Source organism: Artemia sp. Qi Xiang Cuo, chromosome 12 (assembly GCF_049724085.1).
Source record: "Artemia sp. Qi Xiang Cuo chromosome 12, ASM4972408v1, whole genome shotgun sequence".
In the NCBI taxonomy this organism is placed as follows: domain Eukaryota; kingdom Metazoa; phylum Arthropoda; class Branchiopoda; order Anostraca; family Artemiidae; genus Artemia; species Artemia sp. Qi Xiang Cuo.
In genome coordinates, this window is record NC_142805.1 from 69,400,297 (window position 1) to 69,524,757 (window position 124,461).

At 35.8% G+C, this 124,461-nt stretch overlaps 3 protein-coding genes across 4 annotated transcripts; 1 reads left to right on the forward strand and 2 right to left on the reverse strand.

The window, feature by feature from the left end:
* Positions 1 to 9,491: 9,491 nt before the first annotated feature.
* Positions 9,492 to 12,656, reverse strand: LOC148946446 (uncharacterized). Its single transcript, XM_089098470.1, has 2 exons — positions 12,434 to 12,656; positions 9,492 to 10,292 (listed from the first exon to the last, which is right to left on the reverse strand). The coding sequence occupies exons 1-2, from the start codon at positions 12,588 to 12,590 to the stop codon at positions 9,589 to 9,591; spliced, it is 861 nt and encodes a 286-aa protein (XP_088954596.1). The 5' UTR covers positions 12,591 to 12,656; the 3' UTR covers positions 9,492 to 9,588.
* A 1,649-nt stretch (positions 12,657 to 14,305) lies between these two features.
* Positions 14,306 to 17,373, reverse strand: LOC148946447 (uncharacterized). The gene is made up of 2 exons (XM_089098471.1): positions 17,225 to 17,373; positions 14,306 to 15,106 (listed from the first exon to the last, which is right to left on the reverse strand). The coding sequence occupies exons 1-2, from the start codon at positions 17,310 to 17,312 to the stop codon at positions 14,403 to 14,405; spliced, it is 792 nt and encodes a 263-aa protein (XP_088954597.1). The 5' UTR covers positions 17,313 to 17,373; the 3' UTR covers positions 14,306 to 14,402.
* Positions 17,374 to 30,199: 12,826 nt separating this feature from the next.
* Positions 30,200 to 83,275, forward strand: LOC148946448 (dnaJ homolog subfamily C member 22-like). 2 transcript variants are annotated; one of them, XM_089098009.1, is made up of 6 exons: positions 30,200 to 30,308; positions 41,919 to 42,155; positions 61,979 to 62,126; positions 66,639 to 66,831; positions 73,049 to 73,319; positions 83,021 to 83,275. In XM_089098009.1, exons 1-6 carry the CDS (start codon positions 30,306 to 30,308, stop codon positions 83,201 to 83,203), a joined length of 1,035 nt encoding a protein of 344 aa, XP_088954135.1. In that variant the 5' UTR covers positions 30,200 to 30,305; the 3' UTR covers positions 83,204 to 83,275. The 2 variants fall into 2 exon arrangements, with proteins under 2 accessions (XP_088954135.1, XP_088954136.1); XM_089098010.1 differs by lacking the exon at positions 30,200 to 30,308 and adding an exon at positions 36,318 to 36,455.
* The last annotated feature ends 41,186 nt before the right edge of the window (positions 83,276 to 124,461 follow it).

The window sequence follows — 124,461 nt, forward strand, 5'->3', positions numbered from 1 at the left end:
CCTTCTACAAAACCCTTATATGCCCCAAGCCCATAATTTACAGCCCTCGCTCCGAGGGTTGTGGGAGAGTGTCCTCCTCAAAAACATATTTTCTATTTGGAAATCAACTACACGGAATAAAGCGGCTATCTCACAAGTTTGATTGGATATGTTTGGGGGAATACTGGGCGGGGGGGGGGGCTTATTGCCCTCCAATCACTTTCGACTATTAGAAAGGGCACTAGCCACCCCAATTTCCAATCTAATTAGCCCTTTTCCAAGTTTCTATGACAACTCCTTCGATACGAAGTGCCTGTCGAAGAAAGAAAAAAAAGAAGAAAAACACAGTGTGGCCACATCGTTCTTTACTTAGGCAGTACTAGCGCGCTGCCTATGATAGCAGAAAAATATATTAAAGTGATTACTGCTATTTACGAGAATAACACTGCTGCGGTTTTGGTAGGAAATGAGGTTAGCAGCTGGTTTTGTATTAAATCAGGAGTTAAGCAGGGTTGTGTTCTATCCCCCTTTATATGGATCATTTTGATGGACTTTGTCTTAAGGAACACAGGAAAGGCATTTGGATAACAAGGAATCAAATGGGGAGGAGAAGCTCTCCTTGGCTTAGATTATGCTGATGATTTAAGCATTATCGATTAAAGTGCGAGCAAAATGAATGAACTTTTAGAGGTTTTGCGAGTTCAGGGTGCTAGAATAGGTTTGAAAATTAGTGTTAATAAGACTAAGTCACTATGGCTAGGAATAAGTGAAGATGAAAAGGTGACGTTGGGTAACGAAAAGATTGATCAAGTAAGCAGCTGGTAGTATTATTAGTAAAGACATTAGGATCAGTGAAGATGTCAAAACTAGTATAGCCAAGGCTCAAGCGGTTTTGTCACAGTTAGAAAAAAGTGTGTTATCTTATTATTTAAGGTTTTGTCAAGAAAATTTTTTAAATAATACTAATCCTCATTGTTTTCACAAAAAATTGCAATATCTTGAAGGAAAAAAGATAATGCCCGGAGGGCTATTTAATATTTGGATTTTTTACTGTCGTTAATAAGGGCATGTTGCGGCATGCGCTTTAAACTAATATAGAACAAAACTCAGCCTACAGTAACCGAAAATTTCAAATCGCGTTTAGAAGAAAACTGTCAAGTGAGGAAGAATCGCTATTTAAAGCTGTTTCATGAATGGTAGCTATGATTATGATTAATCTTAATGGTAAAACTTTACTGCAAAAACAAATTTATGGAAATTTCAATCAAATACCATTAGCCGTTCCTGAGATATTGCAGATACACCCTTTTGACAACCGAGATACGCATAGTGTCTTTATTAAATTCAAAACACGCCTTAACATTTTCTAAAAAGTCCAACTTAATACCACAACTGTTCCAGAGATATTGCACACATCATTTTAAAAGGATACATGTAGACGCACATACACATAGACACACACATGCGCACACGCGCACAGACACACACAAACAAGAGCACACACACATACAGCTTCTGACATCTACACAGAATTCCATTTTTTATTATTTTATCTCCCTTTCCCTTGTTACTTTAATTAGTTTTTGCATTTTACATTACCTTCTTACAATAGTTTTCATATACGTAGCGTCCGTAGAGTCTTAGAGATGTCAGCAAAATTCACTAAATGACACTTTTTAATCTTTCAGATAAGGGTCAAGGATCCTTCGTAATAACCTATACATATGATAGGAGAATTAAACCGTAGGGATTGCATGTGAAAATTTTGTCGCGACTGATGGTATGGAAACAGTTAATTAATTAATCTCTATTCCACCTGAAATTATTGAGAACCAGCATTGTTTTTAAACAAATGCCATCAAATCCTTTTCTGCCTGAATTTAGAATTTCTGTGCAGAAAAGGAAAACCACTACTATTTTTTGTGTCTTCAAGACACAATGAAAGGATTTTTTCCACCGTCTAAACAAGAACTGTTATTTATCAGTTTTCCCAAAAATTTCCCTCTGTTGTCCAAACAAAATTGTTAGCTAACATGGTTTGAGAATCTCTCTGACAAATCGAGTCATTGTTGGTGAAAACTATTCGAGAATTCTAAGCCCAATATTCAAAAACTAGGTAACATAGCAAACTACGATGACGAATTTCAGTGCTTATAACATTGTTAGAGAGTTGTGAACTGCTAATATTTCTTATATTCAACAAGTTCTTAATGTCTGCTTTATCCTGCCTCGAGGTCCTTTGACCCCCATAACAATCCGTGAAATTTTCAACTTTATTTCCAGTTTTGCGATTTTAAAATTTCTCGTTCAATTGTTACATTTCCGTGAATTGGCTGCAGAGATTTTTTTTTGTTACTTTACACATCTGGAGTTCTAAAAAAACTGTTAGCTAACAATTGAAACACGGAAAATGTCTTAGAATTAGAGGAATACTACAAAAATTCAATGGAAAAACGCGTAAACGCTGGATTTAGAATAAGATAAATGCTGGTTTTCTAGTTTCAAGGAGACAGTCTGCACGAACGCAAGCAGTCTGCAAGCTTCGCTTTTGTTTCCATTCACAGTATTTTTTCCTTTAATGCCTATTATGTCTAATTTTTTCCTAACGTTTACTAGCTCTTCTAGTTGAGTCAGACGACAAGATTATTTAAACAGGTACTATCAATTTCTGATTAAGCCACGTCACGTAATGATTATTTGTCATTAGGGTTTTATAAAGATTTTGCTTTTGAACTACGGGCAGTGGCCGGCAGCAGTGACATCAAACGGGGTACAATTGTACAATGTGGTTATATTTCACCATTACTGGTACAATTTAGTACAATCTCATAAAACATGGTACATTACACAAAAATATGGTATAAGGTGGCTTAATTCATAGTTTTTGTACCTATGTCTGTATTTTTTGATCTAAAAATATTTTATTTCACTCTGACCTGTTCGGCATAGTCAAGATAAGGGACAGAAAAGCAGTCACCTATTTTCCTTTTTTCGTAAACAGACACTTCACTTCCGGTGTCCGAAGGTCGACAAAACATCTTTCTGTGTATCAAAATGAAGTCTTGCCAATTGAAAATGAAGCTATAATGACACTTGGATTCGTGATCGTTGGGAATATATATATATATATATATATATATATATATATATATATATATATATATATATATATATATATATATATATATATATATATATATATATATATATATATATATATATATTAATATAAGCCTAAAATTGAGGCCATTGAGAAGAAAACGTGTTAAGAAGCAGTTATCACTTCATAATATGCAAAAAAATTGTAGTTACCAAACTTTGAAGTTATCTTTTTTTCAGAATTGCATAAAATGATTCATTTTACTTGTTGAAAACTTAAAACGAACAGAAATTATTACGTATATAAAGGGGGTTGCCCCCTCCTCGACACCTTGCTCTTTACACTCAAGTTTTTTAGTCAAACAGTTCGTGGTAACGAACTGTAAGTAAGGATCAACCCGGCTCAAGGGTAACCCAAACTGTAGAAAACGAAATTTTGAAACCAATAGATACATCTAAAGAATCAGATTTTAAATCTGATTTCAAATATATAAGTTTCATTAAGTTTCGTCCTACCTATCAAAAGTTACGCGCCTGAGAAAATTTGGATGATTTTCGAAAAAAGGGGAAAGACCCCCTAAAAGTTATAGAACCTTAATGAAAATCACACCATCATATTGAGCGTATCAGAGAACCGTACTGCGGAGGTTTCAAGCTCCTATCTACAAAAATGTGGAATTTCGCATTTTTTGCCAGAAGAAAGATCACGGATGCGTTTTTATTTGTTTGTTGTTTTTTTTCCCCATGGGAGATCGTATCGACCCAGTGGTCCTGGAATATCGTTGGAGGGCTCATTCGAACGGAAATTAAAAGTTCTAGTGACGTTTTTGAGTGACCAAAACAAATGGAGGGCAACTAGGCCCCCTCCCACGCTATTTTTTTTCCCAAAGTCACCCGATCAAAATTTTGAGATAGCCATTTTGTTCAGCATGTTCGAAAATATGATAACTATGTCTTTTTGGATGACTTAATCCCCCGAAGTCCCCAGGGGGAGGGCTGAAAGTTATGAACTTTACCCAATGTTAACATATAGCATTGATTATTGGGAAGTATACAGAAGTTTTCAGAAAGGATTTTTTCTGGTATTGGGGGGGAGTGGGTCGGGAGTTATGTGGGAGGATCTTACCATGAAGGAAGTTTTCATGGGAGAAGGAACATTGCTATGAAGGGGGCGCCGGATTTCCCAGCATTATTTAAATAAAGATCAGAAATTATGTATACAAAAAACAAGTTTTTTAACTGAAAGTAAGGAGCAACATCAAAACTTAAAACAACAGGAAACATTACGGGTATGATTGTGTTCATACCCTAGTCAATACCTCGCTCTTTAAGCCAAAGATTATTTAGTACTTTCATAAGAGCTATTTATTCTAATTAACGGGACTTGTTATTAAGGGATCTTTTTTAAATAATTGGGACAAAATTCTAACTATAGCTTGAAGAGCAAGGTTTTGACTAGGGGGCGAACCCTCTAATATACGTATTAAAAATATAAGAACATAGAGGTTCGTTAGGTAAGTTAATTCGTAAGTTACGTATATTTATTACTAATAAAAACGCTCGTAAATAAAATTAAATAGGTTTCGAGAAAGCCATTTAACCCAATAAAAGTAAAATTAATATTCAATTTTTTTTTATTATTCCTGTACAGTGAAACAAAATCAAAACCTGCATTAATTCAGAAACATTCAAAAATTAAATAAAAAAAATCAAGTTTTTTTTAACTGAAAGTAAGGAACGACGTTAAAACTTAAAACGAACAGAAATTATTCGGTATATGAAAGGGGCTGTCCCCTCCTCAACGCCTCGCTCTTTACGCTGAAGTTTGACTTTCTCACAACTCTATTTGGTTTAAACAATGAAACCTTTAGCGTAAAGAGCGAGGCGTTGAGGAGGGGACAGCCCCTTTCATGTACGGAATAATTTCTGTTCGTTTTAAGTTTTAACGTTGTTCCTTACTTTCAGTTAAGAAAACTTTTTTTTTTTTTATTTAATACCCTTAAAAAGGCGTCTTAGCCTATTGTTGTAATTAAACGGTCCTTGTCTTTCGGGAGTCATTCTTAAAGAATTGGGACAAAATTCAAACTTTAGTGTAAAGAGCGAAGTGTTGAGGAGGGGGTAACCCCCTTTATATACGTAACAACTTCTGTCTTTTTAAAGTTTTGATATTGCTCCTTACTTTCAGTTGAAAAGACTTTTTTTTATTTCTGATCGTTTTTAAATAATGCCAGGAAATCTGGCCCCACCTCCACGGAGAAACCCTCTCCCCACGGAAATATCCTCTAGACAATTCAATTCCGGTCAAAATTGAACCCCGGACAATTACTCTTAACCACTCCGCGCATAAAATTGAGAAGGAAAAGAGAAAGCAAGACAAAAAAAACAGTGTATAAGAATTCTGGCAAATTCCCCCAGTGCATAATATCCCCTGAAAATTTTACTCCTTGGAAAATTTTCTCTCCATGGAAAAGTTACTCGTGGAAAACCTCCCAGCAGAAAATGTGTCCTCCCCCCATCCAATAATGTATGCATACATCTCAATAACAAACACTATGCCCAAACAACGGACAAATTTATAACCTAAAGAACTATACCCTGGGGATGTGGGGGGATCATGTTATAACCGAACGCATGTTTATTGGGCCTTTTAAAATATGATGAACAAAATCCCTATCTCAAAATTTTGATCAGACGATTTTGGGAAAAAGGTGCTTGGGAGGGGCCTAGCTGCCCTTTAATTTTTGGTCACTTAAAAAGGGCACTAGAACTTTTAATTTTCGTTCGAATGAGTCCTTTCTTGATATTCTAGGATCACTGGGTCGATACGATCACCCCTGGAAAAAAAATAATTAACACACATCTGTGATCTTTCTTCTGGCAAAAAATAAAAAAATTCACATCTTTGCATATAGAAGCTTGAAACATTAACAATGGGGTTCTCTGATACGCTGAATCTGATGGTGTGATTTTCATTAAGACCACTTGACTTTTAGGTGGTGCCTCTCTCTTTTTTCAAAAATCAGGAAAATTTTCTCCGGCTCGTAACCTTTGATGGGTAAAACTAAAATTAATGAAATTTATATATTTGAAATCAGCATAAAAAGGAAATTTTTTTGATATGTCTATGGTATAAAAATCCCGTTTTTAAGAGATTCGGTTGCTATGGAGCCGGTTCGCTCCTTACCTACAGTTCGTTACCACGAACTGTTTGATAATGTAATTAAAAAACAATTTTATCTCATGACCAGTAAAGTTCTTCTTTGGTACTTGTATTTGTGAAATTTTTGAATTTTGAAGACCAGCATTGATGACATAAAGACAATGTGAGTTTTTTATTGAAGCCTTTTGGCTAAATCGCAAAAAAACTCATGTTTAGAAAACTGAGAATAAAATGCATTGTTTTACAGATAAACTCTTTTCAAGAGGATCGACAAATTTTAAAAATTTAACATCAAAATGTCTCCAGGATATGGAAAGTTCAGGAGACTTTTTCCTCCCCATTTGATTCCCTGATCTCTCATTGCCTTTCCTTTGCTCCTTAAGACAAATTCCATCAAAATAATCCATAAAAAGGGGGACAGAACCCAACCCTGCTTAACTCCTGATTTAATACAAAACCAGCTGCTAACCTCATTTCCTACCTTAAGGGCAGCAGTGTTATTCTCGTACATAACACTAATCACTTTAATGTATTTGTCTGGTATACCATACAAGGATAAAACCTTTACTAAAACTCTTCTATCAGCAGAATCGAACACTTGCTCATAATCTATAAAACTGAGGACCAAATGTGTTTGAAAACTCAGGCCCTTCTCAATTATTAGCCTAAAAGTGAAAATTTGGTCGACACATCCTCTAGATTTTCTAAAACCGCATCGATCTTCTCTTAAAACTTTGTCTAAGGCATCTCTCAGTCTAAAAAGTATCATATTACTAAGTAATTTACTACCTACAGAGACGAGACTAATGCCTCAATAATTAGCTTACTCACTTTTATCACCTTTCTTATAAAGTGGCTTACTTAAGGTTTTCCTAAAATCGTTAGGTAATTCTAACGACTGGAAAAGAGTACAGAAAATCTGCAACTACGAGTGCCGCCATGGCTTCTGACTCAGATAGTGATGTTTAAGTCGTGTTTTTTATCTTTTCTGATGATTAGCTTTTGTAGTATAGATTAGTTTCTACCTCAGATACCTCAAATAACTCAGATAACTCAAAGTTTATAAAGCCAGTTCCAGTTTTAAAAATAAAAGATGATTTAAGGTGATTAAAAAATAGTGAAAGACATGGCCTCTATTGTACTATTTGTGGGGATATATCAAACTCGACCTTAAAAGGTGAGTGGAGTATCTTTTAAAGACATTTTGGAGAAAAATATTGTTTCAACATTAAAGTCTCCAGTACGTGTTAGACCAGACCATAACCCCCAAAGTCACTTCTTTAATCAGTCTCAATTAAAAAAAGAATTTTTTTTCCGGTATTGTTTGTAGGCGGTAGCTTATGTTAGGGAGGGCTACAGGAACGATCCTCCACTCTATCTAGATCTTCATAAAAGGGAAAAGGGGATTTTTTATGCAAACTATTAAATCGAAAATCAGGTCTCAGCAACTGCTTTTCGGCAATATGCTGTAAGAATACAAAGTTAAAATGCAATTTTAGTCCCTGATTTGTATTAAAATTGCCATTAAGGGTCAATTTCAAGCAGTGTTATAAATGGTCGTAAATGGCCAAAACATGTTTCTGTAATAATATATGTTACTCCGAACAATTTCGTACTGTCAGGAGTAATGTACTGTATTAGAAGAGAAAGAAAAACAAAGAAATGGAGAGAGAAAGTGAATGAAAATGTCTTATGCAAAATTTTCATAGATAGTACTTTACATCACAGACGATCCGCGTGTTACGCAAAGCGTAAAGGTTCCTTCACATTGAAACGTAAGAAATTACGTTATGTCGTTAAGTTACGTTACGTCTCTTAAGTTATGGAGCCCTTTTCACACTATTACGTCCACTTTCACATACAAACCCATAAGCCTCTACATAAAAATCCATAATTTCGTCACTATCAGCAGCAGCGGTTTTTTTTGAACTAGCAATATGTGGAACGGTGAAGACTCAAGCAGCTCTGATGATGAAATTTTGATGCTTTCTGCAGCTCTTTTGTGTGTAAAAGGAAAAAGCCCAAAGAAGAAAAAGAAAAGAGACTATTGGGTGAGACCTATTTTTACATCTGAAAACAGAGATGCATTTGGACAGTTGAACCTTCTACAAGACATGATTCTGTGTGATGATGAAGAAAAGTTTTTTAATTTTACCCGTTTTTCAAGAAGTGAATACCTTGACATATTTGAGCAAGTCAAAGATAAAATTCGGAAGCAGGATACAAACTTTCGAAGAGCTATTTCTCCTGAAGTCAAGCTGGCACTAACTTTGAGGTACCTGGCAACAGGAGCCTCCATGACTTCATTGCATTACGACTTCCGTCTGGGAATCTCTACAGTTAGTGGAATTCTAAGTGAAACTTTAAAGGCTGTTTTTGATAGTCTGTCACCAACTTACCTGCAACCACCCTCAAAAAGTCAAATGGAAAAAATTGCAGACGATTTTCTGAAGAAATACAAAATGCCAAATTGTGTAGGTGCAATAGATGGGAAGCACATAAGGATGCAGTGTCCAAACAAAGGTGGATCTCTGGACTTCAACTACAAAGGTTTCCATAGCCTTGTACTACTGGCTGTCTGTGATGCCAGTTATAAATTCAGCTTTACTGATGTAGGCGCCTATGGCAGTGAAAGCGATGGTGGCATATTTGCAAGATCAGATTTGGGAAAAGCCATTGAAAACGGAAGCATACAGTTTCCTGCAAACAAATTGCTACCAGGCTCAGATATAGCTTTTCCCCACTTCTTGATTGGTGATGAAGCGTTTCCACTGAAACCATACATAATGAGAGCATATCCTGGCAAAAAACTGAATGATCAACAGAGGATATTTAATTATCGATTAAACTCGGTCAGGAGGATAATAGAAAACAGTTTTGGGCTTCTATCACAAAGATTTCGCATATTTAGAACAGAGATAATAGCCCAGAGAGAAAAAGTTTGTCAAATTGTGCAGACAGCAATCTGCCTTCACAATTTCCTTATTGTCAATAGAGGTGTCACTCCTGAAGGTAGCTCTTCAGCATCATCTGATGGCTTGGGAGATATACGCCTGGCCACTAGCAACCACAGCTCAAGACCTACCCGAAACCTACGAGACAAGTTGGCAGACTATTTCATGACTGAAGCTGGTTCAGTGAGAGGACAAATGCAGAGGGCATTTCAAGGCTCATTTTGATTAGTCCCGATATTTTACTTTTTTTTTCCTTTAATTAATTTTGTAAACTGTTTATGGATGACTGCAACAAAGAATTAAAGCAAAGAATAATCTCAGAAAGGTTATTAACATTATTTCAATCTCGTTTACAAAAATATATATGAAAAAGGTAACTTCAATTACAAAAGAAGCTCATTCTGTATGCAATGTATTTTTCTTTCTATAATTCCTGATGATACTCAGAATCTCAAGTTGACAGTCCAGTTTGTCTTCCTGCGCCACTTGCTTGAAATGGGGTAAGATCGACTGAAGGAACATGAAATCTGGATCTGAAGTGGGACCACTTGTGTCATCTTTCTTTCTCTTTGAAGAAATTTTTTCAACAAGGTAGTTCTTCAGGGTTTCCTCTAGCTCACTGCTGTCTTCCTTCACTTTAGAAGAAGTACTGACTCCTGATCTCTTTCTCTTAACATGATGAACAGGACCAGGTGATACTGGGAATTCCTTTGGTAGGTTCTCCTCTTTCGACAAGTTAGCAGACCCTGGATCGCAACTTTCCTGTAATAAATCTTCTGGGGAATAAATAATGAAAGTACGTTCAATCTCTTTATCAGATTCTATTTCGGTAACTTCTCCTTGAGTATCACTTGAAGCATATGGCTGGATCTCGTCAGTATAATCAGTCATCATTGGCTTAGGTTGATTAACATTGCTGAAGGTTTTTCTATTTCTAGGCACAATCACATCTTTCAAAAAATCCATCGCAATCAGCATTTTTACCTCTCCCGGCTTTATGTCGACATCTGCTAGACCAGATCCACTTGGGGGTTTCAAGTTTTTCTTGATCCTAGAATATCTTTCCCGAAGGCCGGTCCATCTTTTCATCAGGTCCTCAACTGCAATGAAAGAAATATCTGTAAAACAAGTAACAATTCAAACAATGCAGAGGTGTCATTTGCTGAAACCTTGGGAGGGACCAGGACCTGGAGCTTAGCCCTCCTATTTTTGGCCGCGAAGCGGCAGCAATTATAAAAATAGATCACTAAAAAGTGTATTATTCCTACATTTGCCTCTTAGACACCTATTTTAGAGAAGCAAATAACTTATAACAAATATCGTGCCGTGAGGTGTCTGAGTTTTCAAAAGTTCAGTATTAGGAAGTATCATTTTGTCTATTTTCTAATAAATGAACTGGATAAATCGCCTCCCCCTATAATCCTTCTTTAATAGTAATGTTAAATTTAAAACTGAGATCGATTTGGATTTTGTTGTAGTTAAATTGATTTTTCCACAAAAGTTGAGGGAAAACAATCTACTAATTGCTTACTGGGGTTATAGGCTAATAGACTTATTAAATAAACAGCAATAGGAAGCATCTTGCAATGAAAGACAACTTGGCCAGTTAGAGTGCTATGTAAAGTTTAATCCAATGGCAAAGGCCAGTTAGAGTGCTATGTAAAGTTTAGATATAACCACTAATCTTCTAGGAGCTATGGATACAATCTGGATTTGCAATTTGAAAAGCTTTGGCATAGGCTACTAAGTTTATTTATTGCAAAACATTGATCTCCATGTTGATCTACTAAACTTAAAACTTGTCATTTATAGCATCATAAAGAAGTACAGAGCTACTCATTGTCTAAGCATGTTATTACTTTAGGGGCTTGAATTTATGCCACTGATGTTAATACCTATTTGTATTCAGAGTTGCATTATATTATAGTACAATATTGAAATCAGTGGTCACTTACAGAAGTTTAAAAAAATCAATCAAATGGCAGCAATTTACTCTATCTTGAAAAGCCAGGGAGATAAAAGTGGCATTTTGGCATGCAGGTTTGCTTATAAGGTATTTTTGCTCTAGTATCCAATGGCAAAAAGACAAAATCCAAAGACTGAGGGCAAATCTGTGATTTCCATCACAGCTGAAAAAAAACTTTGGTAAAGGTGCAGTGTAGCTCCCCTGATAAAAACAGCTTATTTCTAAGGGTATATTATTCAATCAATTGGGTTGTAAAGTTGCACAGATTGCAGCAAACATCCAGTAGAAGCAGAATGCAAACAACAGACTTCTTACTGTATATTGCAGTTCTATTTGTAGGGCCTCTGCACCCTATACTACAGGGGAGCTACACTGCACCTTTACCACCATAATAACTTTGGTAAAGGTGCAGTGTAGCTCCCCCTGATAAAAACAGCTTATTTCTAAGGGTATATTATTCAATCAATTGGGTTGTAAAGTTGCACAGATTGCAGCAAACATCCAGTAGAAGCATAATGCAAACAACAGAATTCTTACTGTATATTGCAGTTCTATTTGTAGGGCCTCTGCACCCTATACTAAAGGGGGAGCTACACTGCACCTTTACCACCATAATAACTTTGGTAAAGGTGCAGTGTAGCTCCCCCTGATAAAAACAGCTTATTTCTAAGGGTATATTATTCAATCAATTGGGTTGTAAAGTTGCACAGATTGCAGCAAACATCCAGTAGAAGCAGAATGCAAACAACACACTTCTTACTGTATATTGAAGTTCTATTTGTAGGGCCTCTGCACCCTATACTACAGGGGGAGCTACACTGCACCTTTACCACCAGAATAACTGTGTTAAATGTGCAGTGTAGCTCCCCCGGATAAAACAAGCGTATTTATAAGGGTATATTAGTCAATCACTTGGGTTGTAAAGTTGCACAGATTGCAGCAAACATCCAGTAGAAGCAGAATGCAAACAACAGACTTCTTACTGTATATTGCAGTTCTATTTGTAGGGCCTCTGCACCCTATACTACAGGGGGAGCTACACTGCACCTTTACCACCATAATAACTGTGAGCTATGATGGAATCACCTTCCAAGGCTCTTTTACTAGGCTTTAAAGGTACAAAGAGTACTAGCCTATGTAGATACTGAAACAAAGGAAATGAAAGGAAAACGAACATTATGTAGGTGGCAACCAGTCATAAAACTGGGGTTTCTACCTCCCCCAAAAGCATTTCTTAAACCAGTTTTGCCTATGAAAAGTAGCAAAGAAACTTACCAAGAAAAGTTCTTCCACATTCTTTGTTGATTTTCTCAACAAATGAAGACCAAGCGTTTAGCTTCTTTGCAGAGTCCTTATAGTCCATCTGCTTTTTATCGTACAAAAAAGGACGTTGTTTGACAAAGTCAATTATTTTTTCATCAAGGGAGTCCATTTATCCCACAAAGCTTGAAACTTTTGCGTAACGTAACGTAAAAATAGAGCCCGACTCTATTTTCTATGTTCGTTATGCTATGTAAAAATCCTACGTTACGTCGAACGTAAGAGAACATAACGACCAAAACATAACGTAATTTCTTGATGTGAAAGGTTACATAAGACGCATAAGGCAGTGTGAAAGGCATGACGTAGCAATGTGAAAGCACCTTAAAGGTTCCTTCACATTGAAACGTAAGAAATTACGTTATGTCGTTAAGTTACGTTACGTCTCTTAAGTTATGGAGCCCTTTTCACACTATTACGTCCACTTTCACATACAAACCCATAAGCCTCTACATAAAAATCCATAATTTCGTCACTATCAGCAGCAGCGGTTTTTTTTGAACTAGCAATATGTGGAACGGTGAAGACTCAAGCAGCTCTGATGATGAAATTTTGATGCTTTCTGCAGCTCTTTTGTGTGTAAAAGGAAAAAGCCCAAAGAAGAAAAAGAAAAGAGACTATTGGGTGAGACCTATTTTTACATCTGAAAACAGAGATGCATTTGGACAGTTGAACCTTCTACAAGACATGATTCTGTGTGATGATGAAGAAAAGTTTTTTAATTTTACCCGTTTTTCAAGAAGTGAATACCTTGACATATTTGAGCAAGTCAAAGATAAAATTCGGAAGCAGGATACAAACTTTCGAAGAGCTATTTCTCCTGAAGTCAAGCTGGCACTAACTTTGAGGTACCTGGCAACAGGAGCCTCCATGACTTCATTGCATTACGACTTCCGTCTGGGAATCTCTACAGTTAGTGGAATTCTAAGTGAAACTTTAAAGGCTGTTTTTGATAGTCTGTCACCAACTTACCTGCAACCACCCTCAAAAAGTCAAATGGAAAAAATTGCAGACGATTTTCTGAAGAAATACAAAATGCCAAATTGTGTAGGTGCAATAGATGGGAAGCACATAAGGATGCAGTGTCCAAACAAAGGTGGATCTCTGGACTTCAACTACAAAGGTTTCCATAGCCTTGTACTACTGGCTGTCTGTGATGCCAGTTATAAATTCAGCTTTACTGATGTAGGCGCCTATGGCAGTGAAAGCGATGGTGGCATATTTGCAAGATCAGATTTGGGAAAAGCCATTGAAAACGGAAGCATACAGTTTCCTGCAAACAAATTGCTACCAGGCTCAGATATAGCTTTTCCCCACTTCTTGATTGGTGATGAAGCGTTTTCACTGAAACCATACATAATGAGAGCATATCCTGGCAAAAAACTGAATGATCAACAGAGGATATTTAATTATCGATTAAACTCGGTCAGGAGGATAATAGAAAACAGTTTTGGGCTTCTATCACAAAGATTTCGCATATTTAGAACAGAGATAATAGCCCAGAGAGAAAAAGTTTGTCAAATTGTGCAGACAGCAATCTGCCTTCACAATTTCCTTATTGTCAATAGAGGTGTCACTCCTGAAGGTAGCTCTTCAGCATCATCTGATGGCTTGGGAGATATACGCCTGGCCACTAGCAACCACAGCTCAAGACCTACCCGAAACCTACGAGACAAGTTGGCAGACTATTTCATGACTGAAGCTGGTTCAGTGAGAGGACAAATGCAGAGGGCATTTCAAGGCTCATTTTGATTAGTCCCGATATTTTACTTTTTTTTTTCCTTTAATTAATTTTGTAAACTGTTTATAGATGACTGCAACAAAGAATTAAAGCAAAGAATAATCTCAGAAAGGTTATTAACATTATTTCAATCTCGTTTACAAAAATATATATGAAAAAGGTAACTTCAATTACAAAAGAAGCTCATTCTGTATGCAATGTATTTTTCTTTCTATAATTCCTGATGATACTCAGAATCTCAAGTTGACAGTCCAGTTTGTCTTCCTGCGCCACTTGCTTGAAATGGGGTAAGATCGACTGAAGGAACATGAAATCTGGATCTGAAGTGGGACCACTTGTGTCATCTTTCTTTCTCTTTGAAGAAATTTTTTCAACAAGGTAGTTCTTCAGGGTTTCCTCTAGCTCACTGCTGTCTTCCTTCACTTTAGAAGAAGTACTGACTCCTGATCTCTTTCTCTTAACATGATGAACAGGACCAGGTGATACTGGGAATTCCTTTGGTAGGTTCTCCTCTTTCGACAAGTTAGCAGACCCTGGATCGCAACTTTCCTGTAATAAATCTTCTGGGGAATAAATAATGAAAGTACGTTCAATCTCTTTATCAGATTCTATTTCGGTAACTTCTCCTTGAGTATCACTTGAAGCATATGGCTGGATCTCGTCAGTATAATCAGTCATCATTGGCTTAGGTTGATTAACATTGCTGAAGGTTTTTCTATTTCTAGGCACAATCACATCTTTCAAAAAATCCATCGCAATCAGCATTTTTACCTCTCCCGGCTTTATGTCGACATCTGCTAGACCAGATCCACTTGGGGGTTTCAAGTTTTTCTTGATCCTAGAATATCTTTCCCGAAGGCCGGTCCATCTTTTCATCAGGTCCTCAACTGCAATGAAAGAAATATCTGTAAAACAAGTAACAATTCAAACAATGCAGAGGTGTCATTTGCTGAAACCTTGGGAGGGACCAGGACCTGGAGCTTAGCCCTCCTATTTTTGGCCGCGAAGCGGCAGCAATTATAAAAATAGATCACTAAAAAGTGTATTATTCCTACATTTGACTCTTAGACACCTATTTTAGAGAAGCAAATAACTTATAACAAATATCGTGCCGTGAGGTGTCTGAGTTTTCAAAAGTTCAGTATTAGGAAGTATCATTTTGTCTATTTTCTAATAAATGAACTGGATAAATCGCCTCCCCCTATAATCCTTCTTTAATAGTAATGTTAAATTTAAAACTGAGATCGATTTGGATTTTGTTGTAGTTAAATTGATTTTTCCACAAAAGTTGAGGGAAAACAATCTACTAATTGCTTACTGGGGTTATAGGCTAATAGACTTATTAAATAAACAGCAATAGGAAGCATCTTGCAATGAAAGACAACTTGGCCAGTTAGAGTGCTATGTAAAGTTTAATCCAATGGCAAAGGCAAGTTAGAGTGCTATGTAAAGTTTAGATATAACCACTAATCTTCTAGGAGCTATGGATACAATCTGGATTTGCAATTTGAAAAGCTTTGGCATAGGCTACTAAGTTTATTTATTGCAAAACATTGATCTCCATGTTGATCTACTAAACTTAAAACTTGTCATTTATAGCATCATAAAGAAGTACAGAGCTACTCATTGTCTAAGCATGTTATTACTTTAGGGGCTTGAATTTATGCCACTGATGTTAATACCTATTTGTATTCAGAGTTGCATTATATTATAGTACAATATTGAAATCAGTGGTCACTTACAGAAGTTTAAAAAAATCAATCAAATGGCAGCAATTTACTCTATCTTGAAAAGCCAGGGAGATAAAAGTGGCATTTTGGCATGCAGGTTTGCTTATAAGGTATTTTTGCTCTAGTATCCAATGGCAAAAAGACAAAATCCAAAGACTGAGGGCAAATCTGTGATTTCCATCACAGCTGAAAAAAAACTTTGGTAAAGATGCAGTGTAGCTCCCCCTGATAAAAACAGCTTATTTCTAAGGGTATATTATTCAATCAATTGGGTTGTAAAGTTGCACAGATTGCAGCAAACATCCAGTAGAAGCAGAATGCAAACAACAGACTTCTTACTGTATATTGCAGTTCTATTTGTCGGGCCACTGCACCCTATACTACAGGGGGAGCTACACTGCACCTTTACCACCATACTAACGTTGGTAAAGGTGCAGTGTAGCTCCCCCTGATAAAAACAGCTTATTTCTAAGGGTATATTATTCAATCAATTGGGTTGTAAAGTTGCACAGATTGCAGCAAACATCCAGTAGAAGCAGAATGCAAACAACATACTTCTTACTGTATATTGCAGTTCTATTTGTAGGGCCTCTGCACCCTATACTACAGGGGAGCTACACTGCACCTTTACCACCATAATAACTTTGGTAAAGGTGCAGTGTAGCTCCCCCTGATAAAAACAGCTTATTTCTAAGGGTATATTATTCAATCAATTGGGTTGTAAAGTTGCACAGATTGCAGCAAACATCCAGTAGAAGCAGAATGCAAACACCACACTTCTTAGTTTATATTGCTGTTCTTTTTGTAGGGCCTCGGCACCATATACTCCAGGGGGAGCTACACTACACATTTACCACACTAATAACAGTGTTAATGGTGCTGTGTAGCTACCCCGGATAAAAAAAGCTTATTTATAAGGGTATATTATTAAATCAATTGGGTTGTAAAGTTGCACAGATTGCAGCAAACATCCAGTAGAAGCAGAATGCAAACAACAGACTTCTTACTGTATATTGCAGTTCTATTTGACCTATTGCTACACTGCACCTTTACCACCATAATAACTGTGAGCTATGATGGAATCACCTTCCAAGGCTCTTTTACTAGGCTTTAAAGGTACAAAGAGTACTAGCCTATGTAGATACTGAAACAAAGGAAATGAAAGGAAAACGAACATTATGTAGGTGGCAACCAGTCATAAAACTGGGGTTTCTACCTCCCCCAAAAGCATTTCTTAAACCAGTTTTGCCTATGAAAAGTAGCAAAGAAACTTACCAAGAAAAGTTCTTCCACATTCTTTGTTGATTTTCTCAACAAATGAAGACCAAGCGTTTAGCTTCTTTGCAGAGTCCTTATAGTCCATCTGCTTTTTATCGTACAAAAAAGGACGTTGTTTGACAAAGTCAATTATTTTTTCATCAAGGGAGTCCATTTATCCCACAAAGCTGGAAACTTTTCCGTAACGTAACGTAAAAATAGAGCCCGACTCTATTGTCTATGTTCGTTATGCTATATAAAAAATCCTACGTTACGTCTAACGTAAGAGAACATCACGACCAAAACATAACGTAACTTCTTGATGTGAAAGGTTACATAAGACGCATAAGGCAGTGTGAAAGGCATGACGTAGCAATGTGAAAGCACCTTAACACGCGGAAAAAAATTTGGGATATGGTACATTTTTTTGTCTTTGGTACATTTTTCATGCAATTTGTGGTACATTTTGTTTTGAGGTGTTGGTAACACTGACCGGCAGTGCTGAATCAACATTTCCTTACGGAAGTAGAGACCTAGGGGGTGTTCCAGCTGAAAAATCAAGTAACTTTAAAGTTACTACAGAAGTTACTTAAATTTTACATTCACCTGGAACGATTTTGAAGTAACTAAGTTCTTATTTAGATAGAAAAAATTAGGACCAAGAATTTGAAAAATTTTAGCTTGAGACTCATTTATTGCATTCAGAATAACTTTCTGTGTATAAGTTCCAGTAAATATTTTAGTCAAAGCCACTGACCAGTAGAGGAAATATTTGGAATTGATGATGTAGTCACAAACTTTTGACACAACTTATCCCCAAAGGATATTTTAGTTAGCCTACATCAGCAGGTTTTTTGGGTTGGGTATAGTTTTATAGTTTGAATATAGGCCAAACTGGTAAAATTCTACTTTATCTACTTTTGGCTATCTTGGAAAGGGGTTAGGAAAATGAAACTTTCAGGGATGGGTCTATAGGCTAAAGTGTGTCCCAAAAAGGTATTTTGAAGTACCTACCTCCACTCCTTCTCCCTCCAGAGGGTCCTGAAATTTGCCTACATGACAGATCTATAGGGTACCTGTTGAAATTTTAACAAAACAATATTTTACCTTAATTTTAAGTTATTGGTTTCTTTTTACATGGCTTTAGTTCTGAAAATGCAATTTTTGTGGTTAATATATACCAAATCATATTATTGAGTTTCAAATAAAGTGAATACACAATTTGATGCCTTTTTTTATGCTGATTAAGAATATAATAGGCCTAAGTATTTCTATCGGAAATGAAATTCAGCCCCCCCCCTATATAGGTTATACCTAACATAACTCAACTTACCCCTGAATGGACCTAGATAGGGGGGGGGGGGGCTGGAATTCATTTCCGATAGAACTGATTATTATATTCATAATCATCATAAAAAAAGGTATTTATAGGTATATTCACGTTAGTCATAACTCATTAATATGATTTCGTATTGGCCTACATTTACCATTTTTGTTATTCAAGTAGAACTTTAGGCCATACCAATGATTTTTTTTTTAATTTAGGAAATTTATTTGTAATTATTTAAAACCTTAAAAATTGGGATTCAGCAAAGTTGTGAAGCTGAAACCAATTTTGTTGTGCTTCATTTAAGCAGAAAATCTATTTTGCTAGGTTTCACTTTTGTAGCAGACAGATTTTAAAGCTCAGGACCCTCTAGGCCTACAGGGAGGAGTAGATGTAGGTACTTCCAAATACCTTCCCAGGACATACTTTACCCTGTAGACACATCCCTGAAAGTTTCATTTCCCTAACCTAACCCCTTTCCAAGACAGCTAACAGTAGCTAAAGTAGAATTCTACTGCCAAACTTGATAGGCTGCTTTGAGGGTTAATGAGGTCTAGGTATCCCCTTTATATTGTGGCATTAGGAAATTTTGTAGGCTATTGAAGGGAAGGATGTCAAATGGAGTGTAATTTTTCTTTAGTAGTTGTATTTTTGTATATGGTTTTAGAAGACTTTTAAACACAGATTATTATTATATTCCTTCAAGACAAAGATTTGGTAAAATCCTACTTTAGCTTGGCTACTTTTGGCTATGCTGGAAAGGGATTAGGTTGAGAAAATGAAACTTTCAGGGATTGGTCTATAGGCTAAAGTATGTCCTGCAAAGGTTTTTTTGAAGTACCTAGCTCCACTCCTCCCTCTAGAGGGTTTTGAAATTTTCCTACATGACAGGTCTGTACTTAGGCTATTGAAATTTTGACAAAACATCATTTTACCTTAATTTTCAGTTTCTTTTTCTCTGGATTTAGTTCTGAAAAATGCAGTTGCTGTTATTTGAGTAGAATTTTAAGCATTATCAATGCTTTTTCCAAAATTTAGGAAATGTATTTGCATATCTTTAAAAACTTATTAATTGAGATTGACCAAATTTGTGAAGCTAAAATATATTTGTTTTCCTGGGACATACTTTAGCCTGTAGACCGTCCCTGAAAGTTTCAATTTTCTAATCTAACCCCTTTCCAAGATAGCCAAAAGTAGCTAAAGTAGAATTTTACTCTATAGTTATGTTTTATTTATATATGAGCACTCCTCCCTACCTTCCTCTCAATCAATAAAGGGTTACCAGTCCCTGGATATGAGTAGCTACTGAACTTTCAGTAAATTAAATGTATATAATAGCACCAGTATGATCACATTTTATTTTATATATAATCACCCCTTTGCCTCCCTCTCAGTTAATAAATAGTTAGGTGTAAATTATAGTAGAGAGCTGCCTGATTTTCCCCTGGGTATTTAGGCTCAGTGGAAGGTCACTTGTGTAAACCTCTGTGTTTAGCGTTCTTTCTATATGCCCTTTTATAATTGGCGGATGTAATGGTTTACATAAATTCGAAGATAGTCAGTAAACGTTGTTATAAGGTATTTATTGAATAACGTGAGAATACACACAGAAAAAATACGGTAGCACAAGAACAACTTGCTACGACAAAGGCAAAAGATGGATTACCTAAGCGCTTCAGAAATTCATATGTATAATCCTTCCCAATTCACTTGAACCCAAATAACCCCACTATCTAAAATACAAACATTGTAAATTATCAACAAATCAACAACCCCACTTCTTAGAATAAAGCAATAATATTTCCTATCTGGAATAAACTCAATGGTCAACCATCCGACCCAAATTCTCTTTATCAGAAGTTTACAGATTCCCTCTCCCCCCCTTTTTGAAATTATATTTCACAAATTTGGCTTATCCCCTTCTCATTAAACCTTCAAATTTTAATTGAATTCAAAACATTCAATACCCTTCCCATATTATTCACTTCTCACCTACTAACATTCTTCAGCATAAACTAGTAAACAATTACATAATATAAACACTATAAAATACTTGCATAAGTAAACACTTACATAGTATAAACAAACCACACTAACAAATGTAGTTGGAAACAGGATATTTTAGCACTTCACTGCACAAGAACAACTTGCTACAACGAAGGCAAAAGATGGACTACCTAAGCGCTTCAGAAATTCATATGTATAATCCTTCCCAATGTCACTTGAACCCAAATAACCCCACTATCTAAAATACAAACATTGTAAGTTATCAACAAATCAACAACCCCACTTCTTAGAATAAAGCAATAATATTTCCTATCTGGAATAAACTCAATAGTCAACAATCCGACCCAAATTCTCTTTATCAGAAGTTTACACTTGTACCTGATGCTGTCCCTACTATTTTTAGTTGGATGGAAAAAAATCAAACAAAAGACCCATTTGAAAAGCAAAGAGCCCAAAGGTGAGATTGAATTTGTTAAAGCTTGGAGGTTTGCTCCTTCAGTCTGTTGAAAGAAAATGGATACATAACTGTAGCTTTGTACATTTCAATCTAAAGGGTGACCTTTATTTGTGACACTTCATTAAATGGATGTAAAAGTGTACTTTTATTTATTCATTTGTCTTGTTTGTTTTCTGCAAGTTTTTTTAATCTTTAAATTGATATACATTTTATACAAATTACTTATTCATACTAGAGGTCCATTTGCAAGTTTTTGACCTACTTTGGAATCTGTGGTGTCAAAATAACATTTAAATTTATTGAAGCAAGGAAACATAAAACTCCTTTTTTTCTAAAGATCAATTAAAAAAAACGTTTTCTAGAAAATACGTTTTTTCAAAGAAAAATAAAGAATTTAATTAAACAAAAAAAGAGAAAAAATAAAATAAAATAATCTACCAAGCATGAAACTATCAGCATCATATAACCACAAATCAGCATCAATAAATAAATGAAACCCAAAACAAACAGAAATTACAATAAATAACCCAGTTAAACTCAAAAAGAGCAGAGAATAACATAGGTTGGGTGCAAAACCCCTATGTCTTCCCAAGGCCAGAACAAAATTTGCACTTTACTGAAAAAATACAAATGAATGCATATTGTCAGTTTAAAAGGTGAGATTGAATTTGTCAAAGCTTGGAGGTTTGCTCCTTCAGTCTGTTGAAAGAAAACGGATACATAACTGTAGCTTTACACATTTCAATCTAAAGGGTGACCTTTATTTGTGACAGTTTATTAAATTGATGTAAAAGTGTACTTTAATTTTTTATTTGTCTTGTTTGTTTTCTACAAGTTTTTTTTAATCTTTAAATTGATATACATTTCTTACAAATTACTTATTCATACTAGAGGTCCATTTGCAAGTTTTAGACCTGCTTTGGAATCCCTGGTCTCAAAATAACATTTAAATTTATTGAAGCAAGGAAACATAAAACTCCTGTTTTTCTAAAGATTAATTAAAAGAAACTTTTTCTACGAAATAAGTTTTTTCAAAGAAAAGTAAAGAATTCCATTAAACAAAAAAAGAGAAAAAATAAAATCAAATAATCTACCAAGCATGAAACTATCAGCATCAATCAGCATCATATAACCACAAATCAGCATCAATAAATAAATGAAACCCAAAACAAACAGAAATTACAATAAATAATCCAGTTAAACTCAAAAAGAGCAGAGAATAACATAAGTTGGGTGCAAAACCCCTATGTCTTCCCAAGGCCAGAACAAAATTTGCACTTTACTGAAAAAATACAAATGAATGTACATTGTCAGTTTAATATACATATACTGATATGTAGTAATCAAAATGTTAATATTATTTGATTTATTAAAGTTACAAAAGTAAAAACACTTTTCAGTAAAGTGCAAATTTTGTTCTGGCCTTGGGAAGGCATAGGGGTTTTGCACCTCAACTTAATTTCTGCTCGTTTTGAGTTTGACTGGGTTATTTATTGTAATTTCTGTTCATTTGGGTTTCATTTATTTATCAATGCTGATTTGTGGTATTTTTACGCTTGGAACATTATTTGGTTCCATTTTTGCTTTTTTTTTGTTTAATGGAGTTCTTTACTTTTCTTTGAAAAACTTATTTTGTAGAAAAAGTTTTTTAAATTAATTTCTGTTTATTTTATATTGACAGTCTTTTCAATGGAAAAGAAAATAATCCCTAAAATCTTTTCGTTTTTTAAAACTTTGTAGTTTGGCCTACTATTTGTATGCTGGAGAAAAATTTTCAGCAAGTTTTAACGAGTTACACCCTTTTAAAAATCTGGACACAAATACTACTACTACTCCTAACAACTCACTACAGCAACAAGCCACCTAAGGCCAACACCGCTACGCACGCTCCTCATTCAAAGCCTCCCTGCTTACACTCTCCCAGGAAGTCCCCATTTCCCTTAAATCTTTGCTTACGACATCCTCCCACCCCAGACGGGGACGACCTGCTTTCCGTTTAGCCCTAGATGGTTGGCTGAAAAGAACAATCTTTGGCAATCTGTAATCCTTCATCCGCACAACGTGCCCTAACCACCTCAACCTGTCTTTCATTATAGCCCTAGAGAGCGGTATTGAACCACATTTTTCGTATAGCCTACTGTTTGAAATACGGTTAGTCAGCTGGGTACCCAGAACAATCCTTAAGCAAAAACATCTAGCAAATCTTCATCCGCTTTTTGGAGCGTCCATGCTTCAGAGCCATACTTGACCACTGTCATCACTGTAGCTTTTAATATTCTAATCTTGATCTGCAGACTTATCTTCCTATTCTTCCAGACTTTTTTTTAACTGTGAAAAAACACCCTGAGCCTTGGCTATTCTATTTTTAACATCTTCACTGCTCCCACCATCTTTACTAATAATACTACCAAGGTAAGTGAAGCTGCCCACCTGATTAATCTTTTCATTACCCAACGTCACCTTTTCATCTTCACTTATTCCTAGCCTTAGCAATTTAGTCGTCCTCACATTAATTTTCAAACCAATTCTAGCACCCTGAACTCGTAAAACCTCTAAAACTTCATTCATTTTGCTCACACTTTCATCTAGGATGCTTAAATCATCAGCATAATCCAAGTCCATGAGACTTTTTCCTCCCCATTTGATTTTGTGGTCTCCCATTGCCTTTCCTGTGCTCCTTAAAACAAAGTCCATCAAAATAATTCATATAAAGGAAGATAGAACACAGCCCTGCTTAACTCCTGATTTAATACAAAAGCAGCTGCTAACCTCATTTTCTACCTTAACCGCAGCAGTGTTATTCTCGTACATAGCACCAATCACTTTAATGTATTTGTCTGGTATACCATACAAGGAAAAAACCTTTACTAAAGCTCTTCTATCAACAGAATCGAACGCTTGCTCGTAATCTATAAAACTGAGGACCTGAGTAATCTATAAAACTGGACACAAATAGTACTGTTTAATTTAGTTTCATACCTCCTCAAGTTAACCTGAAATGGAAAACTTGATACCATTTACAAAAAAATCTGTTTACTTTCTTTGATAGCTTGGATACACTTATGCTATTTTGATTTGGTTAAATTTTAAGACCAGAAGTAGCCCCATAAGTTTGAACATAATACCCTCAGTTGTTCTTGGGATACTGCTGAGATGACTTATTGGGAATTAGCATTATCACAGTGCATTTTGATTTAATATTAAGGCAACATTTAGGTTTTAAACATAACGGCCAAAGGGGAGGGTTGGATGGAAGGGGGACTAGTTGCCCTCCAATTACTTTTGACTATTAAAAAGGGCATCAACCCTTTCTATTTTCAATTGAATGAGCCCTTTTCGAAGTTCCCACAACAACTCCTTCGATACGAAGTGCCCTGGTCTAAACAACAACAACAAAAAATAATACATTATACCCACATTGATCTATAATATAAAAATGTCAAGCCTTCCAATCACTTTTGACTGTTAAAAAGGGCACTAGGCCTTTCGATTTCCAATCGAGTGAGCACTTTTGGAAACCACAACGCTTTCTATAAACACCTTATATGCCCCCAGGGCATAAATTACAACCCTTACCCTAAGGTCATTTCCAAAGACCTAATTTCCAGAATTTTCTACTACATTGAACAAAATGACTATCAGAAAATTTTGATTGGATGTGTTTAGAGGAATGGTGGGTGTGAGAGGGAGGTTAGTTACACTCCAATCACTTTTGACTATTACAAAGGGCACTAGCCCTCTCAATTTCGAATTGAATGAGCCGCTTTTGAAGTTTTATGACAACTCTATCTATAAAATCTTATATGCCAGGTCATAAACTACAACATTTGCTCTTGGGGGTTTGTCATCCTTCTATACATAATTTCCAGAACTTTCAACTATGTTGAACAAAATGGCTATCTCTAAACTATGATTGAATGTTTTTAGGGAAATGGTGGGCGTAAGAGGGGGGTTAAATAATCTCCACTCAATTTTGACTATTAAAAAGGGGAATTTCAATTTCCAAAAAATGAGCCCTTTTTGAAATTTCTATAACAAATTTTGATATAAACTTTAATGTCCCACGGCATAACTGACAGCCCTTGCACTGAGGGTTCTGAGGAAATTATCATCCTAAAAGACCTAATTTCCAGAACTTTCAACTAGGTTGAACCACATGGATATCCCAAAATTTTGATTGGATGCGTTTGGGAAAATGGTGGGCATGAGAGGGTTGTTAGTTGCTATCCAATCACTTTCAACTATTAAAAAAGGCACTAGCCCTTTCAATTTCCAATTGAATGAGCCCTTTTGAAGTTTCTATGACAATACTTTCAATAAAAACTTTATACGTCCCCAGGATATAACTTACGTACTTTGCCCTGAGGGCTGTGGAGGGAGGGTATGTCATCCTTAAAGACCTAATGTCCAAATTTTTCAACTACATTGAATAAAATGGTTCTCCACAAATTTTGACTGGATGTGTTTGGGGAAAAGGTGGCCGTGAAAGGGGACGGGTAGTTGCCCTCAAATCACTTTTGACTATTAAAAAGGGTACTAGCCCTTTGAATTTCAAATGAAATGAGCCCCTTTCAAGTTTCTATGACCAAGATTTCAGTAAAAGACTTATCTCTATGTGTATTATCTTTGAGTGTTTGTGTTGTCTCTGTGTGTGTGTTGTCTTTGTGTGTGTGGTGTCTTTGTGTGTGTGTTGTCTCTGTGTGTGTTTTGTCTGTGTGTATGTTGTCTCTGTGTGTTTGTTGTCTGTATGTGTGTTTGTCATCTTTGTGTGTGTTGTCTCTGTTTGTGTGTCCTCTCTGTGCGTGTATTGTCTCTGGTTTATGTTAGGTTAGGAGGGTTAGTAGCTCTCAAATCACTTTCGAATATTTAAAAGTGTACTAGCCCTTTGAATTTCAATTAAAATGAGCCCTTTTTCAAGTTTCTATGACAAAGATTTTAATAAAACACTGGGGGAGTGTCCTCCTCAAAATGTTTTCTATCTGAAAATCAACTATGCTGAACAAAATGGCTATCTCAAAATTTTTATTGGATGTGTTTGGGGGAATGATGGGTGTGGGCGGGGGGGGGGGCTAGTTGCCATCACTTTTTACTATTAAAAAGGGCACTAGCCCCTTGAATTTCCAATTGAATGAGCTTTTTTTTAAATTTCTATAACAACCCCTTCTTTAAAAACCTTATATGCCCAGGGCATCACTTAAAACCCTTGCCTGGAGGGCTGTATCCTCCTCAAAACATATTTTCTATCTGGAAATCAACTACACTGAAAAAAATGGATATCTCAAAATTTTGATTGGATGTGTTTGGGGGACTGATGGGTGTGGGGAGGGGGGGGCTAGTTGCCCTCCAGTCACTTTTGACTATTACAAAGGGTACTAGCCACTCCAATTTCCAATCAAATGAACCCTTTTCGAAGTTTCTACAACAACTCCTTTGGTACAAAGTGCCGGGGTATGGAGAACCAAAAAAACCCAGATAAACATAATGTACCCACATCATTCTTTACTTAGACAGCACGGGTGCGCTGCCTATGAAAATGAATGTACATAGGTAGGTCTTATTGCATTAAAGCCCTGGGGTCATGGTAATTCAAAAAAAAAGAAAACAAAAATTAACTTTAAAATACTTGACATAACTTAAGCATAACAGAAACAAAGAAAAACAAATCACAAAATTTTACTTCTGTGCTCAGTTGCCAACCTGAGCAATTGTCCTAAATTTTTAAACCTTGCAAAACATTCATCCCTCATTACATTCACCATCTTTCATGACCCACATTCATGTCCATATATCAACAATTCAGGCAATAGGAAGGACCATCTTACTTGTATTTCTTCAATTCTGCTTTCATTTATTGGATTTAAAAGCAGGTTTTTGTAGCTAAGTCAGTAGGCCTACAATATTTTCTTACACCTTTTGGAACAATCTTGAGCTGGTAAAATAGGTAAGATTTTCAGAATTTTTAGGGATCACAATATATTTCTATCTTTGTTAAGTGTATTAGAAAGGACAACCACTGGTAAAGAGCCCAAAAAATATTTTAAGGTGATTAAAAATTTTTCTTGCCAAAAAAGTTGGCAAAACAAGAGAAAGTGCTTCTCAATACTTCATAGCTTTAAAATCTCTTCTCTAAACACAGCAAAATACATTTGTTTTAAATGCAAAGTCAGAATGGCATGAAAAATTACTTAATACTAATCATGCTTTGAGACCTGGTTGGCTAATTGTATAAATGCTTTTAAAAATCACTGAAGATACAATGATGTGTGCAAACTGAAGTCCAATATGTTAGTATAGTGACACTAGACTTTCAAGGTCCAACCTGGCAGTACTGATCTCCATTTTGTGCTCCTTTAGCAAGGAAGTGAAACAGGAAGCAAGAAGACAGACATCTCATGCTTTAGCATGCCCTTTTTGCTTATCTTCCCCAGATTTCTCTGTGTACCCATTTAAATCTGGGCCAACTCTGGCTGAGCTTACAGAGTCACATCACTGATTCCTATCCCAAACCAAACAAACTAGCAGTGTCAGGAATTAAACATGTGCCCCTTGGACAAAGGGTTCGTAATCCAGAGTGTCAACCACTTTAACAGGACCACCAATGTGACCAGAGAAAAACAATTATTTGAAAAAAGAAAACATTGAGAAAATAATAAATCAGATCACAGTTGCTGCCATTTTCACTACTGTCCCATAAACAATTTATTTTATTTAGATAAATTAATTTTAAGACAGATATCAACAAAACTCCATCAGGGATTGTATTTACTTAAGATACAATCAAACACTGTGAATGTTTAGCTTTGTGATATTCTAGTCTTGAAATAATAAAAAAGAAAATTTATATGTTTTCCACCAGCCCATCTGAGCAAAACCATTTGTGACAGCAATATGTCCATGGTTGGCTTAGAATTTCACTAAAATGTCTTAAAACAGAAAAAATTTTAAAAACAATTATGCTGACCATTAAGTGGAATATTAAGATAACTGATACTTGTTTAGAATCCAGAAAACCCAAGCAAGAACTGTAGTGCAAAGATCAGATAGGCATTACCTGGTACTTATATGAGATGCTGTATAAACAATTGGTTTCTCACTCTGGGAACAAGATATGGGTTTGTTTTTACTGTCCTTAGTACTTTGATAGTAACAGTACAGCAACAGTGAGATTTTGTTTTCATTGTCCTTGTTACTTAAACAGTACTCTAACAGTAGCAGTAAGATTTTGTTCTCACTGTCCTTGTTACTTTAACAGTAACAGCCCACTATCATTAACAGTAAGATTTTGATTTTGTTTTCATTGGTACTTTAATAGTAGCAGTACATTTCAGTAATAGCACAGTAACAGTGAGATTTTGTTCTCACTTTCCTTGTTACTTTAACAGTAACATTACAATTTTGTTTTTGATCTCCTTTTTTACTTTAGCAGTAACAGTAAGATTTTAGTTTTGCTGTCCTGGGTATGTAATAAAAAATAAACTCAAATAAAATTCCTATGCTGTGATTGTTTACTATTCCCTGTTCAGAAAAGATTAATCTATTTAAGTTCATTTATTCTTTATATTAAGTAATAAAAAACTAAAATAACTAATTAAAATTTTTCAATGATCTTTTGAAGCAATTCAAGTGCAGTGTTTTTTTTTCTAATGCTAAGTCCTGTTGCAAAATACATTGCTTGTGATGCTTATTGGCATCTGTGTTCATTTGCAAGGTTGTCTCTGCCACATTAGGATACATTTTTATACTCTTTCTGAATACAATAACTGATTTTCTTGGAAAATTTTGAGCTCTTTTAGGACCCTTGAAAAAAATAATTTCATTCTATGTTTCTTGGAAATAAAAATTGTTTATAATATTTTTTTCAAACTTACTGTTTCATTACAAATCCATTTTGTAAAAGTAGTATAATTCAAAAACATTGATTTGTCAAGATTAAGTTTAATAAAAAAAAAAAATCAAAACAAATCTGCCATGTTTTTTCTTATTCTGTTAGGCCACTTAAAAAATGCTGTTTCACCTATATGTCAAAAAATAACAAAGCTGTCAGAAGAAATATGGCAGATGGAAATGAAGAAATCATTGCTTGCCAATTGTATAACTTTAACAAAATGGATTTATACTGAAAAGTAAGTTTGAAGCCAATGTTTTAATTCTTTTTAAACCAAAAATCACAGAAATCAGTTATCATTTTGAGGGCTCCAAAAAAGGCTTAAAACAGAATTTACAAGAAAATCAATTATTGTGCTCAGAAGGAGCATAACAAATGGCATCTAGCAGTATATTGACTTTATTTGTAGGTCAGTAATAGGCCTGTTTTTTAGCACTAAGATCTTACATCTAAGATTTTACATCTTTCTGCAAAGATTATCGTTTTTTAACTCATCTTTGTTCTAAGATCTTACAGCTCACTGATGTTAGCAAAAAGTGTGAAGACTGCCACTGTTTTGCCATATAGAACAATGATGAGAGAATATTGATGATCTACTCATCATTGTTCTCAGACCACTGATCAGAGCAGAATGATGAACAACATTTGCACAAAAACGACCAAAGATGTAAGATCTTTGTTCAAAGATTTCACTTTTAAGTGTTTTTTGACAAAAGATGTGAGATCTTAGCACATTGATGAGTGAAAAAACAGGCCTAATATGAACTGCCTAATATTTACCAACAATTCACCAAATTAGGCTAGCCAGCCACAATCCTTGAATAGCCACAGCTGAATAGTTGCACAAATTTACTTAGAAGCTCCCTAGAACAAAACCTGAAGACCTAACCCCTCAAGAAATTTGAATAATCAAGCTTTTATAGGAATGCCTAGCAGAAAACACTAGACTAATTCTTGAAATTTAATAGGCTAATCATTTTTTTACCACAAATTATTTTAATGTCAAAATGGGATTATTTACCATCACTGCTTCTTTGAAAAATCACAGTTCCATTGTCTTCCCTACACAAAGGGTCAAAATCTTTATAATTTGTCTTATCCATTTGGCTATAGAATTTGATATATGATGATTAGGATGTTAAGTTACTTACTAAAGATGCTCTGTAACTATCTTTAGTAGAAGTAACTGAAAAAGTAACTTTGAAGTAACTTTTTTGTCGTTCCAGCTATTAAATAACGTCAGCTGGAACGGAAAAAGTTACTTTTAGTAACTTTTCCGTAACTTTTAGTAACTTTTTGTCGAAGCTGGAACACACCCCTAGAGACAGAAATTATTTGAATTTCATAGCTCACCAGTTGGGGCAAAAACTAGAGAGGAAGTTGATTCAAAACATTATTGAACTAAACCTAGGGCTCTTGTCTGATGGTAGGCCATGTAAACATCTTGTCCCAACTTCAAACTTACTTTTTCAGGCTAGACTAGTTTAAACAAATCATCACTATGTATAAATTTGCCAAAGCTATCTGTGGGCCTAGGCTATCTTTTCTAAAAGAGAAAGTTAGGATCAAAGAGGATTTGGCAAAATTTTTTATGCAAGTTCTGATAAAATCCTAGGTGAGCTACATTTTGCTACCTTGGAAAGTGGTTAGGTTCGGTAGGAAAATAAAACTTTCAGTAATGAATCCCTGGCCAAAAATATAGCCTAGGCTACTCCAGGAAGGTATTGCAAAACTACTATCTTAACCCTCAGTAAATATTGAGTAGTTCACATAGGCCTAGCCTAATTGTCCTATGATTAAAGTGAATAGGCCTAGGTCTAATAGGCCTATGACCTAGCCTATGAATTATTTCAACTCTTTTTGATAGAAGAGCATTGTCAAGTGCTGAAATCCATGTTGTGACCAAGATAGGCCCAGGATTGTACGAAACCAGTAAATATCTACCAAATCATATTATTGAGTTAGGACTAAAGTGAATACACCATTTGATGCCTTTTTTATGCTGATTATGAATATAATAAGCATTTCTATCAGAAATGAATTTCATCCCCCCCCCCTATATATGCCAATTCAGGGTTAGGTTCGGTATATATAAGGGGGGGGGGGCTGAAATTAATTTCCAATAGAAATGCTTATTATATTCGTAATCAGCCTAAAAAAAGGCATCGAATGGTGTATTCACTTTATTCCTAACTCAATAAGATGATTTGGTAGATATTTACCCAAAACCTCCATTCATGGAGGTTCCAGGGACTTCATGCTGTCTGGTTCTAAGCCAGCTTAATCACTTTGGTGTAGACTTGAGAAGATATGTAATCCCCATCCTACACTGGTATCTGGGATCATTGCTTCCTGAGGCAAAAATAATTTCAATGATTTAAAGAACATGAAAATTGGTACTTGGAAGGTTACAACATTAAAAATGACTTTCATATCAACATTTTGACTGACAAATCCAGACAATTCAAACTGGATTTATTAGGAGTTTCAGAAACTCATATCCCTAGGGTAGGAAGCATAAAATTAGGTGATATAGAATTTATTTACTCAGGCAGGAAGGATTGGGTACATAGACAGAGAATAGGGCTCATGATGAATAAGGAAGTTGCTAAGTCTTGTTTAGGCTGGGAAGGTATTAATAATAGAATACTAATTGCTCATTTTATGTCTAAAAAGTTCAGGGTATGGGTTATAGTAGTATACACCCCTGTAGAACTGACTGAAGGATATACTAGGCTAGTGACTAAGATGAATTTTACTTACAGTTACAGGAGCAAATAGACAGGGTCCCAGGTAGAAATATGATGTTTTTACTGGGAGATTTTAATGCCCAAATTGGTAGAAATAGGGATAGATGGTACCCTAGCCTAGTTAAATTTGATGTAGGAAAAGAAAACAGTAATGGATACAGACTTTTGCAATTTTGTAGGTATAACAATCTAGTTATAACCAATATGGTGTTTGGTCATAAAATGGCTCATAAGTTAAAATGGTATTCACATGATGGTAAGACAGCCTACCTTATTGATTATGTTATAGTAAACCAAAGACTGGCAGGATCAATACAAGATACTAGGGTGTATAGGAGTGCTATGAAATATTGGAAGGGTAACTACCTCCCCAGGAAGTTATGATGTTGATAGACTCCAGGATGAAAATTTGAGAGAAACTTTCCAGGAACAGTTGAATACTAAACTTCAGAGTTTAAAATTTGATAATGTGGAAGATGGTTGGAATAATTTTAGAAAAATAATTTGTGAAGTTTCTGAAGGTGTCTTAGGGAAGAAAGCTAGAGCTGCAGCTAAGAATATTAGTGAAAAGGCTTTATGTTTAATAGAAAGGACTTGTACAAGAATTATCTGAGTGACAGGTCATATGACAACAAAAGGAATGTAAAGAAAGTGGAGAAAGCATTAAAATATGAACTAAGGAGGTGTGAAGTGGAGACCATGGATAAAATTACCAAGGATCTGGAAGATGCAGCTAGGCAGCATAATAGTACAATATTGTACTGGTATGTTAACAAATTGAGAGGGAATAGTCAATCTGGACTTGGCCCAGTTAAAGATAGGAATGGGGCTGCAATTAGCAATAAGAAAAAAACTAAAGAGAAATGGACCAAACATTTTGAGAATTTGCTTAACCAAGATAGAGTTGCGAAAAATATATAGAGGAAAATGAAAAAGTTTATGATACCTTGGATGTGAAAGAAGATTTGTTTTGTGAGGAGGAATTAGCAATAGTACTAAAAGGATTTATAAATAATAAGGCTCCAGGTGCTGATAGGGTGGTAAATGAGTTTCTTAAATATGGTGGCTCTGAGGTTAGAAATAAGTTACTGGAGATTATGAATACGATTTTTGAAGAAAGGGAAGTACCTAACAATTTTAGGAAAATCTTAATTAAGCCACTTTATAAGAAAGGCGATAAAAGCGAGCGTGGTAATTATCAAGGGATTAGTCTGGTCTCTCTAGGCAGTAAATTACTTAGTAATATGATACATTTTAAACTGAGATATGCCACAGAAAAAGTTTTTAGAGAAGAATAGTGCAGTTTTAGAAAAGGTAGAGGATGTGTCAACCAATTTGCACTCTGAGGCTAATAATTGAGAAGTGTTTGATTCTGTTGATAGAAGAGCTTTAGTAAAGGTTTTATCCTTGTATGGTATACCAGACAAATACATTAAAGTGATTAGTGCTATGTACAAGAATAACAATGCTGCAGTTAAAGTAAGAAATGAGGTTATCAGCTAGTTTTGTATTAAATCAGGAGTTAATCAGGGTTGTATTCTATCCCCCTTTATATGAATCATTTTGATGGACTTAGTCTTAAGGAGCATAGGAAAGGCAACGGGAGATCACAGAATCAAATGAGGAGGAAAAGGTCTCCTGAACTTAGATTATGCTGATGATTTAAGCATCCTAGATGAAAGTGTGAGCAAAATGAATGAGGTTTTAGAGGTTTTGCAAGTTCAGGGGGCTAGAATAGGTTTGAAAATTAATGTCAAGAAGACTAAGTCACTAAGGCTAGGAACAAGTGAAGATGAAAAGGTCACATTGGGTAATGAAAAGATTGATCAGGTGGGCAGCTTCAATTATGTTGGTAGTATTATTAGTAAAGATGGTGGGAGCAGTGAAGTTGTTAAAAGTAGAATAGCCAAGGCTCAGGGTGTTTTTTTACAGTTAAAAAAAATTTGGAAGAATAAGAAAATAAATCTGCAAACCAAGATTAGAATATTATAAGCTACAGTGATGACAGTGGTTAAATATGGCTCTGAAGCATGGACGTTCTGAAAAGTAGATGAAGATTTGCTAGATGTTTTCCAGAGAAATTGCTTAAGGATTGTTCTGGGTGACTGGTTGTATTTCAAACAATAGGATATATGAAAAACATGGTTCAATACCACTCTCTAGGGCTATGATGAAAGAAAGGTTGAGGTGGCTAGGGCATGTTGTGAGGATGAAGGATGACAGATTGCCGAAGATTGTTCTTTTTGGCCAACTGTCTAGGGCTAAACAGAAAGCAGGTTGTCCTTGTTTGGGGTGGGAGGCCATCATAAAGAAAGATTTACAGGGAATGGGAACTTTGTGGGCGGGTGTAAAAAGGGAGGCTTTGAATAGATTGGGATGGAGGAGGAGCGTGCGTAGCTGTGTTTGACCTCAGGTGGGTTGGTGCTGTGGTGAGTTGTTAGTAGTAGTAGTAGTAGTAGTACAAATTATTGGGATAGAAGAGGAGAGTGAGTGGCTGTGCTGGCCTCAGGTGGCTTGATGCTGTGATGAGTTGTTAGTTTTAGTAGTAAAGTGAACATAACTAGATGCCATTTCTTATGCTCTTTCTGAATATAATAATTTCTTTTCTTGCAAATTCAGTTTTAAGCCCTTTTTGGACCCTTGAAAATGATGATAAATAAAAGTTCAAACAGGGATAAAAACATTTTAACAGACAGTGATAAATTTCACAAAAAATACAAGATATTTTGGTCACATATGCAGTGATCATCATCAGTAGGCTAGTGAAACTAAGCTAAAACAAATAAAAACAATAATTTATATAGCCTACAAAATAAAATAAAACTACATATTGTTTAATTACCTTACCTTAAATCACATCTTTTAGCAACTAAGGTTGAAGAACCTGTATATGTTGCCAGGCAATGTTGACTTGCATGCTTTCTACTAAATTTTTATGGGATTTCCTTGTGCTCTGGTATATTCATTGTGATCAAAAACGGGCTTGATGGTGTCACTAGTCATCATCTTAAATGCAAGGATGACATCTCCTCTGTCTCTACAGTACATTAGGGTAGGTAGGTCAAGCTTTTCTAGTTGTTGCTTGTAGGAGATTTGTTATTTTCAATTAATTTTATCTAATTCTTCTCAAAGCAAAAACAGAAGCTAGTCTCTTTGACCTTCTTGGATCTGGTTCATTAGAAGTGAATGAACTAACACTTGGACAGAGGTTAACTAGCGTGGGTGAATTGAACTTCACTCTATCAGATTTTAATAAATTATTGTAGATAGAGCTCAAACCAAATTTACCTGTGTCACAATTTAAAGGTATATTCCTGAATAAAATTTTCATAATTTCAAGAATTTTGCTTTAAACCCTAGTCCCTAGAAATCAATTAATGAACAAAATAAAATGGTCTGGAAAATTAAAAATATGTAAGGGCTGAAGTGAAATCTTCAGACTTAGAATTTGCTTTAAAGCCACAGAAATAGAGTCTTCATGCTGTATAATCTCATTTCCAAATTCTGGTTAGTATACCCCATATATGAATTTCCACAAGTACATGAGTAATATGATACACCCCACTTTGTTGCCCAGTAAAGTTAAATCCTTCCCAGAATTTTGAAAACTACCCAAAGTATTATTACTCTTTAAAGCTACCTTTAGATCATTACTTTGTAAAATTCTTTTAAGTTTTTCATTTAGCCTGGGTACATATGGCAAGGAACAAAAAACATCCTTCTCCCAAGTTGTCTCCAAGACTTCCTCAGAAATCTCTTGAAGCTTTTTTCTTCTTTTTGAAAAAGTCTGGTTAATTAACCACTCTGGATACATGTTACTTATTAGTATTTTTCTTAGAAAAAACAACTCTTCCTCAAAAAATTTTGGAGAGCAAATACTAAAGATCCAGTCAGTTAAAGAAATGATCAAACCAATTTTTTCTTGGCAGGTATGACTGGAGCTATATGACAAAAATCTATTGTTATTAGTTGGTTTTCTGTATATTTTAAAATTCAAACTGTTTTCATTTTTTTAAAAGAAGAACATCAATAAAAGGAAATTTCCCATTCTCTCCTAATTCAACAGTAAACTTTAAATCCCCCCCCCCAAACAATTAAGATGCTCCAAAAGTCCTTTTAATTCCTCCTCCCCATAATCCCATACTGAAATTGTGTTGTCCATATCCCTATTTGAACTTTTATATATTGTCATGGAAATGCAGTGTGGTCTCTGAAATTATTTACTTGAAAATGATAACTTCTTTCTGTATTTTTGGGTATAAAAATGGTTAAATTACTAGTTTCCAGCTTTTCTTATTAAATCTATTGTTAAAGTTAGGTAATATGTCAGCATTGATTTGCCACAATTAAGTTTGATAAAAAAAATAAGTACTTGTCTATTATATAAAACACACTCTAGAAATTAAGTTTAGTGACAATAAAATGTGATGAAAATAGAATATTTTATTAGCAAAATTGTGAAGGTCATTTGTGGGTTATTAAATTGAGAGCTTCAGCATTGGCTGACCATCTCAAAGACAAAGAAAAGTACAATATTAATGCCATTCTTGACCTAGTTCTTTTTAGTTTATTATTCCCACAATTCTTGAGGACATCAGTTAGTTTGCTTTGACTAGTGATAAAATATAGTGCCTCACCATGGATGTTCAAGAATCATTTCAGATTATTGGAAGGGATACAACACAACTGAGCTTGAACAAGCAGGTTTCCTCATTTGGAAGTGAACCACAAAAGTAATTTTGTCAACCCAGAAACCACCACCTCTACCCAAAAAGTAGAGAGAATGTGGGGTTCTACAAAGTAGACAAACAAGTGGCACCAAGGTACATCCCACCATCATTTACATTCATACTTAGTAGAGTACATGTGGTGGGCATCATTAAAGGCAGAAGGCTGAGTTCATTTTAATGAAATTCTTGAGGATATTTAGGAGTTCTGGGAACATATTTCCAGTTGTAGTTTTTGCAATTTTGCTACAGCTCTTTCTATTTTCAATCAAATGAGCCCTTCTTAAAGCTCCTATGACAACTCCTTCAATACAAAGTGCTCTGGTGTAAACAACAACAACAACAAAAAATAATACATTATACCCACACAATCTTTACTATAAAAATGTCAAGCCTTCCAATCACTTTTGACTATGAAAAAGGGCAATAGACCTTTTGATTTCCAATAGAATGAGCCCTTTTTGACTTTCTACAACAACACTTTCTATAAACACCTTATACACCCCCAGGGCAGAAATTACAACCCTTACCCTATGGGCTGTTAGGGTGGTTGTCATCCTCTAAGACCTAATTTTCAGAACTTCCAACTACATTAAACAAAATGGCTATCTTAAAATTTTGATTGGATGTGATTGGGGAAATGGTGGGCGTGAGAGGGGCATTAGTTGCTCTCCAATCACTTTCAACTATTAAAAAAGGCAGTAGCCCTTTCAATTTCCAATCAAATGAGCCCTTTTGAAGTTTCTACAACAATGCTTTCAATAAAAACCTTATATGCCCCTAGGACATAACTTACAACCCTTGCCCTGAGGGCTGGAGGAGGATGTCATCCTCAAAGACCTAATTTCCAGAATTTTCTGCTAAGTTGAACAAACTGGCTTTCTGAAAATTTTGATTGGTTGTGTTTGGGGGAATGGTGAGTGTGGGAGGGGGTTAGTTACCCTCCAATCACTTTCAACTATTAATAAGGGCACTATCTCTCTCAATTTCCAATTGAATGAACCCCTTTTGCAGTTTTTACAACAACTCTATCTATAAAAACCCTATATGCTCCAAGGGCATATTTTACAACCTTTGCCCTGGGGGCTCTGGGGGGTTTGTCATCCTTAAATCCAGAACTTTCAACTATGTTGAAGAAAATGGCTATCTCTAAACTTTGATTGAATGTTTTTGGGGAAATGGTGGGCATGAGAGGGGGTTAATTACTCTACACTCACTGTCAACTATTCAAAAGGGCAATTTCAATTTCCAATCAAATGAGCCCTTTTTGAAATTTCTACAACAACTTTCTATATAAACCTTATATGCCTTCAGGGCATAACTTACAACCCTTGCACTGAGGGCTCTGAGGGGGTTATCATCCTAAAAGACCTAATTTCCAGAACCTTTAACTACGTTGAACAAAATGGCTATCTCAAAATTTTGATTGGATGTGTTTGGGAAAATGGTGGGTGTAAGAGGGGGGTTAGTTGTCCTTCAATCACTATTGAAGCACAATACTGCAATTGCTATTGCGCTGCCTATGATTGATGCTAACACAGGTATATAAGCTGTATCATAGGCAGCACAATTGCACTGCCTAAGTAAAGAACAATGTTGGCACAATGTATTGTTTATTTTTTTTTTTTTTAGACCAGGGTACTTTGTATCAAAGGAGTTGTCATAGAAACTTTGAAAAGGGCTCATTCGATTGGAAATTGGACTGGTTTGTGCCCTTTTTAATAGTCAAAAGTGATTGTAAGGCAACTAACACCCCTTACATGCCCACCATTTCCCCAAATACATCCAATCAAAGTTTTGAGATAGCCATTTTGTTCAGCATAGTTGATTTCCACATAGACAATATATTTTTGAGGAGGACACAGCCCTCAGGACAAGGGTTGTCAGTTATGCCCTGGGGGCATATAAAATTTTTATAGAAGGCATTGTCATAGAAACTTCAAAAAAGGCTCATTTGATTGGAAATTCAAAGGGCTAGTGCCCTTTTTAATAGTCAAAAGTAATTGGAGGCAAGTAACCCCCCTCTCATGCCCACCTTTTCCCCAACACATCCAATAAAAATTTTTAGATAGCCATTCTGTTCATGTAGTTGAAAGTTCTGGAAATTAGGTCTTTGAGGATGACAACCCCCCAGCCCTCAGGGAAAGGGTTGTAAGTTATGCCCTGGGGGAAAATAAGGTTTTTATAGAAAGTATTATCATAGAAACTTTAAAAAGGGCTCATTTGATTGGAAATTGAAATGGCTAGTGCCCTTTTTAATTGTCAAAAGTGATTGGAGGGCAACTAACACCCCTTCCACACCCACCCTTTCCCAAAACACATCCTGTCAAAATTTTGAGATAGCCAATAAGTTCAACACAGTTGAAAGGTCTGGAAATTATATCTTTGAGCTGGACACTCCTGCCACTTCTTCATTTCCTTTACTTTCCAGGTAATTTTTTAAATAAAGTTTTAAATGCATTTATCTGACAAATGTATTATTTAGGGCTAGATCTAGCAATTATTTAAGACTTTTTCTGTTATGTTTTTTTTCTTTGTTGCTTGAAGGGCACTAAAACATCATAGAGTGTTGTTTATGGACTTGTTTGAAAGCTAATTTGCATATCTAATTAGTATTTAACTTTACATTATAGTCTAAATACTATAATAAGTTACATTTTTGGGCCCCATTAAGGGTTCAACATGAAATTTGTCCATGAAGGTACTGTCATATTTAGAAAGAGCATTAAAATAGGCATCAAGTGATGTATTAATTTTCTTCCTGGCTATATTATATGAAAGAGTATAAATTTACTGGGTATTTTACATTTTACATCTTCAATGCATCCATCTTCTGTATTAATAATAGTACTCAGGTAAGTGAAGCTATCCGCTTGATCATTTATCTTTTTGCCTAATATTACCTCTTCACCCTTATTTTTTTCTAGTCTAAACAAATGTGTCTTCTTACATGAATTTTCAAAGTTTGTTTTGCATTCAAAATCCTCAAAACCTCCAAAAGTTTATTCATTTTGCAAAAATTTTTATCTGAGTCACTTATATCGTTTGTAAATAATAATAATAATAATTTATTTGTACCCTCTATATGCAAAAATGCACATAAGAAGAGTAAAAGAAAAAAAGAAAAAAGCAAGACAAGAGCTACATATAGACAACAATAGTATTCTCACTCAGCAAAAACACAAAGCAAAAGAAAAAAAAACTAATTTCACTCATAATACAAAACAAACCTTAAATGCACATTTTACAATACTATAACTCACAATACTGACAATTAAAAGATACATAATGCAAGATAACTCTAACTTGTTCCAGTTACACCATTCAAAGGCAGGATAACCACATGGCCTCAGACAAACAAAAATATATAAAACCAGCAGAACCTATTACCAATAATAAACAAAACAAAATGAACTCTAAAAAAAAAACGAAACAAAATAAAAGAAACAAAAAAGAAACTTCTTACTCAGGACACACACAGGTGTCAGCACAGATAAATAAACATAAGAATTACAAAAGGGGAAATTGACTACTGATTTGCATCAGTAAAGTCCAAGTCTAGGAAAGTTTCCACGTTGTCATTTGACACCACGTGCTTCTTTAGCTTTAGTCATTTTCCTTAGGACAAAATCATTCAAAATAATCCAGATAAACAGGGATAGCACACAACCTTGCCCAACTCCTGATCATACTCCAAACCAAGAACTATCTTCACTTTATGTCTTAACTTTCTAAAAAAAACCCGTTTCTCAACTATAAAAGACAAAAGAAAATACTTGTTTGTGCTTCTTCAGGTTTTCTAAATATCTACTTCAATACCTTGCATGAGCCTGAAATTAATGAATTATTTTTTAGTCTCTCAGGAAGCTGTAACTTCATGAAATGGAAGTATAATAGAACAATATTTAGCCTCCCTTGGTACTAGGGTTGTGTATAGTTAAGTTTGTATTATAATGTAAATACAACTTGCTGTTGTTTGCTATCTGTGGAAGTGCAATTTCTATTTATTTTTTTATTAAGTCAGTTTCTTTTCTTTCTTCTGTGTCTTCTGTTGTATTCAGTATTTACAAAATGAGTGATAATAGTAATAAAAATAAATTAACAAATCCCTGAGTGAAATAATATTAGATTCTTAGATTCTAAATAAGACGTCAGCATCCAGTTGTTTTCAAGATAAAAATGTTTAAGTATTATAATGGGATCACGAAATAAGGCTGGGTATCAATGCAATTTGTGCTCTAATGATTAGGGGTAATGGTAATACATTAAAGCACTTTGAATATGCTAAAAGATAGTAATATCTTTTTTGAAATGTCAATTATATAGTCTTATATCAAACCTGAGGAGAAAGGAGGCAAATACACTACAGCCTAGGTCTCAAAGTAAAGTTTTTCATTGTATTCTTTTTTCCTTACTGGGGATAATTTCCCCTCTGTCCCTCCCCCCTCCTGGCATCTTTATACCCTGTAAAGTTGATAGAAAAAAATACTACTAGAGGCAAATAACATGTATTTTTCTTTTCTGAGCCCAGTCTGAAGATGCTGATGCAGTCAAATAAAGTATCTGACTGTTCAGTACCAGGTTAAGGTAACACAGAGAAATAGTATAAAAATGCAGCTTTTTGGAGAAAAAAGGACTCTCAGACCAAAAAGAAGCTTTTAAAGGAAAAACAATATTAGGCTATTTGCATAATTTTGGGTCCCTATTAATTGTGTCACTACACTTGTCATAAACTACTGTGTAATATTATTGTAGTACTAATACTAAATGTGTATAATTATAATACTAATTGTCTAAACTATGTACAATGCTGTAGTGGAGACATATACAACAGAAATCTTTTGAGTGGCTTCTGCTCTTAAAAATGCTCTAGAACTCAGATTTAGGATAAAAAAAAACGGTACCTAAATTTGTACAAGTGTCTACTGTAAATGATCCCAGGAAAAATAGCACAGTTTATCAACATGGGAGACACATCACCTTATACTAAGGTCAATGCTAATTTATTGACTAATTATAGTGTAACAACTTATAGTGTAACAACTGTAACAACTGTTGTAGTGTAACAACTTAATACAATGAGTTTGCAGTAGAAGCATAATACTTTTACATGGTATTGCTTCTACTATGTTTTTCTCCAAGGCACTACATGACCATGGAATTTCTTTAAGTATAGTTTGCTAAACTGTGTTAAAAAAACATTTTTGTGCAATATATTTCTGGTGGTTGTTTATTTGTCTTTCTTCTTCTTGATGGCTGGCTTGAATTTCTTGCCTGATTTGGGAAAATACAGTCATTTCTAAATTCTGTGACAAATTTTAATTTCTGCAATGTCTTAAGAGTTGGGTTTAATAATACAATGTGGAATATTATTAAAGTAAATAAAATAGTCAGAAATGTACACAGGGACTGGGGAAAGGGGTCTATACCCCTGAATTCATTCTGAAGCCCCCTCCATAAATATTGGGAATAGTCCAAGAATGATTTTTTTTTATAAATCTTTTCTTTCTTTCATTATTCTATGATTACTGTTTGTTTGATTATTTCTGTTTGTTTTAGATCATGAAGAATGTAGTGATTGCATACATTCTTTTATTCATTGGTGGTCTGTTTGGACTTCATCTGTTATACTTAGGAAGACTAAAACATATGGCCTGCTTTCTCACAACTTTCTGTGGATTTTTTGGTCTGTCTCTCATATATGACCTCTTCTATATGCCATACTATGTTCGAGAAGCCAACTTTGAAAAGGACTTTCAGAGGGAATGGCGCACATTGAAGGTTTCTAACCCAAAGGTAATAGTCTTTATAGGTCCATGGGTATGCCAAGATTACCTCTCACCCTCTGCATTATGTACCTAATATTATACAAAAGTCATTTCTCTGGCCGGTCTAGGCCTCATGCCTAGCCTATGGTATATTGGAAAAGGTTAGATGATTTTCAAAAGCATTTAAAAACAATTTATATAGAAATAGAGAGATAAGGAATACATTTATTGAACAAAAAAAAGACAAATAAAATACAACCTGCTAAGAAAGGCTGAAAAAAGTATCTAAAAAGTAACTGTTCAACAAAAATTATGCACCTTGTTTTAAAATGGTGACGAAATTATGTTATAAAATATCATGGGGTACAAACTAGGAAGCTATTCAGAAAACCCTAGATTATCAATTATATAGAGAAAAATAGACCTTTTTGAAATCTGTTTTAAAGACATGAATCACAAGCAGCAAATGCTTAATTTTGTTTCAAAACTATAAATAACTAAGACTGAAAAAAGGTCAAAATTGTTGTCACAACAAGGAGGAAGAGTTGCAGTTAAAACTGGAATAGTCAAAAATTTAAATAAAAAACTTGATATCATAAATTTAGGTAAAAGTTCAAAACAGGAAATAAAACCAAGTAAAATCCTGTCTGCATTTCCTCAATGTTAATGAAAATATGCATTTCTTTATGGAGAGAAGACAGAAAAAAAAAATCTGTTATATACAGCCGTTTTTGATTGATATCCTTTCGTCATTCTTCAACAAGATCTACGATTCTTTGCTCATGAAAGGATGTCTCTTTATCAGTGGATTAATTAAAAAAAAACTTTTTCCGCAAAATAAGTTTTTCAAAGAAAAGTAAAGAACTCCATTAAACAAAAATTGAGCAAAAATAAAATAAAATAATCTACCAAGCGTAAAACTACCGCAAATCATCATCGATAAATAAATGAAACCCAAAACGAACAGAAATTACAATAAATAACCCAGTCAAACTCAAAACGAGCAGAAATTAACATAAGTTGGGCTCAAATCCCCCATTCCTTCCCAAGGCCAGAACATAATTTGCACTTTACTGGAAAAAATATAAATGTTTATGCTTTTATAGCTCAAATAAACCCAACAATAATAGCGTTCCGTCCACTGGATGTAAGTATGCCCTTATCAAACTGAAACAGCACATTCATGTGTGTTTTATTTAGTAATGTACAAAATATGTTTTGGCCTTGAGACGACAGAAGGGTTTTGAGCACTACTTATGTTAATTTCTGTTCGTTTTTAGTTTGACTCGGTTATTTATTGTAATTTCTGTTCGTTTTGGGTTTCATTTATTTATCAATGCTGATTTGCGGTAGTTTTACGCTTGGTAGATTATTTGATTTTATTTGTGCTCATTTTTTGTTTAATGGAGTTCTTTACTTTTCTTTGAAAAACTTATTTTGTGGAAAAAGTTTTTTGAATTAATTTATGTTCGTTTTATATTAACAAAGTCTTTTCAGGAAAAAATAAAATAATACTTTAAATCTTTTCGTTTTTTTAAGACTTTATACTTTGGCCTGCTATTTGTATGCAGGAGAAAAATTTTCAGCAATTTTTAACAAAACATACACCCCTTTAAAAATCTGGACACAAATAGTAGTGTTTAATTTCCTTTCACACCTCCTCTAGTTGACCTGAAATGGAAAACGTGATACCATTTGCAAAAAAATCTGCTTACTTTCTTTGATAGCTTGGATACACTTACGCTATTTTGACTTGGTTAAATTTTAAGAGCAGAAGTAGCCCCGAAAGTTTGAACATAATACCCTCAGTCGTTCTTGTGATACTGCTGAGATGCCTTATTGGGAATTTGCATTAACACAGTACATTTTGATTTAATATTCAGGCAACATTTAGTTTTTAAACATAAAGGCAAATGGGAGGGTGGGCGTGGGAGGGTGATTAGTTGCCTTCCAATCACTTTTAACTATTAATAAGAGCATCAGCCCTTTCTATTTTCAATCGAATGAGCCATTTTCGAAGTTCCTACGACAACTCTTTCGATACGAAGTACCCTGGTCTAAACAACAACAAGAACAAAAAATCATACATTATACCCACATCGATCTTTACTATAAAAGTTTCAAGCCTTCCAATCACTTTTTAATATTAAAAAGGGCACTAGGCCTTTCGATTTCCAATCGAATGAGCCCTTTTTGAGTTTCTACAACAACGCTTTCTATAAACACCTTATATGTCCCCAGGGCATAAATTACAACCCTTGCCCTAAGGGCTGCAAGGGTGGTTGTCATCCTCTAAGACATAATTTTCAAAACTTTCAACTATGTTAAACAAAATGGCTATCTCAAAATTTCGATTGGATATGTTTGGGAAAATGGTGGGTGTGAGACGGGCTTTAGTCGCTCTCCTATCACTTTCAACTATTAAAAAAGGCACTAGCCCTTTCAATTTAGAATCCAATGAGCCCTTTTGAAGTTTCTATGACAACGCTTTCTATAAAAACCTTATAGGCCCCCAGGCCATAACATACAACCCTTGCCCTGAGGGCTGGAGGGGGGGGGAGTTTTCATACTCAAAGACGTAATTTCCAGAAATTTCTACAACGTTGGACAAAATAGCTCTCGAAAAATTTTTATTGAACGTGTTTGGGGGACTAGTGCGTTTGAGAAGGGGGCGAGTTATCTTCAAGTCACTTTCGACTATTAAAAAGGGCACTAGCCCTCTCAATTTCCAATTGAATCACTTTTGAAGTTTTTACGACAGCTATCTATAAAAACCTTATATGCTCCCAGGTCATAAATGACCCCCTTTGCCCGGGGGGCTCTGGAGAGTTTGTCATCCACAAAGACACAAGGTCCAGACAATTCATCGATGCTGGACAAAATCGATATCTCAAAATTGTGAATGAATGTGTGTAGAGTACTGGTGGGTGTGAGAGGGGGATCAGTAACTCTCCACTAACTTTCTACAATTAAAAAGGGCAATTTCAATTTCCTAATAAATGAGCCCTTTTTGAAATTTCTATAAGAGGTGGGCATGAGAGGAGGATTAGTTGCCCTTCAATCACTTTCGACTATTAATAAGGGCACTAGCCCTTTCGATTTCCAATCGAATGAGCACTTTTTAAAGTTTCTACAACATCACTTTCTATAAAAAACCTTACATGCCCCCAGGGCATAACTTACAACCCTTGCCCTGAGGCTTGTGTGTGTGGGAGGGGGGGGGGTCATCCTTAAAGACCTAATTTCCAAAACTTTCAACTATGTTGAATAAAATGGCTATCTAAAAATTTTGATTGGATGTGTTTGGGGAAAAGGTGGGCGTGAGAGGGGGTTAGTTGCCCTCAAATTACTTTCGACTATTAAAAAGAGGACTAGCCCTTTGAATTTCCCATCCAAAGAGCTCTTTCAAGTTTCTACGACAAAGGTTTCAATAAAAACTTATATGCCCCCAGGGCATAACTTATAACTCTTGCCCTGAAGACTGTGGGGGGAGTGTCCTGCTCAAAAGTATAATTTCCTGAACTTTAAACTGTGTGAAACAAAATTGCTATCTCAAAATTTTTATTTGATGTGTTTGGGGAAAAGATGGGCGTGAGAGGGGGGTTAGTTGTCCTCAAATAACTTTCGACTATTAAAACGGGCACTAGCCCTTTGAATTTCCAATCGCATGATCCCTTTTTCAAGTTTCTTCGACAAAGATTTCAATGAAAACCTTACATGCCCCCAGGACATAACTTATAACCCTTGTCCTGAAGACTGTGGTGGGAGTGTCCTGCTCAAAGGTATAATTTCCTTGACTTTAAACTGCGTGGAACAAAATGGCTATCTAAAAATTTTGATTGAATGTGTTTGGGGAAATGGTGGGCGTGGAAGAAGTGTTAGTTGCCTTCCAATCACTTTCAACTATTGAAAAGGCACTAGCCATTTCCATTTCCAATCGAATGAACCCTTTTTGAAGTTTCTACGACAACGCGTTCTATAAAAACTTATATGCCCCCAGGGCATAAATTACAACCCTTGCCCTGAGGGCTGTGGGGGAGTGTCCTCCTCAAAAACATAATTTCTATCTGGAAATCAACTACGCTGAACAAAATGGCTACCTAAAATTTTGATTGGATGTGTTTGGGGAAAAGGTGGGCGTGAGAGGGGGGTTAGTTGCCCTTAAATTACTTTCGACTATTAAAAGGGCACTAGACCTTTGATTTTCTATTCGAATTAGCTCTTTTTCAAGTTTCTACGACAAAGATTTCAATAAAAATTTTATATGCCCTCAGGACATAACTTATAACCCTTGCCCTGAAGACTGTGGGGGGAGTGTCCTGCTGAAAGGTATACTTTCCTGAACTTTAAACTGCGTGGAACAAAAAGGCTATCTCAAAATTTTGATTTGATGTGTTTGGGTAAATGGTGGGCGTGGAAAGGGTGTTAGTTGCCTTCCAATCACTTTCGACTATTAAAAAGGGAACTAGGCATTTCAGTTTCCAAACGGATAAGCCCGTTTTGAAGTTTTTACGACAACGCTTTCTATAACAACCTTATATGCCCCCATGGCATAACTTACAACCCTTGCCCTGAGGGCTGTGGGGGGCTGTCATCCTCAAAGACCTAATTTCCAGAACTTAAAACTACGTTGAATAAAATGGCTATCTCAAACTTTTGATTGGATGTGTTGGGGAAAAGGTGGGCGTGAGAGGGGGGTTAGTTGCCCTTAAATCACTTTCGACTATTAAAAAGGGCACTTGCCTTTTGAATTTCCAATCGAAATTAGCCTTTTTAAAGTTTTTACGACAACGCCTTCTATAAAAACCTAATATACCCCCAGGGTATAACTGACAACACTTGTCCTGAGGACTGTGGGGGACTGTTCTCCTCAAAAACATAATTTCTGTCTGGAAATCAACTGCGCTGAACAAAATGGCTATCTCAAAATTTTGATTGGATGTGTTTCGGGAAATGGTGGGCATGGAAGGGGTGTTAGTCGCCTTCCAATCCCTTTTGACTGTTAAAAAGGGCATAAGCCACTCCAATTTCCAATTGAATGAGCGCTTTTCGAAGTTTCTACGACGACTTCTTCGATACGATGTGCCCTGCTCTAAAGGAAAAAAAAATAATACATTGTGCAAACATCGTTTTTATATGCCCCCAGGGCATAACTTAAAACCCTTGCCCTGAGGGTTGTTGTGGAGTGTCCTCCTCAAAAATATATTTTCTGTCTGGAAATCAACTACGCTGAACAAAATTGCTATCTCAAAATTTTGATTGGATATGTTAGGGACTGATGGGCGTGGGGGAGGGGGGCTAGTTGCCCTCCAGTCACTTTCGACTATTAAAAAGAGCACAAGCCACTCAATTTTGCAATCGAATGAGTCCTTTTCGAAGTTTATACAACAACTCCTTCGATACGAAGTTCCCTGGTCCAAAGAAAAAAAAAAAAAAATACATTGTGCCAACATCGTTCTTTACTTACGCAGCGTGATCGCGCTACCTATGAAAACTGAAGAAGGGGTAGATTTAAAGCTATATCTCTAGTAGATGTCACATCTCAGTAGTAGTTTAGAGATACCCAAACAAGTTGAATGCTGGTGATAATATACTACTTCTACTACAACAACAACTCACCACAGCACCAAGTCGCCTGAAGGCAACACAGCTGCGTATGCTCCACCTCTATCCCAATCTATTCAAAAGCCTCCCTCTTTACACTCTTCCAGGAAGTTTCTCTTTTCCTTAAATCTTTCTCTATGATTTTCTCCCACCCTAAGCATGGACGACCTGCTTTCCGTTTAGCCCTAGACGGGGGTCCGAAAAGCACAATCTTCGCCAATCTGTCATCCTTCATATGCAGAATGTGCCCTAGCAGTTTTCTCATTATAGCCCCAGAAAGAGGGATTGAACCACATTTTTTTCTTCCAGCCTACTGTTTGAAATACAGTGAGTCAGCTGAGTACCTAGAACAATCCGTAGGCAATTTCTCTGGAAAGCATATAGCAAATCTCAATCCGCTTTTTGGAGCGCCTATACTTCAGAACTATATTTGACCAGTGTCATCACTGTAGCTTCCAATATTCTAATCTTGATTTGCAGACTACCTTCATATTCGTCCAAACTTTTTTTTAACTGTGAAAAAACACCCTGAGCCTTCGCTATTCAACTTTTAACATCTTCACTGCTCCCACCTCCTTTACTAATAATACTACCAATGTAAGTGAAGCTGTCCACCTGATTAGTCTTTTTATTACCCAAAGCAACCTTTTCATCGTCACTGATTCCTAGCCCTAGTGACTTAGTCTTCTTAACATTAATTTTGAAACCTATTCTAGCACCCTGAACTCCCAAAACCTCTAAAAGTTCATTACTTTTGGTCACACTTTCATCTAGGATGCTTAAATCATCAGAATAATCGAATTCCAGGAGACTTTTTCCTCCCCATTTAATTGTGTTCTCATGATTCTGTGGTCTCCCATTGCCTTTCCTGTGTTCCTTAAGACAAAATCCATCAACATGATCCATATAAAGGGGGATAGACCGCAATTCTGCTTAAATCCTGATTTAACACGAAACCAGCTGCTAACCTCATTTCGAACCTTAACCATAGTAGTGTTCTCACACATAATAGGATAAGACCTTCGCTAAATTTCTTCAACAGAATCGAACGCTTGCTCATAATCTATAAAACTGAGAACCAAAGGTCTTTGATAACTCAGGCACTTCTCAATCATTAACCTAGGAGCGAAAATTTGGTCAACACATCCTCTACCCTTTGTAAAAACCACTGTTCTTGTCTTTTAACTTTCTCTGCAGCACCTCTCAGTCTAAAAAGTATCACATTACTAAGTAATTTTCTATCTACAGAGAGGAGTCTAATGCCTTTATAATTACCACGCTCACTCTTATCATCTTTCTTATACAGTGATCTAATTAGTTTTTTTTTGTAAAATCGCTAGGTACTTTTCTTTCTTCAAAAATCATATTCATAATCTTCAGTAACTTATTTCTAACCACTGAGCCGCCATATTTAAGAAACTCATTTACCACACTATCAGCACCTGGGGTATTATTATTTTTTAATCCTTTTAGTACTGTCGCTAATTCTTCCGCACAAAACAATTCTTCCTTCACATCCAAGGTATCACAAACTTTTCCATTTTTCTCTATATCTTTTCCTGTAATCCTATCTCGGTTTAGCATATTCTCGAAATGTTCTATCCATCTCTCTTTAATTCTTTACTTATCATTAATTGTGGTCCCGTTCCTATCTTTGACTGGGACAAGTCCAGATTGACTACTCCCTCTCAATTTATTAACATTTTTTTTACAATATTTTACTATTATGCCGTCTTGCTGCATCTTCCAGATCCTCGGTAATTTTATCCATGGCCTCCACTTCACACCTCCTTAGTTCATATTTTAATGCTTTTTCCACTATCTTTACATTCGTGCAACTTCATAAATTGTTTTCCTAAAATTGTTCCATCCATCTTCTACATTTTCAAATTTTAAAATCTCCCGTTTAGTATTCAACCGTTCCTTGACCATTTCTCTCCAATTTTTCATCCTGGATTCTACCTATATCATAACTTCCCGGGATGTAGTTACTCTTCCGAAATTTTAGCTTTAAATTAACCCTAGACACTACTAGATGCTGATCTTTGTTTTTAACATTAATAACAGCACTCCCATATACCCTATTATCCTGTATTGATCCTGCCAGTCTTCGATTTATAATAACGTAACCGATAAAGTTTGCTGTCTTACCATCACCTTAACTTATGGGTCATTTTATAACCAAAATCCAGCTTTACTAAATTTAAATGGCTACCATAAATTCATCAAATTAAGGCCCCATGACCATCCTCTGGGGAAAAAAGGGGGCGGTGTTCTGCTGTACGTTAGAGAATATTTATGCCCAAGACCAATTCCTAGACCAGATTTTAACGAGTTTGAAGACATTATTTGGATATGTATTAGACCCAAGGTTTTGCCCCGTCCATTAAATATTATTTTATTATGGTTGGACTCTTCTATTTCGCTCCCAATCAAAACAGGATTTCATAGAAAAACTAAATGGCAGCATTGATCGAATTCAACTAAAATATCCTTACGCCGGAATCTTTATTAGGAGCTAAAAATGATTTATCATTAGAATCAACTTGCCGTAATTTTAATCTCAAACAAATGGTAGATTTCCCAACGACGAAGGGAGGCACCCAACTAGATGTTATTTACACTAATATAAAACAATACTATAAAAAAACAACTCTGCTTCCTGCACTCGGCGGTATCTAAAATTATTCAATTAAAATTATCCCATATTTTGAGGCCAAACACAATTATAAGGTTACTGAAAATTTGCTCCAGATCAGTAACAGATAAAGGCTTATTGGAATTTGGAAATTGGATAACAAGCGAAACTTAGAGCGAAATTATAAATGCAGAAGATGTTAATGACAAAGTTTTACGGCTCCATGGACTCCTAACTAAACACTACATTGGATTATTCCCGGTAAAATAGACCAAAAAGTGTTCCACCGACAAACCGTTCTTCAACCATAAACTTAAAAAATTAATTCTGGAAAAAATTAAATGCCTTCCTTAGCAGCTTCCTTATTCATCATGAGCCCTACTCCCTGACCATGTACCCCAGCCTTCCTGCTTGAGTAAATAAATTCTATATCGCATAATTTCATTCTTCCTATACCCTGGGATATGAGTATCTGAAGCTCCTAATAAGTTCGAATCGTCTGAATTCGTCAGTCAAAATGTCGATACGATAGTTATTTTTTAACGCCCTAACATTCCACGTTCCAATTTTCAAATTTTTTAAATCATTGAATTTATTTTGGCATCAGGAAAAGCAATGGACACGGATACCAGTGCAAGATGGGGGCCAACACATCATCTCAAGTCTACACTGAGGTGCTTAAGCCGGCTTAGAACTGAACAGCAAGAAGTCCCTTGGACCTCCTGTATGAATGGAGGCTTTTTGCAATCCTTGGCCCATCTTGGTTACAACATGGTTTTCAGCACTTGGCAATGCTCTTCTATCAACAAGAGTCGAAATCCTGAACAGACAATCTTAAGCCTATTACCATCGAGTCATGTTATATGCGTGCCTCAAAAATATTATGCTACTATGAGGAGGCAACCCATAGTAGATAAATTAGCTAGGAAGATGTTTTTCAGTTGGAAAATGCCCGCCAAAACAAACCAAGCCCAGAAGAATTGTATATTAATCAGAATCCCGTGCGAATGCTGTGTTGTTTACTAGGCTGTAATTTCCTCGAGGGGCGCCACTCCTCGAGTGGGAATAGAGTTGACCGCAAGGTTCCCAGTCTTGTAGATACCTCAAAAGCATCGAGGCAGTCCTTTGCAGAAGCCGTTATCCAGAGATCTAGATTCTACGCCCTGCCGCATTCCCACGATTGTGTTCTGCGTCACCATGCAATTTAATCCATTACCAAGAAAAGGTTCGTAACTCACAGGACGTATGCACACACTGGTGGGCCCTGCTGAGTATACAATTTGAGGGTCTTTCTCCCTGCTTCACCAGTATTTATGGCCCCGGGTTAGGGTGCCCCAGTTTCTGTTATGGCCCCAGGGAAAAGGTCATCCCTTGGTCTGTGCCTCTTATGGAGGTACCCTACACATCTTTAGGGCGTTCCCCTATTGCCACCTGGGGACAAGCTGAGCGGCCTGGGAGAGGCCCCTACTGAGCAGTAGACTCATAAGTCTAATATATCAAGCCTAAGTTTGCTCTGTCAAGCCTAAATCTGTTATATAAAACATAAATCTTCTGTTAATTCTAAATCTATTATCTCAATCGTAAATCTGTAATGTCAAGCCTGAATCTACTATGTAAACTATCATCTTCTGTCATCTCCTATAAATCCACTATAGACTCATCTCCTATCAATCCACTATAGACTATCATCTCCTTAATATGATAGGAGCTTTGCCCCTTTGTGTTTTATACTGTGCGCTTCGTCCTATATTAAAATATCCTGTAATCTTCTTAACAGAGAGAGATCAGAACAACTCATTTCTTACCTGAAACTAGGAAGCATTCACCTGTTCTTTTTATTTCTTAAAGTGTAGCCCCTTCTATCCGATTACTTAGCGCGCTGGACTGTGTATGTAAGGGCCGGGATTCGAGTCCTGGTGTCGCTCATTATTTAGTTTGGAACAATTGTCAGCGTTGTGACTGTAAGTTAAGCCAGGGTCGACCCAGCTTCAAATAGAGACCTAGAGGAATCTGGGGGAAAAGCAGCTATAGCATCGCATTGTTTCCCCCCAGCCACGCATTGCACTCCTGGTCGAAGGCAGAGAATCAGGAGATTGTTGCCTGTGCTACGCAGATCATTGTCTGCAGGTTAGCTATGTTTTTCTCCTGTTTGCTCGTAAAAATGATTATTATTAAACAATTTTTACTTTTTTCCTGTGAAATTTGTAAAAACTGAGAAACGTAAGACAAGAATTATTTCTGGAGTTAATAAGCACAAAAAACGGCAAAATAACAGGGCTACTTAGGAAAAAATTTAAAAATTTCAAAGAAGCCGTAAAAAATGTTAAAACCTGTAAAAACACTTAAAGCTCGCAGGTTTAAAAGTAGTCCAGTAAATCTACGGAAAAAATCGACGATCTGGGACAAAATTGCAATATAAATTATTTTTACACCATTTTGTAGAAAAAAAAAATTCTGCACAACATACTAATAGCCCCCAAGTATCCCCTTGGCGGAACAGGGTGAAAAACAGGGGGAAAGGGGAAAATCCAGGGGGAAACCTGAAAATCTAAGACCTGTAGTTTTTGATGCCGAGAATGGCATTCCTGACGCTCTTGGGTAAAAAAAAAATCGAATATGCGTTTTTTTTATTGCTGTGTAATAAGTCGTTCCCCCGTTTGCCCACTTACAGGGGGAAAAGAGGTTGTAAAGACAGACCCTGTACAGCAGTCTGCAAGACTTGTTTTCTGGGGTTTCCCAGTGCGAGAAGAATGACTATGTTACTTTGATTTCTCTGTCATTAGCCTTTCCCCCCGTTTCCCAGTTACTAGGGAAAAAGAGAGGGAAATCAAGATATCCTCATCTGAAAGGAAAAGATAGTCAGTCTGCTTTGTAAAATTTGGAGAGGAGACAAAGGTCTATCAACTCGGTTTTAAGACCCTCTAACACCGTTTTGACGAGAGTTTAATATCCTATTCCCTGGTGCTTCTCTTTTCCTGTTTGCTGGAGATTCCCTACCGACTGGTAGGTTCAATCGGTCAAGCAATAATGCAGGCGTGCCGTCCCCAATCTTTGCTCGCTCCTTTACAAGTATACCTTAGAGTCCAGCTACACCAGCAATCTGGTTCACGTTTTCTCATCGACCAGCTGAATAGCTTAGGCTTTGCTACTTCTGAATCTAAAGTGCTTCGATTCAAGCGTTCTGCCGCAGTAACTCATGGTACAGAATTTCCAGGGATGACTTCTAAAACTTTCATGCAGTTCATTGGCGGCAATGTCGACCATAACATTTGCACTATCGACGGAAAAGGTACTTTCCGTAGGATGCGCATGCTGGCTGCTGCCACACCAAGGCTAGCCAAATTTCCAATCATAATCCCAAGAGCAGTTGTAAACCTTGAAGAACTCCAGCAGGTTGGGCAAGTGCCTTTCTTCTTCTACAACAGAAGCCAAAAGGAGAACAGTTTCGTGTCCAAACCCATCCCGACCATCACCTTTGACGACAAGATTGATGGTATTGACCCTTCTATGGCATGCAATCGGGATACATGACACGAAACAGGTTGGATGGAGTGGATTTATGCAAGCAATTCACCATGGGCCATACAAAGGCGCTTCGTTGATTGTTTTTCTGCCTATGATCGACAAAAATCCCTCCAATTTTTCTTGTGTGTACACTACCTTACGTATCTCTGATAAAGCACGCCGGCACGGAATGGTACCAGTTGTTTCTTTTGACCAACCTTTGTACATGAAAGCGGTGAACATCATCAATGCTGAGCCTGCTGATAGTCATCTCAAGGCAGCAGATCCAATGATCGGTGGTCTCCATTGCTCGTACGAGCTTTCTTGGAATGATCGGGCACTTGATGACGGACACAGGAATAAAAGAAGTGCTCGAATGCCTATATGTCAATAACACAACTAAGCATATAATTAGCAGTAAGGCTGTTTCAAGAGCCATGAGAGCTTAAGAAGGCCATCTGGGTAGAACGGACTGGAAACTGAGTGCAATATCTTTAAGCACTCTCTGAGATGCTCCCTTACTTTGCAGCTGCAGGCCACAACCTGTACATAAAATCGGTGAGAATATTTCTTCAGCAAATAGAAGAGCTGAAAGAAAGAAACCAGAAGCTGTATAAATACATCGTGCATGGGATGTTTTACATTTAAAGCAGCGATATATTTTGGGCTGGGCTTTCTTCCGAGTTAGTAATTGAGCAAGTACTGATGAGGTTGCTGAAAAAAAGCCTGGGACTCACGAAGGGAAATGGAATGATTGAGGCGCAGAGATTAATCGGGACAATGTCAACGCCAGTGCAAGCTGAAATTAATGAACTTATGCAGTCACTCACCTGTGTTGAGTACGTTTCATCTGGCCAGCACGCCAGACCAGCTCGGATAGAAAAAGATAGAAAGGACGTAAAGGCTTTAATAGCTTTTTTTCGCAGTCCAGTCCGTGCGGCAACTGCACTCAATTGCGCAATATATCGAATGGTATGACAGCAACAAGGGATGTCAACGCGGATGCAGCAAAGGCTACAGGAAAAGATTTCTGAAGTCAATGGACGACACCGATGTCAACCGCTACATCTTCAAGCGCAAAAGCAAAGTGGTTACGATGGCCTATCAATGCAACATTTCCCAAGCTGACGTTGAAGACGTACAAATTGACGCAAGTCTTCTGTTCCAACGTCTTTGCAGCAGCGGCAACTACAGCCGGAGGGGATATGGAAGAAACTCTCAGATTCGAACTCTCCAGCTATCCTACTTCCCTTTTCAAATCGCCAAGCCTGCCGTAACAGCCAGATAACACAAGCTAGCGAAAGCTATTTGGAAATTAGCAAAGGCAGAACCTGTGAACGTCCTATCAAAAGAACTGGAAAAATACGTGATCGATGGTGGACGGCCGCTCCAGCATATTCCATGGAAAACAAGAAACACTTTCGAACAGATTTGTAATAGTTGCGTTTCATTCGCGATACAGAAGTTTTCAAATGCTTCCATCTTCTTTGATGGTTAAATTTCAGGTCCGTCTACCAAAGATGTTACCTAGGATAGACGAACGAAAGGTATCCAGTGTCTAACCGTCGATTTCACACTGAGTATGACGCTGAAAAGAAAGAAAGAGGACTTCTTGCGGAATCCCAACAATAAGCTGAACATTAGTCAAACAATTGGAAAGAAGCTTGTCCAAGCCGGCTTCACTGTCCTTCATGCAGAGAGAGATGCGGACGTTCTGATTGCATTGACAGGTGTTAATGCGGTCAAGAAAAGGGTAACTGCAGTAGTCGGAAACGACACTGATTTATTGATCCTTCTCCTCCATCACCTGCCTCCAGAAGCCAGGGATCTCTAATTCGAAACCAGTACCAAGTCAAGAGCGCTTTCAACTAAATACTTGCAGATTACTTTTATGAAAAGATCGCTTGAACAGGTTTGTCATTCTATTCTTGTTGACCATGCTTTTCTTGGTTGCGACACGACGTCCCGTTTGTTTGGGATAGGAAAGCAGGCTGTCCTGCCATTCCTGAAAAGCCATGAAGAATTTAGGAATAACTGTGAAGTATTCCTTAATCCGCGCTCTATGAAGGACGAAGACCAGCAAGCCGGTGAAAATATTCTGCCGTGTTTCTACAAGGCTAAGAAAGGGGAGGGTCTCAGAAAAGCTTGGTACAGGGTTTTTATTAATAAACTGAACAACTCAAAGACATCAACTTTCGTGAACCCAGAGGGACTTCCACCAACTCCATCGGCTGCGAAATTTTATTCTTATAGAGTCTTCTATCAGGTAATGGAATGGTGTAATACTGCGTCAGAACTCGATCCGAAAGACTGAGGCTGGCGATTACGTGACGGACGCGTGACTTCGATCATGACAGACATCGGACCTACTCCGCCTCATCTGCTAAATGTGATTCGCTGCAATTGCACGCGTTCTAACTGCGACAGTTCACGCTGTAGTTGCCAAAAAATGGATTGCCTTGCACACTTACTTGCAAAGACTGCCGAGGGATTGCATGTTTTAATAAAGATGTTTTTGTTGATAACGATGAAGAAGACGATGTTTAGTTCAAATCCTTGATCTTATTCTTTTTAGTTCAATCAAAACCGTAATTATCTTTAGCTGTGATTACCGAAGTTACCTGATTTGTTTAGTTTTTTACCTTTGGTTTTGTCTTATGTTTCTGTTATATAGTCGAAGTAACTCTGTCCGCGTACTCCGAAGGCCCGGTGCATTGTCTCCCCTACGGTGAAAACACTGCAGAAAAGAAATATACGAATCTTATACCATGTTTTTTGAAATCATCGAGTCAAAAAAACCTTGGGGGGGGGGGCAATATTTTGACCAGCCATATCGCACAACTCTCGAGGATACTATTTTTCCCCTCCCCCTTCCCCGCTAAAGGGGGAAATCGAACCAAGTCCAGCGATAAAACAATATAACTTTTTTTTCGAGTTCTCCGTGCAGAAAAAGAGCAGACAATTCGCGCAGAAAATTCGAGCGCACAATAAATTTGCCCCTGAATTTTTGCCAATTTCCCCCCTGTTTTTTACCCTGTTCCGCCAAGGGGATTTTTGGGGACTTTTGATAAGTTGTACAGAATTTTCTCTATAAGACGGTGTAAAAATCTTTTATATTGCAATTTTGTCTCAGAGTTTCGTAGGTTTACTGGACTAAAGGAATAAATACAGGGATAAATTTAGTCTTGAGACTAAAAGCACAAAACACAAATTTATTTAAAAAAAGAGACTACAGAAAGAAAGCTCAAAATTTTCAAAATAAACCTTAAACAACCTATAAGGTGAAAAGATTTATTTTAAGGTAAAACAAAATTACACAAAAAAGCAATTTTTGTAAGGTAAACATAATTTTTTAAGTTAAAAAAGAAATACAATTTTAAGGTAAAAAAGAGGGCGGGAGAAAATTCGCTTTTTTAACGTTTGTGAACGTGGTTTGTTACTGTTACCGACGACAAAAAGAGAGAAAATTCAAATCCACCTTACTGGCATTTAAATTTTCTTGGTGTCCCTTTGCGGTCCTTGTTATTGTGTGATAAAAAATCACATGGACAAATGATGCTGTAATAAACAAACTAAAAAAGGTCAGTCAAATATTTTCAGTGAAAAAAGGAAACCAAAAAAGTAACAGAATATAAAAAAAACTTTTTAACTTGAATAAGTCAGTCAACTAAGAATAATTGCATGGAAATAAACAGAGGATATAGATTTAAAATAGGGCAAAAGCAAATCAAAATAATATTAGATAGTAATCCTAGAAGTAAAAAGGAGCAGAAGAAACTCCTCATATACTCTTTCCATTCTGGAGTAAATTGGAGTCACTGCATGGACGTTTTAGCCTTTCTCCCCTAGGAAGCAACTCCTAGTTTGAGTGTGGTGGGGAGGGAATTTATCTTTGGTCTTTGATGGGTATCAAAACAGTCTAATCCTAGCTCTAGTATTTTTGACAGCTGATAGATCATTTTTACGAAAAACTTTTGCATTTGAATGCATTTGTATAATATATATATATATATATATATATATATATATATATATATATATATATATATATATATATATATATATATATATATATATATATATATGAATTTTGTATCAATTGAGATATTTTTACAGTAAAATGTTCAATTCAGATGAGGCTGTGGATTAAATCTTGTTTAATTGTTTGCTGATACTAAGAGATATTTTTATGAGCAAGGCGTTATGCTGCTTACTAAAAACTGACAAATTCGCTGAAAACTGACAGGGATACATAGAATTTTGTATACAATAGAGAGATATTCTTACAGTAAAATGTTCAATTCAGATGAGGCTGTAGATTAAATCTTGTTTAATTGTTTGCTGATTCTAAGAGATATTTTTATGAGCAAAGCGTTATGCTGCTTACTGAAAACTGACAAACTTGCTCCGCCCCTTGGTATTGAAAAATAGATCTTGTCCTCTCCCCCCACCTCCCCCTAAATTTTCATGAATTGACACTACTGACGATCAAGCAAACCTTGCAATAGACTGTAGGCTATGGATTATAAATATAGATTGACTTCTTTTCATTAAACAATTAATACATGTCCTGTAGTGACGCAGTGTGTTTGATCTCAGTTTGGTAAAACGGGACCCAGGGTCTAAACTCAGCTGTAATAATGCAGTACAAGGCTCAGAATTTGATTCCGGCTTGAAGATTATGCAAAAGCGTCTCCACATTAAACTGAACAACAACAAGAAGAAAAAGAATTAATACACTTTTAAGATACAGAACATGTGCACCTGGCTTTTTCTGGCTTTAAAATTAACAAATAAACGTTCAAATAGGGATAAGTCCATTTATTTGACAGTGAAAATAGATACAAAAGTCTGGATATTTCGACCACATATACACTATCGTTATCAGCAGATATACTAAACATTGTATTGTCCCCATTTCAACTTAATGTTGTTCTGCTTAGAAAGGCAGTGTGGTCTTGGCAAGGGCGGATCCAGGGCTTTTTTTCGTTGGGGGGGAAGGGTTTACTAATTTTTTACTCAGTTTTCGACTAATTTTACTGACTTTTACCTAGGTTTTACTAATTTTCGACTTATTTTCGACTCGGTCAAAAATTTTGGGGGGGGGGTCCAAACCGGGTACCCCCCCCCTGGATACGGCCTTGGGTCTTGGTAAGAATTAGCTAACTTAAGGTATTACGTTGAAAATAGGCTGTAAGATTATTAATGATCACAAATAAAAGCATAAATATATCAACTAAATCTTGTAGTTCAAAATATGTTGAGATTAAATTAAGAAGTTTAAAAATAAATGGTTTTGATTTAATCGCAAGATGAAGATGGGTCCTCCAGTTGTTGGAACAGGTTTATTTGGGATCAGAAAATCAGGTAAAAGAAGCTGTTTTAGACTCTTGTGTTTTTTTTTATTAGTTTTTAAACATTAAACTAATTAATTAATAAACAGTAAAGCATTCTAAAAGAGGTAGTTTTAGGGTACATGTTAATTAAACGAAACACACTCAAGAATTAGACTTAGGTTAGATCTCAGAAAACCGGTTTCATAGCTAATAAGACAAGTGACGGGTAGTTTTTAGATTTAAAATAAAAGATCCGTTGGAATTAGCTAGGATTAAGATAGATAATTTTTGTCGTAAGTCTAAAATATTTTCTTTGTGCACAACCATTTCCCCTTTTTTTCTAGAATTAGATAATTTTCGGTACTTTGTTGTTGTTTTTTACGTATTTTTTTCAGTTTTTAGTAAGCATATAATAAATCAATCCTTCTTTTCATGTGTTGAAGTTTTTTTTGGCAATTTCATTTATGTATTTTATATACTACTTGATTTTGAAATAAATAAATACTACAAAAATCAGTGGCCTAAATAAGCCGAACTGTATGTCTAGCCCAAAACGTCTCATAATGTGGTCATTCATATATCAAAATGTGTAACCCTGAAACTGAATTGTAAAAATACAAACATTAACAAAATTGACATTAACACAAAAATGCACAGAATTTGACGTGTATCTGAATAGGGTTCAGAATGCTATTTTCTGCTGCAAAACCAAGAATTTCAGCCCGAAAAGCGCCGAAATGCTAACGAGCGGAAATTTCAATAAGTATTGAAAGGGTTTTTATATTGCCTCCCAGTTTTGGAAGCTAAACAGGTGCGCGGTTAGACACTTGTCCCTGAACATGCATGCAGTCCATAAAAAAATAGTTATGCAATAAAAATGACAGTTATGCAGCATTGCATAGTTGCACAGCAGCTCTTAGGGGAGATCTCTTCTCTCTGCCTCTTGCAGCTGGACCACGCGTTTTCTGCCTCACCTGGCATTCAAGACCGATGTTGCGTGGGAATTTGTTTAACCGTGAGTTCCCCAGACTCAAGGTGGTTGAACTCGCAGAGTTACACTGTAGTCCCCCACCCAAGCCAAAGGATGTGCTACATCAAGACTCGGACCCTCGCCCGAAGGACATAGGATTACAAGTCCAGCATGGCATCTACTTAGCTAGGGTGGCCCCCAAGGGAGCGGGCCCAGGGGATCCTATTAGGGCAGATTTCATCGGATTGCTTTTTCTTTCTTTTTTTGGGGGACGGGGGTGGGGTGGGTCCTAAGGCCTCAGGAAAATTTTAGACCCACATTTTCAAACTTTGAGTGAGAGGTGCTTCAGATAAATTAAGTGGTATTCATATTATTATGAGTTTAATCTCGTCTCCTTTAATTTAGAAGAAAATAGGTACTGCTGAATTGAGGATTGAGCGTGCAGTATGATTGCAGCCAAGGGAATGGAAACTCTTTGTATTGCGGAAGCGATAGTTTATATTGAAAACGATCCTTTTATTTCGAAAAGATAATTCAATAAATAAGCCCTTTTTTCAGCATTGTCCTGTAAAAGTTGAAATTAATATAAAGAACTGTGGCTGTGAGGTGTTAGTCTCCTTATATTTAGGATAACCCAGATACGGAATTAAAAAAAAGAGAAAGGAAGTTTTTAAAGACAAGTTCTTTAAACGAAATAAAGAGCGATATTTCAACTTAAAGTCAATGGAATTTATCTCATATATAAGGGGGCTACCCCGCCCCTCAACCTCTGCCATTTACGCTATTGTGTCTGTACTTAGGGGTTTCTTTCACTAATACGTCAAGAACAGATACTCGAAGACTGGGGCAGTGAAATGGGATAAAATGTATTTTTCACACAGCCCTAAAGAGTGGAATGGCTTATTGATGTGCAAGGGCTTCAAAAAACCAAATGTTTGCTTCAAGTGTCTAGACAAGCAATTGGTAAGTTAAACACTTTCAACTACCAAGTGGCTATATTTGCAGCATTCACAAATGGTCTCAGTTTAGCTGTAATAAAACTTAGGCGTAAAGAGCGGGGGTTTGAGGGAGGAGGGGGGTGCAACTTTCCTCGTATAAAAGATATTTTTAGTGTTAAGTTTTGTTACCGCCTTTTAGTCTAATTAGAAAAAAACTATTCAGTTTTTTTTTTATCTTGATAAAAGGGTTATCTAGTTATCTTGACTCAAGATGCAAATTAAATCACCCATCCTTTAGCAGTCTTGATTTCATTGATTTCATTAGGTTGATTTCATTCTTTGATGGCATAAAAAATACTTGCCAGGAAAAGATTTTAGTTAAATATATGTAATTTACTTTTTTGTACCAACCGCCCCCAAATTCTGATAATGTTACTTCTGTTTTTCAGTCTAAAATAGTTTAACTAAATATTTCATTACTCTTTCGGTTAATTTGCCTCTCTTGAAAGACAAAAGGTATGTTTGGAATTGATCACGCGACTCCAAGGCGTGAGTTGATTTCATAGGTTTAAAATTTCATATAGAAGAACCAATCAAGAGGAATTTAGTTTTTTTTTTCTTTTTCGTTGTCATAAAATTTCTTTCGGAGAATTTTAAAACCAAATAGGTTTTTAAAAGGCGGAGTTTTTAGTTTTTCAGTAAATGAGAAATAATTACGGAAATGTATCACAGACGTAAATCAATTAAATGAAAGCACAATTTTTACCACGTAGCAATAATATAGGAAAGTAATCTCTCTTCTTTTCTTTGCTGAAAGTCTGTTGCAAAGCTGATAAATAAATAAAAATTATGTTTTCACAGCCACCCATAGACTGGACAAAACTGATTTGTCAATTTTCAGTCGGTAATTTATGGGCAAGTCTTTTCGTTTTGGCTATCCCTCTTGAAGACTATGAAGAACGATTTGTAACAACCCTTGACTGGTTTGCGCCCCTTGTTTGTGCCTTAGGTAAGTGCTTAATGATCGTTATAATTTTTTTTCACTGCTTTTTGAGCACAATAACCCTTGGTTCACACAGCTGCGTTTTTTTTTGTGTTTTTACTCAAGATTTTCCCGTACAACAGATGCAGTGCAAAGGTGGAATTTTCCACACATGATTGTTTCAGTTGATCTCTTAAAACGCAAACGGCAAAATAAAAAATTGTTTAGAATGCTGTTTGTTTTTTGCTTCTTTTCGCCCTAATTATATAAATATTTCTCTATATGAGGTTTAGTAACAAATAAAACGTTAAAAGTTGCAAAATTAACCTCAAGACGTCTATAAAATTGGATACAAATTTATTCTTGAAGTGTCTCATGTGTGTGTTTAATATTCATAAAATGTTAATAAATAGTTAATATAAATTATTAATGTGTTCTGAGTCTAGGGCAAAGAGTATGGATAACTTATAAGAGTAGAAACTGGCGGTAGTGTCGACAAAAATCACCAATGCCATCTAGCATTTGGCGTTTTTGAAATTCTGTCCATATAATAGTAAGACAAGTTTAGTTTTATTAGTGTAGTTGTGTATTTTACACAACTACGAAAGCGATATCAATGCAGTAATAAATGCCTGATCTCAGTTTCGGAAAAAGCAAAACAATTAACCTTGAAAAAATGCGAAGAAACCGTAAATACTAGATGGCATTGGTGATTTTGGTCGACACGTGCCATTTTCCACATTTGCAAGTTACCCATACTTTTTAGCTCAGTGAACCCACACTTATTTTCTGAAAGGTCAGTAAAAAGTTCTAAATCTATTCGTTTATCAAAATTCTAAAAGAAATCTGTGTTTTGTTCTTACACAAAGGTCATATTTTATACTAATCATTTTTGTATTATTTATGCCTTATAATCCTCTATAATCCTCTGTTTTGCTTTCTGCCTGTACATGGTTTTGTGATGCAAGTTTTATAGGGATAGGTAAATAATGAATATAAATGCAAAAATGTTTCGGCTCAAAAACATTTTTGTTAAGTAGCTCAAATTTGTATACAAGAGAATTATTAATTTTTCCTATTCTTTTTATTGCCTCAAAATTTGACATCGTAGCAAGGTGCAATTGCCAGTGGTACTAATTTGACCAATTCACGAAAATGTAGCTGCCATAGGACAGGGATTTTTTTCATGAAGATACGAAAAAGTTCTTTCAGGATCTAGGGTGGGGACAGCGTACCGGCTGAAGTTCCTCAACAGGCAGTGCAACCCTGCGCGGGAGTCGTTTTTTTCTGGATTGAGGGGGAAAAGGTTTTGTGGATTGGGGGGATCAGAGATTTTCTTCCGAAATCTTTGCAGAGTTTATCTCTTCTTTTTTTCAGAGTTTACATTTTAAACTTTGTCAGCAGGTCTTCATGCGACATTTCTGCCTGCTTTGATACTATCATTAGAGCCCTTTCGATCCTGTCGCTTTGCTGCATTTTCCAGAATTGGGCGAATAAAAGATATAAATATTCGGAGGAGGTTATCTGGAGGGGCGTCATGTTTCGACATAAGCTTGAGCATCAGCAGCCCTGCATTCCCCTTTTTTACTAGACTAGATGTGTTTGCTTCCCATTTTAAATCACTGGTAATAATAACTCCCAAGAGTTTAATATTCCTTACTTTAAGAGAATCAGAGATAGTTGGCAGACAATTTGGTTCAGAAGAATTTGAAAATTGTTAAAATTGAAGATTTACTGTCATTTACTTTCATATTTGAACTGGATACTTTAGTCTTCAAGTTTTCAATTTAAATTTGAGCTTTTTAATGAATGTTTACAATCATTAGCGATATAATTGATCATAACTAGAAAAATAATAGGACCCAGAATGGTACCTTGAGGTACACCACAAAAAACTGGCTCAGATTCAGAAAAAGACTTCTTATGTTTTTAAGTATGAAGCCTACTTTTATAGAAACTCTGAATGGTTTTCGCAATAGTACAGCATTCACCCTAACATCAACTAAAGGCTTAGAAATTGAAATATGATGATAAGTCAAATCGTAACTTTTTGTAAAATCAATTTTTATCAAGTTTAGCTTTTTGCCATGCTCATCAACATGCTTAAAAACAAAATGTAAAAGACTGACTAGATAATGGGATGTTGATGTATTTTTTCTGTTACCGTACTGATGAGGATCAAAGAGGGTTCAACTTCAGCTTTTAGCCAATTTGCTACAAAACTTTCGTATATTTTGCTGAACAAGGGGGTCAAAGTGATCGAAATTAAGTTCAGTATCTTTTTTAGGGTTTGGACTAACATACCCCGTTTTGCATATTTGTGGGTAAACTGAAGAAGTTGAAATGCAATTAAAATTTTGTGCTAGTGGCTTAGTCAATTTGTCAGGAAATGCTTTTGTCAGTTCAATCGGAATATCTATGGGAGTTGTACTAATTCGTTTAAGTTTCTTTATTTTACTAAAAACTTGATCCTCGGAAATAGTAGGTAAAGGTACGCCATCACCCTTTGATACTCTTGGTTCGTTTTATTTACATCAAGACGCGGCAAAGACTGGATTATTCTGGCCAAATGACCATTTAACTGGTTACCAACTGTTTCATCGTTAGAATCTGAATAAAAATCTACACCACTAGGGGATTTTCCACAAATTTGTTTTATTTCCTTATACCGCATGCTAGGCTTTGATTCAAAAAGATTATCATTTTTTTGTGGTAATACTCAGTCGCAGCTTTTCTTGTCATTTTACGTACTTTGTTGCGGAGCATATTAGCATTTCCTTTCCCTTCTTTTCTTAGTGGAATTTTATACTGAATCAAATTTTTAATTTCTTGGGTTATGTAAGGACGATCTGTGTTGCACCGCTTGAACGTTTTCTCAGGAAAGCATTCTTCATATTTGTTTCTTAATTTATCTTCCAAAAATTTAGCTTTTTCATCAGAGGACTTGCTACCTCATCCCAGGGCTCGGATGTAATCCAATTTCGAAATTCTAAGAGACCCCTGTCCGAAACAGGTCGGTAGGAAACTTTCTCAATGATATATTTTACTTTATACGAAGGCAGCGGAGTCCACTTTATCATGTAGTGGTAGCTACCACCAAGGGGAGGTAGGTCTTGTAGTTCATTATAATATTCTGACAAATTTGTGCAAATTACGTCGAGTTTAGTATTACCTTTAGTAGTTGGAAACTTTACTATTTGCTTGAGTCCTTGACTTCTGAGGAAACTTTCAATTCTTAGATCGTATTTATCACCAGTAACGCAAATTCCAACATTTGGGTGCTATAGAAGTGATAAAATCAATACACAAAGCTAACTTTTCAGTCAAGACCTTTTTTTAGAAAGATGCTATACTAGGTGAACAATAAAAACACTCCAATAACAATACCAGTTACAGATCTCGGAAGCTTTTTTGGTCGAATCATAATCCAAATCGTTTCATCATCGTCATCGATATGGGGAATCTGCAGAAGCTACGGCGCCAACTGCTCACGCATGAAACACGCTACGCCGCCACCTTTCTTACCTAACGGATGATTCTGATGTCTTAGTTTGATGAATTGTTTGTAACCTTGTATTGTAAGATGTTCAGGACTTTGTTTATTGTACTTCTGTAACTGTAATAATATCAGCTCCGGTTACATGAACATAACACTCAAGTTCCCCCATTTTATCAACGCCGAAACTTTCCGCATTTAAAGTAAAAAAAGAAGGAAAATGAAAATTTGATTGAGGGACTTCTTTTTCAACAACTTTACGTTTGCTTACTTTTGTCTGTTTTGGGAAAATCTGTTTAGGCGGGAGAGAGACTTCAGGTCCATCTAATTCAATAACTAGGCTATCTGATTCATCATGAAGGGCTGCAAAACGGTTATGAGACGGAAACGTTGACCAAGGAGCAGAAAAATATATTAGCGTTCGTCTCACTATTTGAAGTTTTAGAAACTCTGCATGGAGCTATTACCTGTGGATCGTTAGTGCCATCATTTCATTTTGAACAGAAGGTTTAAATAAATCATTGACATTAACACATCATAAAAATAAACCAATGGAATCAAAACACATGTTTTAACACAGGAGTATAGGACTTTCTTTCTTTTTGATACTAATATACGGTTAAACGTTTGAAATTATTTCAATTTTATTGTCTTGATATTTTGACTAAAATATATTAATTAAGAAGATTTGATTATTTTATTTTTTTACTATAATTTTATTGTATTGAATAAGCAGAAAGAGAAAGCACCCTTTTAAGTTATTGCTTAATTTACATAATTTCAACTAATAATTAACTTGATTTAATTGAGCTAATGATTTAACTTGAATTTAACTAATTTACTCAATTAATACTTACTTCATTTTTTGTGGTTTGTTTTAATCAAGATTAGTTAAATTAGTATGTCTGAGCAGAAGCAATGAGTGTGGTAATTAGTAGTAAAAGTGTAGTAGTAGTAGTAGAAGCGTTAGAAGACAAAAGTTTATTTTGTTGACAATATACATGTTTAACAGTATGTTAATCTATGTGTATGTCATTTTCCAGGGATATACACTGTTGGTAACATCGGGCTTCAAGAAAGCGGGCTAATGTTCCCAGTCGTTGGAGCATACATTCCAGCCATTTTGACAGGAGCACCTACTACTTCCTTGACGCTTGTTTCCTTCTTTTCTTGCTTGGGTCAAATTTTGTTTTCACGACGCTGGAGAAAAGAAAAGGTATCCGGATTTTCTTTGAAGTAAGAGCTTTTTTTTATATATATATTGAAATGACATCACTACTGTGGCCCAGACAGACTTCGTGTTCAAAACTAAATTAGTTTTGACAACGAAATCGTGTCTTGGGTATGACTCACTTGTCCAATCCTTATGCCCTTTTTTATTGAAAACTCTATAAAAGCAAATTTGAATGTTGTTAATTTTACTGTGAAGATGCTTTTTGCTTAACAGTATTTTGGTAGTCAGTAGTCTTATTTTTTTTTATACATGTATCCGTGTTTAATGTAGTTGTATCGGTTTGCAAAATTGTCCTTTTTGTGCTGTTGCACTTTACTTTGAGTCAGACATGATGGGCTAATAAAAAGTGGAAAGGCAAAGAATCATCTGTTGAATCATACCTTAACCTCCCCCCTCTTAAAACCGTTTAGCAGGCGGTCAGCCTACTCCTGAAGAAAAATCAAAACAAAATCAAAGATTACTTTTTTTTTAACAGATATTTTATTTTGGTACTTTTAAAATGAATTTAGAATAGGCGGATTCTTCAGAATTCTTTCAAGTAAACTTTTAGTGCCTGAACAATGGTAAGGAAGACTTGTCAAAAATTCACCTAATTACCTTACAAAATAAAAACTTTGTATTCTTATGATTCTCTGTGATGTAGTTGTAAGCAAGAAGTTTTTTTTGCTGCTTTGAAATTCCGCTCATTTCGACTAAACAATTTTCGCTGAGCTTACGAGCATTGTTTACTGTAGATGATGATGTAAGTGAAACAGAATATATCCGGGGGATTTTTGAAATATTTTTGTTAAGTTCTGAAATCGTAGTATATTTTCTGAAATTAGAAAATATGCTATTACATGTTTCTTTCTGGATTGGAAGGAAAAATAGGGAGCTGCTTTCTATCGCAGCTATTTACTTGCTATCTGCTTCCTGTGTGTATGTCCAGTAAGAAAGTTTTAGGTGGTGCAAAATATGTATTACACATCTTAACTTAGCTTTAAATTGCTAAAACGAACGAAATAATATCATTTTTCTAACTTCTAAATTAAATCAGAGCGAATTTAAATGTAAATGTCAGGTCTTTTTGGAAGTTATCAACCACTCAATTCGAGCTTAATTTTATCCAATGGAAACCTGAAACATAATGTAATGTTTTAATTGGAAAATGAACGAAAATAATGACTGTAAATAAATATTGCGTTGTTTTAGGGAAAAACAACGAAATTTTAGGCAATTTTTTGGAATTTTAGGGAAAAATTCCTTTGTACAACAGTTCAAATTTGTCCCCCTTTTTCTTAGAAAAGTATAAGCACAAAGGCTTGGATAAAAAATGCTGGGAAATCAGGCATCCGAAAACTGAGGCACAAATACTATGCCTCAGAATATGGCTGCTACACAACAAAATACGGTCATTATTTAAACATATCAGTTTAATCAAATGTGCCTCAGAAATGGGTGGGAAAGTCAATGGGGAAATTGAACCCCAAGATTTTGTAAAATACCTGTATCGAAAACAACCAAATTTGCCCCCCCCCCCTCAGTTTGTAAAAAACATCCTTATGAATCTTCATAAAAAAGAAATGGAGACAAATCCAAAAATTAAATCATGTTCCAATGTTATACTATTAGAAATATGTAATAATATATTACAAGCAAATTTAAACCCTAACTGATTAAAACTTGGTAATTGTAGGGAATGTCCCTAAAATCTTAATTAATGAAAGAATCGTTTTCAGTAAAGCGCCAATGACGCAGTAGGTTTTAGGCTTCTGTAGTGAGGCGATACCCACCTTCTTGTTTGTGGTTCTTTCTATTCGATTCAAACTTGATTTGCATATTCAATTTAAGTTTCACTTGTTTTAAGATTTATTTATTCATTTTCATTAATATATATTGTATGTTTGTTCGCATTGATTGTTATTTAATTTCTGTTCGTTTTAAATTTCATTTATACTTTAATAGCAAAATATTTGTTTTCGTTTTAAGCTTGATTTTCATATTCAATCTAAGCATTACTCGCTTTAAGATCTATTTATTCATTTACATTATTACTAGTTGTATGTTTTTGTTATCATTATTTATCCTATTTTTGTTTGTTTCGCGTTTAATTTGTTCTTTAATATTAATTCCTGGTCGTTTAGAGTTGGAACTTTAACAGTTATCTGCATCAGATGAGATTTATTTTAAAAATGCCCTTAGTTTTCTTCGATAAACCTATTTTTTGGAAAGTTTTTTTTTTAATTAATTTTTGTTCATGTTTTATTTCATAAAATTTCAAGTTTTTATGGCATGGAGGGGGGGGGGTGCTTACTGTCCGATTATTCTTGACTTTAAAAAATGTATCTAGAATTTTCAGTTTAAATCGAATGAGGCTTTTTTTCAAAGTCTATAAGATTACCTCTTTGATAAAAACCTTATATATGAACAATACACAGCTTGCTTAACATGTGAACAGCGATTGACAACAATGAATGGATTGAAAAAATAGCTCCAATAGGGGGGTTTAGACCATTTCACTTGCTGACACAAAGGGATCACGACTGTTTGGAATTGACCTTAATAGGATTTTGTGTGCCAGAGCAATTTTGTATCTATCTCAGAGTATGTGTTTTAACCTTACAATTGGATAATTATAATAGATTTCCTATGTGTTCTTCCCATACAAAACCCCTTCCCATAAGTTATAAACCCCCTTTAATAAGTTATGCCCCAGGGCATAAGTAACAACGCCTGCCCCCGGGCCCTGGTGGGCTGTTTCGACACAGGAGTTTTTTGTTATCAGAACTTTGAACTATTTTAACAAAATGTCTATCTCAAAATTTTATCTGATGCATTTAGGGCGTGGAGGAGGGGGGGGGGGGCTAGTCACCCACCGATCTCTTTTGTCTCTTAAAAAGTGAACAAAAAATTTCAATTTTCAGTCAAATGAGACCTCTCCAAAGTTTTTACAAACATCCCTTCCATAAGAAATCATGGGAAGGTTTCCGAAAATCCTTAAATTACAGCCCTTTCCCTAGGAGCTGTGGGAGAGTTGTATTCCTTCAAGAGATAATTTCCAGACTTTAAAACTACATTTAATAACCCGGCTGTTTCAATGTATGAGTTTAATGTGTTTGGGGGAAAGGTAGGTATGTGACGGGGGTTAGGTGGCATCCAATCACTTTCGACTATTAAAGAGGATACTAGCCAATCGAATGAGCCTGTTTTGAAGTTTCTACGACAACGCCTTCTATAAAAACCTTATATGCCCCCCGGGCATAGCTTAAAACCCTTGCCCTGAGGGTTGTGGGGGAGTATCCTCCTTAAATATAGATTTTCTATCTGGAAATCGACTACGCTGAACAAAATGGTTATCTCGAAATTTTTATTGGATGTGTTTGGGGGAATGATGAGCATGGGGGGGCTAGTTGCCCTCCAATTCTTTTCGACTATTAAAAAGGGAACTAGCACTCTCGATTTCCAGTCGAGTGAGCCCTCTTTGAAGTTTCTTCGACGACCCCTTCCATATGAAGTGCCTCTGGGAAAAAAAATAAATAATAATAAAACATTGGAGCCGTATGGCCTTTACTATAGGCAACGCTACAGCGTTGCCTCTGAAAAATCCGATAACACGGATTTATTTTAAAATCCGATAAAAAGGAAATAATTTTTTTGGTTATCTGTTTGTCATTTATTAGGTCAGAAAAAATACCGTCATGGCGGGGGGCACTGGAAAATTTGTGAACTTCAGAGAACACATTTAAGTTTCCAAGATTTTTTTTTTCTTGTCGTTAATCAAATAAAGACCACTGATAACGATGAACGATGTGTTTCCTGTTGGAAAAACAAAACTAACCCGTCGGCAACAGTCTTGTCACTGGTCACATCAACTTTTAAATAAGAAGGAATTTCGAATTCATAAAGCTTTTGCTTACAACTTTTGCTTACAATTTGCTATTTAATAGGCTAGAAAAAGATTCAATGAAAGGCAGGGTAGGGTTTGGCAAAATTTATAAACTTCAGAAGAGAATTTGTACCTTTTCACTTTGTGTCCTAACAGTTTTTAATTCCAATAGGAATCCAGCCTTTTGAAGTCTTCTATTTTAAAAGCTGGCAGAAAACCAAAATCCTCTATATCATCTCTCCCTCTTTTTATCTTTTATTAATTTGTTATTCTTTATTTATTAGCTAGTGTTTGACTAGTATTCGTATTCCCTCCTTTTCAGGCCGTAGAGCCTTTGTGGGGATCAGTGAATTATGTTTTTCTGATGATATTGTATTTTTATAATTATTTGTTTTATATTTTATATTATTAAGATATGTTTTATATTATTGAAAAAAATAACGGAAATAAAACATTTTTTGTTGCTATCTGTTTGCTATTTAATTGGCTAGAAAAAATGCCTGCATAGGGGAGAGGGCATTAGAAAATTTGTAAACTTTAGAGAAGACATTTGAGTCTTCAAGAATTTTTTTTCTGTCGTTATCCAACTAAAAACCGCTGATAACGAAAAACGATGTTTTTCCCGTAAAAAAAAAAAAAAAACGTCGGCAATTGTCTTGTCACCTTTATGCAAAGACTCGTAAATAAGAATGAATTTCATTGGTTGGCTTCGGCTCGCCTTTAATTTTCCTTTTGACCAATGAACTAAGTCGGGATGAAATCTAAAAAGATTGATTTCAACACTAACTAGCGGATTTGGTCGGTCCAGAGGTAAGGTATAAAATACCTTAAAGCTTGTTTTTTACATTAAAATACTATCATAAATTTGCTTTTTTATAATACGTTTGGGATTTTCTTTTTACCTATTTAAGAGTACTTACGCAGGTTTTTTGTTACAAACTTTCCCTCATTGCTCAGACGATTCTTCAAGTAGTTTTAACAAGTATCTTACTTTATTTTTGTCACTAAACTTTGACAAACTAAACTTTTCTGTGAAAAAGGGTTCTATGAGAAATTGAAAATATGACAGAAAAAACGAAAATTCTCGTTTGGCAAATGAAAATGTCTTTGTGGTAGCCTATTGGAAACTTCTAGGCCTTTCAGTTTGTTTGTCCTTTTTGTTTTCAGCTTACTTATCGCCTCGCTTCAGCTTATTATTAGGAAAGTTCTCGGCCTTTTTAGGCCAATTCATTCTAGGACCCATTAGTAGGTAGATTCTAGGACTATAGGAAAATTCTAGGCCTTTCAATTTTTTTGTCTCTTTTGTTTTCAGCTTACTCATCACCTCGCTTCAGCTTATTATTAGAAAAGTTCTTGGATTTTTTAGGCCCATAATTCTAGGACCCATTAGTAGGTAGATTCTAGGATAATTGGAAAATTCTAGGCCTTTCCATTTCTTAGTATTACTTTTGTTTTCAGCTTACTAGCTATTTAGCTGATCACACTGATAAACTTATCAGCGCTTTTAGTCACTTGTCAGCTCGCTTCAGCTTATTAGTAGGAATAGGATCTGTTGTAAAAGAGATAGCGATTCCTCACAAATTCGAGTAACACAACTAGAGGTAAAAGAAAAGTAATGAAACAATAAAATATTTTAACTACAAAACTAAGCAAATACAAATGAACTCTAGGCTAAATACTATTCAAGACATCGGTTGACACGTTAATTGTAAAGTTTCAAATTGCACGGCCACTTGTGGTCAAGATATTTGCTGTCAATCACCCAATTTTGCTTCATCGCTTGGTGATTCATTCGTCGAATGAATCAGCCGAGTTGACCACCTCGTAAAGTAAAAAAAAGTAACTGAAGCTCTCGATGTCTCTAGAAAATTCTTATTTACAATTTTATTTTAGTTTTTCATAACATGTGATTCTAAAAAAAAAAAATTCAAAACGCTATTTTTTTCGAGATTCCAATAATCGCCACGAAAACCGCCGGAAATATATTTTAGTATGCTAAATTTGGCAACGCTTTATCATCCGTTAAAGTTCAAACGTTACAATATATTGATTCCCATAAGCTACTAGACCTTCAAAGAAAGGTTGCACCTTCTTGGACTGTTTGCGCCATATGTTTTAGCTTATTTTTTGCCGATTTTCAACCCATATTTCTTTTTTTAAATTTAGCATCCGTTGCTACCAAAAGCTGAATGTGGAGATTTTTCTTTTAGCAAAAATTGAATTCCCGATTTTTTTGAATTTATTGAGGTATATATGGTTGTGGAGGTATTGGCTTAACAAAAACCAGATTTAATTTTCACTGTCCTTGGTACTTCAAATACTCAGGGTTTTTTCATGGTCTTTTTTTGTTTTAGGAATTCACTGTATCTAATAATTTGTCTAATGGCGTTTTGGGGGATGATTTTGTCATACTTTTATTTCAACGCTGAAATCGTTGACGGTGAAACGGGCGAAGCAGTCAAAGTTCGAGATGCCCTTCGACATTTCTTCAATTCACCATTATGGAAGAATTTCTATCGTTTAATGGAAGAATTTTTCAATATGCTCAGAACCAAAGGATCAAGTGAAGCGTTTGAATTCTTATCTAAAAAATTAGACCCATCTGGCCGTCACCACGCCTTGGAAGTAAGTAGATTATACCAGTTTTGTTTCTTAAAAGCAGCCAGGTGCAGCATAAACTATTCCTTCTTATTTTAGATATTAAAAAAGCATGTTATTCATTTTAGCAAATAATATTTCTTTGATACTGCCAAAACGAGAAAACGTGGTCATCGAAGAAAACCTAGGTGCATTAAAGTCTGTGAAATAAAGAAAAAAAAATGCAAATATTTCGGCCGAGACTTCGGTTCAACCGTCCTTAGTGCAGAAAAAAGAATAAATATATATTAATTCATATATATATATATGTTTATTTATTATTTATATATATGTATATATATTTATTTATTATTTATATATATATGTATATATATTTATTTATTATTTATATATATGTATATATATTTATTTATTATTTATATATATGTATATATATTTATTTATTATTTATATATATGTATATATATTTATTTTATTTATATATATACATATATATATATATATATATATATATATATATATATATATATATATATATATATATATATATATATATATATATATATATATATATATATATATATATATACTTTACCTATATATCGCAAAAATCTTGGCAAAATACATCCGGTGCTTCAGGAGTGTTTTGACACTGCAACTATATATGTATTCAACAAGCGTGTACTTAATATTCCGTCATTGCAAATTCAAACTACGTTTTAGAAACTTTTTTTTGCATCGTTTTTTTTTCGTGCTTTTTTGCATAGAGCTGTTTATTTATTTTTATTCATTTCTATTTGTTTTAATTAAACCCGATTGAATCTGATCTGCATGCTGACCAATGGTCTACACTGCGCAGGCATTGATCTCCTGATTCTCTGCCTTCGGCCTTGAGGGCATTTCGTGGTTGGGGGGGGGGTAAATCATCCGACGCTTCCCGTCCCCCCCCCACCCCAGATTTCTCCAGGCCTCCATTTGGGGCAGGTTTGACTCTTGGCTGAGCTTATCGGGTCGCACCGTTGACCCCCTTTCTAAACAAATAACCAGTGACACCAGAACTCGAACCTCCGTCCTCACAGACGAAGAATTTCAATCCCAGCGCGCTAATGACGCGTCTAGGACGGCTGCAAAAGACGATGTATTGTCGAGTGTCAACGACAAAGTGAAGTTGTTATTTGAAACCCGGCTGGTTTCTTTGATTGGAAAGAAGATTTTCTAAAGTCTTCGAAAACATTTTCCCATCTAAGAAGTGGGTCATTTCTTTTGCTAACCCTTCGGAGATAGGTTGGATCTTGTGGCAGTTCATATTCCTAGCTAAGGTGGCCAGTGTTGGACACGTGGCTGGGCACACGCGTATTGTCCCCGTCTCTATTTTCCAACAGGGATTACCCTAAGTCCACCTAAAAGCGGTGGAAGAGTGGACCACCCTGCGAACAGCCTACATCCAGTTCAAAGGATGCTAACTTACTAGGTTGACCGAAGGCCTGGGGAACCATCGATTGGCCAAATTCCCATGAAACATCATGAAAAAGTGGGACCAAAAGAGTTCAAACCGTGCTACGGCGTTCCCGGTAGGCGACACGCCAAGGAAACCGGCGACCTTGGTGAAAAATCAGCAAGTCTATGTTGCGTCAGTGAAATGGCTCAAAGAAAGCCTGAAGATAGTGACCTGGAACGTGTGTTCCGTCAAGTGTGACAACGCAAGCTCTAACAGCCGCAGAATTTCTTCGTTATAGCTTGGATGTTTTATGCCTGACGGAAACAAGGGTTAATGACCAGAGCAAAAAGATCATTCACGACCCAACCACTGGCAAGAAATATCATTTCTACAACTCTAGATCCAGTGACTGATCCGGTCTTCATGCGGTTGGATTCCTCCTACATGAAAAGACTGAGTCAGCTTTGCTCGAATGGGAGCCGATATCAAACCGCATTGCGCGGATCAGGATGCTTGGGCATCCCTTCAATATACCAATCATAGTTGCTTACGCACCCATTCGCGACTCAACTGACCTGCAGAAAGATATTTTTTACGACCAGCTGCAAAATACAATTGATAGATCCTCAAAACGAGATCAGCTATTGCTTGGATAAGACTTTAACACCAGGATTGGCTCCCACCGGACCCTTCCGAACATGCTACTATTGGATCGCATGGACGTGGCGCTCGATCTCCTAATGGCTCGCGGCTGCTTCAGCTTGCTGTGCATAGTAACCTATCCATCATGAACACGTTCTTCCAGCACAAGAATGCCCACACTTTTACATGGAAATCCAGAGACGGCCATACCTTTGTTTAGATCGATTACATATTGATCCGCCAGAGATGAAGATCATCGGTAGTCAACTGTCGAGTATTGAGAGGAGCTGATACTGGGTCAAAGAATGGCTCAGGCCATTTCCTTCTTGCTGCTACGCTATAGCTGAAGCTATCAAACCATAAGAAAGCCAGACTACCCCCTAGATACAACACTGAGAAACTCGAGATCCCAACAATCAGGGCTAAGTTTGCCATGGAGCTGTGGAACCGCTTTCTAGCCCTGGAACAAACACAGCAAGAGAAGGAGTTTCCAGAAGAAGTCATAGAGAAGAAATGGGCGAAGATCAAACATATTACGCAAAATGTCATTGTTCAGGTCCTTGGAAGGGAGAGAAAAAAGGCACTAAAAAGTGGTGCCCCGGCGAAACACTCACTGTCCTGCATGAGAAGAAAAACACATCGAACAAGACGGTATTCAGAGAGCTCCGTTAGAAAGCTCATAAGCTGGCAAGGAGATATGAAAATGCCTACTGGGCAAAGCTGGCCACAGACCTAGAAGAAGCTGCAGGTAGAAATGTATCCCGTAAACAATATAGGATCCTCAGAGAGCTGAATGAAAAAAAAGGAATACCACCACAGAAAATATGAAAAGATCAGATGGGACTATCGTCACAGGGCGAGTAGAAAGAATGGATCGATGGAAAGAACATTTCAAGGATCTGTTAAATAGGAGAAGTCAGGCTGTATCACAAACTTCCTCCGTCCACTCAAGCTAAAATATGAGACCAGCAGCTCCATTATTCGTGGATCAGTATTCTTACGATGTATCTCCAACATCGATGGAGGAAGTCAGAAACGCCGTGAGGTCTTTCAAAAATATAAATCCCCGTGTGAGGACTCCCTACCGGCATAAATATGTAAAGCAAGTCTTGCGCTCAAGTCCAGCGCTTGTTGATGTCCTAACAAACCTACTTAGCAAAGTCTGGGACGCTGAATATGTTCCTCAGGACTGGCGTTGCGCAACTGTAATCCCTATATTTAAGAAAGGAGATGAAGGAGACTGTAAAGATTACCGGGGAGTCTCACGAACAGACATAGCTTGGATGATTTTTGCAATTGTTTTAGTGAACCGCTTTAGGAAAGAGCGAGAACAACGGACAAGGAAGAACCAGGCAGGTTTCCGTTCTGGAATGGGGTGTGTAGACCATATCTTTACCCTGCGACAGATTATTTACAGATTGGATACCTTCACAATCTTTCTTGAATTCATCGCTTCATTTGACTCGATATTACCATCCTTGTTATGGCAAAGAATGTTCGAAGACGTTGTTCCGATGAAACTAGTCGACCTGCTAAAAGGGTACTATGAGAATACCCTGAATAATGTACGAATATGTGATGAGCTAACAGAAATATTTGAAATTGCATATGGCGTCCGTCAAGGATGCCCGGCATTGCCAATTCTTTTGAACTATATTATAGATTGGATTATGAAAAACGCATTGAAAGAAGATGATAGTTTTGCCTTTTCAGCACAAGAAACAAATTGTTGACATTGAATATCCAGACGACGGTACTCCACTTGTAGACTCCGCCCAGAAAGCATAAAATATGATAGAAAGAGTAGTGGAAACGGCTAATGAGACGGGACTCTATACACCTCAGTGGAGAACCTATTGATAGGGTGGAAGAGTTCAAATATCTAGGTTCATCGATAGATGCTGAAGGTCGAGCAACTGGTGATATTCAAGGCAGGATTAGCAAAGCTTGGTCCGTCTTTGGCCAGCTATGCAAACCACCTCTATACACACCAAAGAGAACACTTTTATACACCTCAGTGGAGAACCTATTGAGAGGGTGGAAGAGTTCAAATGCCTAGGGTCATCTATAGATCCTAAGGCTAATGCAACTAGTGAGATTCAAGGCAGGATTAGCAAAGCTTGGTCTGTCTTCGGCCAGCTCCGCAAACCACTTTGGACTAGAAGGGAAATCAACCTCGTTATGAAGCTCACGATCTACTCAGCATGTGTGTGTTCAATTTTTTTTATACGGATATGAGACCTGGCCCTTCAAGGCGAAGGAAGAGCCTCAGCTTGACACTTTTGACCGAAAAATGTCTACGGGTTATTTGCAACATGCGGCTGGTACAAAGAATCAGAAACCAAGAGCTGATGAAAGTATGTGGACAAAAGCATGACGTTTCCACCATGATCAAGAAAAGACGTCTCAAGTGGCTAGGTCACGTAATGAGGCACCCGGAAGAGACCCTGACACGCCAGGTACTACTAGCAGCCCCCGCTTCCTCATGGAAGAAAAAAGGTGACCAGATGAAATTTTAGCATAACGTCATCAGAAAGGATGTCGAACCGCTTGGGTGATTCCGAAAGCATGGTCACAAGTGGGACAAGGCATAGCTGGAGTTTATTCGACCATTCACAGAAGACAGAACCCAATGGAAGTTGGACTGAATAGCCTGTGTCTCGTGTAAGTAAGTAAGTGTATTCACCAGTGCATAAACAACCTGTTGTTTATTTTAAACAAAAGTTTGCCACTCGGAGAAGCGAATGTTTCAACTCTGGTCCGAAACAGAAACTAACAAAGTATTCGCATCTAAAGCTTAGTTTTCACAGAGCGCCACAAAAATTGTCCGCGAAAAAATTGTTCGCGACGCAAAGCGAAAATATCTTGATAATTCGCACTGAAGGCAATTTTTTTCGCTTCAAGAGATGAAGAAAAAAGGAGATTACTTTGTTCTTCTGCTTGTGCCCTTACTTTGCTTGCTCTTGAAAACAAACGAAAAAACTGATGGTGAGACCTATTTTTCAGCGGTGATCGGCTAATGGTGCATTTAATTTACTTATCAAAGAACTTGAGAAAGAAAACCCTGATTTTAATTCTGATTACTTCAGGATCTATCCTGATCAGTTTAAAATGATCCATAATCTCATCAAACCTCATATACAAGAAAAGAAACCAAACTGGACACAGCCAATCTCAACAGAAGTAATTTTGGCAGTAACTTTGAGATACCTAGCTACAAGAGAAAGCATTATGTCTCTTTCATTTCAATAAAGAATTGGCAGGTCTACATTAACTTCGATTATTTCAGACGTTTGCAAAGCAATATATTATGCCTTCCAGCTTTATTACTTACCTAGTCCTACTCTCGAACTTTTGAAGCAATTTTCGATAGGGTTCTATCAAAAATGGAACTTTCCAAACTGTATTTGTGCTTTGGATGGAAAGCATGTAAAAGCTCAGTGCCCACTAAACACAGGATCATATTGTCCGTAGAGCTAATGCGTCCATGTCTCTCCTTAAGCTCTTGAATAAATTTAACATCCCCCCATCCCATTCTTTAAGGATTTATACTTCCTTTGTTCGCCCGCATCTTGAATATGCTTGTCCAGTTTGGCATCCTGGCATCTCCCGTGATGAATCAGATAAAATTGAATCTATTCAAAAAAGAGCCCTAAGAATAGTTTTTAAAGAAACTTTGGTACCATATTCACTCCTTCTAAAAAAGGCCAACCTGGAAACTCTTGAGCACAGGAGAGGAATGCTGTGTCTCCGTTTTGCAAAAAATGCAATAATAAACCCTCGCACGGAAAACATTTTCCCCAAAAGACACTCCCCATCCAGACACCGCCTGCCACGAACTGTATCTGAACCCATCCCTATCTTGTCCCCCATCCGTTGTTTAACCTCCAGATATGATAAAACCTTTGTCCCCTTCATTACTGATCAAATAAACCACTAGTTGTTTTTTTTTTTTTTGGTGATACCCATGCTGGTGTCCGTTTGGCTATTCCGTTCCCTTCCCTTTTTATATAATCTCTTTTAAACCTTTTTAACATTATTTTTATCTCAATTTTTTTTTTTTGTTTTTGTTTTAATTTGTGCCTCTTTAATCTTCTTACATTTGATATTTTGCTTTAGACTAATGAATGGCTATTCCTTTCTGATATTGTTGTGTTTTGCAGAGGTTAGCCGGTTTTTTAGTTGCTGTGATATTTATGACTTTTTTATTATATGACAACAGCCTGCGAATTCGGCACTTCTGTGCGTGTGATAGTCATTTTATTAAATAAATATCTTATCTTATCTAATAAGAGACACTTCAGTTTGAATTTAATGGCTATGTGCGATCCTGACTTTAAGTTTATTGTGGTTAATGTAGGGTCTGAAGGAAGAAATGGAAAGAAGAAAGAACACGAAGGAAGATGGTGGTATATTTGGATGTTCTTTATTTGGAAGAGCTGTGCAGAAAGGAGATTTTCCATTTCCCCTGGAGTCAAAATTACCTCAAACCAATATTAAATTTCCTCATGTGAGTGTAGCAGATGAGGCTTTCCCTCTTAAAACTAATATGATGAGACCTTTTCCTGGACAGCAATTGACAACCGAAAAAAAAAAAAAAATTACAGACTAAGCAGAGCCACAAGAACCATTGAAAATGCCTTTGGAATTTTAGTGGCAAGATGGAGGATTTTTAGAACTGAAATTTATTGCAAGGATGAAACCGCTAAGGACATTATTAAGGCTACAATATGTCTCCATAATTTGTTAATGGCATCTGCACCAGATGGTGGTGCTGGTGACTAGTGGCCATATAGAATATAGTATATAGATTAGAGAAAAGCCCAAGCTTGCCTCGAAAAAGTAAAACATTAAAATGTACTTAAAAATACAATCTGTGTTCATTTGATTTATCTCTCTTTTCTCTTTTTCTCTTGCCTCGAAAAAGTAAAACATTAAAATGTACTTAAAAATACAATCTGTGTTCATTTGATTTATCTCTCTTTTTACTTTCTCCATACATTAGTTTAAGGGTAAAAGATCTACTTGATTTTTTTTAATTAATTTCAATTTTTTTAATTTTTTTGTCAAACAGTTCGTGGAAACGAACTGTAAGTAAGGAGCGATCCGGCTCAATGGTAACCGAAACTCTAAAAAACGGAATTTCGATCCCAATAGATATATCAAAAGAATTGGCTTTTTATGCTGATTTCAAATATATATATTTCATTAAGGTTAATTTTACCCATCAATGTGTACGAGCCTGAGAAAATTTCCCCGATTTTGAAAAAAGGGGGAAACAGCCCCCAAAAATCAAGTGATCTCAATGAAAATCACACCAACAGATTCAGCGTATCAGAGAACTCTACTGTATAGGTTTCAAGCTCGTATCTGCAAAAATATGGAATTTTGTGTTTTTTGCCAGAAGAAAGATCACGGATGCGTGTTAATTTGTTGTTGTTTTTTCCAGGGGTCATCGTATCGACCCAATGGTCCCAGGATATCGGGAGAGGGCTTATTCGCACGGAAATTAAAGTCAACATGGCAACTAGGCCCCCTCCCCCGCCCTTTTTTTCCTAAATCGTCTGATCAAAATTTTGAGATAGCCATTTTGTTCATCATAGTTGAAAGGCCCAATAACTATGTCTTTGGGTATAACATGACCCCCCCCCTCCCCGACAGCTCCAGGGGAAAGGTCTTAGTTACAAAATTTGCCCATTGTTTGCGCATAGTATTTGTTATTGGAATGCAGGTATATATATTCGGTTGGAGGGGGGACAAATTTTTTTGCTGGGGGTTTTTCCATGTCTTGCTTTCTCTTTTCTGTCTCAATTTTACGCGCAGAGGGGTTAAGAGTAATAGTCCGGATTAAATTTTCACCGGGATTGAATTGTCTAGAGGAAATTTCCATGGGGCTGGAGGTTTCTCCGTGGAGGTGGGGCAAGATTCCCTGGCATTATTTAAAAAACCATCAGAAATATGTTTTTTCAACTGAAAGTAAGGAGCAAGTTTTTTCAACTGAGAGCAAGGAGCAAGATTAAAACTTAAAACGAACAGAAATTATTACGTATATAAAGGGGTTTGCCCCCCTCCTCAACACCTAGCTCTTTACGCTAAAGTTTGAATTTTGTCCCAATTCTTTAATAATGACTGGTGAAACACAAGGGCCATTTAATTGGAACAATAAGACGCTTTTTCAAAAGTTCTAAAAAACTTCAGCGTAAGGAGCGAAGTGTAGAAGAGGGTCAACTCCATATATATACGTAATAATTTCTGCTCGTTTTAAGTTCTAATGTTGCTCCTTGCGTGTTTTTTTAAGTAAAAAAACTTGTTTTTTTATTTAATTTTTCAACACAAATCGACAATTTTTCTCAAATTTAGTAATATTTTTTATTTCTTTATTTGTGGAAAATTATTTTAAACTGTATTATTTTAATTCTACTTGGTAATGGTCCATTGTCGCCTCTCTGGCTGGCAATTTTTTTTTTGGCTGGCCAGTCTTTAATTTGGCTTCCAAAGCAAAATTCGCCTCTTGTAAGAACTGCTCTCTTGCAAGAATTTCGCCTCTTGTAAGAACAAAGCTAAGAAGCACGAATTTTTCGGACTATTTTTGATAAATCCACAAATCATGTATTTCTTATATAAAAGTAATAAAACTATTTTGAAACGTTAATGCTTTATGAACATTATTGCTTTAAATGCTGCGTCCCCAAAAAATGTTTTGCATTCAACGTAGTTTGGTTTTGGGAGCTGAAAGCTTTTCAACAAGATTCGTTCCATGGATGAGGCGAAAAGATTAAATAACTATAAAAAAATGACTATACTATAAAAAAATTACTATGCCTATAAAAAAAAAATGAAAAAATAAAAAATAAATAAATCCTCTATCTATGACTAGTGGCAATGTATAATGCTATATAGAGTGAGAAAAGTAGTAGAAGAAGCCCAAGTTTGACTTCAAACTTGGAAATCAACCAGCACTATATGCGATTACCCAGCAGAATCAAAAAGTAAATTGTAAAAATATTATTTTTACTTATTTGATTTATCTCATTTTTTTTATCTTTTTCCTTACATATTATATTATGTATTATATATAATATTATTTTTACTTATTTGATTTATCTCATTTTTTTTATCTTTTTCCTTACATTGGTGTGAACGCCGTACTTGTTTAATTTTTTTAAATTTAGTTTTAATTTAGTTTTTTTTTCAGTTTTCTACACAAATTGCCTATTCCAAGTTTACTATCGTCTTAACTGTGCTATTTTAGATCTACTGGGTAAGGGGCATTTGGCGGTGGCCCTAGTAGTTATAATTCCTTTTAAATTTCCGTTTATTTACATTATATCTATTATAATACATTAACTATTGCATTAAATTTACGTTGTTCTAATTTTCTTCTTTTCAGTTTCTCGGGAGAGCTCCAGAGATTCCTTCCTATTTAATTTCCTTGGAAATTTCACTCAGGAGACGGAACCTCTGTACTCAAGCATGTCGCAATTTTCCCCACTAGATTCACTATGACTTTTTTCTAGATTTCTTAAAATTGGGGTCTGTGCCATTCAAATAATTGCCCTATAAAATATTTTCTGCTGATACACTCCCTGAAATGGAATCCGAGCTACCTCCCTGTTCAGAACAGACCTTTAATAGTATTTTTTTTCAGGTCATGAACTTGACAAAAGATGTCAGTATGGACGAAATTCGACAAAGATGGCGAGAGTTGTCTAAGGTGTGGCACCCTGACCGGTTCCAAGACCCCGAGGAAAAAGATCTGGCACAAATCAAATTTATTGAAATTAATGAAGCCTATTCTGTGTTAAGTTCCAAAAAAATGAAAAGACCCTAGGCTATTACCTTTTTTAGTTACTATTTCCGTCCATTCTCAGTTTTTCAAATTATTTAAACAATCTTTTGGTGCTTTTTTAGTTTAGTCTTTTGGGATAGGTGCTTATGTTTTGATCATCCTGCACTATGCGCATGGGGGATGTCGCTATCTGCACCACAGAGGGTGTGGGATGTATATTCCAGCAATCAAACTATTGAAAATTTCTTATTACAGGATTTAGTAAGAGAAGAAATTTTCTTCCGAAACTCAAATCCTCCTGCTCACCCTCCCTCCTTTAAAGTTAAGTATTTCTTTTGTTGACTAAAATTTTATTTTACCTTGAGATTTTGACCTTTTTCGATAAACCTGAACTAATTTTATATCATTTATTCCAAAATGGGCCATGATGACTACTTTGTCATATAGGCATGATAGCCTATATGACATGTCTATAGGCATGATAGCCTATAAGTCGGTCGGAGAAAATAGTTAATTAAATTATACATTACTAAGTAGATAGTCAAAATGTGAAATTATTCTGGGTAGGTTTTGAGCTAAAAGTACAAATTTCAACCCAACTATGGCTTGTTAAGTTACAGTGTCCGTCCATTCTAAAAATTTTGAATTATTTATACGATCTTTGGTGCTTTTTTACTTTTGTATTTTATTGCCAGTGATTGGTCCTTAGTGGTCATTACCAGGCATAGCTGCACGCAGGGGCTTGGGAATGTTAACACTTCCACAAAAAAGGGTTATACGACTCCCATGAAAATTTTGACGAAAAACAAAAATAAATAAAAACAATTCAATGCGACTGTCTAAAATCCAGAAATAGCAACTAAAGAAAAAACAACGTTGCCTGCAAGAAAAATATTGAGATATTTACATTATTAATATTGTTAATATAGATATATTGTTAATATAGAAACTATTATTTAGAAATTAAAAAAAAACTAATTAATTTTTTTTTAGTTTTAAAAGTAATTTTATTAATATAGAAATTAATATTAAAAGTTAATATAATTAATATAGAAATTTTAACTGCAGAAATATACTGTTAGAATATTAGCTTGTGAACTCGAGACAGAAGAATTTGAACTAGTGACAATCTACCCTGGCTTTTAATGCATGCTTCATGGGTAGGCTTTTTTGTTACAGGTATTATTACTACTCCTAATGTTAATTTAAGATCGTTTTACTCCGAGGTGTGTCCTTTACCCGAGTGCAGCCGTTTTTGTTAGATTATTATCATGGAAGGATTTTATCATGTATATGGGTTGAAAAAAAAACAGGTCTAATTTTTTTCTAACTGTCCACTTTTCTTCTCTAGTCCTTTTAGGCCGTAATTTTTTAGGCCCAAATATCGCAGCAGCATGCATTTCAAGATCCAAGTATCGCTGCACTTTAGTGCGACGGTTTTTCTTAGCTTTATTTTCATGGGAAGATATTTATTGAAAATACCAGGTCTAGTTTTTTTTTTCAAATCGTCCACTTATTTTTCTCTTATTCCTCTGAGGTCCATTTTTTGGGCTTAAATAGTTGAACTTTCAGGTCTACCTTTTATGTATTGCGCGCAAGTGTCGGAGCAGCATGCGTGTCAATTGCCCGATAGGCAATTATCCATTTACTTATTTTAGTATCTAGGTTTAACGCGTCTGTTGAACAACAAGGAATCACGAAGGACCTCGATGAGACTGTCCCCCAGAGTGTTCACTCTGAGGGGCTCATCTCAGGTTGCTTCATATCAAAGCAAGATTTTTTCATATACTTATTCCTCTTATGATTAATCAGATCGAGCTGTGTTGCTTAAGTCAAAAGATAGATGAGTCAATTGATGTATTTTACGAAACTTCAATTTTGTGGCTTTTGTAGCTCTTTGATTTGAATTGTCAAATAGGTTGGATAATGTCGTGATATCCAAACAGGGCTATATTTAGGATTTTGCGCGCGGGAGGGGGGGGGTAAGGTTTCCAAGAAGAAATAGTCTTTTTACCTGCAATTTGCGACCGACTTACCATTCGGAGAAATTGTTCCGAATACAATTGAAATATTTTTTTAGAGAGAAGGGGGGGGGAGTTAAGCATGGTACCCCCTTCCCTGTATATGGTCGTGCATCCAAATGAAGTCTTCTACATGTTTCTAGATTTCCTAGTTTTAGATATGCAATTAATTTACCCACTCCTCCCCCTCTCGGTAAAAATCATCTAATTCCTTTGCAATGTTTTGACTATATGAACCCACGCTGTCAGAGATGTGTCTACAGTGCGAAAAGGGTATTGACCCCCCCCCCCCGCTCCCCCCATACTCTCCGGTTGATGTTAATAATATATCGAATTTTTGTGTAATGTTTATCCGTATGTGATCCTTCTCCCCCTCCCTCTGCACACACATACTCATAAAATCGTTTCTATACCGCATGTGCTCGTAAGTTCATAAGTAAGTTCATAAGTGCATAAGTCTATTAATCCACATTCACAAACAAATAAATAAATTAAACAACACTTTCACGCTGGAGAATACCTATGAAGGTTTGCGGTCGCGCGAAAGTCCACGTAACTACTTACCTATTAACTCAACTATTTGCATAAACATCAACTATTTAATTAAAACTATTATAAATAAACCAAAAAATAGATAAACTATAACCTTAATATATGAGAAAAAAAAATAGATAAACAAATAAATAACCGAATTAAAAATAATAATAGATAAATAAAATATAAAAAAAAAATCGTAATAGCAAATCCTATCTCTATCACACATAATACTCAACTCCCCTCCCCTTCCAACCTTACCTCAGCCCCTACCCACGCTTACCTTAGACCCTACCCACCCTTACATCCCAGCCCACCCTGACCTCTCCAGCTCCTCTTCCTCCTCTTCCCAACCTATCAGCCATAATAAAATTCAACAAGTTATCCCCCAAAAAATAATCTTTTAAATTCGTTTTAAATTGAGGTACGTGTTCCGCAGCTCTAATGCTCAATGGCAGCTCATTTCATACTGATGCACCCAGGTGTTTCATTGAAAATGAAGATCTGGTACCACGACGCAAATAAACAACTATATTATCACTGCCTAGTTCCATAAGCATACAGGTCACTAGTAATTTGGTAAAAATTCTTAAAAACATCAGGGGTTAAACTATTCCTAAACGGAAACACCAATCCTGCAGCTTGATAATCTCTTATCTGACCTACATAATATACGGACATTAAAATATATACCAGTATGTGACTAATTTCATTTTGATTAATTTTATGATTAGACTAAAGAAAATTAGAGGTCTCTGGTTATTTGGTTTGGAACGGGGGTCAATGGTTTGACCCTTTAAGCTCAGCCAGAGTCAACCCAGCTCTAAATAGGCTCCTGGAGAAATCTGGGGGGAAAACACGGGAAGCGTTAGATGATTTGCCCCCAACCACGTATTGCACTCCCGACCGAAGGTAGTGAATCAGGACATCAGTACCTACATGACGCAGACCATTGATCAGCATTGGATTTTTTTTTTTTAAGAATGGGTTCATCAGAAGGAAGATGAGATTGGATGTAGAAATAAAATAGAACTACTTCAGATCAAATTTTACGAAATTTGGATGGCTATAGGTGGATTAAGAAAAAGTTCGTCCAAGATATATCTTTTCTCCTTGATATTGACGGAGAAAGGGATACTTCAGTAAAGTCGTAATAGGATTTTATTCTGAGGAGGAGGATAATGTAAAATTTTCTGAATCATTGGCTTCTTTCATAAATATAAATTTTAGAAATAGAAATATGTGGCGTAAAGTAATCATCTAATATAATAGATTACATAGGGGTACTAAAAGTAAGCGTTCAAAAAAACAAATTTTTTACGTACCCTTTTCTAGTTCTTTTTGTTGGGAGCGAGTCAAATAATGTTTATTTTTAGGCCTAAGTGTTTAAGCAGTCAGACCTACTTTTCCCATGAATTTTTAGTTAGAATCTTCGAGTTGGCCTCGAGGTGAACTTTTCCCTATTTTTTCTTTATTTAGGCATTAATGCTAGCTTTAACATTCGTGAATAGATTTGTGTGTATATTTGAACCTAAGTATTAACACATCTAAGACTAAATTTTGCCATGCATTCTTCGAGGGAGTCTTTGGGGGGGGGGGGGTCAATGGAACTGAAATTTCCGTATGTCGTTTCTGTGTAGGTAGCATTGCTAAACTAATTGTTTGTGAGTTAAACTGCGCGCATTTCTAGACCCAAGTATTTGTACGTTTGGCCTAATTTTTGCACATTTTTTAGTGGGAGTCTATCATCGGTTGCTGGGATGGGTTTTTCCCTAATTTACGGGTATTATTGCTACCCCTTAATATCCATTTAAGATTTTTTTTAGTTTAAATGTGCCTTTGACCCTAACGGAGCAGTTTTTGCTTGATTTTATTCTGATGGGTTACGATTTTTTTTTATCTTTCTTATGGAAATTGCTTTAACATCATTTATCTTGGTTTCTTTTCATTCATCCAGTTATTTCTCCTTCTTATATCTCTTTTTTCTCATTATTTTTCTTTAAGGCTCCTTTTTGCCATACAATTTGAGGTTTTGATTTCAAATACGTTATCGTACTTTTCCAAGTAGATAACAATCCAACTTTCCAAGTAGATGGTATCTTTGAGATCACTTATCTAACGGCACAATCTTCTAAGCTGTTTTTTTCCTTGATACCTTGTTCCCTGGACTAGTCTTTTTCCTTGGATATTGCGACTATCTTTTGCAAAAGATGCATAAGTAAGAAAAAAGGACCGATTAGAGATTAGTTTAAACGTCATGCTGCAAAACGTTACTATTATTTCTCTTCAATTAAGAACGTATCCAGGATTTTTCCAGGGGGGGGGGGGAGGAAGGTTACAAAAAAACTTCAAAAAACGCATACAAAATTCGTTCATATTCATTTTTGTTACGTCTTTACGAATAGAACAACCCTTTTTTAGGGGAGGGGGGGGGGGTTCAAATCCCATGCCCCCCCCCCGGGATACGGCCGTGTCTTCAATGTACGACTGTCTTCTTCAAAAGATGCATAAGTAAGAAAAAAGGACCGTAAAAAGATGAGTTTGAAACGTTACGCCGTAACGTATCCAGGATTTTTCTGGGGGGAGGGGGTAAAAAAAACACACTTAAAAACTTCAAAAAACGCATCAAAAGTTTGTTCATATTCATTTTTGTTACGTTTTTTTACGAGTAGGACAAACATTTGTTTGTTCTAAGACCCCCTATCCCTCCCATGGATCCTTCAGTGTTTCTTTTGGTAATGGTACCAAACGATATAACTCCTGGAAAGAAAGCTAAAATAGTCAGAAAGAACTATTTTGACTTTTGTTTTTTCTCCAGATGACAGTCGTTTAGCCTTACAACAAGTGCATATAAAATTGTTGGTTTTTGATGAATAAAAAGTTTAATATTTTTGTTTTGTTTTATTTGTAATGCTGAATGCAATGATAAAGAAGATATATGGAAAAAGATGAACAAATCAATAAAGAGGTTAAGCAGAAGATAAAGGAGTTGAACAATAAAAAGTGATAAAAAAAGCAAACAGTTTAACAAAGAACCGACAAAAGTCAGTAAAAAGAAAATATCGTGACTAATATTTAGGTTTAATACTAGAGAGGTCGTTTCCACTATCTACGAAGCGGAAACAGTTAAGGCAAAATAAACCTAAGGAAAGCAAAGCAAAAAAAAAAAAAAAAAAAAAGGACAGGAAAAAAAAAGTTCAAATTGAGTTGGTTTATCTAAAAGGTAAGGCTACTGTGGAACATTTAATAATTATTAAAAAAAGAACTGCGAAGACCATACTGCCTTTTCTTCATGTTCATAGGCACCGCAATCGCGCTGCCTAAGTAAAGAACGATGTTGGTACAATGTATTATTTTTATTTATTTTTTCTAGACCAGGGCACTTCGTATCGAAGGAGTTGTCGTAAAAACTTCGAATAGGGCTCATTCGATTGGAAATTGGAGTGGCTCGTGCACTTTTTAACATTTAAAAGTGATTGCAAGGGAACAAACGCGCCTTCCGGGCCCACTATCTCCCCGAACACATCCAATGAAAATTTTGAGATAGCCATTTTGTTCAGCGCAGTTGATTTCCAGACAGACATTATCTTTTTGAGGAGGACACTCCCCCACATCCCTCAGAGCAAGGGTTGTAAGTTATGCCCTGGGGGCATATAAGGTTTTTATAGAAAGCTTTGTCGTAGAAACTTCAAAAAGGGCTCATTCGATTGGAAATTCTAAGCGCTACGGCCCTTTTTAATAGTCGAAAGTGATTGGAGGGCAACTATCCCCCCTCTCACGCCCACCTTTCCCCCCAAATATATCCAATCTAAATTTTGAGATAACCATTTTGTTCAGCGTGGTTGAAAGTTCTAGAAAGTAGGTCTTTGAGGTTGACAACCCCCCACAGCCCTCAGGACAAGGGTGTAAGTTATGCCCTGCGGACATATAATGTTTTTATAGAAAGAATTGTCGTAGAAAATTCAAAAAGGGCTCATCTGATTGGGAATTGAGAGGGCCAGCGCCCTTATTAATAGTCAAAAGCGATCGGAGGGCGAATACCCCCCCCCCCATACCCATCATTTCCCCAAAAACTTCCAATCAATATTTTGATACAGCTATTTTGTTGAAAGTAGTTGAAGGGTCTGGAAATTATGTTTTTGAGTATGACAACCCCCATCAGCCCTCAGGGCTTAGGTTGTAATTTATACCCTGGGGGCATGTAATGCCATAAAGAAAGTGTTGTCGTAAAAACTTCAAAAAGGGCTCTTTCGATTGGAGATTGAGAGGGCTATTGTTTTTTTTTTGTTGTCGAAAGTAATCAGAGGGAGAATGGCCTCACCCCCATTATTTCCCCAAACATTTCCGATCAACGTTTTGATATAACCATTTTTGTTCAACATAGTTGAAAGGGTTGGAAATTATGTCTTTGAGGATGGCAACCCTCCCCCAATAGCCCTCATGACAAGGGTAGTAAGTTACGCCCTTGGGGCATATGACGTTTTTATAGAAAGTCTTGTCGCAGAAGCTTCAAAAAGGGCTCATTCGATTGAAAATTGGGAGGACTAGTGCCTTGTTTATTAGTCGAAAGTGACCAGAGGACAAATGTTTCCTTTCACGCCTATCACTTCCCCAAACACTTCCAATCAAAACTTTGATATAGCCATTTTGTTTAACCGATCAGAAAGGTCTGACAATTAAGTATTTGATGATAACAAATCCCCCCCCCCAGCCCTCAGGGCAAGGGTTGTAATTTATGCCGTGGAGAAGTATTAGGTTTTTATAGAAAGTGTGGTCATATAAACTTCAAAGGGGGCTCATTGGATTGGTAATCAGACACTCTAGTGATCTTTTTAAGAGCAAAGTGATCAGAGGGCAGCTACCCTCTCCCCCCTACACACACTGTCATATTGTCCCGAAATGCGTCTAATAGAAATTTTAAGATACCCATTCTATTAAAAATAGTCTAAACATCATATAAAAAGGCTTTTGGGGTTAAAACAAACCCCAGAGATTAGGGGCAAGGGTTGTAAGTTATGCCCAGGGGATATTAAAGGTTTTTATGGAAGGGATGGTTCTTTAACTTCAGAAGAGACTCAGTCTTTCTCCCTGAAAAAGACTATGTCAATATAAAACAAACAGAAATTAATCAACAAAAACGTTTTGCACAGAATAAGTTTTTCTAAAAAAGATAAAGAACTCTATTAAACCAAAAATGAACAAAAATAGAATCAAATGATCTACCAAGCATACAACTACCACAAATCCGTATCAATAAATAAATGAAAGCCAAAACAAAAAGAAATTAAAATAAGTCAAACACAAAACCAGCAGAAATTAATCTGAGTAGGGTTTTAAACCCAATCTTTTCTAAAAACCGGAATATAGTTAATACATCATTGAAAATATTCTTTCAAATGTTTTCACTTTTGTAACTTTAAGAAATCAAAAATTAATTAAGATTTTAAGGAATAAATATCAGCATATGTATATTAAACTTTACAATGCTCATTATTTTCATTTGAATTTTTTTCTGTAAAGTACAAATTATATACTGGCTTTTAGAAAGCACATGGTTTAGAACCCTAATCAGATTAATTTCTGCTCGTTTTGAGTTTGACTTATTTTAATTTCTTTTTGTTTTGGCTTTCATTTATTTATTGATACGGATTTGTGGTAGCTGTATCCTTGGTAGGTTATTTGATTCTATTTTTGTTCATTTTTGGTTTAATAGAGTTCTTTACTTTTTTTTAAAACGCATTTTGTGCAAAAAGTTTTTTTGATTAATGTTAAATAAGAAACAGATACCATCATATTAAAGTTCTTTTTTTTCGAATGAAAGTAAAGAGCAGCATTAAAACCTAAAACGAAGACAAATTATTCCTTACATACGTGGGACCATCCCTTCTTAATACCTCCCCCCTGCTTAGCTTAGGTTTGATTTTTGCTCTAATTCTTTAAAAACGATGGCTCCAACACAAGGGCCAATAATTTTGTTTGTTTCTAGTAATGTCGTTTTTTACTTTCATTAACAAATTAAATTTAATTCCAGTAATGAATTTTGATAAATCTTTAGGTTATTAGAAATTATCACATATGAGGAAGGCTCCTGTCCCTATAAACCTCATTCTTTATGCCAAGGTTTTAATTTATGTTAGTTTGGAAATATGATCAAAATCTATAATGTAGGTATAATATAATACTTGTGTTAGGAGGGTGGAGAGAGCCCAGGGGCGTAATTTGCTAGGGGACATGGGGGGGGGTAACTGCCTCTCCCAGACCTCAGTTTGTCCCGCCCCCGACCTGAGACCACCCCCCCTCCAGCTTAAATTTAATTTCTTCAAAAATCTTATCAAAACCAACATTAGTACACATTTACTTTTGTAGCACTAAAAAGTATCTTTATAGTACTATGTAGTACTTTCAAGGTAGCAAATGGTTCATTTTTCGGTTTTTACGGTCATTTTCACTTGATTTGGGAAAATTGGCTTCAGCTTTGCCCCCCCCCCCTCCCAAGATGTTGACGAAATTACGCCTCTGGGAGAGCCCCCTCATATGAAGGACAATTCCAGTCTACTGAATTTTACTGTTGCTCTAGTTTTTAACGTTTAAGCTTCTGAGTCCATTTAGTCTAACAGTAAACTTATCCGCGTCTTTGGTTATGGCTACTTAACAAGAAATATAAGAAAGACAGAGCTAAGCGATGTTATGGAAGTCTATCAGTCCGTATTTTAAAAAGTTTTTCAAATTTGAAGGCTCCGCAGATCCTATGGAAGCGTTTGATGATAGTGTTAACAAAACTAAATTTTACCTTCATTTTGACAAAATGGATAATCTCTTACCAAACAGTTCGTGGTGACGAACTGTAAGTAAGGAGCGAGTTGGGTCAATAGCAACCGAAACTCTAAAAAACGAAGTTTTGATATCAACAGATGTATACAAAGAATTGGCTTATTATGCTCATTCAAATTCATAGAATTCATCAAGTTTAGTGTTACCCATCAAATGCTGCTAGCCTGAGAAAAGCTATCTGATTTTTGAAATATGGAGGAGAACCCCCGAAAATGTTAAGGAATCTTAAAAGTACCACCAGATTCAGCGTATCAGAGAACCGTACTGTTGAGGTTTCAAGCTCCCATCTTCAAAAATGCAGTATTTTGTATTTTTTGCCAGAGATCAAGGATGTGTGAGTAGAGTAGTACCTTATACCTCCAGGAGTTTATGTTCCTTCCTATGTTATTCTAGGAGCTGATGTTCCTTCCTATGCTATTCAAGGAGCTTATGTTCCCTCCCATGATATTCCAGGAGTTTATGTTCCTTCCTATGCCATTCTAGGAGTTTATGTTCCTTCCTATGCTATTATAAGGGCTTATGCTCCCTCCCATGCTATTCTAGGAGCTTATGTTCCTTCCTATGCTATTCTAGGAGTTTATGTTCCCTCCCATGCTATTCTAGGAGCTTATGTTCATTCCTATGCTATTCTAGGAGTTTATGTTCCCTCCCATGCTATTCTAGGAGGTTATGTTCTTTCCTATGCTATTATAGGAGTTTTCGTTCCTTCCGATGCTATTCTCGGAGTTTCTGTTCCCTCCCATGCTATTATAAGGTCTTATGCTCCCTCCCATGCTATTATAAGAGCCTATGCTCCCTCCCATGCTATTCTAGGAGCTTATGTTCCTTCCTATGCTATTCTAGGAGTTTATGTTCCTTCCTATGTTATTCTAGGAGTTTCTGTTCCATCCCTTGCTATTATAAGGGCTTATACTCCCTCCCATGCTATTCTATAGCGCTATGTTCCTTCCATTGTTATTCTATGGGACCTCTACACGTTATTAAACACGTTATGAAACTACGTGCTATTTGCTTATGTCCCGTTGGTACCTTTCCAAACGAGCGGGGATTTCCCTCCGGTTCCTAAACATTACGAAAAAGATAGCAGTATGAACGGGGATTCCCCACACAAGTTTGTTTCAACTCCAAGTTTTTTCAACCGGACTGTTTTTCGAGCCAACATCCATTTTTTAAGAACCAATCAGAGACATTGGTGCTTGCTCAATATACGATAAGTCGAGTGGTGATTGGTTATAAATAAAAGAACTGTTTTTTTTTATTCGTCCTTGATATTTTGTATAAAAGGCTCTTAGCTTATGATTTAATTTTCATTATGATTTAACGTATCATAGATAGTACATTAAATATTATTGACTTTAAAACCATGAATACTTTAATTTGCTTCGTGAGTATAGTTTACTGAATTTCTTAATATATTTCCAAATAAAATCATTTTACCATCCCTCTAGTAAATTCAAATTCAGGGGCATAGGCCCCCCGCCCCTCCAACAATACAAACTTTACAATAGTAAGAGTATACTCGCTAGAAAACGCAAAGTACGCTCTTTTTTTCCATTATGTAAATAAAATCCCTCCTCCCCCCTCCTTTGTTTACGACTTTAATTCCATAGAAATATTTATCTCGTTCAAAATGTCCCTTTTCCCAATTGTGTATTTAAGATGTATTGTCTTTTTTCCGGTCTAAAACCGCATGTGTTTATAGTTAGAGAAAAGGGTCAGTTTTGGAAAACAGGGTAGCACGCTTGTATTATCATAGATTAATAACACATGTCTTTCTGATTCAAGACACATTCATAATAGATTGTTTTTCGGCCAAATTAAACGAGATATTCTATTTGATGAATGCAAATGGGGTTTCATAGATGATTAAGAGGCTTTTATAAAAATATAAAACGGGGAACTAATTCTAACACCATCGTTGCGAGGTGAATAAACAAACTATTTCGTCGCATGGAAAGTAAGGGGGACGGAGAGGGGAATTCTTTGTGCAGACTAATTTTTTCGAAAGCGCCCATTCCCCCCAAAATCAAAATTTTTAAAAATTTTAATTTAGAAGCTTTTTAAATATTTCTAAAGCGCTATGACATAGAGTGCAACAAAAACTAGAATCAACTTTAGAAGGCAAATTATATTATGATAGGATGTTTTTCAAATCCCCTTTCCCCCAAACTCAAAATTTTTACAATATCTACTTTAAAAGCTTTTTAAAAATATTTCTAAAGCGCTAAGACATAGAGCGCAAAAAAAATCAGAATCAACTTTAGAAAACAAATTATGTTATGGAAAGATGTTCTTGAAATTCCCCTTCCCCCCAAACTCGAAATTTTCCAAAATTCTACTTTAGAAGCTTTTTTTAAATATTTCTAAAGTACCAAGACATAGAGCGCTACAAACATCAGAATCAACTTTAGAGGGCAATTTATCTGTAAAAGAGGGGTTATTATTTCCATACTAAATTTTTTCTTCTTTTTAAGGAGGAAAATTCCTACAATTACTCTCCTCCTCAAAAGAAGGCTAAGGCTAATGGCATTACTCCAATGCAACAAGTGGGGACAGCTGGCCCATCGGGAGCCACCCACATCCATCATTGACCGGTACTGCCTGCCCAAGACCCACCCGTGCCAGCCTCCATGCAGCCGAATAGAAAACTAAAAAGAGAGTGGATGATTGCTCATAACGTTACTGCTACACAAGATTGTGAGATCACCCCCTATCAAGCATTGCCGGTTCCTTCACGACAAATGCAAGACGAGAACGATGTGGCCCCTACAGCCCTCAACATGCAAGCTGCAAATCTAAATGTGAGTTTTCAAATATTATTTCTCGATAATGATTCTTTTTCCCAAGTCAATTGGAAGGACTTGGAATTGTACCGCTAGAGATAATTCCAGATTCTAATTTGCGTAATAAAGTCTTCGATAAGAGATGCGAGACTGAACAGTTTCAATTTTATAATTTGCTCCGGAAAATCTGGAAAATAAGAGACTGCACATTGAAAATAGGCTATTTTTAGGAGATGTCATGATTTTCACTATTTTATTGTGTGTGTGCGGTACATGCGCTGCTTATTTTTCTGTCTACTCGATAATTCATTGAGATAGTATAATGAATATTGCAAATTCAATAACAAAGTAATGATTTTCACTATTTTGTTGTGTGTGTGCGTGTGTGTGTGTGTGTGTGTGTGTGTGTGTGTGTATGTGTGTGTGTGAGCGGTGCATGCGCTACTTATTTTTCTGTCTACTTAATAATTCAATTGGGGTATCATGATGAATATTTCAAATTCAATGACGACTTAATGAATTTTTATTTTTTTTTGTGTGTTTGTGTGTGTGTGTGTGTGTGAGTGGTGCATGCGTTACTTATTTTTCTGTCGAGTCGATAACACATATAGAAAGCCTAATGGATATTGCAAATTCAATAACGACTTAATGATTTTCACTATTTTGTTGTGTGTGTGTGTGTGTGTGTGTGTATGAGCGGTGCATGCGCTGCTTATTTTTCTGTCTACTCGATAATTCATTGAGATAGTATAATGGATTTTGCAAATTCAATAACGACGTAATGATTTTCACTATTTTGTTTGTGTGTGTGTGTGAGCGGTGCATGCGCTGCATATTTTTCTATCTACTCGATAATTCATTGAGATAGTATAATGAATATTGCAAATTCAATAACGAATTAATGATTTTCACTATTTTGTTGTGTGTGTGTGTGTGTGTGTGAGAGGTGCATGCTCTGCTTATTTTTCTGTCTAATCGATAATTCATTGAGATATTATAATGAATATTGCAAATTGAATAACGAATTAATGATTTTCACTATTTTGTTGTGTGTGTGTGTGTGTGTGTGTGTGTGTGTGTGTGAGCGGTGCATGCGCTGCTTATTTTTCTGTCTACTCTATAATTCATTGAGATAGTATAATGGATATTGCAAATCCAATAACGACGTAATGATTTTCACTATTTTGTTTTGTGTGTGTGTGTGTGTATGAGCGGTGCATGCGCTGCTTATTTTTCTGTCTACTCGATAATTCATTGAGATAGTATAATGAATATTGCAAATTCAATAACAAAGTAAAGATTTTCACTATTTTGTTGCGTGTTTGTGTGTGTGTGTGTGTGAGCGGTGCATGCACTGCTTATTTTTCTGTCTACTCGATAATTCATTGAGATAGTATAATGAATATTGCAAATTCAATAACAAAGTAATGATTGTCACTATTTTGTTGTGTGTTTGTGCGTGTGTGTGCGCATGTGTGTGTGTGTGTGTGTGTGTGCACGTGTGTGTGTGTGTGTGTGTGTGTGTGTGTGTGTGTGTGTGTGTGCGTGTGTGTGTGTGTGTGTGTGTGTGTGTGTGTGTGTGTGTGTGTGTGAGCGTGTGCTATTAACAAAATATGTAATTTATTATGCACCTGATTTATAAATAATGCTATAAGCAAAAATTTGTAATTTATTATGCACTTGTTTTATAAATAATGCTATAATTTATTATGCATTTTTTTGATAAATACGAATCCAATTAAAAATTTTTTTTTTGATAAATCCAACTAATAAAAAAAAATAGTGTGCTATAATTTTGATAAAACTTTCGTCAAAGAAAAAACTAAATCCATTCATTTTCTAGTTTCAGGGGGAAGCTACGAAAACAACTGCCTTCCCTGGCCCAGGACTTCAAAATATCATGGGCAATTGTCCCCTCTCGCCGGATGATGTTAGTGAAGGTACGTCATTTTGTATCCCCCTGGATTTTCGATTTACAACTGAAGAAATGGATAGTCTTATGCAAATTGTTGGACCTAATGTTTCCAGGGATATTTTTGACGATAACCTTATAAATAGTGAATTGGATCCTGTGCAAATAGGCGCAGAACATGAAAATAGTATCACGTCCCCGGAACAACGTGAATTTTATTTGTTAGTCTGCTCTAAGTCACTTGCAAACACATAGGGTAGATTTTAATCCCCCCGAGGAAAACGTGGTTGACGGGAGTGTCATTTTAACAGACCCTGTAAATGTTCTTCATACCTATATCGACCGAATTCGAGCACTTATTGAGAGTCAGATTCAGAAATGGGGAGGGGTGTCAAGGGGAGTTAATGCATCGGTAAATCATAAAGTTTATTTACAAAGGGAGACATGTGGGGACGTTTTTAATTTTCTTTTTTCAACTGGCAACCAAACCTTTTACCCAGGTCTAAATGAATTTTAGGGCAACTCTTTCAACTGAGTTAATAAATTGACATCAACTTTGGACATATTTAATGAGAGGGTAAGTGGGTCCACAATTTTATACATTGAACACATGGATTTGAATCTCAGTAGATTTAAAAAAAAACTTTAGTTTAAGAGGGGCGGGTGGAAAAATAAATGCCACCCAGATTTGTCTGCTACTAAAGGGGTTCAGAGTTTCTATTTCGACACGGGGCTGCAATTCTAAAAATATGCATTTTTAGCAGCAGCCCATAAAACATTGAAAGATGATTCAAGAATGAAAAATCTTGACGAACTCGCTCGTAATGGCAGTGAAAATTTCCCCAAAGTAAATTTTGATTGTTTAGAGGGAAAATATCCGGTGTCTTTAAAAGAAATAACAATATTTGAAAAAGCAAATGAAAATCTTGGGTTAGGGGTGGTTGTTCTCCAGTACGACACAAAATTTGTAAATGGTGGAAAGAAACCAAATAGAAAAGGAGTTTTATATTCAGTTAGGACACCGTCGGTAGATAATGTTAAAAATTGGGTTTGGGTTATTTATGAGCCCCCCAAATATGTAAATTCCTATGGTCATTTTTTCCCCGTTACGGCAATAAGTCGACTCTTATCCCAAGGTGTGAAGAAAGGGGATCGTCACAATTGCCCCATGTGCCTTTCCCCATTCACATCTGAGCGAACATTCACGGATCACATGAGATATTGCAAAATTCATGGCAATCAAAGAATAGAAATGCCGGCAGAAGGCAAAGATACTTTACAATTTAAAAACTTCCAAAGTTCCCTGCTACAAGTTGATAAAGTATCTTTAGACTGTGAATCAAGACTGGTGGAGGCATCAGACCCATCAAGGCCAACTATAGTCAAGGAACACAAACTAGTTGCGTGTTCCTATGCACATGCCCATCGCAATTCTAATAATAAAATGCAGCTGGGAGTTTTTTTTGGCTATGGATGAGAAAGGGAGCAAGTAAAAGTTATTGGTATCTTTAATAAAATCAGCAAACGGTGAAATTTAACGATTGCGTGACACCAACTACCCAATGTCATTATCACATAAGGTGCAACTGGCACTAGACAAGGGAACAATTTGTTGGGTTTGTAGGAGTACTCTTGCCCCAAAAGACGCTGTCCAGGATCACAATCATCTTATTGACCCCAATTTAACGGGGAAAAGTAACTTTCGGGGGTGGGCTCACAATTCATGTAATTTAAAAATTAAACAGCAACTCTTTCTTCCGGTTTTTATACATAATTCTAGCTACAATCTGAAGTATGTGCTACCAGCAATGGCACATCTTCAAAGAAATGGAACAGTGGATGATGCATGGGTGATAGACAGCTTTTCCTAAAGAATCGTTCCTAAATCATCGGAAAAGTTGCTTGTTTTGGAATTTATGTGGGCATATGTTGAAGACGACGTTGAGTACACGAATAAAATTCGCTTTTTAGATTCCTACAGTTTTTTCCCCAACTCATTGAGCGAATTAATTCAAGTGCAGAAAAACGATGACGGCTGCAACGCTTTCCCCCTTCTCAAGCAACAGTTTTGAAATGATTTATATGATTTGTTGTCGGTCAAGGGCATATATCCTTTTGATTATTATTGATCCATGTCAAGATTCGCCAAGGAAACTATTCCCTCGATCGAATCGTTTTACGACAGTCTACACGATCGTAGGTGCACCCCCGATGAATACAGTTTGGCTAAAAAAAAGTGTTGGCAGCGGGAGGGTGTAAAAATGGGTTTGACTACTGCAAGCTGTATTTGTCGAGTGATGTGTTAACTTTTTAGACATTATGTGTAAAAATACGGACAAAATCTATGGGGAATTTAATCTTGATTTGGGATATTAATTTTCATCTCCTCATCTGGTGATGGACCTCATCCTAAAAATTAGCGGGAAAAAAATTGGGATAATCACCGACATCGATCAGCACCTGTTCATTGAGTGGTCATTGAGTTGTGGATACGTTTTTCACGGAGATCGTATCTTGGAAACTGATCCAACTGGAGAGAATACGGGGACAAAATCGGATGCAGTTTTCCTTGATATGAATTCTCTCTACCCCTCGGCCATGTCCCATTATGCGCTACCCTGCGAGGACTATAAATGGCTCAATGACCCTCAAGCTCCCCATTTCCCCAACATTGACAGTGTTGAGGAGAATGGACCGGTTGAATGGTTTTTTGAAATTGATGGGGAGATACCAGTTGAGCTTCACGATTCAGTAAAGGATTTTGTTTTCCCATGCATCAATAGACCTTTGACTAGGGACTCTTTGAGCCCTCGCAATAGGCGTTTAGTCGAGGTGGACGGATTGCATTGGTCACCTTCAAAACAAAAACTTATTGCTGACCTTCTGCAGAAAAAAAATATTGTTGTACATCATGTGGCTTTAAAATGGATGTGCAACAACGGTTTCAACGTAACAAAGTTTCATAGAGCCCTCCAGTTTAGTCAAAAATCCTATATGAAAACGTTTGTTGACAACTTTGTCAAGAAACGTTCTGAAGCACAAACGAAAGCCGAAAAAGAAATTTATAAGCTCATTCTGAATTCGGCTTTGGGTCAAATGTGTGAGTGTTCGCAATAGGAATCGTTGGGACGTCGTGACCGATCCCAAACAATATGCTTGAATTATTGCCGATCCAAATTACACTTCCTTCACAATCGTTGGCCCGGACATGGTACTATTGAATAGAAAAAAAAGAAGCATTGCAGTAGGCAGTGCGATCTTGGAGATCTCTAAAAAGCTCATGTTGGAATTCTACTACAATGCGACTAGGGTACAGTGGCCGGAGAAGGGGCAAGTAGAGGTCTGCTACGGTGACACAGATTCTCTACTGCTAAAAGTAAAAACCCCAAACCTAATTGATGATTTGGCGCACGTTGAAATTATCAGCTCACGGATGGACTACACCAATTGGAGTGGGCTTTACCCAGAGCTAGTGAAACGTCTGGCGCCAAATCAGCTTTTATTTTTTAAATCAGAAACGGGAAGCGACATGATTTCCCGTGGTATGTTTTGAAAGTCTGAAGGTGTACTTTATGCAGACACACGACGAGGAAATCAAGAAACATTGCAAAGGAGTACCCACGCGCTATGTGGATAAGAATTTCGACATGGACATTTATAGGAACTGTATTGTTCAAAATACAATTCCAATAGCCAAATTGCTGGCAATTTGTTCCCACAACTACAGGAACTTTACTGTAAATGTAGAAAAAATTGCCATGAGTACCAATTCTAACAAGGTGTATGTTTTTCAAGACGGTGTGACTACCCTCTCCCTTGGGCACTATTTAACTCCCGACCGGGCCGAACGTGTTAACCATAGGGAAAGTCTCGGTTTGAGTAAAGTCCAATAAATTTTTCCCAAAACCTTGGGGGGGGGTGGGCTCGCAGTGGGGGTGGGGGGGGGGGGGTTGCTCGCGGCTGGGGGGGGGGGCGGCCGCCAGCGGGGGGTACACCGCCACTACCAAAGTTATCTTTTTTTTTACTTTGAGCAGATTTTTTTTTGTAAATATACATGCTTCATTAAAAAAAGTGATATTATTTTTCATTAAATGTTGTATTTTTTTTAAATAAAGTATATTTATTAAAGTGCTTTTTCTAGTGCATTTTTTTATTATAAATTAAAAAAGTGTGTTTTTCTTTGTTTTCTGTAAAGTGTTTTTTTTATAATATAAGAAATATGATTCTTTATTGATTTTGATCTTCTCATTATTATTATTCTTGAACGGACTAGTAATAGGGAAATTATTTAGTCATTAGACAGCTATGGTCTATAGTTAGTTGTCCAGGTGAACTGTTGAAGGGAACATGTATCAATTTAAAACACCATTCAGATCGTTTTTGTGTGGACCGTCAATGTCGGGCAAAACAACACTCTTAACTAAAATAATTAAAAATTGTGATAAAATATTTGTGGAAAAGCCGAAAAAAATCTACTATTGTTACAGTATTTGGCAGGAGTCATACGATAATTTAAAAGCAATTGCCACGACGGGATTAGTGCAGATACAATTCATACAGGGACTTGATGTTTTCAACGTTATTGAACCCAACTCTTGGCTGATTATTGACGATCTGGCTGAATCTATTGAACAATGGTCCCAGGAAATGCTGCAATTGTTCACCGTTCGCTCTCATCATGAACAGATTTCAATTACTCTGGTTCTACACAATCTCTTTCATCAGAGCAAATGTATGCGAACACTTGCATTGAACTGCGCCGACTATATCATCTACAGAGTTATTCGTGATTCTAGCTCCCTAAAAACTCTCAATATACAAATCTATCCAGGCGCCCCCAAATTTCTGCTCTCAGCGTACAATCAGGCAACTAATAAACCCTACGGCTACATCCTATTTGAGCTTAATCAAAATATACCCGAGGATTTGCGTGTAGTCACATATATTTTTGAAAATGAAATTATAGTATATCTCCCCGTGAACAGTAAAAAGACCTATTAGTCGCTCTCTTGACACTGAAGAAACTACATGAAAATAGACATTTATTTACCGTTCTAAGCACTTCAAAACTCCCACTTAGGAAAGCCATACTCAAACATGGTATTGACAATGATTTCATTAATGTAATATCTGAACTTTGTTTAAATTTCACCTAGGGCAATGTTCAACTGCCAGAAGTTGTTAAGCAACAGGCAAAGCAACATCATTCCATTTTACGTACATTGGCCTCTAAAACAAAGGAAAGAATTTTAAAAGGAAACGACTTCTTCAGGCAGGTGGTAGCTTTTTCACACTTTTACTGCCGATAATTGCAGGACTTGTAAACAGTTTTCTCTAGATGGCAAAACCCTATAAATTGACTCCAATAGAACTCGCTCTCTCACCCGTGGAACACTTTGAGGACAATCTGAGTAAATTCATTGACAACGAGAATATTGAGGATGATAAAAAACTGCTTTTACTTCAAGATGCACTTATCCGAGTGGACAAACATAAGCCCTATCATGTGAAGGCCAGTGGTATTGATCACAAAAAAGAATCATCTCCTCAAGAGTCTGCTGCTGGAACACAATTAAAGAAGGAGTATTTGTATTAAATTTTGTTGAAAATTGTAAATCTAAGGCCCCACACATATCTTGAACAACTAAAACGACTCCTAACATATCTCATGGAAAGTGGTCTGGATCACATTCCAGTTGATGGCAATGGGAAAGAGATTATAATTCAAGGCAAGAGCTATAATCTACTTGATTTAATATATTATATGGTTACAAATCGTAAAGGACTTTTATAATTTGAAAGTCATCTATACAACTTTCTAAATATATAAAACTTTCTAAAGGCCTAATTGTCAATAGGCAAATTCTAAAAAAATTAAATGAACATGCACCAGCACCATTAAAATATGAAGAAGAAGAGGAAGAAGATTTTAAATCAATTTTGGAAAATACTAGCACACCTAGTGGAAACTTGACAGTAAGGAGTAGCAGAACTCAATTGATAGTTAGACACAAGCGAAAATGTATCAAGTCAATGTCACCAAAACCACCACCAACCACCAGTATACAAAGGGGTAGCGGACGTTAAACTACACGCTTACATTCTGAAACGGTTGAAGTTTTGAAACGTGTTTATGAAAATATTGGTGAAGTGGGGAGTTAAAGTCCCCCCACCACTCTTTTTAAAGTCACTGGTGTTCACGCTAAAAGTGTACAAGACTATCTACAAAATGAATCAAGTTACACTCTGCATAGAAATCATAGACTTCGTGCTAATCATTATCGAAAAACTAAAGGCTTTTCCCCATTGCATATAATGCAAGCAGATCTCCTAACTCTAGATGAGATTCAAAGACGTTACAGTACACCGTACAAGTACATTCTACTTGCAATCAGTGTTTTTAGTCGCTATGCATATGTCATTCTATTGCGCTCGAAGAGAGGTGTTGAAGTTGCTCAGTCCATTGAAAGTATTCTCGAACAGGATTCGTATAAAAAAATTCAATCGGATCGTGGTAGTGAATTTGTTAATCCCCAGGTTGTAAAAGTAATAGTGAAATAAAATACGCTGCTCTATGATAGTCATGGCCCTGCAAAGGTTGTATTGGCCGAACGATTGATAAAAAATATTCGGATTTTAATTTCAAGTTATTGTTCATTGAAAAATACACCTGCTTTTATTCATGATTTAAATAAAATCATGTTGATCTATAATCAACCACCTCATCGATCATTGTCTAATTAAACCCCAACGTAAACTCATCATCCTGATCAGGATACAATTGATACCTTTCTTAAAAAATATTCTACTGAAACAATTGTCAAAGAGAAAAAAAATTCAACGTTGGTGATAATTTTTAAATTAATAGAACAACTAGTGTTTTTGAAAAGGGGAATTACTTGTGGTTCACAGAACTTTTTAAAGTGGCAAAAATCCTACACACTCAACCCATAACTTATCGTTTGCACAATACCAAAGATGAAGAGATTCTTGGCGGCTTTTATGACTATGAACTACAAAAAGTTAAAAATAATAGTGAAACCTATCAAATTGAAAAGATATTAAAGACTCGTACTCGCAGGGGTAAGAAACAGTTACTTGTTCGGTGGCTAGGATACAACTCTGATTTTGACTCTTGGATCGGTGTTGAAGATATTGATAATGCCCAATGATTTATATGTAAATTTTATGTCCAACATTTCCGATACTTTCTACAATGACTTTAAAACGACAAGTGTTATTTCAATAAATCTCTCCCCCGCCCGCACATTTGACGGTGCGTATGCAGTGGCTCTTGTCGATTTTATTCTCAAAAATACATTTGACAACCTGAGAAAGGATCGTGTGTATGATATACAAGTTATACCATTCGATTGGTCACTCTTTGTCGACTATGAATGGGTTGAAACACATAAATATAGCGAATATCCACATGTTAAATTTAAATATATCGAATATGATGATATGAGAGATTTGTGTCGTACAATCAATAGAAAAATCTCATATCGTAGGAATGATACATTCCATTTCAATTATTCATTGGAACACGATAGGATTGACAATACCTCACCTGTTGACAGTGAAATAATTATTCTCAATGATAATCTGAGAGACATTCTTGGCTTTAAACGGAATATGATCAATGGGAAAAATGCTGGCACCGTTTACGGGATGGATCAAGTTATTTTTGCTGACTATCCACCTTGTTTTACCTCGGACACTTGTAAATTTCTTTGTGCATCGTTAGTAGAAACATCGAGAGTTGCTAATTCGAATGTCCTCATCTTACGTGTGCTTTAACGAAAAATAAACCATGATCTTATTCATCACTATAATTTAAAGCATCTTCATTATGTTCCTGTAAACACTTCGTATTTGGAACTCTGTCAGTTAACACTAAGAAGTGAATTGAGTGATCCTCTAGCAATAACAAAAGGCTTAGCAGTGATTACATGTCATTTTCGACCCATCGTCGGCGACACCATCACCTAAAATGAACAATTAAAGAATTCCAATTGTCTGTCCCGATATCGATTGCTAAGTTGGTGCTCTGAGTCCACGTCAAATAGGCAATGGATTGGACTACAACAAGGGGCGTACTACAATGTCTGGCTATGGTCTTGGTAGCTGGTTCACTAGGCTATTTCATTCTGCACTACGCCTTGCCAGAAAATATCTTGTACCTGCTGCATCAAATTTTGCTGCTTCCACACTACAGGACTGGGGGTCGGGCAAGAATTTCAAGGAGAGCGTTAAGGAAAATATTAGATCTTCAGCAAGAGCCGTTGGTGAGCAATTAAAATCTTGGCAAAATGGGGAGGGATTGAAAAGGATGCGTGCACGTCATTACCTCATCAGTCTCCACCCAGGTGGGAAGCGAAGGACATCAACAAGGACTTTGAGGAATAAAACAACGAAGACCAATAAGCAGAAGAAGAAAAAGAAAAAGATTGTTAGATCAAAGAAGGACTTCTTCTCTTAAGAAGACTTATTTCCTTCACAAGGAATCAAATCGATCAATCAGTTCCTCATTGAATCTATTCAATGCTAAAAATGTTGATGTCAGTGTCAAGTATGGTTATTATGAACAATTTCACCCCCAACAACCCCTCTTGGAAAATATACACTTTCAAATATTTTCCAATGAAGACTATTTCTTTGATTTGTCATCAAAATTTATTGATTTAAATGTTGCAGTGAAGAAAAATTCAGAGAATACAAATCAAACTGCTCCCGATGGTCTCTCCTATGAGAATTGTATTCTACACAACCTATTCAAACAAATTAATGTATTTATTAATGGTACATTGGTGAGCACTAGTAATAATTTATCAAACTATGCAAGCTACATACAATTTATGATGATGACGCCAAAGGCATACATGGAGTTGAGAGGACAATCATTGGGCTATGAATGTCGATCAGGCGTTGATACTTACGGTGATTTGACTACTGCAGTGAGCCAGGAGTATCATCTGGTTGGAAAATTAAATCATGAGATATTCAATATATCCCAATGGTTACCCCCCAATGTCAAGATTGACATAAAGTTGCAACTGGCCCCATCGAATTTCATTCTGAGAAAAACACTTCCTGCAGCACCCGATACAAATTTCATTATCACATCGGCAATTCTCTACGTCCGAAAATTACTAGTTATGAGCTCTGTTGCATTGGCAGTGGAAAAGCTAAGAGCCAATGGCAACAACATTAAACTTCTTGTCCCCGATACAATCACCAATCAACGTCACATTACCAACGGCTCTCGTAGCTATAGCGATTCATCATTTATCAATGGAGAAATCCCATCGAAATTGGCTTTGGCCTTTTTGAAGAGTGGCAGTGCCGTTGGATCCTGGACTGAATCGCCCCATGGTTTTAATTTTTTTGGTCTATCTAGTCTTGTGTGCAAAGTGAATGGTATTCCCTTGTACACTCTATCATTTAAAAAAAAATTCTATAGAACTCTGTACGAGTTGACCATGCAATCCCTAGATCATGACTCAACTATTTGAAAATGGAATAACCGATTCAATGTTTTCAAAAAATCATGGGGTAATTGTTTTGGATTTGTCGGGGACTCAGGATATGAGCATAGTACGAACAGGGAATGTACGTTTAGAGTGTACATTTGCCGATGCTTTGACTGAGAGTATCACGCTAATATCACTGAGTCAATTTGAAACCTATTGGGAGATCACATCGGACGGCATTGTTCCACTAGACCTAGCACCATGAACACAAACCAAATAATAAACTTATTTAGTATGGATCCATACATGTCTCAGTACAAGTCCTATTGCATACCTTCGGACTTCATTGAAAAAATTCCAAGTGTTAACAATACCCTAATCATTGCTAATAGCAGTCCATCGACTTTGAAGACAGGCCATTGGCTATGCAACTTTCAAACATCAAGGAATATTGAATTTTTCGATCTTCTTGGCCTATCGTATAAATTTTAAACGCCATAAATCAGCAACTTTATTGAAAGCAGTGGGAAAACTATTATTCAAAATCAACGAAGAGTACAGGATTTAAAGACTAAGACATGTGACTTTCATGCACTACTTTTTTTTATGTTCAGATGTCGTGGCTATACCTACAAGCAGTTTCTCGAAATCTACGTTGACTTACCTCGATTGAACGATTTGCTAGTGGAAAATATACTTACAAACGTATTTAATATTGATTTTAGTGTCCTACGAATAAAATGTTCTAAAAATGTGTGTCTAATTGTTTATTAATAAATGATAAATGTATGTACATGATGAAACAACTTTTCTACTCTTTAGATTTCATCTTCTACTAGGTATTTGTCGACAACAACTAATGCAGTTAGATTATCTGAATTCACAGTATACTGATCCTGAAGTACTGCAATGTCAGAGTCACATTTTCTACAATAGAGTGTAACTTCACTCTTGTCATATCTTTTTGTATAGTCAATGATACTATTCTCAATCATTGTTTAGAATTCACAAGTTCCAATTTGCTTATTTGAAGTAATGTCAGAAACAGCGTCCTCAAGTGGCGAATCACATTCCGTCACAGCCAAATAAAAATCAGTGGGCTTATAATCATAGTAGTCATTGTCTTCACAACGATGACGTAGAAACCAAATTCTTTTGTTGTTCCAACAGTTGAATCGCTGGCCCGGTTCCTCCTCCCAAAACAATCTAAAACCATGACGATACCAATCTCTTAGCAATAAACTAAAATCACGCTTAGGATTCTTTCCAATCATACCGGGATATGTATTCTCCCATTGATTACATTTATCATAGTGGCAATTGGAGGATATGTGTCCTCTAGGATGAGAGTCACACACCTCTTCATTACAGGAATTACAACCTTTAATTTGTACAGCATATCCTCTATGCAATTTACACGGGTTGCATAATCTACACTTTTCATCATACTCATCAATCATTGTGCAATTCTCACATGTTGACCAGCTGCTCAGTGTGTACATGCATAGTGGGCATGTATGGAACATTTTTTCATGTGTTGACACTCTCACTGCCACAATGAAACTGAGCTAGCAACAACAACAAATTGAGAGAGAGAGAGAGAGAGAGAGAGAGAGAGAGAGAGAGAGAGAGGAGTAATTACCTCCGTTGTCTCTGATTGGCCGCCTAAAAAACAGATGTTGGCTCAAAAACCAGCCTGGTTGAAAAACATGGAGTTGAAACAAACTTGTGTGGGGAATCCCCGTTCATACTGCTATCTTTTTTGCAATGTTTAGGAGCCGGAGGGGAGTCCCCGCTCGCTTGGAAAGGTACCAATGAAAGGCAAGCAAAACGTGTTTAATCACATGTAGAGGTCCCATAGAATTACATAGGAAGGAACATGGTGCAAAAGAATAGCATGGGGGGGAGCAAAAACCCTTATAATAGCCTGGGAGGGAACATAAACTCCTAGAATAGCATAGGAAGGAACATAAACTCCTAAAATAGCATGGGAGGGAACATAAGCCCTTATAATAGCATGGGAGGGAACATAAACTCCTAGAATAACATAGGAAGGAACATAAACTCCTAGAATAGCATAGGAAGGAACATAAGCTCCTAGAATAGCATGGGAGGGAACATAAACTCCTAGAGTAGCATAGGAAGGAACATAAGCTCCTAGAAGTATAAGGTACTACTCTACTTGTGTGTTTATTTGTTTGTTGTTGTTTCGTTTGTTTTGCCCAGGGGTGATCGTATTGAATTCGATTGTCCTAGAATATCGACAGACGGCTTACTCGAACGGAAATTAAAAGTTCTAGTGTCCTTTTTAAATGACCGAAAGATTGGAGGACAATTAATCCCCCTCCCAGCTCCCATCTCCCTTTTTTCCTCAGTCGTCTGATCAAGATTTTGAGATAGCGATTTTGTTCAGCATAGTTGAAAGGTTCAATAACTATGCCTTTGGGAAAACATGAACCCCAGAGCCTTTGGGAAAAGATCCGTAAGCTATGGAATTCGTCCATTGTTTACGTATAGTATTCGTTATTGAGAAGTATACAGACATTTTTCAGAGAAGGGACGTGAATCTTCTGCCAGGTTTTTCAAGGGGATAATTTTCTGTTGGGAGGGAAGTTTCTCGTAAGAAAAACCTTTTAAACACAACCAGCTATATAATGTCAGTAGGAAGGCCCAAAAAACAAAAATTTGCAATTATTAAAAATGGTGATAAAAACCATAATCACTTGGTGAAAAAAGAAAACCACAAGTTTGAACCTTAGTAGATATCGTTGTTAGAAATTGGACTCGCTTCAATAATAAAATACTTTGAACAGAAAACAGTATGAAATGAAATTAAATTGCTTAGAAAGAAAAAAGTTTTAATTGCAAAAATATTTGTTTATAATTTAACAAGGGATTACAACAATTCAAGAAGCTTAAAAAAGAAAACCAAAAGTTTGAAGCTTAGTAGAAATCGCTGTTAAAAATTGAACATGCTTTTATTGCTTTAATAATAAAATATCTTTGAAAAAACACAATATGAAAAGACATTAAATTGCTTAAAGAGAAAAAAACTGGTAGTTGCAAAAATATTTGAATATATTTTAACAAGGATTACAACAATTCAAAAACCTTAAAGAAGCCCAAAAGTTTGAAGATTAGTAGATATCGTTTCTTGAAATCGGATTTGCCTTAATAATCTAATACCTTTGAAAAGACTTCAGTATGAAAAGACAGCAAATTGTCTGCGGTTAGAAGACAAGCGACAACGAGAATCTATATATAGAAGCCTGCCACATGCCAAGTGCCGGGACCCGGTGGCTAGTAATTGCAAAATATTTTTATATATTTTAACAAGGGATTACAAAAATTCCAAAACCTTAAAAAAAAGAAGTTTGAAGGTTAGTAGATATCGTTGTTAGAAATTGGACTTGCTTTAATCAAATATATTTGAAAAGATCGCAATATGAAAGAGAACAAATTGTCTCAAATTGTCTGCGGTTAGGAGACCAGCGACAGTGAGAATCCCTATATAGAAGCCTGCTGCGTGCTAACTGCCAGGGTCCTGTGGCGAAGCTGCCGTGCTCCTTGTACTATTCTTATAAAACGCCAAAATTTTGTGGTGGTATATTTGAATAAATGTTAATAGGGAACATATTAGGACGTGTAATGGATCCCCATATTTTGCACGTTTTTTTATTAATTAGTTTACTGGATGATTTATTTGATTTAATCGTGAATCTACGTGAATAATGAGGAATTAATCTCAAAATGAGAAATTTTATGCTTAATGAATGTTTTGGTTATTATATCCAAGACCCAATTTATCCATTTGTCACTGGTGCACTGCTGATGAGGGACACGATGACATTAAAAAAAATCGTTGCTACGCACCGGCACCACTTGCGCTGCTGGTTAATCCGACGTAAAAAATTTGTTTCAACGCTTCAAATCTTTCAGATTCGCAAAGCTTTTGAAAAATCTCTAAAAAATCTAAGCTTCTCTTCTTTTTATTTCTTATAATTGCTATTTCAGTTATTTTACATATACGCCTGCAAGGAGAAAAAGGAAGTAATTTCTCGCTTTCATAGCACGAACATATAGCATGCGTGCAATAAAATATGCAAGATTCCTAACAAGACTAAAAAAAGTTGTTTTTTACAAAGTAAGAAAACATAAACACCTATCGTTATTCTAGGATCCCAAGAATAATAATCCATGACATCTCCGAATACTTTAAGGCAAAACAAGGCATCCCAGATATCATTCTTTAAGTCCCAGTTGCCAAAATACATGATATTGCGGCGGATTATCATGTTTCTGCGTATGATTTTCTTCTGAGTAGAACTTTTTGTTTTACATCTTTCCATATAACCATATGCATGTCCAATTTGAAAGTCTAATATTTTTCTATTCAACAAATTTATCAAGTTCAAAATAAAACTACCTGCCTTAAAATAAGGTGACGTATCGTGACAAACGCCGTTTAAACATTCATCAAAATTATTGTCGCATTCACTTTTTTGTTTCTTACAATTTGAATAGCAAAGGTCGTGTTCGTTGCAGTACTCTTCAAATTCTATGGGCAGTATGTCCTTCAACTGAAAGAAAAAAAGATTTACACACTTTCCATTCAGTGTGCCCCTACAGAAATATACCCTTACACCCTGATTCACACAAAATAATACTTTTGTGTAATTTTTCCAGATTTAGTTTTTTTTTTTTTACAAAGATAGAAAAAGGAAGGTAATTTTCAAACTCTACATGTCATTCCCCCTCAAATTGGTATCAATGGCAATCTTTAATTTTTCTTTCACAATGCTGCTAAGAGGTATTCAAATTTTCTTTCGATTGTTTAGCAAATAATTCCAAATGGGATAGTTAATAATTCTTTTTTTTATGTTTTCAAAAACCTAGGGTCTATTTTATTCAACAGGTCCTTCCAATCGGTTCAACCAAAACGCAACAGTAGTTACTTTTTATGTTTTTTGGCAGACCTGGACCGAAGCCTAGGGATGATCAAAAATATATGACCCTAAATAATGGGCTTTTTTGGGCCATAACGGAGTCATACAATCCGATAGAAAGAAAAGTTAAGCTGGGGCTTCACCTCCTTCAATTTCCAGAATATGAGCTTCCAGGCTTTGTGTTTGTTTTCTTTGTATGTGACCTGGAATGTGAAACCAGATCAAAGTACCCCGGACCAATCCAAAAAAAAAACAACTTTTGAGCTTCCATATTTCTGGATTCTGTGAGCTTTTGTGCTAAAGAAAACATTTTAATGGTGGAAGAACAGCATAAGAAATTTAAAGTTGACTTTAATAAACATGAAAACAAAATGATATTGGAAGCTCTGAAAAGAGCTCGAAAGTGAGAGTAAAAAGACCATTTGTGGGCTCATTTTTTGGATCGGCTTCACTATCCAAATAGCCCAGAATCTAAAAATTCCGACAGGTGAAGCCCCAGATCTAGATTGTGTATGTATGTATGTATTTATTTATGACCCATCATACAAAAAGAGAAAAGAAAGATGGAATACATTCAAAACAAAGAAAAGAGAAGAAAATCAAACAATCAAAAGCAAAAACCAACATTTAACATCAAAAAATGAAATTTTGCTATTCACAAGAAAGGAATTCACAACATTCTAAAATGCTCTTTATAAAACAGGTGCATTGAGATGTCTGCATTATTTATCCAGAGGCTTGACTTTAAGGACAACTGTCAAAACAAGATGGTCCAAATCTCTGACGATTATTTCTGTTGAAATCACCCTCTGGATATGTTCTAAAGCTTTTGACAAATTGTATTACAATGACAATTAAGTCGTTCATTTCGAACTCAGATATTTTTTTTCTAAGGTTTATGCGTAGCTTCTAGCATCTCAATTGTGTCGATGATGTTTTTCTGCTGTTCTTCAAGTATTTCTATTGTAATGCTAACCTCCTACGTGACATTTTTCACAAAAAGGCAGGAGATCGAGTCAAAGTTGAGAATTCTCTTCAGAAGATTGCTGGCTCGTGCTTCTATCTTCGTTTTTGCATTTTTCATCTATTTTTTCACTAAAGCTAAGTCTACTGCTTGTATATTTTCAGCCTTTGCAGTCCATTAGGATGGTGATAAGTTCAGTAGCGGATCCAGGTGAGGGGTGTGGGGGCACGCACCCCCCTAACGTGGTGACAGATTTTGCGGCCGGGTTATATTAGTAAGACACGGCAAATGACTAGATACAATTTGGCGCTGAAGAAACTTTAAGTACTATAAAACAAGAATCCAAGAAGCTGAATTTCACAGTATGATATTTGACAATGTATGTATGTATGTATTTATTTATGACCCATCATACAAAAAGAAAAAGAAAGATGGAGTACATTCAAAACAAAGAAAAGAGAAGAAAATCAAACATTCAAAAGCAAAAACCAACATTAAACATCAAAAAATGACCTTTTGCCATTCATGGCCAGTTTCCTTACTGCACATAATTATGAGCATTAAGCTCACATAGCTATGAACCAGATCTTATAGGCTATATTTTCTTATAAGGTACGAGTTACGGGTCCACGGGAGGACTCGCAGTAGAAACTTAGCATATCAAAAAAACGAATGCTTCATTCTAAGACGATCAAATTCACTAAACATTCGGTAAAACGGCACTAGATAAAGAATATGTGACAGGGCTACACTATTATAAATCCTTGCGAGACGCTCCATATGAACGATGGATTCTACTCTCCATATTTTCCAACATTAGTTGCTTAGTTTTCTTAAGATTCGTACCAATTGGGAGATCAAGATATGTCAACTTATCGCAAAGCTTTACTCTAATACCATTCAAATCTATAGATGCATCATCAACTCTAGTCACACCTAACTCACTGAAAATAAATACTTCACATTTTGCTGCGTTTAGGGAAAGCCCAATTTCACGGTAATTTTCAGAAATTTCTCGGAAACATTTTTCTAACCCGCTAGTTGTTTTAAGAACATCATCTGCATAACAAAGTATAGATAATTCAATCCCTTTATAAATACAACACGAAGAAAGTTGGCACTGAGCTGGCAGCGTTGCATTATTATGTATTGTGGGTGAAGTAATCGCACCCTTTTTAACCTCAATGTAAATTAGCATTTCTTTGGTCAATAAATCATTTCCAAGAATACATATTTTAGCTTTAATATGGTAGTACATGCAAAAAATAGGTCTAACTAAATCTGGCAATACTCCACGGTTCAAAAGCTCATTCATTGCTTGGGGATGCAATAGCGAGTCAAACGCTTTACAAACATAATACGTTCCAAGGGCTGAGGTCCCATCGGACTCATCTGCATCAATCAATAAATTACACAAACATTTTAGAGCATGGAAACACCCCAGCTTAGGCTGGAATCGGAACTAATAAGGAGGCGTATAACAAGTAGAAGGTAGACTATTAATTATAAGCAATTCAAGAATATTAGCAAATACACTTGAAACAGTAATGGGTCGGTACGACGAACACTCACATGCATCCTTCCCTTTTTTAAGGATTGGTAAAATAAGACCTAAACAAAAAGAATCCGGGACCACACCACTGCAAAAACCATTTGGTAAAGCAACGAAAGATGACAAAACAGCTTATCAGACGCATTTTGAGAATGAAGGGCATATATACCATCACAACCCATTGATTTTTTCTTTTTAAGCTTTCGTATAACTTCACTGAAGTATTTGGTACTAACTAAAAACATGTTTTTAAAAATGTTTAAAATGTTTAAGAAAACATGTTTTTTTTAAAAGATTTTTTTTAAAGATACTACATTTTTTCAAAATAGTTAAAAAAAAAAATAACAAAAACCCCGGAGTTGACACAACCTCTCAGAGTCCGGGAGCAAATTTTTTAAGTCATAGTAGGGCACATAATGTATAAACTTCAGAGGGGCCTCGTTGGATTGGAATTTGAAAGTTCTAGTTTCTTTTTCAAGAGTTAAAAGTGATCAGAGGGCGTTCCCCCCTCCCCTCCACGCCTTATTTTCTCCAAATGCATCCGATCAAAATTTTGTGACAGTCTTTCTTTTCAAAATAGTACAAAGATCAGATAACAAATATTTTGATGTCAACACAACCCCCCATAGCTGGGGAAGAAGGGATGTAAGTTAAGCCCAGGGGGCATATTAAGTTTTTACAGAAGAGTGGTCACATAAACTTTGGAGGGGGCTCAAATGATTAGAATGTGAAAGTTCTAGTTCACTTTTTAAGTGTCAATGTAATTGGATGGTAATTGCCACCTCCCAGTCCCACATTCTTTTTTCCCCAAATATATTAGATCAAATTCTTAAAATAGTTATTTGGTTAAAAATAAACCAATGATCAGACAACAAAACTGCGGAGCGGACACAGTTCTTAAGAGCCTTGAGGCACGTGTTGTAAGTTATGACCCGGGGCATATAAGGTTTTTATAGAAGGGGTGGTCGTTTAAACTTCGGAAAAGGCTTATTTGATTAGAAATTAGAAGCTCTAGTTCCATTTTAAGAGTCAAAAGTAATCGGAGGACAGCAAATACCCCCCTCCTCCCCCCACTTGACAGTGGTTGATTGATACCAGTGGTGTTATTCTAAGAATATTCGATAACCTATTTTTTTAAAATCTGACAAAAAGAAAGGGAACATTTTCGATTTCGAAACAATTTAATTGTGTTTGAGCATAATTACAATGTGTGAGCGTTAATATACAATGTGTGAGCATAATTACAATGTGTGAGCGTTAATATATCCTCGTCAAATCATCACTGTTTAAATAAAAATAACTATAACAGTGAGAATACTCAACGCTTAAGAGAGCATAAGAAAATACACAAGGAAAATAACCCTTGGCACATTATTAGAGACTCAAATTGTGCAAGAAATCGTATAAGAGTGCTTTTAAAAGCACAACAAAAAGATAAACATTTATATTTATTTGAAGGAAGAGATGCAAGACGATATGCACTGCTAAATTATGCAAGGAGCTACCCTGTAGTATCTTTATGGTGAATTTTCAATTTGATCGATGAATTTTCTTTCAAAAAGTGTTCTTTTGTAATTTCCAATAAAATTCTATACCCAATATTGAATAAAGGACGAACAACGGGGCGTATAAGATCATACGCCTATTTCTAGGTCAATGACAGGGCTAGAAATCCGATCGGCATTGACATCAGACCAGATTTCTGGGAACGTTAGCTTTGAATTTACGTAATATGCTTATCGAGCTATGTATGATCTGTTTGTCACCTTAAAACATTGTTTGTAATATTTGTGCTTCAAACCTAAGATAACACTTCGTTTGAAACTATTGAGGAACAAATACCAGATAAAATGGATGATATTGGTGTTATTGCTACGCAAATTTATAACGTAAGTTTTATTTATAAATAATTAACTGAGATATTTTTATGGTAAATTTTTACAAAATCATATTATTGACTTACGAATAAAGTGGTCATTCCAGTCGATGCCTTTTTTTTATACTTTTTCCTAATATAATAATAATTTTTTGTAGTAAATTAAGTTTAGCCCCCCCCCCTATATATACTAGTTCTGGATATATATTGGCACATTAGAGGGGGGGGGGGTTGCATAAACCGTATTTTAAATGTAACCCAGCTGTCATTTTTTCTCTGAACACATTAATTTATTTTCTACTAGGATAGCTTTTGAAAATGTCGTTTGGTATAAATTTTAGGCCTATAAGCTGTGTGTTAACGAGCTTTTTCTATCTAATTATAAGTCTATATAGTGGGAACATGCGTTCATACCTATATTTTTGGATTTTATAACATTTGCTCTGCGACATATGCTTAAGGAATAATGTGTTTGCATTGCAATAATACAGAATCCTAATGAAACATTATTTCAATGAAAATATATTTTTTATGTTTTTATTCATATAATATATTTTTATAGCATTATTTTTTATGTATTTAATTTGCCATACATTAAGGATCTGTAGGGAAGAAAGCAAATTGACAATGAATACGATGGCACTGCAAGGAACCAATAATGTAAGTTTCAAATTTTATCGACATTTTCACCAACATCTTATACGCTCTATATACAGGGTGAAAATACAAGACCCTCTATAGAAGAAAGCGAACTACCAATAAAGTTGATGACCACGCAGGAAGCAGTTAATATGGGTTAAATTCATCGTCATTTCTGCTAATGATTTTTCTCCTACAAGGAACAGTCACTTTGAATGTCAAGGATTGCCCTTTACTAACATTTTATTCCTTCGAACTCTTTGAACATAAAAAAAAAGAAAATCCATTTCTATTTCTATATTGTTCATTTTCTCAAATACAAACTTTAATCATTCTTAAAGAATACCGAAGAATAAAAAACTACTGTTAATCAGTATTAAATTATTAAGTTAGCTATTTTTTTTCAATGAGATACATCGTCAATGATGTGATTTGGTAAAAATTTACCATACAAATATCTCAATTAATTACTCATAAATAAAACTTCCGTTATAAATTTGCTTAGCAATAACATCAATATCATTCATTTTATCTGGTGTTTGTTCCTCAATGCTTTTAAACGAACTGTTATCTTAGTTTTGAAACACAAACATTATAAACAATATGTCAAGGTGACAAACAGAAAATACATAGATCGATTAGCATATTATGGAAATTCAAAGCGACCGTTCCCGGAGATATGGCCCGATGTCACTCCTGGTCGGATTTCTAGCCCTGTCATTGACCTAGAAATAGGCACTTGATCTTGTCCCGGTCGGAATCAATAGACTTCTGGTTTCTAGCCCTGCCATTGACCTAGAAATAGGCATGTGATCATGTCGCGGTCGGAATCAATAGACAATACCAGTGGTGTTATTCTAAGAATATTCGATAACCTACTTTAAAAAATCTAACAAAAAGAAAAGGAACATTGTCGATTTCGAAACAATTTAATTGTGTGAGCATAATTGCAACAATAATATAATGTACATATTCAATTACCGATATAACTTATTGTCTTTAATATACTCCACTATTGCATTTACAACACTTTGAAGTCTATGTAAATGTACTATATCAACTTTGGGTAATTCCAAATTGAATAATGAAATATCTAATTTGCATTTGACAGTTAAGAGTTTACTAGTGGGTACATTGCCTTTCAAATATAGTGCTGTCACATTGAGACAACTGCATATTTCTCCCACTTCCAGTTGTACCCTGGATAGATCCTTCCCTCCTTCATTAAATGGGGGGATAACTCTATTATATGTCTAGTTTGTTTATAATCTGTAATTTCATACTCCACTTGTCTCTATTGTAAGCATACATTTTATAGTTGATGTGGCAGTGATAGCAAGAGACAACACTATGATCTGTAACTAACAATATAAATGCACAGTGAAAAATTAAACCGCTAGCTGACTTCTTGAAACCAATGAGTTCACAATCGAGAACACCATACATCTTTGAAGTTTCCGTATTATATTGATTCAACTGATAATCAAATTTAATTTATTGACTGAGATACAAAAGAATCAAACACCAAAGGTATAAAGTGTGAAACCATAACAAACAATTATACCGTAGGTTGATTTCCATGGAGAAATTGGTACAAACAGATAATACATTGTTCGTTAAGTATATTATGTAAATTCAAAGCTAACGGTCCCAGAAATCTGGTCTGATGTCAATCCTGGTTAGATTTCTAACCCTGTCGTTGACCTAGAAATAGGCGTATGATCTTAGACACCCCGTTGTTCGTCCTGTATTCAATAATGGGTATAGAATTTTATTGGAAATCCCAAAAAAACGCTTTTTGAAAGAATATTCATCGATCAAATCGAAAATTCACCATAAGGATACTGCAGGGTAGTCCCTTGCATAATTTAGCAGTGCATATCGTCTTGCATCTCTTCCTTTAAATAAATGAAAATGTTTATCGTTTTTTTGTGCTTTTATAAGTATTCTTATACGATTTCTTGCACCATTTGAGTCTCTAATAATATGCCAAGGGTTATTTTCCTTGTGTATTTTTATGCTCTCTTAAGTGTTGAGTTTTCTCACTATTATAGTTATTTTTATTTAAACTTTGATGATGTGACGAGGATACATTAACGCACGAGTGATTGAAACACACCTTGTCTAAATCAAACGTATTAAATATATCGTCTGGCTCATTCTTTAATGTTAGAATATTATCATATACATGTGGTGTAGGGGCAGATTTCGTTGAATTAGCTTGCATCGGTTTTAGGGGGGTTCCCTCAAAAAGATCACACAATGCCTTTACTTCTTCTCAAAGAAAATGCGCCCCAAACACTATCATCATCATCATCATCATCAATAAAATCATATAATGAAAAGAACATAATCGGAAGAAGCCATCGGAATAAATGTTTATTCAGTTCTAATTCTATTCATGTTTGATTTAAAGTTCTAGCTCTTTACTTTTACTTGAAAAATATGTGAAAAAATCAATGTTTAGATAGCCATCTCGTATTTCAGAGCCAAAATCTTAGGTGTAATAGGGGCTTAGAATTGCATACCAACTAAATATATATTTGGTCAATACTTTTGTATTTTACAACATCTATTTTTTGCTACAAGTAACACCACTTGTGTCAGAAACTTTTTCTTTTCCACATATATGTAAGTACTATTTAAGATTGTATTTATTTTTGTCACAAGTATAAAAATTGACCATTACACACGAGGCAAATGTTCAAATAATCTTAATAATATATGAATTTAGACAGAAAAAAATAAAGTGAAAAGGTATATTTTTTTGAAAAATATCTAACTTAATAATTTAATACTGTTAAAAGATGTTTTTTTCTTCAGTATTGTTTAAGAATGATTAAAGATGCTATCTGAGAAATTGATCAATGCAGAAATAGAAATAGGTTTTATTTTTTTATGTTCAAACAGTTCAAAGGAATAGAAGGTTGGTGAAGGGTAATCCTCGTCTTTCAAATTGACTGTTCCCTTTTGGAGAAAAAATCATTAACGGAAATGACGGTAAATCTAAGTCACATTAACTGCTTCCTGCGGGGTCATCAACTTTATTGGTAGTTCGCTTTCTTCTATAGAGGGTCTTGTAGTCACGCCATGTATTTGTTACATGTATACCAATTGACCATTACATACGAGGCCAATGTTCAAATCATTTTAATAATAGATTTATTTAGACAAAAAAATTATAATAAAAAGGTATATTTCATTGAAAAAATAGATAACTTAATAATTTAATACTGATAAACAGTGTTTTTTTTCTTCAGTATTGTTTAAGAACGATTAAAGATGGTATCTGAGAAATACAGAAATAGAAACGAATTTTCTTTTCTTATGGTCAAAAAGTTCGAAGGAATAAAATTTTAGTAAAGGGCAATCCTTGTCATTCAAATTGTCTGTCCCCTTTTGGAGAAAAATCATTAGCAGAAATGACGGTGAATTTAACTCATATTAACTGCTTCCTGCGTGGTCATCAACTTTATTGGTAGTTCGCTTTCTTCTATAGAGGGTCTTGTATTCTCGCCATGTATATAGGGCGTAGAAGGTGTTGGTGAAAATGTCGATAAAATTTAAAACTTACATTATTTGTTCCTTGCAATGCCATCGTATTCATTGTCAATTTGCTTTCTTCTTCTATACTGGTCTTTAATATCTTAAAAGGAATATCTATCGGAACCCATCTGCTAAAAAATTGAACTTCATCCTCAGGATTGTGTATTTTATTCGAAAGTATCTCACATTTAAAATGTGATAGCCCTGGCTAGCCAGGCAATCGTAGGCCCACCAACAGTCACTGATAATTGTTGTCCCTGGCAGGATTCGGTTTTGGATAATTCCCAACAGCGTGGCACTACTTCTATCCGGTACAGAAACAATGAATGAATTACCAGTCCCTCGCTCTATTCCACCAAATACCCAAACACCCTTGACAATCCGACCACAATTATATTTACGCTTTCCAAATTTGGCTTCATCTATCTCAACAATGACTCCTTCTCCTCCCAAATGAGCGGAGTTTGAATGACATATGTACATAAAAACATCTCTGCTGAACTGGCTCCAATCCACAAAGGTTTTCGTACAACAAGTAACAAAATTGATCATGAAATCCTCCCTTGGTGGCGGTATTTAAAGCCAAATCATCAGAAAACGGATAATTTGTAGCAGAGAAAGGCGTGAACCATCCATCCATGTTTTGTCATTGATCGATTTTGAAAAATTACACTTTACCTGAGAATATTTGCGGCCACCTCGGATAGGTATAAGCCTAGACTTCTGGCAACGGAACGAATTTCTATATTCACGTAAATCTGGCCACAGTTATTACAATTCCCGCTTCTCAATAACATGCCATGGTTATAATACAACTCTAAAGCTGCCTCAACAATAGAAAATTGAATGATACCACAACAGAAATTTATTTCACAAAAATTGCAGGACATATTTCAATAATTGTCATTTTTGGACCGAAGCTATAACTTGTTATATCATTTGCGGCTTTCATAATTGTTTCATTGTTAAGGGGCGGTAAATAGTCAAACAAAGATAACAGTGAATTGGGTCATGAATATATTGGAAAGATGGGTCAGCTTGTATGCGTTTTTGTGCATTTGAAATAGTTGCTTCCTAACAGATGAAAATATAATAGTGTTGGGCCCACATGGTTGACCCAACGATTCGGCTTGTTTCGTCCCATGTTGCATAAATTTCACTTTGGCAGAAACCGTAATGCTTCCAGTACTGATGTTTGTTCAAGAACACAAATGAAGATCACATTTACTTTATACTAGGATGTTTTTGTTTTTAGTTAACAACATTTCCAGTTACATTCTATAATTTTTTAGTGGCCCTATACCTAGAGAGAATTATTTTCTGACTTCAAACCGTCCAAAGTCCAGGGTAGTTTCTTGCATAATTTAGCAGTGCATATCGTCTTGCATCTCTTCCTTTAAATAAATGAAAATGTTTATTTTTTTGTTGTGCTTTTATAAGCACTCTTGTACGATTTCTAGTACCACATGAGTCTCTAATAATATGCAAAGGGTTGTTTTCCTTGTGTATTTTTGTATGCTTTCTTAAGCGTTGAGCCTTCTAACTGATAGTTATTTTTATTCAAACTGTTATGATGTTACGAGGATACATTAACGCACGAGTGATAAAAACACACCTTGTCTAAATCAAACGTATTAAATATACCGTCTGGTTCATTCTGGAATGTTAGAATATCATCATATGCATGTGGTGTAGGTTTGGACTTCGTTGAATTAGCTTATTGTATCATTGGTTTTAGGGGGTTCCCTCAACAAAATCGTACACTGCCTTTGTTTCTCCACTCAGGAAATGCGCCCCAAACAGTATCATCATCACCATCAATAAAATCCTATAATAAAAAAACATACTCGGAAGAAGCCAAGGTTTTACTTGGAACAAAAACAGTGATGTATAAAAAAAATTAAAAAGAAAAGGCAAAATAGGGATCAAGTTCATAAAACTGTGGGAGGTGATCCCAGCTCGTCACGAATCTATCAATTTTTAAACCATAATTATCCAGTATGTTTTGTGCTCGTCTTCAAAGTCTTTTAATTGACAAGTACTCAATGTATTGTTTACTTTTTGTGGTGTTTTTTTTTTTTTTACCTTCTTAAAAGTTTCTTTTGTTTCTGTGATTGCTTTTCTTTTTTTTAATTAATTTAATTACATATTAATTAAATTTAATTAAAATTAATTTTAAAATTTGAATATAAAATAAATTTTAAAAAATCGGAATAAATAATACTTCATTTCTAATTCTATTTATGTTTTATTTAAAGTTCTTTCTCTTTACTTTTGCTTGAAAAATATGTTAAAAATCAATTTTTAGATAGCAATATATTATTTCAAATGAAAAGAACATAATCGGAAGAAACAAAGGTTTAATTGGAACAAAAACAGTTATGTATAAAAAAAATTAAAAAGAACATTTAAACTAGGGAACAAGTTATATAAACAAGGATCAAGAAGGAGTGATCTGAATGGGATAGATCTTCACACGATCTCCCTTTTTTCAACACTAACGTTAAAGTATAGTAATTTCGCTTCTTCGTCCTAGGATAATAAGAAAGCACGCCAAGAAGTGTTGTCTGGTTATGGTGTTTTTTTTTATTTCCAGTCTTCAACTGGTAGTGGTTTTATCTTGGTGCTTTAATGTTTTTGAAGGATTGTAATTAAATAATAATTTAATATAATTAAATTGAATTTTAAACGTATAATGTATAATGAAATGAACATAATAAGAATAAATATATAGTAAGTTATAATTATATTAATGTTTCATTTAAAGTTCTAGCTCTTTAATTTTATTTGAAAAATATGTAAAAAAAATAAATGTTTAGTTAGCCATATCATATTTCAGAGCTAAAATCTTATGTGTAATAGGGATTTAGAATTGCATACCAACCAAATGTATATCTGGTATATCTGGTATACCAATTGACTATTACACACAAGGCCGATGTTCAAATCATTTTAATTATAGATCGCTTTAGACATAAAAAAAATATAATGAAGTGGTATATTTCATTGACGAGGTATATTTCATTGAAAAAATAGCTAACTTAATAATTTAACACTGTTAAACAGTGGGTTATTTTTCTTCAGAATTGTTTAAGAATGATTAAAGAGGCTATCTGAGAAATTGATCAAAACAGATTTAGAAATGGATTTTTTTCTTATGTTCAAATAGTTCAAAGGATTAGACTGTTAGCAAAGGGCAATCCTTGTCCTTCAAATTGACTGTTCCCTTTAGGAGGAAAAATCATTAGCAGAAATGACGGTGAATTTAAGTCACATTAACTGCTTGCTGCGTGGTCATTGCTGCTTGCAGTGCGTTTCTAGCCCTGCCATTGACCTAGACATAGGCATGTGATCATGTCGCTGTCTGAATCAATAGACAATACCAGTTGTGTTATTCTAAGAATATTCGATAACCTACTTTAAAAAAATCTAACAAACAGAAACGGAACATTTTCGATTTCGAAACAATTTAATTGTTTGAGCATAACTGCAACAATAATATAATGCACATATTCAATTACCGATATAACTTATTGTCTTTAATATACTCCACTATTGCATTTACAGCACTTTGAAGTCTATGTAAATGTACTATATCAACTTGGGGTAATTCCAAATTGAATAATGGAATATCCGATTTGCATTTGACAATTAAAAGTTTATCAGTGGGTACATTGCCTTTCAAGTATAGTGCTGTCACACCGAAAAAACTACATATTTCTCCAACTTCCTGTTGCACCGTGGATAGATCCTTCCCTCCTTCATAAAATGGGGGGATAACTCTATTATATGGCTAGTTTGTTTATAATCTGTAATTTCATACTCCACTTGTCTCTATTGTAAGCATACATTTTATAGTTGATGTGGCAGTGATAGCAAGAGACATCACTATGATCTGTAACCAACAATATAAATGCACAGTGAAAAATTACACCGCTAGCTGACTTCTTGAAACCAATGAGTTCACAATCGAGAACACCATACATCTTTGAAGTTTCCGTATTATATTGATTCAACTGATAATTAAATTTAATTTATTTACTGAGATACAAAAGAATCAAACACAAAAGTTATGAAGTGTGAAACCATAACAAACAATTATAAAGTAGTTTGATTTCTATGGAGAAAGTGGTACAAACAGATAATACATTGTTAGTTAAGCATATTATGTAAATTCAAAGCTAACGTTCCCAGAAATCTGGTCTGATGTCAATCCTGATTGG

What these genes read in the sequence shown, in the direction of transcription:
- LOC148946446 (XM_089098470.1), bottom strand. Translation starts at nt 12,590, where the DNA reads ATGGACTCCCTTGATGAAAAAATAATTGACTTTGTCAAACAACGTCCT. An exon ending in ATGTGGAAGAACTTTTCTTG is followed by an intron (nt 10,293 to 12,433) that starts GTAAGTTTCTTT and finishes CTTTCATTGCAG; the next exon opens with TTGAGGACCTGATGAAAAGA.
- LOC148946447 (XM_089098471.1), bottom strand. Translation starts at nt 17,312, where the DNA reads ATGGACTATAAGGACTCTGCAAAGAAGCTAAACGCTTGGTCTTCATTT. An exon ending in ATGTGGAAGAACTTTTCTTG is followed by an intron (nt 15,107 to 17,224) that starts GTAAGTTTCTTT and finishes CTTTCATTGCAG; the next exon opens with TTGAGGACCTGATGAAAAGA.
- LOC148946448 (XM_089098009.1), top strand. An exon ending in TGAAGGTTTCTAACCCAAAG is followed by an intron (nt 42,156 to 61,978) that starts GTAATAGTCTTT and finishes ATGTTTTCACAG; the next exon opens with CCACCCATAGACTGGACAAA. An exon ending in GCCCCTTGTTTGTGCCTTAG is followed by an intron (nt 62,127 to 66,638) that starts GTAAGTGCTTAA and finishes GTCATTTTCCAG; the next exon opens with GGATATACACTGTTGGTAAC.